Source organism: Myotis daubentonii, chromosome 6 (assembly GCF_963259705.1).
Source record: "Myotis daubentonii chromosome 6, mMyoDau2.1, whole genome shotgun sequence".
Taxonomy (NCBI): Eukaryota; Metazoa; Chordata; class Mammalia; order Chiroptera; family Vespertilionidae; genus Myotis; species Myotis daubentonii.
The window spans coordinates 92,766,750-92,870,596 of record NC_081845.1 but is presented as its reverse complement, the minus strand read 5'-3'; the positions used below and the strand labels follow the sequence as shown (position 1 = coordinate 92,870,596).

At 42.4% G+C, this 103,847-nt stretch overlaps 2 protein-coding genes and 3 pseudogenes across 2 annotated transcripts in view; 3 read left to right on the top strand and 2 right to left on the bottom strand.

Moving 5' to 3' along the window:
- Positions 1 to 8,028, top strand: part of LHFPL5 (LHFPL tetraspan subfamily member 5) — an 11,385-nt gene extending 3,357 nt beyond the window's left edge. The window contains exons 2-4 of the mRNA XM_059701878.1: positions 1,436 to 1,672; positions 6,371 to 6,396; positions 7,907 to 8,028. Of these exons, the coding sequence (XP_059557861.1) occupies positions 1,436 to 1,672; positions 6,371 to 6,381 (248 nt within the window). The 3' untranslated portion in view covers positions 6,382 to 6,396; positions 7,907 to 8,028. The remainder of the gene's footprint in view (positions 1 to 1,435; positions 1,673 to 6,370; positions 6,397 to 7,906) is intronic.
- Positions 8,029 to 13,249: 5,221 nt separating this feature from the next.
- On the bottom strand, positions 13,250 to 90,825 carry SRPK1 (SRSF protein kinase 1). Its single transcript, XM_059701848.1, is given in 16 exon segments — positions 13,250 to 15,936; positions 17,460 to 17,552; positions 20,966 to 21,035; positions 25,867 to 25,974; positions 35,049 to 35,149; positions 35,480 to 35,902; positions 36,276 to 36,489; positions 36,904 to 36,929; positions 41,530 to 41,695; positions 43,817 to 43,923; positions 58,348 to 58,435; positions 59,411 to 59,498; positions 61,733 to 61,841; positions 63,463 to 63,581; positions 90,210 to 90,747; positions 90,750 to 90,825. Coding segments are annotated over 16 exon segments (2,496 nt in total). The 5' UTR covers positions 90,811 to 90,825; the 3' UTR covers positions 13,250 to 15,751.
- On the top strand, positions 31,332 to 32,696 carry LOC132237400 (bcl-2 homologous antagonist/killer-like; annotated as a pseudogene).
- A 2,543-nt stretch (positions 90,826 to 93,368) lies between the features above and the next one.
- Positions 93,369 to 99,802, bottom strand: LOC132236628 (large ribosomal subunit protein eL42-like; annotated as a pseudogene).
- Positions 95,847 to 102,174, top strand: LOC132237399 (suppressor of cytokine signaling 5-like; annotated as a pseudogene).
- The last annotated feature ends 1,673 nt before the right edge of the window (positions 102,175 to 103,847 follow it).

Sequence of the window (103,847 nt, the reverse complement as noted above, 5' to 3'; positions counted from 1 at the left end):
AGACGAGCCACCTTAGGTGACGCTGGGTCCTGCGAGGCGCTTTGTGAGGGGCGCCCGGGTAGGCGCAGCCTGGAGACCAGAGAGCCTCAGGCCTGTGGAGCGGGGCCCAGGTCGGAAAGGGCCCCCTGGCCGGCCTGGCGGCTGTGCTCGGGGTCACCCCAGTCACATCCCAGGATTGTGTCACCTGTTTGTGCAGCGTGGGGAGGCACGGCAGAAGCGGGGGCAGGCGGGGAGTGGGCTCTGGGGCTGTGGACACTGTCACAGATGGGCAACAGTAGAACGCTCGGTGCCAAGTATGTGCAGCCCTGTGCTGAGCACCTTCCAGTCCTGACTCACTGGACTCTCCCTGCAAGGCAAACAGCTGGGTACTGTTATCACCCCCACTTTACAAACAAGGAAACTGAGGCAAAAAGCGTAAGTAGCTCGCTGGAGTCACACGGCTGGTTAGCCCAGAGCTGGGCTGGCAGTGAGCTGTTCCTACTGAGACAGCCACCCACCCGGAGGAGAGCTTTCAAAGCAGGCGTCCTGAGCCCACCCTGACCTGGAACCAGCGCTTTAAACGAATATGCCAGGGGATTCTCAAATTCAGGAAGTGTGGGCAGCTGCACGGTGCTGCCCTGGAGGGTGAGGACACCTGATGCTTGAACAGAAGGTTCATGAGGAAGCAGGCAGAGCCGGCTGGGCTTCTGTATTCAGTGAATCTAAGATCCCTGGGCTGAAGGACACACCACTACCCTTCCTGCTGTAAAAGGAAAACACTTCTCGTAAGGCAGTGGTTCTCAACCTTCCTGATGCCGCGACCCGTTAATACAGTTCCACATGTTGTGGTGACCCCCAACCATAAAATTATTTTCATTGCTGCTTCATAACTGTAATTTTGCTACTGTTATGAGTCGTAATGTAAATATCTGATATGCAGGATGTATTTTCATTGTTACAAATTGAAGCATAATTAAAGCATAGTGATTAATCACAAAAACAATATGTAATTATATAGGTGTTTTCCCATGGTCTTAGTAGCGACCCCTGTGAAAAGGTCGTTTGACCCCCAAAGGGGTCGCGACCCACAGGTTGAGAACCGCTGTCATAAGTGATGGCCTGACCTTTCTCACCACGGGTTTCAGAGATGTTGAAATGTGAACAAAGGTACGTCTTAGGAGTGATGACTTCTCTGGGCCCGGACCAGATTTTGGAGGCCGGGTGAGCCAGCTGAGCCTGGTGGGACCCCATGTCCTGTGCAGAACCCGCCCTGGACTTGGAGCCGCTCCCTGCTGCTCCCGGTAGCTGCCCGGTGTCCTACAAAGATGGCAGGAGCTGCCCGTGTGCCTCTCATGGCTGTTAGCACAAGGAGAAGGGAGGTGGCAAGATGACAGCAGTGCGAGGCTGGTGCGGGCTGAGCACACCCAGCCCACACACCCGCCCTCTGCCCCTTCAGCCACAGGCCTGATGATTGGCTGCCTGGTCTACCCAGACGGCTGGGACTCCAGTGAGGTGCGGCGCATGTGCGGGGAGCAGACGGGCAAGTACACGCTGGGCCACTGCACCATCCGCTGGGCCTTCATGCTGGCCATCCTCAGCATCGGAGATGCCCTCATCCTGTCCTTCCTGGCCTTCGTGCTGGGCTACCGGCAGGACAAGCTGCTCCCCGACGACTACAAGGCCGATGGACAAGGTAACGTTCCCCAGGGAGGGGCGGCTTCCTCCCAGCCAGTCACCTGGGCTGGGCCCTGGCCCAGAGATGGGGACACAGCCCTTGTCTCAGGCAAATAAAATGCGGAGGGCTGCAATCCGGGCAGTGCTGTGGGGCGGAGGCTGTCCATGTAAAAGGGTGCCCCCTGCTTTCTCAGGGAGTCCTGATCCAGTTGGGAGCCAGGCCTGCCTCCCCTAGAGAGCAGCCCTGGACTGCAGATGGGGGAGCCCGAGCTCCCCAGGTAGCCTGGGGGTTCTCCATATGTCCATCCTGTTTGTGTCCCCTCACCCACATCCTACCCCTCAGTCACAGAAGGCAGTTGAAGCGGCCCTGGAGGCCGGGCAGACATCCGGGAAGCCTCCGGACTGCCTCCCAGTGGCCTCCCTTTCTCCTGGGCGCCTCTCATTAAGCCCTTCCACTGTCTGGAGGGGCTAACTCTTCCAGCACATGCACTTCACCTCCTTGTCACAGGGCAAGGCTGTCTCACACCCCGCAGTCCTGAAGCGCCTACTCCTAGCTGGTGGCCACTATCCGGGGCCTGTCCTACCTCAGAGACCGCTCTAGCCTCATTCCCCATAGCCGTCCTCATATCACCCATTGACCTGAACTAGAAGACGCAAACTCCCTTCCCCGGTGACCAAAGACCCTTCCCAGGTGAAGGACTGAAGCCCTCCAGGGAGACCACCTGGGAGTTCAGAGAGGAGGAAGCAAAGAGGGGCACAGAACTCGGGTCTTCGCTGGCTCAGCCCAGGGCCCACTTCTCCAGAGGGAAATGATTGGAAACCAAATGACTAGAAAGAGCTGGACCAAGGGGGAGAGAATGGGTCCTGGGGATGCTGAGGGCCTGGGTCCCTTGCAGGCCCTGTAAAGGGAGGGAAATGGAAGCAGTATTTACTGAGCCTCCTCTGTGTGCAGGAGTGATGCAAGGTTCTTAGGGGCCATTTTATTTAATCTTCACAGCAACCCCGCAAGGAAAGGTTGGAGGTGGGGACCCCAGCAATCTACACAGCTTTCTGCATCGAGGGTTCTTCCAGGGAGGCCTCAGCGGGAGCTGCTGGAGGCAGGCTGCCTAGGTCTCAGCTTCAAGGGCCATCTGTCTGGACACAGGCACAGAGCATTTTTATATCACTCATTTGTGTTCTTTCTTGAAAATGTTTTTTACTGGTTTTGAGAGAGAAAGGAAGGGAGAAGGAGAGAAACACTGATCTGTTTCCATCCATACCCACCCTACTGGGGACGAATCCGAAACCTGGGCATGTGCCCTGACCAGGGATCAAACTGGCGACCCTTCGGTGCATGGGACGATGCTCAAGCAATGGAGCCACATCAGCCAGGGCTCATGTGTATTCTTTTCTCAGAAGAAATTCTTTGAACTAGAAAGAAATTTTATTCACAGAATTCCTCTTTAAAGTGCTTTCTTAACTACTCAACAAAGTCGTTATTGCTGCTGACAAAGCACAGCACTGGGCCAGGAGAGCAGTCTGAATCCAGTTCTTCTGAGCCAGATCACCAGTGTCCTTTCTAGGACAAAGGGGGTCATGAACCCCTGCTCTGCTACCTCCATTGTTGTGCGGCAGAAATGAAACAATGACAGCAGGAAGGAAGACCTGCACCATATATAGTTGCTAATCTACTCTTTAGAGGTTATGGAAGCAAAGTAAATGAGTAGGGGCTGTAGAGTCAGACCTGGGTTTAAAGCTTTGGCCCCATTGTTAACGAGCTGTGTGACTTTGTAGAGGTTACTTAACTTCTCTGAGTCTCAATTTCCTCAGCTGAGCCTCATTTCCATGGGGTTAAGTCACCTACTTCAAAAGATTGTGCTCAGGAGCAAGATAAAAATATCTGCTCTTGTGACTTCATTGAAGATTGTACTGGAGTTTACAACCAGTGCAATTAGTCAAGAAAAAGAAATAAGAGAACTTAAATTTGGAGAGGAAGAAGTAAAAATAACTTTTTGACAGATGACATGATTTTGTATATAGAAAATCCTAAATAATCCACTAAAAAACTATTAAAGCCAATACGCAACTTCAGCAAGGTTGCAGGATATAAGAGCAATGTACAAAAATCTATTGGATTTGTATACACTCAAAATGATCAATATGAAAATGATATTAAGAAAAATTTCACTTACAATAGCATAAAAAATAATAAAACAGGAAAATTTAACAAAAGAAGTGCAAAGTATATACATGAAAAATTTTAAACATTGTTGAAAAAAAGGCCTAAATAAATGAAAACATCCATGTTCATGGATCAGAAGACTTAATATTGTTAAGCTGGCAATATTACCCAAACTAATCTACAGATTAGATGTGATCGCTATACAAATCCCAACTGGCTTTTTGCAGAAATTGACAAGCTGATCTTAAATTCATATGGAAATGCGAGACCAAGAATAGCCAAAACCACTTTCCAGAACGAAGTCAGAGGATGACATATCTTGATCTCACCACTTACTAAAGAAGCTACAGTAATCAAGATGGGGTGGCACCTGCCTAAGAATAGACATACAGATCAATGGAATAATACAACTGAGAGACCAGAAATAAGCCCAAACATCTAGGGCTGACCGATTTTCAACAAGGATGCCAACACCATTAAATGGGGGAAATAACAGTCTTTCAATAAATGGTGCTGGAACAACCAGATATCTACATGCAAAACAAAACAAAACAAAACAAAACAAAAAATTAAGTTGGACCACCCACCTTACATCATATATAAAAATTAATTCAAAATGGATCAAAGATCTACTTGCAAGATATAAAACTCTTAGAAGAAAATATAGGTGTCAATCTTCATGACCTTGGATTAGGCAATGGTTTTTTAGATATGACACCTAATACACAAGCCACCAAACCACCCCCCACCCCCAACAGACAAATTGGATTTTATCAAAATTGAAAACTTTTGTGCTTTAAAGGACACCATCAAGATAATGAAGACAACTCATATATTGGGAGAAAATATTTGCAAATCATAATTATAATTCCAGTATCCAGAATATGTTAAGAACTCTTACAACTCAACCATAAGAATACAAATAACCCAATTTTTATTTTTTTTAAATAGATTTTTATTGATTTCAGAGAAGAAGGAAGAGGGAGAGTTAGAAACATCAATGAGAAAGAATCATTGATTTGACTGCCTCCTGCACGCCACCTACTGGGGATCAAGGCCGAAACTTGACTGGACTCAAACCCAGGACCTTCAGCCCGCAGGATGATGCTCTATCCACTGAGCCAAACCAGCTACGGTCAAATAACCCAATTTTTAAAATGGCAAAGGATTTGAATAGACATTTCTCCAAAGAAAATATACAAATGGCCATAAGCACATGGAGATACTCAACATCATTAGTCAGTAGGAAAATGCAATTCAAAACCACAATGAGATATCATTTCACGCCTACCAGATGGCTATAATCCAAAAGATGAACAAGTATTGGTGAGCATGTGAGACCTTGGAGCCCTCATACACTGCTGGTGAGAATGTAAAATTGTGCAGTTGCTGTGGAAACAGAATGGGAGTTCCTCAAACAGTTAAACAGAGTTACCATGTGACACAGCAATTCCACTCCTAGGTGTATATGCAAGAAAACTGAAAACATATGTTCACATAAAAACTTGTGCATGAATGTCCATAATAGTGAAAAAGTGGAAACAATCCAAATGTGCATTAACTGATGAATGGTGAACAATATGTATATGTCCATACAATGAAATATTATTCAGTCACAAAAAGGAATGAAATACTGAAAATTGCTACCATGTGAATCTTGAAAAAGTAACATTAACCTCACTGATGTGGTTCAGTGGTTGAGCGTCAACCTAGGAACCAAGAGATCACGGTTCAATTCTTGGTCAGGGCCTGTGCCAGGGTTGTGGGCTTGATCCCCAGTGTGGGTGTGCAGGAGGCAGCTGATCAATGATTCTCTCTCATCACTGATGTTTCTATCTCTCCCTTTCTGAAATCTATCTATCTATCTATCTATCTATCTATCTATCTATCTATCTATCTAATTATATTAAGAGAAAGAAGCTAGACACAGAAGACCATATATTGCATGACCCCATTTATAAAAAAATGTTCAGAACAGGTAAACTCATAGAGGCAGAAAGTAGATTTTAGTAGTTGCCTAGGGTTAGGAAGAGGGAGAAGTTGGGAGTGATAGCTAATGGGCACAGAGTTTCTTGGATGAGAACATTCTAGAATTAGATAGCAGTGATGGTTGCACAACCTAGTGAATATCCTTAAAACCACCAAGTTGTACACTTTAAATGAGTAAAATTTATGTTTAAAGGATTGTGCTGAGGTTTAGATAGTGCATATAAAACACTAACACTGCCTGCATGTTATAGCTGATTAATCAACATTAGTTCTCTTCCCCCTTCTTTCTGGTAACCCCACGTTTCACATCATCCATTTGCCCAACCAATTAAGGGCTCCTGTGCTCAGTTGCGCAGACACCTGGGGGTGCAGTGGTGAGGGGAGAAGTCTAACTTGGACCTAAGGCCTGATGCTGGAGACCATCTAGCAATATGGAATTATAAACTGATAAATGTTATGAACAGAAATGCAAAGCTTTCTTGAGAATGAATGAGGAATTTGATGGGGAATTATCCCGGAAACAAGGCTTGGTTGTAAGCAAGCGCTGTGTTCTCTTTCTCCTTGCAGAGGAAGTCTGAAGCAGCTGAAGGGCGGTGAGTACTCCACAGGAAGGTGGTCTGCCTGCCTCTTCATTGAATCCTCAGCCGGAATGACTCATGGGGCTGGGCTGTGGGGGCTGCCAGGTGGCCTGGGGACCACCCAGGTAGGACTTGGCTGGTATCTGAGCCCTTCACTGAGGGTTAACCGGCAGCCTTTTAGTTTTGCTTTTGTCTTGAGAAACGGAAAAAGAGCAGGGAGAGGACTCACAATAGACAGTTCCATAACTCGTTTTGTGGAGCGTGGTGGAAAGAATGCCTTTCAGAAGTCATGACTGTAAAGTGGGCTCTGACGTTAAGAAATTGGAAGTGATTTTTAAGACATTTCCTAGAAAAACCTAATAAAATAGAAAACATAAGAGGAAAACAAATATCCCAGGAAGCTAGGCAAATAGAATTGCTGTACTGGTATTACATTTACTCCCATGCTTCCTGATAGCTGAGGCAAAAAGAAAACTAGTTTTGTTTTTTTTTAAAATATTTTTTATTGATTTTTTACAGAGAGGAAGGGAGAGAGATAGAGAGTTAGAAACATTGATGAGAAACATCGATCAGCTGCCTCCTGCACACCTCCCACTGGGGATGTGCCCGCAACCCAGGTACATGCCCTTGACCGGAATCGAACCTGGGACCTTTCAGTCCTCAGGCTGACGCTCTATCCACTGAGCCAAACCGGTTTCGGCAGAAAACTAGTTTTAATGAATGCCTGAAAAACAGCACGGTACATCAATATCCTCCTTGTCCTTTAGGTTTCCAAACTGTGACTGAGCAAGAACATCAAGGAGCACGTTCTAAAGAGCGATAAAGCAACGCCCAGGACAGCGTCAGCTCCCTCACAGCTGCCCTTGACCTCCCTACAGCGGGGCAGGCACTGTGTGGGTGGGAGGGAATATCTCCCTTCAAACTACGTTAATTTCTCCAAATCACCTCCCAGTCAGCGACCACGTACATATACTTTTTTGAATACTTTAAAGTCAGCATTGCACCTCTTTAGCTGTTTCTCACACTTTAATCTGCACCCAATGGCCTGGGGATCTTGTTCAAGTGCAAGTTCTGACTCCGTGGGATCAGGCCGCGGACACTGCCTTCTAACCAGCTCTCCAGTGATGGCTGCGGGAATTGGGATCACACTTCGAGTAGCAAACTGTTAGAGATAATTCTTCCTTTTCCCAATGTTCATTATTAAAGACTTTAAAAGCTGCCAATTGCTAAACTGGACCGTGGTTATCAGCCATTTTGGGTTGCCATCATAGCTTTCCGATAGATTCTGGAGTGGGATGAGAGTCAAAGGCAGCTGCCTCTCTATGTCTGCTCCCCCTTTTTTGCACTACCTTTTATTTACATTTTAACGGACATGAATTTTTTTGAGGGGCATTAAATACTCTCATACACTAATGAGGAAGATGCATGCCTGGGTAGAAATGAATCAAAATGTGAGCATTCATGGAGCTTTTTCTTGGCTTTAAAAGTATCAAATCTCACAATCTCAAACTCTGTTGTTTTAAAGATCACAGGTCATCCATTTCCGTGACACTGGAAACTTCTGGAGTAGGATTCTTTAGAGATGAACTTGTTCCTGCCCACATCCTGTCCGAAGCCCTTTGCTGCAGGATTAGAACCTGGTGGGCTCCTGAGATAGGCCGCCCACTGTCTACAGAACTTTCCAGAGAAGCAGAACTGCAGTGAGCATACCAACGATATTCAGACTCAGTCCCTCTCTCCTGATGGGGGCCCCCAAGTTCTCTTTCGATCCCTTCATATGTGCAAATTATTTTCCCTCTTGAGACCTCTCTGTGAAAGGAGAGGGCAAATGAGTCCATGCCCAGGCGCCTCCAGGTCTGACTCCCACAGCCAATTCCCTGAAGGCCTCCAGGGAAGGCACGTGGGTCACTGCCCCGGCTCTCAAGGGCGTCTGAACACGAGGCGGCTAAGTGAGCTGGATCACCTCAGGTTGAAGTTTTGAGGGGCCTTTGCGTCTTATTTCTCACATTTTGTTCCTTATTGATGCTCAAGAGGTGGGTGAGGAAGAGGCCTCCGGAACCGAGGCTGTTAGGAAGCCTAATAAAGACTGGGTGAACATAGGACCTAAAAACTTGAGACTGAATTGATTTTTTTCCTGTGGGACCCCCAAATCACACTTTTCACAGAGCCCACACTGACCCAATCAGAACTGGATCCGACTCATAAATCTACTTGTGTTCAAGTAATTGGTTATAATAACCGCTGATACATCTTGTAAGACACTTTGGGTTTGGCACACTAAATGGTGAAAGCTTTGCAGGCCCCAGAGGGGCACTCAGTCTGGATGGCACGTCACTGGAGCAGTGCCAACATGACAGGCTCTTCAGGCTGTTTCCTGCCTGCGGGATGATGCGGAGAAACAGGGTCTTGTTGCTTATCCGCGGTGAATGATGCCCAGGAAGAGGTGTGTCCTGCGCGGGCGGGTTCCCCCACAGGCGGTAAATGCTGAACAGGCTGCTGGGGGCCTCGTCCTAGCTGGTCCAGCAGCAGTCAGGCGTCGTTCTCCTGGGCTGTAGCGCATGACATTTGCACCAATGCACTCTGACATCTGCCCAGTCAGGGCAGCGACCTTCCTCCAGTGCGGACTGAAGAGGGGTGAGAGCCTCCCAGTACTGTCCCTATTGTTGCTGATGAAAAATTTTATTGCCGAAACCGGTTTGGCTCGGTGGATAGAGCGTCGGCCTGCGGACTGAAGGGTCCCAGGTTTGATTCTGGTCAAGGGCATGTACCTGGGTTGTGGGCACATCCTCAGTAGGAGATGTGCAGGAGGCAGCTGATGGATGTTTCTCTCTCATCAATGTTTCTGACTCTCTTTCTCTCTCCCTTCCTCTCTGTAAAAAAATCAAAAAAATATATATTTTAAAAAAATTTTATTAAAAAATATTTTTATTGATTTCAGAGAGGAAGGGAGAGGGAGAGGAACACCAATGATGAGAATCACTGATCGGTTGTCTCCTGCCAAGTCCCACACTGGGGATCGAGCCTGGGCATGTGCCCTGACTGGGAATTGAAAACTGTGGTTCATAGGTCGATGCTCAACTACTGAGCCACGCCGACTGGGCTGATGGGAACTTTTAGAATGGGATTTAAGGAAGATCACATTCATATTTTCTAGTGCTGAAAAAATTATTTCAGAGCCAGGCACCTACTTTATGCAAGCTTGATGAATGACAGAATTTCCGTTAAGTTCTGTAGCTGAGTTTTCTATTTGCTCATTTATTCCTTTAAAAGTTTTTGATTTTACAGAGGGAAACATCGATTGACTGCCTCCCACACCCCTACCGGGAATCGAACCCATGACCTTTTGGTGCACGGGACAATGCTCCAACCAAGCCACACTGGCCAGCGCTGTTCATTTATTTTATACAAAACAAAACACAAACATTTCTAAAAGCCTCTCCACCTTCAAAATATTTCTCATTGAAATGGCAACTATTGACAGAAGCTTCTGGGGGCTGAAGGTGCACCTTCAACAGCTGGCACCCGCATTGCCGGGCACAGCGAGCTTCAGTGCTGGGGAGAAACTGCAAGTAAGTCACCACCCGGCATTCCCCTTCAGCTCCATCTTCAGGGAAACTCAGAACTCAGCCTCTCCAATGTTAGTAATAATTTTTGTTGATACTCAGTAACTGCTTATCAGCTCTCTAAAGTGGTTTTACCTTTAATACATTTTTAAAAGGCACCTCCAATCTCATCTTTGAAAGTATATAGAACGTCAATAAAACTAGACTCCTCTGACCAAGTTGCTTTATTCCTTGCTCACTCACTCCTGTCTTGCCTGTCTTTGGCTGGGGCTAGGACAGTTGTGATGCCCAAACCTCACCAACAACGACTAACAGATATGGCCAAGAGAGAAAGCACTGGTCATTTATACCTGAAGTGTGGACTGGAAAGATACCCCAAATGTTTTCATTATTTTACATCCCTGTATATTACCTTTGCTGCATAAAAAAACTACCCAGAACTCAGTGGCTTTAAAATATGTTTCACCCTGGCTGGTGTGGCTCAGTTGGCTGGGTATTGTCCTGTGCACTAAGAGGTTGCCAGTTCGATTCTTGGTCAGGGCGCATGCCCAGGTTGTAGGCTTGGTCCCAGGTGGGGTGTGTGCAGGAGGCAGCTCATAGACGTTTCTCTAAAAAACCAACCAACCAACCAACCATTTCAGTTCCTGTGGGTTGGGCTCGGAAAGTCTCAGCCAAGTCTCCTTAGTGCGGCAATGAAGGTGCTGGAAGGGATTCTGAGCTCTGGTTGTCTGCAGGGCTGTTTCTCAGAGGCTGTTGCACTGAGGGGCTCACAGCTGTATTCACATGGCACCTCAGAGCAAGGGTTCTGAGATGAGCAAGTTGCAGAGAGAAGTCACAGCCCTTTTGTAATCCAATCTCAGAAATGACATTGTCATGTTTGCCTTAATCTGTTAGTCACAAAGTCCAGCCCACATTCAAGGCAAGGGGATTATAAGTGTGTGAATAACAGGAAGGAGGAGTCATTGGGGTCCTTTAAAATTGGTTTTCAGTTACCCAATTTATTTTTCGGTGTCATAATTAAGTACTTTAATTTCCTGCTGGGATAGGCGTTTACCAGAATGCTTTACTGGAACAAAGATTAGATTCTAGTAACCTCATATGCTGCTGACGGATACACGTTTGTTTTGTAATGAAGTTGCTCAAGATGCAAGGGCCCTGATCCTGAAAGCCCCCCTCCCCCACTTTTGTTATCTAACCTCAAGAGGACTTAGAAGAGAGTCCACTAATCCCCAGCATTCCTCTATATTTGGTAAAACCATAGCTACCAATGCAGTATTTTAGGTGCACAACTTCTAAGAACATAGCTCCAACCGTCGACAGCTGATGCACCTCCTGAAATACAGCCTCATTCTGCCAATCGGAGGACAAGGATTGTTATGTTAAAATGAACAAAAGCCAGGTCTGCATTGACAAGAGAGATTATGATAAAAAGTGAACTTGGGAGAATATAAAATCAAATTTATTACATATTAAAAACCCTCCTCCCTTTATAAGGAATGGTGCAATGGGTAACAAAACTAGGTGCTAATGTAAACTTGCTTAATTACTTAGTTAAAACAACATGATCTCAAATTTTCTGGCTTTCCAACTGGGATATCTGATTTCACAAGGACTTGGTGTGGATTAATATCTGTGCAAAGGCTTAAAGACAAATGCATATCACACACTTAGTTTTTAACCCAACTTTAAAAAACAAGACCTTAGTGACAGAACAAATTCTGGCAGTTTTCTTAACGCTTAGAGCATCAGCCCACCCACTGCAGGGTTGCAGGTTCAATCTCTAGTCCGGGAATGCGTGCAGGAGGCAACCAATCAATGTTTCTCTCCCCCTCCTTTCCTTCCCACTTTCTCTAAAAATCAATGGAAAAAATATCCTCAGGTGAGGATTAACACATCAATTCCTCAAGGTCCATATATTCCTTTATATGAATGTTTATATTTTTATCTTCATATAGTTCTGAAGACAGAAAGAGCTGTTACCAATGCCTTGCTAACTCCAAAGGCACGAAATTGGTGGGCAAAGTTCAGATTCTATTGCCAATAAATCACAATTTTCTGTGACACAGAAGACTAAGAGCAACTCACATTCCTTAGAAGGCCAAACTGGAAGACTCCACAGGCTTCAAAAATAAAAGAATAGGCAGTAAGGAAGTCGATTTATAACCTGGCCCTTTCTGCAGCAACTATAAATGACTTTCCTCTAGACACTTGGGGCAGATGGAAAGTTAAAGTGGGGTTGTACTCCACCCGTTTGCTGGTTCCTTTGAGAGAGTTGGCTATAAGCTCTCCTAGGGCAGTACTTATGTTTTCCACACTCCTGAGTTCTAGGTCTATATATTTAACACAAGGTTTAGAGTGAATGCCCAGAGTGGTCTGCTGAACATAATGGTTTGATGAATCCTGATTTAATATTTTTAGGTTGTTTTTAAAACAAGTTCCATCATCATTAACACTATATAATATGAATACACTATGTATGTCTTAAATATGGCACAAAACAAATTAACTAGAGCAGTTTATGTAATTCAGGGATAGGAAAGGACTTACTATGAATAACACTAAAAATATCCCAAATAAAAATGAAAAGCAAATTAAAACCTAGAAAAGAATGTGATGGAAAAAGTAAAACAATGCATTTCTAAGTCCTTACTAAGTCACCAGAAAGGAAGCATGCCAAAAGAAGGCTGGGTAATGTGGGCAAATAACCTAAAATTACAAATGGCCAATAAGACCCATGAAAGAAGTTTCTGACTTCAGACATGCCCTTTTTTGGGCAAACTGGCTACTAGGAACCAAACAAGTGCGAGTCTAACAGGCTCATTCAAACACACTTGGTCAGAGCAGAACAGCCCAACTGTTCTCCACAGGAGTTAGGTGATATTTATTAAAACCTTAAAAATGTGCTTACTCTCTGGCCCAGCCATTCCATTTCTAAGAATTTATCACAGGAGTGAATCAGACAAGTACACAAAACCTGTGTATGCGTGTTCACTATGCCAGTGCTTTAGCCAGTCCGCACACGGTGATTGCAACCTGAGGAAAAAACACACCACGAATATTCTGGGACAAATGCTGTCAGATGCAGGAATAACAATTTTCTTAGACTTTCCAAAATGTACTGCTAGTCCACCCCAATCCCAACTTAAAGACAGAAGCAAAGCTACAAACCTCACTGAATAGCATGTGTTCAGGCTGTAGTTTCGTTGTATATTTAAGTTCAAAAAGCACAGAGCTGATCCCTTCCTCCACTCTGAAGCGTGGGTCAGACCAACCTGGGCAGTAAACGAACACGTTTTCTGGAAACATGTGGGTTATTAAACCGTTTATTGTATTGCATTTACAAAGAAAACAGAATGCATCCAGTAGAAAGAGTAAAAATGGACTCAGGGTTTTATTTTTAACTGACAGCAAATAGAAATCCTTTTGTGAGACCGTGGCAATTTGACGTATTGTGATTAAATTCAATAAGGTACACAGGGTACTTGGAAGATCAAATTCTACAGCTGCCTCTTTCTACGGCTTCTAATTCATCTGGCTCCTTAAATAATGGGGGAAGCCCTTATGTCACGAGAAAGAGTTCCAAAATGAAGTTACAGGTTCTACTAAAAGTTCTTTTCATGTCAACTGTTAACATGGGGCTATTTGTGTTTTTGTTATTTCATCTTAATATCATAACCAGAATTCCTGTAATCCCACAGCTGTGATTTGACAGTGTAGAATTCAGTTCTAGTCTGCTATTGCTTTAGATGTATATATATCGCAGAAAATCCAAAGTGGATTAGAATTGCTGAAGGATTTTCCCTGCCGTTGTTTGATACAATCTATTCTCTTTATTCTTGATAGATGCATAGGCAGCCTCACTTAAAATTCTTTCTATAGGGCCGGGCCAGTGTGGCTCAGTGGTTGAGTGTCGACCTATGAACTAGGAGACCAAGACTTGATTCCCGGCCAGGGCACATGCCCAGGTTGCAGGCTCGGTCCCTAGTAGGAGGCATGCAAAAGGTGGCCAAATAGTGATTCTCTCTCATCATTGATATTTCTCTCTCTCCCTCTCCCTTCCTCTCCGAAATCAATAAAAATATATTTTAAAAAATTAAAAAAAGATGGTTTCTACAGGAACATGTATGATTTCAGGACTACCCAATCAAGGATCCAATGAACGGCTGGCCATAGTTATTCAGGGTAATGTGTTAACTGGATTGCATAATTGCACCTCTTTTTCCTTTGCCACTGTTGGTGAATAAATGACAGAATCTATATTCCAATTCCCGTACAGAAAGCTGGCTACCCGTCTCCTTGGGAGCTTTGCTAGCAGAGCCTCACGCTGCACCTCCTTGGCTTCTGTGAATCAGTCCTGGAGCGCTTCCGGAGAGTGCGATCCCGAGGCCCTCTTGGTCCATGTCAACAAGCGGCTGTGGCCTCTACCATGCCCCTTTTACTTTTCAATATGAACTGAGAAATATGCAGTCTAGGGCAAGTCTGAGAGAGACCCACCCTAAAATAAAATTCATAAAGCCTTTTCTCATTTGAAAAAGAAAACACCTCAAATACATCCAATCATCTCAAAATTGCAGTTAAAAACTTACATTATACAAGGAAATAGCAGCAGAGAATGGTTAATCCTAAACCAACCACACACACACACACAAAAGACCCAAACCCTCAAAATAATGAAACAAGTGCCAACTCTCCCTCCCTCCCCCTGCCCCGGTTCTTTTTTCCTGGGATTTCATTTAAGAAATTCATTTAAGACCTGCAGCCTCTGAGAAAATGAGAAAGGCAAAGCCACAGAGGGAAACTGCTCCAAAGCTGAATTTTGGACAAGGCAAAGAAAATGCTGTAAATAACATTTGGGGACCATTTGGAAAAGGATTAAGAACTCTAGGACATTTTCTTGTTAGATGGAAAATCTCTGAAGCCCAGATTTCCTTTCTAGAGTCAGCCTGAATTCTTTAGCCATGGGAAATAAACTCAAGTGAAGTGAGTCAAGTGCCAGCCAGGGATTCAAAAAACCCCCCAAGACCCCTCAAACAGCCTATCAAAATAACTGCTTTTAGGACAACAGAAGACATGTAGGAAAGGACAGTTTGCCAGGACACCTGTGGTTCTGAAGAAATAACTAGTTAATGGTTCTGTTTTTGTTTCCATCAAAAATCAGACTGAAGTTGCAAGACTCTTAGAATTATTAAGAGAACATGACATTATTTTTAACAGTGATATAATGGTACCCAAATTTGGTGTTTATACAGCGCATTTAAAAATAGACAGTAGCTTAAAAGTCGCAGGAAAAAATGTGAACATAGAGAACAACAGAAACAATCCAGGAAGATGGTGCAGCCTGGATACAGCAAGTTTAATGTCTCTGCTGTACAGAGAGTCACCCTTCCCCCCTTCTCATCCTTATGCTGGCAAGAGAATATGCATTAGAAAATTTGACTCTTAGAGTCAGTGAATAAAAGGATGAGCTCCTACATATTCATAGCTCTTTTTAAAAAGGCTGCTTATTATTTAAAGGATGTCCTAATGGAAAGACAAGGGCACAGGGCGAGAGGCTGTTCCACATTTTAGTCCGTTAGTCTTTGGCAAAGCCCAATCAAGGCCAAATTCACCTAGGATGCCAATGGCTGTGGGGGAATCTCCACAAGGTCAAGTAAGCAGACCCAAATGAACATGTTGGAATAATATAAAAAGCCGCCCAAAACCTAGAAACCCTTGAAGAAAGAGCTTCACCTGAAAAGGGAGAGGGAAATGCTTGGAGGGAAGCGGAGGGGCGGCGTGTGGTCTCTGCTGCGGAGCTGGGCTGGGGCTTAGGAGTTGAGCCAAGGGTGCCGGAGACAGTCAGCGGCAGTGGCTCTCTTCTCGGGGATCAGCTCCAACATGGGCAGTAAGAAATCCGTGAAGCCAGCTGCCTCTTCCTGAGACCACTCATATTTCTCCACTAGAACCTCAAAAAGGCCCCAGGGTTTCAGCTTCGTGATGTGTTTCAGGTCACCTATGGTAAAAGCAGTACAAAAGAAACTGACCAACACCGACAGATGACGAGATTCCATTGTGGAAACCCAGTAGCAAATCCAGGTAATCTATAGAGAATCAAATTTTACCATCAGAATCTAACTCTCCATCTACAAAGCACCTCCCCTTCTATACTCCAGTCCCTGGAAAGAAGTATCTCCATTTTTTCATGACGGCCTAAAAATGTAAGGGAACTTGTTTGTTCCACCGTTCCAGAATTTTAGCCCTGGTCAAATTGGGTAGGGATATCAGGACCTATTTACTGAAATGAGGATTAAATGCCTGTATAATCCAGATGTATTCAATATGGTGTTCAAAGGCAGTTTACAACCATATACCAAAAATACTTTGCATGTACTCTCTTTTCTTGGCTTGATAGTCGAGTAAATGTTACTTAGAAAATGGGCAGTCTTTAAAAATAAGGAGTTAAGAAAACAACAAAATAAATAAAAAATAAGGAGCTGAATGAACCCCATACAGCTTTCAGAGATGCTGTGCCACCCTCGGTACTATTCTGGAACCTCAATTTAAGATAAGTCAATTTGCCAGGGCTTAAGGTAAATGCTGCTTTAACGTGTTTTCTCGTGCGACACTCATCGGAAGCCTCTCATGTGGGCAGCGAGCGCCGATTTACTCACTTGCTTGGCAGAGGCACGTATTACCCTGAATTTGCACACAAGGAGGAACTCTTAGGAAGCACTTCACCATTTTCCTGCCCCAAAGAGGAACACTAAGGAGCGTTTCTGAGTGTGCTTGCTGTCAGTGTTGGGAAAGTGATTGTTCTCAGCACTAGTGTAGAGGCTGTGAGGAAAAAGGAACCATGGCAAAAAGGGAGAAAAAGGCAAGTCCCTTCTAAGTCAGGTTTTTACATTTTAGCTTTTAAACTTTATTTGAAATGCAGAAATACATATTTAAATATGCCAATATACATTGTCAAGTCAAAAATTTAAAGTGAGAGTTTTATCTGTTCCTTCACTAAGAAGTGATAACGAACTTATGAAACTACAAAGTATAAAGTTAATTCACATGATTGATGGGTTGAAGTGACTGTGATAGGTGTCATAGGGCTACAAGATGGGTGAGATGTAGTTCTGCCCTTAAGCTTAAGCTAAAATACTTGCTTGCCTTTTGATAGAGGCAGTTGTTAGGCCAAAGGCTAGCAAAAATTTGCTCATTTCTAGAAGTGCTGTATAGGAGTAACCAACCATGTACCAGGTATTATACACAGAATAACTTAAACTAATGTAAACACTTAGATATCAGAAAACTGAGGCTGTGTCAATGGCCACATAACTAGTGGAACAGCTGGGATTTGAACCCACGTGGTCTGGCTCCAGTTTCTGCTCCTGAGTGACTAATTTCATTTCTGCCAAGTAACAGCTCACATTCAAAGTAGGACCATCCTTTTGTAGGTGCTGGGAACATGCACCCAGCTGTACTTACCTCTTAATTTTAAAGCACTTTTGGCCCCTGAATGTCTGGGAATAAACACACTTATTTTACCTTTTTTGGTGAAAAACTCCTTGGAATATTTTCCTGCCACAATGAGCTTGCGAGGCACCTTCCCCAGAAGTTCTATGATCAATGCAATGTGATCTGTATGTTTCAAACATTTCAAGAAGGGGAAAAAAAAGACATACATAACAGGAGTAACAAATACAGTTCTAGACATTGGCAGAAAGAGTAGCATGCACACCTCTTCGTAAAGCATTTCAGGCTTGCTTCCTGTCCTAAATGGGAAGAGGAGGACTCCATCCATCTAATGGAGAATCCAGAAAACCATAAAAATCAGGTGCCCACTCCAGGGGGACTTGAGTGGTAAGTTAAAATAATCTTGGTGTGAATGCTCTGCTTCCTGAAGGTGTATCCTGGGGCCTAGATGAAAACTCATGTTAACAATACTACCTCTGCGATTGAAGAAGTCCTGTGAATATTTCCCACTGAGGGCAAAGCGTCTTGGAATTCTGCCTATCAGCTCTATAATGTGCGCAATGTGGTCTAAAATAGAAGGGTAAGAAGAACAGGATCAAGGACAGGCTGTAAAAGAGGTTTTTCCAAGAATAGCTTTTCAAGGACTAGCTGTTTAAAAGTCACTACAAATAAAACCAAGGCTACTCAAGAGGAGACTGGGAAAGTCAAGAATTATTTCAGGTGGTTGGTTACCTGATAGTAGTTGGCATGCCCTTTCTGGAGTTTAGCGGCTTATCTACACCTTTATTTCTATTCTGTCTATATATTTAAGTTCAGACAGGGTTTTTAGGAAAGGTAAAATAATGTACCAATATGCTTTTAGACATCATAGAAATTTATAAGAATGTTCGTGGAAAAAAAAAAAAAAAAAAAGAATGTTCGTGATGCCGAAACCGGTTTGGCTCAGTGGATAGAGCGTCAGCCTGTGGACTGAGAGGTCCCGGGTTCGATTCCGGTCAAGGGCATGTACCTGGGTTGCGGGCACATCCCCAGTGGGGGATGTGCAAGAGGCAGCTGATCGATGTTTCTCTCTCATCGATGTTTCTAACTCTCTCTATCTCTCTCCCTTCCTCTATGTGAAAAATCAATAAAATATATTAAAAAAAAAAAAAGAATGTTTGTGATGATTAAAGCACTAATATGATTAAGTTTTCACAATACCCTGCACAACAGGCCAAAGACTTACATACCATTTTAAAGACAAGAAATGAAACCTCACAGAGAATAAATGGACCACTTGAAGCTGTAGGGCTAATAAGAGCTAGTATGTGAATGAAAACTCACATTGTAGTCTAGTACAGGGTTGTGTGTGTGTGTGTGTGTGTGTGTTAAGTAAAACTGAGCACCAACATTTTAAAGCACAGCTCCCTATTTGTAGGCCATCAAATGTCCAAGTCATGTGGTGCCTGGTGAGTGTCACAGCATGAATGTGGACTATGGACACTGACAGGGACGCGTGCAGTCTGTCATCAGGAAGTGAGCTTGGGACCACCCCCCATCCACACTTACAGGCAGGGGACAGAAACTATCAAGAAGCTTTAAAGTGAAGGCTCCTGGATACAACAGCTTTATAAATGAACTTAATCCTGTAGTTACAGAATCATCGATGTCAAAAAGAATCACTTAAAAAACTTCCAATAATGTATCTTCTAGGGGAACAATATGCTAGGTAGTCACATAGCTGGGAACCTGTGAAGGTTTCAGGTCATCTCTGTTTCTCATGTAAAGGACTCACTGGTGCCTTTTTAAAGGGGCTTTACATTCATGAATTCACTATAACCTGTGGGCAATTTTAACTGAATTTATGGCTTGGTAACAAGTACTTGGCTGCCAAGAAATTTCTACCAATCTTAGGCAGGACCTGCGAATAAATGTCTTTGTATATATTAATTGTGAGGCTAGTTTGTGAGACTATATATAGTTTATCTTATTATAAACTTATTGTAGTAGTTTGAGGTTTCATCTAAGGACTGTTAATACTAACTGGCATAGGAAGGAAAAGTCAGGATCTAAATATCTAGGGTAGACTGTTCTCCCTTGACCCTTACTTGAGACTTTTCTTATACATTTCAATTTTCAGGTTTGGTAGCATAAGGTCCTACTCTATATAATTCTAGCCACAATATGTGCACTGTACCACACACTATTTATAGAGAGTCTACAGAAGTAAAGAGAAAAAATTAATTCCCCTTCCAAATAGATAATAGTAGGGCATTTGAAAAACAATGTAAATCTATAGCATATAGATTTATATGCATAACTCAGAAAAAAAGCAAGCAGAGAACAGGGAAAAAATCAAGTGTATATAACGGTGGTAATTACAGCATTTTCTCACAGAGCTTATGTATAGAAAACATATCCAAACTGTACCCACTAAAATAAGCAGTTGGCTATAACATTTTCCAAATAGCACTTGTTAGGATTATCAGCAAGCCCTACTAACATTGCCCATAATATCCCAGAGAGCCAGTTTGAGAAAGAGAGCATTCTTGTTTCTACAGAGAGAGCGTGAAACCCGACTTCCTAAAGACTCGAGGGAAGCACAGAAAGTAAAGAACTTATTTTCCACACTGAGAGGGCATATTGCTACTGCTCTCTCAAAGCAATCCCATTAATCCTTAAAACCAAAGCTGCACAAACTGTATAATAAAGAAGATAAAATATTTAAGACTTTTTCATTCACATTATCATCTCTTCTAGTTATTGGGATGCCAACATAATAGGAAAAAAAAAATCATACACTCAGTTGTATGCTTTTACAGTCTCCCAGATGAAGCAACTGACAGTTTGGGTTCTTCCCGCTGGCTATCACAAAATGTAAATCAATTTTGTTTTTCTTTTGAAAAATGGAATTATAAATATTAGTATCATTAGAAAACAATGGCTTTTAATTTTCATAAAGGGGAAAAAATGCTAAGTGGTACAGAATTTATATAGACAAATAAAATAAAGTCTCTGGCCCTGGTCGGGTGGCTCAGTTGGTTGGACTGTTGTCCAATGCACCAGAAGGTTGCAGGTTCAATTCCCGGTCAGGACACACACCTAGGTCGTGGGGGGTGCATATGGGAGGCAATCGATCAGTGTTTTTCTTTCACATAGATGCTTCTCTCTTTCTCGCTCTCCCCTTTCTTCTCTGCATTCATTCATAGCATGTTTGCATATTAAAATTATTAACTTTCAGATAAAGTTGCAGGTACAACTGAGCAACAAGTTGATCAACAGGTAGATTCAAACTGAGTAAAGAATGAATCACCACTGGTTTATATAGAAAGAAAGATAACTAGATGTTTTAGAAGAACACAAATTTTAGTTTAACCAATTGTGGCCTCCTTTAATCCTCATCTAGAGTTATTTAATATTTATTATAAAATATCTAGTATATCTAATGCTTAACATAAAACATATTTCTATATTTTCTGAAATTTATATATTTTTAGCACACTAAAAAGACTAAGGCTCTTCAGTACCAATAAATGATGTGAGCCACATGTGGAAAGTGTAACTACCACCCACAAACAATCACAGTTAAGGGGACTCACCTTCATCTCGAGTATACTCTTCCCCTGAATGAGGTTCAAACAAATAATCACCAGTGGCCAGTTCAAAGGCCTAAGAAAAAGAGGACAGCGTAAAAAAACACTAAGAAAAAAAAGACCTTTGGGAAGCTTATTTTTATTTGGCTCAATATTAAGTAACCTGCAGATAATCATTTTAAAAATATCTAAGAGATTATTCCTCAAGAGCTTTCCTCCTACACCCATATCTTAATAAAATGGAGCAGGAAAATAGTGAAAACTCAGTTAATATCAACATGTAGATTACTCCATGCCCTCCCCACCTCCTGCCAAATCAGTAATTAAGCTCTCAAATTTCTCTTTTTGCTCAGAGGGGGCACACCTGGACAGTAAGGTGATTTCTTATTATTAAATTTTCGTGAGAAGAGCAAGTCTTACATTATAATTTTACATGGCTAGAAATTGAGATTCTGTATCCAAAACTGAAACCAAAAAATTCAGACATTTTTCTACCTATAACTCTTTAGTGTTTGGCAAAAAGTACATTTTAAAGTTCTGCGTTGGAAAGCACTCCCTAACCTATCCCAGACAGTGTTCCCAATTCTCAGTCCTATGGAAAATCAGAAAAAGATTATGTGTAAATGGAATCAGGAGCAACTCAGAATCTGTGTCACTAACCAGGAAAAGAAAGGCAGTCTCCTACCACAGACAGCCTCTTATAAATGGTTTTAAAGAGTATCTGAAAGAAAGTGATTTCCTAGGGAATAAATGCCAAGCAGTATGAAAAGACAGCATCTGAGTGATGGGGCTATGTTAAATTTTCATTGATTGAAATGGATTAAAAAACAATAGAACAGTTTTAAAAGAACATTATTGATATAAAAGTGAAGTCAGCCCAGCTGGCCTGGCTCAGTGGTTGAGTGTTGACCTATGAAGCAGGAGGTCATGCAATTCCGGTCAGGGCACATTCCCAGGTTGTGGGCTTGATCCCCAGTGTGGAGTGTGCAGGAGGCAGCCGATGAATGATACTCTTATCATTGATGTTTTTCTCTCTCTCTCCCTTCCTCTCTGAAATCACTAAAAATATATATTAAAAATAATAATAAAAGTGAAGTAAAAAAAGTTAAGTGCTAATCGTGGGACAACTTTGATTGAATCAATGGCATTAAGTAGTTCAGACAATCTCCAAGACTGTGGGGTGGATTTAGTTGGGGCACATTCTCAATTGAGACTCATGTTTAGGTCTCAGTGGTTTGCTCGTGTCAGATTTTGCAGTTTCAGGATAAGACAGACTTTCTTAAAACAGTATCTGTGTATTACCACCCAGAGAAAGGCCACAAAACCAGAAGGTTTAGGACAGTGATGGTGAACCTTTTGAGCTCGGCGTGTCAGCATTTTGAAAAACCCTAACTTAACTCTGGTGCCGTGTCACATATAGAAATTTTTGATATTTGCAACCATAGTAAAACAAAGATGTATATTTTTGATACTTACTTTATATATTTAAATGCCATTTAACAAAGAAAAATCAACCAAAAAAATGAGTTCGCGTGTCACCTCTGACACGTGTGTCATAGGTTCGCCATCACTGGTTTAGGATTACCTCTAAAATGTCAGGGATGCTATGGCTTCTTGCCAGGTATAGCTTGTTTTACATTCCAGCAGCTCACTATGAAACTGAACCACACTGATAGAGCAGCTACTGGTGCTACCCTCTAATTGCCCTGAGGTTTATAGTCCCAATGCAGAACAGAAACCAACTGTGATTCTTATTCACCAAAATTTGTCTATCTTCTGAAACCAGTACTTTAATTTTTCAATGTCTCATAGTGGGAGGACAGTAAAGATACTGAAATTAAAGCTTACAAAAATATATTAAAAATTCTAAAACTTAAATTTTCTAATTTTTTTCATCTAGATATTTACATCTAGTTAAAGTTCTCTAAGAGTTTTATTTTCTAAACATAAGCTAGTTGTTAGTAGTTATAATTTTATTAAAACAGCAAAAAACCTAACCAAACGATTACATTAGAACTGAAAGCTAGCAGGAGCTCTAGATAATAAAACACCTAGTTAAACACACTTCCTTTGCAGATGAAAAAACTGTGCCCCAACGGAAAGGCAAAGCTCCTCCCCCAATCCGGGGCTCCCAACTCCCACTCATGCCTGTCCCACACTAACCAGAGCCTGTTCAGCATCACTCAGGGTCAAAGACACAGGCAAAATCAGTTATAAAAGGAATATTACTAAGTGAAAGAAACCAACCTAAAAGGCTACATACTGTAGGATTTCAAGCTGACACTCTGGAAAAGGCAAAACTATAGAGACAATAGAAAGCTCAGTGGCCAAGGGTTGAGGGAAGGGAGGGAGGGAGGGAGGGGAAGAAGGATGAATAGGCAGAGCACAGAGGATTTTTAGGGCAGTGAAACTATTCTATCTGATGCTGTAATGGTTGATACATGTCATTATAAGGTTGTTAAGATCCACAGACTGGAGAATTAAAAACATCTATTCTTTATTGATTCTTAATGTTCGTCACAGAACATTAACATAACATTTATGTTACTGCCCATCTAAACTTGGTCATCTCAATCACTAGTGGTATAGGCGTTCTCATAACTTGTCTCTTTATCTCTCAGAAAGGGCCCCGATCTTTCTATCAATTAATTACACTGGATGCAAGATCCATCTCTCGGGGCATCTCTGATAATCTAGGATTTATTCTTATTCTCTGATTATGGCCAAACTTTAGGCAACACTTCTAAACCTATCAGCAAAATGAGAGAAGCTTGGGGCATAAGTTCTCATAATACTATCTCATGTCAAATAAGTGCTTCCCCCTTAATCAAGAAAATTCCTGCACATGAGCTGGTCCAAATAGGAGGCAAGGTTAATTCCCTCACTTCTTAAGCCTGACATAGTAAATACTATGTTAAATGGCAAGCAGGATCCACTACCCTCAAATAATCAGCCCACTACTAAGAACCACTTCATAAATAATATAATATTATGTATTATCATAATAAACAGATACCATCTAGCTATATTTTGTAGTTGGTGATGTTGCTCACTTATTTTCTCTAACAATAAATTTAAAGCTTCAAGGCAGGGGTGGGGAACCTTTCTTATGCCAAGGGTCATCTGGATATTTATGACATCATTTGTGGGCCATACTAAATTATCAGCTTAAAAATTAGCCTGCTGCTCATTGAGCATTGACCCATGAACCAAGAGGTCACCGGTTCGATTCCCAGTCAGGGCACATGCATGGGTTGTGGGCTCGATCCCCAGTGGGGGCGTGCAGGAGGCAGCTGCTCAATGATGTTTCTCTCTCATCGATGTTCCTCTCCCTCTATCCTTCTCCTTTCTTTTCTCTCTAAAAATCAATAAATACATGTTTAAAAAAGTTAGCCTGTTATATTTGGTCAAACATTTAATTAACTCACCCCCAATGCCTTGCTTGGCAGGACCAGACCAAATGATTTCACAGGCTTTATACGGCCTGCACGCCAGACATTCCCCACCCCTGCTTTAAGGTATGGCAAGAAAGAAGTCAGATATTATGTGTAAAATCTTGTGTGTAAATACCAAACCTTACTTTATATCAGAGTCCTCCACTTCAAAAGTCAATGATATGTCCTAACAAATGATTTATAAAGTTATGCCATATTAACAACATGGTTTTTAACTCTGTTACCTTTGAAAGACAGCTTTTCAGGAATGTAGATGTCAAAAATCTATGACTAAAACAGGTGGAGATTTATGCCTTGTCCTTTCTCTTTCAAGTTTTCCAGAGTTGATTGTGAATACTAAATGTTAATTAAAATGAATTTAATGTATTTTTTGCTTAGTTAAACACATCTGATGGTCCACAAATATTTCTTAAGTACTGTTGCATAATAAATAATTTGTTTGGTCTTTGTTCCTGTTTCCTGGGAGATAGCATCTAAATTTCCAAGCAATCAGGGTGTTTTTTTTGTTATTCACAATGGAATACTGGGCCATACTTAAATTTATACTAATGAGGTGACTCATGATGAGCCTGAGTTCTGTGAGTCATTCTAGTGAACTATCAAATCTGAAATGATAGTGGAATCTCCCAATGTGTGGCCAGTTGGCCAGAAGTACAGGTGGCCTGTGGGCCTCAGAGGCAGCTTTGAGGCGAACTATGCCCTTAACTTGTGAAATCTGTGACAACTCTAGGTATTTAGCATCAGAACTCCATTGTAAACACACACACAAAATGTTCCAGGGTCTTAACCAGACACTTGCTATACATAACACACATGACTCCTGCTGGCTCTTATAACCTAGTGGAAGAGAAACAAGCAAATAAACACACAATTACAAGTAAAGAGTATACTCCATTTCAGGAAACAATATAACACATTCCAACATGAGGCTATTTGTGGGAAATCATTTAGTAGCAACTAAATCTAACCATTTGAATAGTTGCTTGCCTGGGACAAAGCAGCAACTTATGAATGATTGAGCTTCACATTTTATGAAGTGCAAAGATGTCTGAGTAACTTGAACTTTACAGACTCAAACAGTTTCCAGGGGTTTCCTTATTCTGAAAATAAGATCAGAGCCAAAGGGGAAGGATACTTGTAACACCTTAAACAAAAGCGACACTACCTCAGAGTAGTTGTTTACAATCCACCTGGACCCACCCCCAACTTTCGTAAGAAACATTTGGTTCCTTCACCTAACAGGAATTTGGTAGGAACCAAATGGAAAGCTAGATGTTTACATCCAGCTTTTGAATTCAGACCTCTCCAGACACAGGATTTAGAGTACTAGTGATAAGTCACACAAAAAATACTTTTTCACTTTCTTAATTTGCTGGTCTACTGAAATGAGCAAACAGGGCAAGGCATGTTATTACCAAATAACAAGTGAAGGAAAAAGGGAAAAAACATTACCATGCATGCCGTGCTCCAAATGTCGGCAGGGGTACTATAGCCAGATCCTATCAGAACTTCCAAGGAGCGATACTGTCTTGTTTGAATATCTTCAGTGAAATGTTTATGCTGAGTAAATACAGAAGGAAACAGTATTTTAAAATTAATTTATTCTAAAAAGTAACAAGTCATGATTGCTTAATAATGGAGATTAAAATAAATTCTCTAAATTTTTCCTAAACCAGTTTTTATTTAGCTAATCTGTTAAGTATCATTTTGATGCTATTACCTCCAAACAGCACTTTGCTTTATAGTCTACTCTGAATTATTTTGCAAACATATGAATTTAAACTTTATATACACAGGTTAGAGAAAAACAATTTATTTTTAAGATGTAGGTTTCAAGTTTCAAGAACCTTAAAAAACAGCACCTATGAAGAATTCCTGAGAGTGACATCAGCATCATGGCAGAGTGAGACATAACATTGGTCTGCCCCCTTCAATCTACAATGACTGGAATACTGATCAGCACACTGATAGGATGCGTGAGAGATCCACACATCTGTTCATCTGAGGTAGGTGAATTGGAATGCAAGGAAAGGTAGAATTAGAGGACCAGCAGTGAGGATGCCTGATACCCTGTCCCTCAGTGGCAGCTGAGTCCACACTCCAGTGAGCATGGCAGCATCAGTGGAGAAGGGGCTCATGACTACACCCACAAACCCCAGAAAAGGAAAAGGGCAGCAGCAAACTCTGGCTCCCTCCCCTGGCTGCAGCAGTGCCTGTGACCCTGGCTCCCCTGCCATGGTGGTGGCACCCGAGACTCAGACAACTCTGGACACAGTGGGGCACACATCATCCTGGTGACTCCAGCAAAAACTGTGGCTGCAGCAACACTGGAAGGCACCAGTGACCCTGGAGGCACAAGCTGCTATAAAGACAGCCTGTGATATCTCTGACAGCAGCTGTGGAGGGTAGAAAATACTAACTCTTGGGCTGGCTAGAAGGGGTCAATAGGAGGGAAAAGGGGGCATATATAATACTTTCAACAATAAAGATTTAAAAAGAAAGAAAGAAAATGCTAGCTGTCATATACCCAGAGTCCACTCAGGTAAGAGAAACCAAAAACTTGTGCTATAGTGCCACCTATTGGAAAACAAAAGAGGCCTCTAAGTACCAACTTGTTGAATTGTTAAAATTAAACAAAGCTGTACCTAAGCAAGAAAAGTGTTCATTACTTCAAATGCGCCAGCAGGGGAATCAAACACCATGGATAATCACAGTAACACAGTAGTACAAAAATAAAATGACATCTGCCAGCAACCAAACTCAGTGTCATGGAAGTCTGATCTAAATGACACAGAATCCAAAATAGCTGTCATACAACAAAATTCAACGAGATACAAGAAAACTCAGAAAGGCAGTCCAATGAGTTCAAGAATAAAATTACTGAACAAAAGGAGTGCTGAACAAAAGATATTGAAACTCTAAAAAAGAACCGAACAAAAAATCTGGAGCTGAAAAACTCAACAAATAAGATAAAGAATACATTAGAAAGCACTGGAATTAGGGTAAACTGGCTGGAAATAAGAATTAGCAGGCTCAAATATAGGAATCTACAGATGATTCAGGGGGAAGAGCAGAGAGAACTAAGATTTTAAAAAGACATGCAACTCTAGGAGAACTATCCCACTCCATCAGGAAGGGCAAAATAAGAATAATGGGTATCCCAAAAAGGAGAAGTGATGGAGAAGGGGACAGAGAGCCTATTAAAGAAATAATAGATGAGAAGTTTCCAAACCTGGATGAGTTGGACATACAGGAAGGTCAAAGAACACCTAATTATCTCAATACAAAGAGACATTCTCTAAAACACATTATATTAAACTGTCAAAAGTCAATGCTAAAGAATTGTAAAGGCAGCCAGGGAAAAAGAAGAAAATAACCCAGACAGGAACCCTCATCAGGCTAGGAGTGGAAGGACATATCGAAAATACTGAAAGATTAAAACTGCCAGCCAAGCCCTGGCCAGGAGGCTCAAGTTGGTTGTAGTGTTGTCCCCGTACACCAAAAAGGTGGCAGGTTCCATTCCTGCCTGGAGCAACTGATTGATGTTTCTCTCTCTCATTGGGGTTTCTGTCTCTTTCTCTCAAATCAATTAAAAACAAAACATACTTTAGGGTGAGGATGAAAACAACAACAAACTGCCAGCCAAGAATAACTTATGGAGTAAAGTTATCCTTAGATTTGAAGGAGAAATGCTTTCCAAGACAAAACAAAAGCTGATAAGAAATGCTAATATAATGTTAAAAACCAATGTTACCTCAATTAAAGAAAAGAATTCTCACCCTCATCCTCCTGTCCCCATCACCCCACCAAAAAAATCAAACAGGAATCTTGGGGAAACAGAGCATGCTAAGCACATGAGGATACAACCAGCAAAACCAGTGGCGTTTCTTTAACACATAAAATGTACGGGGGGGGGGGGGGGGGGGGAGGAGGAAACACCTCTATAGTAAAGGTAACTTAAGAGATAGTACCCAATTTTGCATTCATGGGTTTATTTGGATCTTATTCCAAATAAACGAATTTAAAAGAATGTTTATGAAGAGACTGAGAGAGGAAAATGGCTTTATGAGAAAACAAGGGATTCCAATATTGAGTTTGAAGTGGAAATGAACTGCAGGTGACACATTTGGAAAAATGAACATGTAGATCAAAGGAGTTGTCTTTATTCATGTGCCTCACTAATGCCTTACACAGACTCTGTAAATGATAAATGAGGTCAAATATTAGCAAAAATAAAGAAGGTGGATTGGATACATACACACACTTCCACTCACTCCTGAAACTCCACTTTAATAGAGAACGCAGTGTTAATTTTTGCCGGGAGCCGGTCCATCCTTGCTGTTTCAAGGGACCTGGCATATATGGCATACGGTTCTTAATATGTTTGCTCACCTTCTTGGTGCTGTGTTTTAACCAAGGTCACCTCTCCGAGAAAGGTTGAATCCCCAGGTAGGGATTTTCCCCTGAAGTTAGGGAGGGAATAAAACCCCTCAATTAAGTGCCAGGCGGGTAATTAATCACTTTAACTACGAACAATCATGCTTAAGCTACATAATCTTTACTCCCTGGAATGGAGATAAGAAACGCCCTAACCTTTGGAATAGAGATTGATAGGATTGAATCAACTGGTATAAATACAGATGTAACCAGACAGAGAGAGACAGAACTCAGGAGACAGAACTGAGAAGAGAGAACCTACAGACAGAACCTACACAGAACCTACAGACAGAGGAGCTTCGCTGGAGAGAACACGGCAAGGGATCCTGGACTGAACCTGAGTGCAGAGGTTGGCAAGAGAGCCTGACTAGAACCTGGTGACTGAACCTGACTGGAGTACCTGGACAGAACCTGGCTGGAGAGCCTGGACGGAGCCTGGCTGGAGAGCCTAGCGAGGGAACATGGCTACAGAACCTGGCTGGAGAACCTGTACAGAACCTGGCTGGAGATCCTAAGCAGAACCTCTCTGGAGATCGAGACCAGAACTTGGCTGGAGATCCTGGCTAGGCTGCTGATCAACTGAACGCTGTCTCCGTGTCCTTCCTTCTTCGCCGACTCCGTCTACACCTTTGGGAACCCCTGGACCCGCTGGGGTTGGACCCCGGCAAATTTTTAAAGTATAAACTGACAAGGATAGTGGCAAAGAAATCAAAGCAATGAAAATTAAAAGTTGGAAAACAGAGAGAACTTTGGTGAATGTCTTAATGGATCCAAAAAAGCTGAATAATAAGCCACTGGTGAAAGCTGAGAAGCAATGTGATGCATACTACAGTACACCTCCCCTAAGGCTCAGGGATTGGTGGTATCAAGTACAGTGGGGCCTTGACTTACGAGTTTAATTCGTTCCGTGACGGAGCTCGTAACTCAAATTACTCGTATGTCAAATCAAAAAGTGAACGAGTGAGACACGTGATGCTGGGCTGATGTGGCATTCACTGTGACGTTCGCTGCGCCAACTAGCGGTGGGGTATCTGAAGCTGGCTCGTAACCCGAATTTTAGCTCGCAACTCAGCAAAAAATCGGCTGAGAGACGGCTCGTATCTCGAAAAACTTGTTAGTCGGGGCACTTGTAAGTCAAGGCCCCACTGTATCTCTGGAAATATGGATGAAGGGGCGATTCAATACAGGAATGATCCTTTAAAACACCTTTTAAAGAAACAGAGCTCCAGAACACAGGGCTTGATATAGTCTAACAGCCCTTACGGCCCACAGACCATTTGGAGGTTTTCTCTGGAATGGGTACAACAGGGTCTCCGGAGATGCTCTGTACAGTTGAGGAGAGAGTACCATTCTGAAGACAGGGAAATTAAGTGACTCTAATTCAGCCGTGGGCAAACTACGGCCCGTTCGGCTGTTCTATCCGGCCCGTGGAGCCGAAAGAGCAGAGGGTTCTCTTGCTCTCCCCTCCGCTCCTTCACCAGCAGCAGTGTTAACATGGCAACGTCGGGAAACACGGCCGCAGCTCCTTCTTCTGAGTCCAGTTTAAGAACCCATTGTGGCCCTCGAGTCAAAAAGTTTGCCCACCCCTGACTAATTGCATGGTGAGCCCCAGTTTTCTTGCTTAACTCAGCTCCTTGAGTGCTAGTAGCCAGGCGTTTACTTTCTGGGTAGGAAATCTAAGGAAGACTATAAGTTTCTGTGGGAAATATGGCCAATTTAAGAGGAAAGATCCAGATCATGACATCTGAGGATGAAATGAAATGGCCTGACAGATGTACAAACTGTCAGTTATAAAAACACTCACAGGATGTAAAGTTCAGCATAGGGAATACAGTCAATAATATTGTAATAACTACGTATGGTGCCAGATGGGTACTAGACTTACCAGAGTGATCATTTCGTAAGTTATATAAATGCTCAATCGCTATGTTGTACACCTGAAACTAATATAATCTTATATATCAACTGTAATTGGAAAAAAAAAAAAAAGCCCAGACAGATCATTCTATAGTGAATAACAGTCAACAAGATCTACCCAGGCAGAGCTTCCAAATGCTTTCTAGTAACTCCATTCATATGGTCATACGGTCCTTTGTTTAGTGACCCTAAACAGAAAGGAGGTAACACCTTATAGGAAGAAAATATCAAAATTGGGAAAATGATCAATATCCTCTGAAAGTTAGAGAACCAAAAAACCTGGAGAGTAAAAATAAGGCTTCTTGAGAACAAGTTAAAAAATCTTCCAGAAGAGCTGCCGGCTCCTCCACGCTCTCCGAAGCCTCTTGGGTGCTGAGAGCCGCACTGGGACCCGCAGAGACTGCATCTGGACACCAGGAATTCACTGACAGTCACTCCTGGAGCCGGGCCTGGGCAGCTAACCCTGAAGCACCCCCTTGGGATCTCCAGCCTCAGCCCCACTGAGCCATCCCTGGCCTAGGCCGGGATCTGGGCTAACAATGCTCTCCCCTGGGACCTGAAAAATGGCGTCTGGGCAAGGACCCGGCCCTCCCAGGCATGCGTGTGAAGGGCCTGCCCTGTCCTCCACTTTGGAGGAGCAGGTAGCCCGGGACACAGAGGAGGTTTTCCGCAACTACGTTTTTTATCGCCATCAGCAGCAGGAAGCTGAGGGGTCAGCTGCCCCCACTGACCCAGAGATGGTCACCTTGTCCCCAGAGCCTGCCAGCACCTTAGTGCAGGTGGGTCGGCAGCTTGCCATCATCAGGGACAACATCAACCAGTGCTACACCATGTTGCAGCACCTGCAGCTGACACCAGAGAACGCCTACGAGTACGTCACCAAGATTGCCTGCAGCCTGTTTGAGAGCGGCATCAACTGGGGCCGGGTGGTGGCTCTCCTGGGCTTCGGCTACCGCCTGGCCCTCTACACCTACCAGTGAGGCCTGACCGGCTTCCTGGGCCAGGTGATCCGCTTCGTGGCCGACTTCATTCTGCATCACTACGGTGCCCGGGTGGATGGCGCAGAGGGGGGGCCCTGGACCTGGGCAATGGCCCCATCTGGAATGTGCTGATTAGTTCTGGCTGTGGTTCTGTTGGGCCAGTTTGTGGTACGAAGATTTTTTAAGCCATGACCCCAGGAAGGGAACTTTGGGGTCCCAGCTGAGACCCCCGCCTGGACTTTGGCCAAGCCTTCTTCCCTTACCCGTCCCCTGCAGGGATCCCCCCTCAAGGGTACAGAAGCTTTAGCAAGTGGCACTCCAGCTTTGAAGGGCCCCTGCTTGGGGTCGGTCAGGCTGCAGGGGCACCCCAACATTGCATGGTGCTAATGGACCCCCTCTCTGGGCTCAGCTCTCTCTGATGGGCTTTAGGGAGGTTGATAACTTGGGGAAGCAAGAAGCTGGGAGGCACATTTCCCCAAGAAGTTTTTAATGGTTTTAGCTTTTTATAACGGCCTTAGGAAACCCCTCCACCCTCCCCCTCCCCCTCACTCTGCCACAGGCCAGGACATGGGATATGGGGGTTAGTAGGCCTATCCTGTACCCCGGATTCAGCTGTTCTGGAAGGTCAGAGCTTGAGAGCTGACCTGGAGCCCAGTCCTAGCCCTTCCAAAGCTTCATGTCCCCAACAGGGCTGGCCGGGGTTGGGGGACAAGGACCTACTTAACCCCCCCCACCCCACCTATATGGCCTTGGCCGGCAGACTCTCAGGGATTAGGGCCCGGAGCGTGGGGTGAGGAGGCAGACCAAGCTGTCTGGCTTTATCCACCAGGCCCCTCCCAACCTGCCTCCTGAGGTCCTCAGCCCTTTCCCTTCCCCTCACCACTTGCTCCGAGGCATCACTACTTGAGAAGGCTGCCTGCCCCCATCATTCCATGCCAGGGGTCCAGGGGCCTCAGAAGAGTGGAGTTCTGAGGACCCCTCCTTGCATAGACTCTAGGGTTTAGGACAGTGATGGCAAACCTGACACGCATGTCAGAGGTGACACACGAACTCATTTTTTTGGTTGATTTTTCTTTGTTAAATGGCATTTAAATATATAAAATAAATATCAAAAATATAAGTCTTTGTTTTACTATGGTTGCAAATATCAAAACATTTCTATATGTGACATGGCACCAGAGTTAAGCTAGGGTTTTTCAAAATGCTGACACGCCGAGCTCAAAAGGTTCGCCATCATTGGTTTAGGACTATGGTTTGTGATGGTCAGGGCAAGGGGTAGGGAGCTCATCTTGAGGTTTCTGAGAGAAGGGCTATTAACATCACCAGAAACCCCAAGGTTGGGATCTACTCTCATGGCCTGGGGGCAGTGTAATCTGGGAGGGAGAACCGAATACTTGAACTTTACCCCCAAGCCCATCCATCTGCCTAAACCAGCCGTGGGCAAACTACGGCCCCCGGGGGATCCAGCCCATTTGAAATGAATAAAACTAAAAAAAGACCGTACCCTTTTATGTAATGATGTTTACTTTGAATTTATATTAGTTCACACAAACATTCCATCCATGCTTTTGTTCCCTCCGGTCCAGTTTAAGAACCCACTGTGGCCCTGAGTCAAAAAGTTTGCCCACCCCTGGCCTAAACTCCTCCTGGGGGTAGGGGTAGGGGGCCTTGTCTATTTTATACAGCATAGGGATTTGAGAAGAAAAGTTGTTGATTTAACCAAATGCAGGGAGGAGATGCAGACGGAGCCCCCTGGCTAACCCCCTTCTGAGAGTGTTGGACAATAAACTGCCATCCCCCTCCCATTGGGGAAAAAAAAATCTTCCAGAAAATAAAACAATAGAAAATAGGAGAGAAACGTCAGAAATGATAGCACCTGCATAGGATGTCTAACATTTGAATAATGCAACTTCAGAGCTAGAAAACAGAGAACAAGGAGAAGAGAATTAAAAAAAAAAAAAATTAAGAAAATAAAACCAAGGAATTCGAATTTCACTATTGAGTCCATAGCATAATGGATGAAAACAGAGCCAGAGAGGCACACACTGCTGCAAAGTGGTGTCCCTCAGACTTCCCTGGGGAAAGGCCTCACACAAAGGTCAGGAATCAGAATGGCATTGAGCTTTAGCAGCACCAAGACAGGAAACTAAAAGACAAGAATGGAGCAATTACAACCATACTGAGGGGAAATGATTTTCAACCTAGAACTTGATGCCCAGCCAACTGATTGTAAAAGCAGAATAAAAACATTATCAGACACACAAGGCTCCCCTCTGGCTGCTCAATCTCACTGTAGATTAGCAGATGTAGGTCATCTGTAAGCCTCTTCCTTTCTTAGGAAGCTACTGAAGTTACATGTACTCCAAAAAATGGAACAAAAACAAAACCAAGAAAGATCAGAGACAGAAACAAGGGATATAAAAAGAGAGTAAACAATAACCCCCAGGACGACAGTAAAGGATCCCAAATGGCAGAAATGCAGCAGGCCGATAGGGCAATCCAAAGGATGAACACAGACAGAAGACTCCAGGTTCCAGGATAGAGATTTTTAGGGAAAAAGAAAGAATACCAAGGTATCTTTTTGTGTTAAAGTGTAAGTATTCACACCACTAGGAGAAAATGTGGGGTTGAATTAAGTGATAAGTGTACAAAGTTGTCTAAGCATGAAAGAGTGTTAGGCAGAAAAGGAAAAGGAATCCTAACACAATGCATGTTCAGTTCAGCTGAAGGTAACAGTAGAGTCCTAATAAGGAAACACAGAATAAATACCTAGCCAAAAATCATATTAAATTGGGAAGACTGGGGATGGGTGCAGTGGTGGTAAATTAGTCCTACTTTTCAGGAGGAAGAAATAATACCTAAAATTGAAAAAAAGAATTGGGAGCAATATAGTCAAGTTATTTATGAGTGAAATAAAGATAAGTACTGATGTGTGGAGACTGAAAAATTGGCAACGGGAGTAGAGAGACTCCTCCCTTAAAAACCAAGCTATCTGAAAACCCCATAATGTGGATAAAAAGGGACTCCATACTAAACCTGACAAGTCCAGTGTCTGAAAATAACCTCAGGGTGATCTGTTAATAAATGCCTAACTGGGCAGGATGGTTTCATTATATCATTCTCTCTACTTTAATAAATATATTTGAACTTTCCTATAAGAAGTAAAAAACAGTCACTAAAATGTTAACTGGCAATCTGGGTACAGAACTGAAGATGTTTTCTTCTGTTAGTAGAACTACATTCAAACCTCATTCATCACTAGTTGCTTCAAAACAAAGCACTGAGACTAGTTTAACTTACCACCCAACAGGCATTTCCAAGATCAGCAATCTTCACTTGGAGCTTCTCCGCATTCTTTGGTTCGAGGGGATTAACAAGAAAATTTCCAGCAGTAGATTTCCCTATAGACAACAGGCATTATCAATAAGACTGTTCAATGAACAGAACTACCCAAAGTTAATAAAACTCTGAGGTAATACAGCAGGCCCCCAATTGGCAACTTATAATAACCTTTCTAAGACAAAAGGAAGATAGCAACACCTTGAGTTTCCAGACTTAAAACCTTTACCTTCTTGGCTGTGCACCCATTACAGGACAATAAAATTCAGTTACCTACAGACTTACACATTTAACGTCACTTGGACACATGCTGTAAAGCTTTATTAACAAAACCCATGAAATTGATGACTATGTATGCGGGAAGTATTGGGGAAATATATCTGCATAGGTACCTTTGCTGTCCAGTGGTCCATTATGTTCTTGGTCTTGTTCATCTTCACAAGGTATCTCTGCCCGAATACTTTCTTGAAGCTGACTGATGTCCTGTTCACTGAGTGACTGGTCTACATTTGATAAAGACTGACACACCACAGTATCTGACACCTCAGAGGTTACAGGTGTACTAGAGTCTGTTTCTTGAGATGTGCTGCTGTCTCCATTTGGGGAGCTTAGGAAACTAGTTTCCTGCTTCAAATTTTGATCAGAGTCATTAGCATTATGTAGGTCATCTGTAAGCCTCAGTGTTTCTTTATTACTGTCCTCATTGTCCTCAGTATAATTAACGATTTCAATTACTCCATTGCAATTAATTTCTGCCGTACCACCCTCTACACGTTCCACAAGTGTTAGATCCTGGTCAACGGTACTTGACTCTTCTGAGGAACAAAGAGACAAAAAGGATGCATGTGTATGTGTAGGAGTGAAAGAACAGAAAAATTTCTCCACAAGATCAAAATATTTTCTAGAACTTACACAGTTATGTAAAAACACAATTGAACTAAAACCTATGTATAGAAGGACAAAGATCTTCTTATCCTTACCCAACTGCTAAATGATGCCTACGTTGCATTTCCTGAGAAAAGTTAGAAATTACATTTGAACATCACCTGCCTAACATTTATGACAAATTCTGTATTCTTACTATATAAGGACACCCCCAAAGATGTGCTGTATGCATGAAACCATTACATATAACAATGATAATGTTAAACTTTGCAATAAAGTTATTTTGTGATGCTCTATTTATACCAAGTTTTTCTTGGGTCATTTTATTAGGTGGGTTCTCTTTCAAGGGTCTTTCAACAGGACTCTCTGATTCTTCTTGCTTGTTTGGTCTTTTTTGCCCAGGGCCCGACTCTTTCTCCATTTCCTCAATTTCCTGCATTCGCTTCTCTAGTAATTCTGCCTGGCGCTTCTGCTTCTTCTTCAATTTCTTCTTCTTATTCTTTGACATTTTGTCAGCCTGGGCGGAGATTACAAACAGATAAAGCCTTCAGGTGGCTAATCCATTACCCCTAGTTGGAGATAACTGTTAACTTTAATTACTTCCTAATCAAATGTCACTCTTTCCCTGACATTTTTCATTAACTTCAAAAAAGTGTATACTCTTATCAAACCAAATAAAAATAAAATTAACAACAAATCTTGGTCCTCTGAGCAGCCTATGGGGCTGATGTACTCTCAGCCACACTCCAATTTATAGATCCCTCACCAGTACCAACTTGCCAAAGATGCATGGAATTTCTTGGAGAAAATTATAGAAGCGCAGGAATATTTTTTCCTTTGTTTTCAAATTCTAAACAAACTGTCATTGTCCATAACAGGAGAATCCCTGCCCCATAGATTAGAATTAAATACAGAAACACCTTATACTTACTGGTTTAGGCTGGGGTGCAGTACTGACTGAAAAGAAAAGAAAACCAAGTAAGAATCCTGGCATTCAGCAAAAATAAACTAATGCTCACATAAGACACCATACCAGAATGAAAAATCTCTCTTGTACAGTTTATACTGTAGAGAAAATTACTTAAGCAACTTTGATAGGAACATTTTTTAAAAGAAATAATGCATACAAAAGTTGACTAACTTAAAATAAGTTTAAATAAATTAAATTCTTCAGACAGCATAAATGCAGAGCCAATACACCATTTCTGGTTTCCACAATTAATGCTGCTAAAATCCCATTCACACATACTGCTTAAAATAGAGTATGATAGAAAACAACCCCCTCAACCCTACCCAGGATTTGCATCTAATTCTTCCCCTTATCACTTGTCAGTTTTAAATGAAGAGTGTCATCAAGAGCCATAGTAATTTGCTACATAGCATATCATGAATATTAGTTTAGCTTAGGTGAGAGGAAGAATCTTCGGGCTCCCTTTAAAACTTTTTTTTAATATATTTCATTGATTTTTTTACAGAGAGGAAGGGAGGGGGATAGAGAGTTAGAAACATAGATGAGAGAGAAACATCGATCAGCTGCCTCCTGCACGCCCCCTACTGGGGATGTGCCCACAACCAAGGTACATTCCCTTGACTGGAATCGAACCTGGAACCCTTCAGTCCACAGGCCGACACTCTATCCACTGAGCCAAACTGGTTAGGGCATCCCTTTAAAATTTTTAAAAACTGTGGCAAAAACACAGAAAATTTCCCTCTTAATCAGTAGTATTAACTGTATTCATATTGTTGGGTAAAATTTCTATAACCATTTCATTTTGGAAAAAAAAGAAAAAAAGAAATGCTATGCTCATCAAAAACTGTCCATTTCCCTCTTCTTGAGTTTTCCTTTTTAAAGGAAGCCTATGATACTTCCTATCAAAGGAAGCCTAATAACTGATACTTTCAATCTGAAGATCAAGGAAGTTCCTCAGCCCTGGCCAGTGTGACTCAGTTGGCAGGGCATCACCCTGTGCAAGGAAAGGTTGCTGGTTCAGTTCACATGCCCAGGTTGAGGGCTTGATCCACAGTAGGGGGCGCGCAGAAGAAAGCTGATCAATGTTTCACTCTTGCATTGATGTTTCTCCCTCTCTCTATCCCTTCTTCTTTCTCTAAAAACTCAATGAAAAATCTTTTTTTAAAAAAGGTCCTCAAATATAATTAAACTATTAAAATTAAAATCTGAACTTCAAATGGAAATAATTATTGTAATCACAGTAGCCAATATTTATTTAGTACATGATGTTATATGGCACAATGCCAACTGCTTTAACATGAAATTTAATCCCAGTAACTCCTGCATGAGAAAATAACGAAGTCAAATGACTCACTCAAGGAAACCCAGCTGATGATGAAGCCAGGATTCAAAATCTGTTCGCACCAGTGCTTAAACTTAAGGTGTTTTGTTTTTTTTAAATATATATTTTATTGATTTTTTACAGAGAGGAAGGGAGAGGGATAGAGAGTTAGAAATATCAACGAGAGAGAAACATGGATCAGCTGCCTCCTGCACACCCCCTACTGGGGATGTGCCCGCAACCAAGGTACATGCCCTTGACCGGAATCGAACCTGGGGACCCTTCAGTCCGCAGGCCAACGCTCAATCCACTGAGCCAAACCAGTTAGGGCAAACTTAAGGTTTTAATAGGTATTCTCGTGATCCTGCACAGATCACTGATCCATAAATGAGCATGGTAAGAGGTAAACACATCAAAAATAGCCATCAAATCACAAGAGAAAAAATTTTACATGAACCAGCTTTTACATATACAGTTGCCACAGGTTTTAACTGTGTGACTCCACTTAATTGAGGATTTTTTTCTCTTCCTAATGATTTTCTCAATAACATTTTCTTTTCTCTAGCTTACTTTTCCGTAAGAATATAGTATATAAAATATAACATACAAAATATGTATTAATCAACTATATGTTATTGGTAAGGCTTCTGGTCAACAGTAGGCTATTAGTAGTTACTTTTTGGGGGAGTCAAAAGTGTTAAGCTGACAAGAAAAAAAATATTTTAAATATATTTTTATTGATTTCAGAGAGGAAAGAAGAGGGAGAGAGAGGTAGAAACATCCATGATGAGAGAGAATCATGGATTGGCTGCCTCCTACTGGGGATCGAGCCTGCAACCCAGGCTTGAGCCCTGACTGGGAATCGAACCAGTGACCTCCTGGTTCATAGGTCGATGCTCAACCATTGAGCCACACCAGCTGGGCAAGAAAAAATTTTTTTGAGGTGTCCTAAATTAAATTATAGCAGGCTGGAGGGTGAAAGGAAGAGATGAGAGGCTAATCTCTTAACGCATGCAGGCCAAAACCAACAAATATTCCTGAAGGTATGCTGAAACTTTCAATTAATCTCCAGGTGACTATCTCAGAGAAAATAGCCTAATAGCTGACCACCAAGTGTCACTGCATCCGGTTTATGCACGATATTTCCAGAGTGTTGTACACAACCTATCTTAAAGAATAAACATTTCTTCCTTTGAACCTATCTCATAACTAGCCCTTTACCTATAACTAAATTCTTTCGAAACAACTTACATTTTCTTCCCCCTAAACTGTTTGTCTAAAAGATCCACCAATCCCAGAAGGGTAGACATTGTTGTCTTCTCCATGTAGTTCTGCTGCTGATGCTCCAGGACCCAGGCCTATTTCTGGCTAGCATGTGGCTCAATAAAACTTTTCTTTTAGAAAAGATTTGGCTATGATTTCACAAAGCAAATATTTTTAATGTATAGGGGTCTATGTGCTTAAGTCCCCAGTTGTTCAAGGGTCAACTGTACAACATATATATACCTAAAAGACACAAGCTCTAGTATTTTCCTTCCAATTATGGAAGCAATACAGAGAGTGAAAAAAATCTTTGGAAAACTGGGACTATTTTGTACACATAAGCACTTATTGTACCTTCTTGTTAAACTAGAGGCTTGATACATGAAATTCGTGCACTGGATATGTGTATGTGTGTCTTCCTCAGCCCAGCCTGCGCCCTCTCGCACTCCTGGAGCCCCTCAATAGATCGATAGATCGTCCCACTGAGGGAGGCCCCGCCCACCTGCCTCAGCGCCACACGTGGGGTAGTCTGGGCCTTCCTCTGCAGGGTGATGGCCACACACCCCCTCCCCAGACCAATCGCATCCGCCTTGGCTGACCTGGCATCAGTGCCTGTCATAGTGTGGTCGTCCAGACGTTCTGTTGTTCAGCCAATTGGTTGATTTGCATATTACACTTTTATTATTATAGATCAGCGATTCTCAACCTGTGGGTTGAGACCCCTCTGGGGGTTGAACGACCCTTTCACGGGTCGCCTAAGACCATCGGAAAACACATATATAATTACATACTGTTTTTGTGATTAATCACTATGCTTTATGTTCAATTTGTAACAATGAAATTGGGGGTCACCACATAAGGAACTGTATTAAAGGGTTGCGGCATTAGGAAGATTGAGAACCACTGTTATAGTTTAACTAGAGGCCTGGTGCACAAAAATTTGTGCACTCGGGGGGAGGGGAGGTCCCTCAGCCCGGCCTGTGCCCTCTCGCAGTCTGGGACCCCTTGGGAGATAACGACCTGCTGGCTTAGGCCTGCTCCCGGGTGGCAGAGGGCAGGCCCAATCCCTAGGTGCAGCCCCTGGTCGGGCTCAGAGCAGGGCTGATTGGGGAGTTGGGGCACCGCCCCCTCATGCACAGAGCAGGGCAGATTGGGAGGTTGTGATGCCACCCTCAGTCATGCTCAGGGTAGGGTCAATTGGGGGGTTAGGGCACCGTCCCATCACACTCAAGGCAGGGTCGATGGGGAGGTTGTGGCGCCACCCCCTGTCACGCACAGAGCAGGGCCAATCCAGGGGTTGGGGTGCTGCCCCCTGTCACACACAGAGCAGGGCCAATCAGGGGGTTTGGGCGCTGCCCCGTCACGCTGATCCCGGTGCCGGGAGGCATATTACCCTTTTACTATATAGGGTAGAGGCCTGGTGCACGGGTGGGGCCGGCTGGTTTGCCCTGAAGGGTGTCCTGAATCAGGGTGGGGGTCCCCACTGGGGTGCCTGGCCAGTCTGGGTGAGGGGCTGCGGGCTGTTTTCAGGCTGGGAGTGACTGAAGTTCCCAACTGCTCCTTTTTTTCTTTTTTTTCTTTTTTATTCTGGGCCAGCTTTACCTTGAGGCTTGGCTCCAGCTCTTAGGCCTTGGCTGAAAGTAGGTTTCTGGCCTTTGCATACAATGTTGCGAATCTGCTGGCTGAAGTCCTGCGGTATTTGTTACAATGTTTCTTAAACTGCGGGCTCAGAGGCCTGCAGCACAGGCGGGGAACGTTGGTTTCCTCCATCACTGAGGCAACCAAGCCTCATGTTAGTTTCAAGCTGCCTGGCCATCTTGGCTGACAGTTAATTTGCATATCTCGCTGATTAGCCAATGAAAAGGGTAGCGGTCGTACGCTAATTACCATGTCTCTCTTTTATTAGTGTAGAAGATGGGATTTACTTAACTGCCTAGTAATAGAATAAAAATAGAAACTTGACTTAATTGCTAATGAGAGCAAAGTCCCCAAAACAAATATACCTGCAGATCCAGAAGGTGGAGGAGCTCCAGACCGCTGCCATTCTGTGGCTTCTGCAGCCAGCCTCCGGATGTACTGTTCATTCACCGACAACAAGATGTTTTCTGGTTTAATGTCAGTGTGGATGATCCGGCACTTGCTGTGTAAGTAATCCAGACCCTGTAACACCTGTGTGGGAACAGAGCAGGAGACTTGCAAACACAAAAGACAAGTCTTTCTGGAAAAGGAAGAAATCACAATAACTTAAAAAAAAAAAAAAAAAAACTATACCAATGGCCCTGACCAGTTTTGCTCAGTAGCTAGAGCACTGGCCTGTGGACTGCAGAGTCCCAGGTTCGATTCTGGTCAAGGGCATGTACCTTGGTTGTGGGCACATCCCCAGTAGGGAGTGTGCAGGAGGCAGCTGATCCATGTTTCTCTCTCATGGATGTTTCTAACTCTCTATCCCCCTCCCTTCCTCTCTGTAAAAAAACAATAAAAATATATTTTAAAAAAAAGCTATACAAATGATGTGGTAGCTTTCCACAGAGAATAAGGTATTTTTTTAAAGCACAAAGATTAACTGTGAATTATGAATGAAGGCAAGAGCTTAACTTATTTAAAATAAAAAGTTCTTCCAAGTTTTACAAAGTGAATTCTACTTGGAGATATTTTTAAGTACATTATAAAGATTGAGGGAAAAAATGGTACATATGCCCTTTAAATACTGGAATGTACTAGTAGGTGGTGAAAGAGATTTAGGTATCTTGTAATTCAAATTTCCTTTTGATGAAGAACTTTTGCTTCCCAGTGTGGAGCTCTTTCCACCAAAACACAATGTCGAAACAAATTATTTGCCCTTTTATGTATTAATACTTTCCTGACAGTATTCTTTACTGAACACTGAAAGGTATTAATAATACTAGAAAATGCCCACAGACCTGGTCAGTGTGGCTCAGTTGGGTGTCATCCCATGCACCAAAAGGTTGCCAGTTTGATTCCCTGTCAGAGCACATGCCCAGGTTGCTGGGTCAATTCCCAGTAGGGGGCGTGCAGGAGGCAGCTGATACATGTTTCTCACATGGATGTTTCTCTCTCTCTCTCTCTCTCTTTCTTTCTCTCTCTCTCTCTCTCTCTCTCTCTCAAAAAAAAAACAACACAAAAAACCACAAACCCTCCAAAAAATCAATAAAAACATTTTTAAAAAAAGAAAAAGAAAGTGCCCATGAACAATGTTATAAAAAGAGATTGTAATGATTTGACCTGGCAATTCCTTTTCTGTTAATACTCACCTAAGGATATTTTTCCATTGATTTTTAGAAAGAGTGGAAGGGAGGGAGAGACAGAGAGAGAGAGAAACATCGATGTGGAGAGAAACATCAATCAGTTGCCTCCTGCACATGTCTGGACCAGGCAGGGCCGGAGATCAAACTGAGGTATGTGCCCTTGACTGGAATTGAACCTGAGACCCTTCAGTCTGTGGGCCAACACTGTCCACTGAGCCAAACTGACTAGGGCGACATAGCAATTCTTTAGTACCATAGAATTAGTATTTGTAACCAGAACTTCTAAATAAGGGTTCCAAATTTTCAAAAATCAGGAAGTGCACACAGCTTCCCCTCTAGTAATTATTATAGAAATTGTTTTTTGTTGTTGTTAATCCTCACCCAAAGATATGTTTCTTTTTAAAAAAAATATATTTTATTGATTTTTTTTACAGAGAGGATGGGAGAGGGATGGAGAGTTAGAAACATTGATGAGAGAGAAACATAGATCAGGGAAAACATCCCCTACTGGGGATGTGCCCGCAACCAAGGTACATACCCTTGACCGGAATCGAACCTGGGACCTTTCAGTCCGCAGGCCGACGCTCTACCCACTGAGCCAAACCGGTTACGGACCCAAAGATATTTTTCTGTTGATTTTAGAGAATAGAATTTGATGGGAGAGACAGGGAGAGAAAAACATGGATTAGTTGTCTCCTGCAGGCACCCCAACAGGTCTGGGGATTGAGCCTGCAACCAAGGTACATGCCCTTGATTGGACTGGAACCCAGGACCCTTCAGTCTGTGGGCTGACACTCTATCCACTGAGCCAAACTGGCCAGGGCTATAGAAAATGAACTGGGGGGAAATGGTTTAGATAAAATGTTTAACAACAGAATAAATACAGTGAATCCTATGGACTGAATAAAACAATTAAAACAGCCTACTTTTTAAAATAAAACTTCTATTGGAAACAGTAAACTCCTGACACTTCAAGAATATAAAAAAATAAAAATCACCACATAGAAGATACTAAGATACATACTTGCTGAATGATTTTTTTGACACAAGGCAGTGGAAGCCCTTGATAATTGGACTTGATGATCCACTTCAGCAGATGATGCCCCAAAACTTCAAACACCATGCAGATATCTAGAAGTTTATTAAGGAGGAAAAAGGGAGGCAAAATGCATTCCAACCCAATGAAAATGTTACTGTATTATTCTTTCAGTATAAAAGGTAATAGAGCTTGACTAAAAAAAAATCTAACTGTCAATATTCTGAAATTCCAAAGGTATTTAATGCTTTAGTTACTGAAAACACCCAAGAAATGGAAAATTCTGGTAGGTTCATTTATCAATAAGACTATACAAAAAAAGAAAAAAGGAAGAAAGAAATATTGCTTTAACTAGAAGATAAAGTACCAAGACTTAACCCCCAAAATGCAAATGTCAACATTTTAAATAATGTAGGAAACTGACGTGCTTTATGCTCTGTACTTTACAAAACTAGTCTCAGTTCCAGTGCCACCATGTTTTCTCTGTGTGTGAGCATCCCCATCATTGACACGCAGCAGAAATACTGCCAGCCTGGTTGTATGCAGAGCTGCAGGGATTTTAGTAGCAAGATGTTGTGACAGAACTTAGAAGACAGAACCTGAGTCACTGACGTCGTTCCTTTGTGGAGGAGAAACCAAGATGGCGGCATAGGTTAACGCTGGAGATTGCTGCCTCGAACAACCACTTCAGAAAAACAACTAAAGACAGAACAGACATCATCCAGAACCACAGGAAGGCTGGCTGAGTGGAAATTCTACAACTAGGAGGAAAGAGAATATCATACCCAGACTCAGAGGAGGCACAGTGCTGAAGTGAAATACTCAGGTGTAGAGTGCGTGCGCGGAGCGGGCTGGCGGCAGAGGGCGCGGTTGTTGTTTTCAATTGGGAGGGAGTTTCAGACTCTGAGCTCTAGATCCGGGCGAGTCTGTAGGGACCCAGACTCAAACGGGAGAAGCGGGATTGTCTGGCTTCGGTCGGAACTCGAAGGCAGCTTTCTCTCCAAGGTTTGCAGCAGTTGCTGGGACTCTGTGAGGCAGAGCCCCTAGGGACGGAACTGAGAGCAGCCATAACTGCTCGCTCCGGCCCTCCCTGTAGATCCCCGGGGACCTGCCCCGCCCAAGCCCTGCGCAGAGCCATTTGCCGGATAGCCTCAGGCAAAGGCTAGATTAGCACCGCCCTAGAGATCCAGCACAGAAGCTCTCCCACTGCAGACACAGCAGATTCTCATAGCCAGTTAGCCTGGAGGTCAAATCACCCCTGGTATTGCCGACATCAATCAAGGCTTAACTACAACAAGACTGTGCACAAAGACCACTAGGGGGTGTACCAAGAAAGCATAAAAAATGCGGAGACAAAGAAACAAGACAAAACTGTCAATGGAGGATATTGAGTTCAGAACCACACTTTTAAGGTCTCTTAAGAACTGTCTAGAAGCCACCAATAAATGTAGTGAGATCCTCAAGAAAACTAATGAGACCCTCGATGTTATGATAAAGAACCAACTAGAAATTAAGCATACACGGACTGAAATAACGAATACTATACAGACTCCCAACAGCAGACCAGAGGAGCGCAAGGATCAAGGCAAAGATTTGAAATGCGAAGAACCAAAAAACACCCAACCAGAAAAGCAAAATGAAAAAAGAATCCGAAAATACGAAGATAGTGTAAGGAGCCTCTGGGACAACTTCAAGCGTACCAACATCAGAATTATAGGGGTGCCAGAAGATGAGAGAGAGCAAGATATTGAAAACCTATTTGAAGAAATAATGACAGAAAACTTCCCCCACCTGGTGAAAGAAATAGACTTACAGGTCCAGGAAGCGCAGAGAACCCCAAACAAAAGGAATCCAAAAAGGACCACACCAAGACACATCATAATTAAAATGCCAAGAGCAAAAGACAAAGAGAGAATCTTAAAAGCAGCAAGAGAAAGAAACTCAGTTACCTACAAGGGAATACCCATACGACTGTCAGCTGATTTCTCAACAGAAACTTTGCAGGCCAGAAGGGAGTGGCAAGAAATATTCAAAGTGATGAATACCAAGAACCTACAACCAAGATTACTTTATCCAGCAAAGCTATCATTCAGAACTGAAGGTCAGATAAAGAGCTTCACAGATAAGGAAAAGCTAAAGGAGTTCATCACCACCAAACTAGTATTATATGAAATGCTGAAAGGTATCCTTTAAGAAGAGGAAGAAGAAAAAGGTAAAGATACAAATTATGAACAACAAATATGCATCTATCAACAAGTGAATCTAAGAATCAAGTGAATAAATAATCTGGTGATCATAATAGAATCAGGGACATAGAAAGGGAATGGACTGACTATTCTTGGGGGGGAAAGGGGTGTGGGAGATGTGGGAAGAGACTGGACAAAAATCGTGCACCTATGGATGAGGACAGTGGGTGGGGAGTGAGGGCGGAGGGTGGGGCGGGAACTGGGAGGAGGGGAGTTATGGGGGGGGAAAAGAGGAACAAATGTAACAATCTGAACAATAAAGATTTAATTAAAAAAGAAGAAGAAGAAGAAGAAGAAGAAGAAGAAGAAGAAGAAGAAGAAGACGACGACGACGACGACAGAACCTACACAGAACCTAGAGACAGAAGAACTTCGCTGGAGAGAACATGGCAAAAGATCCTGGACAGAAACTGGCAAAAGATCCTAGAGACAGAACCTAGCGAGAGAACCTGGATAGAACATGGCAAGAGAACCTGACTAGAACCTGGTGACTGAACCTGGCTGGAGAACCTGGACAGAACCTGGCTGGAGAACCTAGCGAGGGAACATGGCTACAGAACCTGGCTGGAGAACCTGGAGAACCTAGCAAGAGAACATGGACACAGAACCTGGCTGGAGATCCTAACCAGAACTTCACTGGAGAGCCTGACCAGAACTTGGCTAGAGATCCTGGCTAGGCTGCTGATCAACTGAAAAAAAAAAAAAAATGTTGTTATCTTCTATCTCTAGAAATTTCTACATAAATTGGAAAATCAAAAACACACATGTAATAATGACCTAGTGCCCAAACTTCGTTTTAAATTTTCCACTAAAGAAAACCCTGGTTCCTTGAAGAAATGGCCAAATCCAGGGTGAACCTGGACCATTTTGCTGTGCCAGCAGGAAAAATGTCAAGAATAAACAAATCAGTTTGAAGATGTCATTAATCAAAATTGAGAACATTTTAATGAGTGAAGTTATGAATTAACTTATAAATTAAAAATAGAATGAGTCCAAATGGATACTACAACAATGTATCAGGAGACAGGAAATACCTCTTTTTAGAGAAAAAGTCGAGTAATAAATATACAAAGTATGACAGAAATAGAAAGCCACAATTTTACAATGACTATAATAACCGGTTCAGGTAAAAATCACTGAATACTAAAACTAAACTACCGAATGAAAAACTATTGGGAAAACTGAAACAATATCACCCCAAAGATTGCTTATTAATTATAAAAAGAAAAAGGTACTTTTAACCAGAGAAATCTGGAAAACACTGCCATAACCTACTGAGCAAACTATCACTGCCAATGATGAAGCACAAATTCACATCATGTGCCCCCTGAGAAGAACAAAACATCATCCATCTAGTGCGCCTGACAAAAATGATTTAACCTCAATTTAACTATGAGGAAACAATTAGACCAATCCAAATTAAGAGACAAAACATTCTTTGGAAAAATTAGTAAAAAAGTTAATGCTGTGGGAAGTATTCTAAATTAAAGATTAAAGGGAAATGACTATCTCAGAGAAATAGAAATAAAAATTACAGTAAGATAACATTCAAACTCACTAGAATGACTAAAATAAAAAGACTAACATAACCAAATGTAAGTGAGAATGTGGAGCAATTAAAACTCTCATATTAAGTTAGTAGAAATGTAAAATAGTACTACCACTTTGGAAAACTGGTTGGAGTTAAACATACAACTAGGAAATCTTTTTCAGGCAAGGTGAAGTAACAGAACTGGATTTACCCTCTTGCTTGAAATGACAACAAAAGCAGACAAAATACATAAAATAACAGATTTTAAGACCCTGGACATCAGGCATGAAGTCAGTGATCTCTGAGAGAAGGTAAGTAAATGAGCTGAAGCCTACGGTTCTTCCATCTTACTGCCTCGAGATTTTCCAGGCAGACCCCTTAAGGCAGCGGTTCTCAACCTGTGGGTCGCGACCCCTTTGGGGGTCGAACGACCCTTTCACAGGGGTCGCCTAAGACCATTGGAAAACACATATATAATTACATATTGTTTTTGTGTTAATCACTACGCTTTAATTATGCTTCAATTTGTAACAATGAAAATACATCCTGCATATCAGATATTTACATTATGATTCATAACAGTAGCAAAATTACAGTTATGAAGTAGCAACGAAAATAATTTTATGGTTGGGGGTCACCACAACATGAGGATCTGTATTAAAGGGTCGCAGCATTAGGAAGGTTGAGAACCACTGCCTTAAGGTAAACATATGGAACTGAGTCTTGAGAGACTAAGGCAGCTCAAGATACCAGAGAGTAGAGAGCTGCAGAAAAAGAGAAGCCTGGAGATTGTAGAGGGAGCCCCTCAAGTATTTAGCAGTGTATTAATCAGAATAGGTATATGAGGAAACTACCAGAGGCAGACAGAAAAGAAATCACCTGGAAGGATTAGAGGAAACAGTGCCCAGCATTCCCTGGGGTACCAACAGTGTGTGCTCTCATTAAAAAGACTAGAAAAATTCAGTCGTACTTGTGGTCCAGAAATGAAACCTCACGTATATGGTCAATTAATTTACGACAGAATAGTCAAGATTATACAATGGGGAAAAAAACAATCTCTTCAATACATGGTGTTGAGAAAACTGGACAGCCACATGCAAAAGACCACTAAACTCAAAATCAACTCAAAATGAATTAAAGCCTTAACCGTAAGACCTGAAACCATAAAACTCCTAGAAGAAAATATAGGGGATAGCTCTGTGACATTGGTCTCAGTGAAGATTTTTTTTAAATTTGACAAGAAAAGCAAAGGCAACAAAAGTAAAAATAAACACGTGGGACTACACCTAACAAAAATCTGCACAGCAAAGGAAACCATCAATTAAATGCAAAAGCAACCTATAGCATGAGAGAAAATATTTGCAAACCAATATCAGATTAAGAGGACAGTATCTAAAATATATAAATAAGTTGTTCTGGCTGGGTAGCTCAGTTGGTTGAAACATCGTCCCGGTATGCCAAGGTTGCAGGTTCAATCCCTGGTCAGGGCACATATAAGAATCAAACAATGAATGCATTAATAAGTGGAAACACAAATGGATGTTTCTCTCTCAACAAAATATATAAACAAGTTATATAACTCAATAGAAAACAACCCCAATCCGATTAAAAAATGAGCAGAGGGTTTGAATAGAAAAATTTTTCAAAGATGACAAAATGATGGGTAACAGGTACAATAATAAGGGAAATGCAAATCCAAACCACAATGAGACATTACCACACACCCCTTAGAATGGCTATTATGAAATAGACAAGAGATAAGTGTTGGTGAGGATGTGAAGCAGAGAACTCTTGTGCACTGTTGATGCAGCCACTATGGAAAACAACATGGAATTTCTTCAAAAAATTAAAAATACAATTACCATATGATCTAGAAATTCCATTTCTGAGTATTTATCTGAAGGAAACAAAAACACCATGACAAAGAGATATCTGGAAGCCCATGTCATTGCAGCATTATTTACAACAGCCAAGACATAGAAACAACCTAAGTGTTCATTGAGGGGTGAACTGGATGAGTGGATAAAGAAGAGGTAGTACATACACACAATGGAATATTCAGCCATAAAACAGAAGAAAATCCTGCCATTTGTGACAACATGAATAGGCCTTGAGGGCATTATGCTAAGTGAAAAGTGTCAGACAGAGAAAGACAAATACTAGATATCAATTATATGTGGTATCTAAAAAACAAAAACTCCCCAAATTTATAGATAAGAACAGATTGATTGTTGCCACAGGTGAGGAAATAAGTGAAGGTGGCCAAAAGGCACAAACTTCTAGTTATGATACTATTCTGCATATTAACATTATGTTGTATATCCAAAACTAATACAGTATTATATCTCATAGCCCAAGACTGAACACTGCTCTGGATCTATCTAACAAGTCATAAAAGTAAAATCTGAAAAGGATCAAACTATTTCCAAGTAAAACAACTGCTTCCCAGAGCAAGCTCAAGATATATAGGAATAAAAAATATTCAGCAGACCTAGCCAGTTTGGCTCAATGGATAGTGTGTTGGCTTGCAGACTGAAGGGTCATGGGTTCAATTCCAGTCAAGGGAACATGCCCAGGTTGTGGGCTCGATCCCCAGTATGGGGCATGCAGGAGGCAGCCAATCAATGGTTCTCTATCATCACTGATGTTTCTATCTTTCCCTCTCCCTTACTCTCTGAAATAAAAACATATTCAAAAAAAAAAAAAAAAGAAAAAGAAAGAGGCTCTTAAAAAAAAAAAAAATCAGCAGCCAAGATGGTAAAAAAAATCACAATGTCTCAAAGATTACCAGGCAGCTAACTGACCCAGAACTGTAACCAAAATCAGGATTAACAGACAAGAACATTAAACATTATAACTGTATTCTATATATTGAAAAGCGTGGACATAGAAGATATAAAAAAATAGACCCAAATAGAACCTCTGAGATGAAAACATGCTGGATAGGATAAATAGCAGATAAAGCACTGCAGAATAAGATTAGTGAACTTGAACGCATAGCAAAAGAAACTATGCAAAGTGAAAAACAGAAAAAAAGTACAAACAAACCAACTGACACCCACAAGAGTAAGCGGTAGGGGCAACTTAAAGTGACCCCCCAAAAAGGGAAGAACAACAAATAAAGGTTTTGTTCTTTACAATAGATCAAAAAATTACAAAAATAACAGCAGTGATCAACCCAGTATCAAAGTACACTCCTAGTGCTTAGATTCTATTTGCCATTTTCCACTATAAAAGGAGTTATGACTTCTCAGAGAAATGGATGATTCCAGATTTGGACCAGAAATGTATAAGTGAATCTGAAACATCTTCATGTGACAAATTATAAAAAACTGTCAAGACATTATGTGGATCCTGACTCAAATAAGAAACAAAACAAAACAAAAACAAAAAACAAAACTAAAAGAAAAAAACATGAGACATTTAGAGAGACTGAAACATTGACTAGATACTGAATTTCAAAGAAATTGGTCTCAATTTTTAAAATAATATTTTTTATTGGTTTCAGAGATCAAGGGAGAGGGAGAGATAGAAACATCAATGAGAGAATGATTGATTGGCTGTCTCCTGTATGCCCCCTACTGGGGATTAAGCCCACAACCTGTGCACATGCCCTGATTGGGTACAGAACTGTGACCTGGTTCATAGGTCAACAACCAATTATTTTTAGATATAATAATTATGTTAAAGTTGTATTTTAAGAGTCCTTGTCTTTTGGACATATACTCTAAAAACAATTACGGATGAAAGAATATATCTAATATTGGTCACAAAATTATCAGGAGGTAGAGATAAAACAATATTGGCTCTCAGTTGATAATGGCTGAAATGGGTAATGGATCTGTGGGGATTCATTAAACTATTCTATTTTTGTATATGTAAAATACATCAAAACAGAATTTTTAAAAGTGTAGACGGCTTGCCCAGCCATGTGGGGTTCAGTGGTTGAGTGTCGACCTCAAGATATTTGACTCCTGGTCAGGGCATATGCCTGGGTTGTGGGCTTGATCCCAGTAAGGGGGTGGGGGGGCATGAAGACGGCAGCTAATGATGATTCTCTCTCATCATTGATGTTTCTCTCTCTCCCTCTCCCTTCCTTTCTGAAATCAATAAAAAGAAATAAGTTTAGAAGTGCAGATTGCTTAAAAACAAACACATATGCAAAGACAGCGATCAAATATGCAGACCTTTCTTAGATCTCCTACCAGTGCCAGACTGGAAATACATTCACCTGGAATTACCAATTGAGGTCCAGCTGAGGAGGAGACATACCAAGGAAGGACACAAAACCCCTGGAAACTGAAAGGAAGGGCAAGGCTGCAAGAGGGACTGAACCAGCCCCCATAGGCAGTAGGTCAAAAGTGAAGAGGGAGCCCTCCACTACGGGATGGTATTTTCAGGAGGTCCAAGATACTGCACCACTGGGTCCTAAAAAACACTTACTACATAAGACCATCCCATGAAGACTGGAGGCATAGCAGTTTGACCTAATACCTAGAAACAAATACAAAGGGACAGAAAAAATGGGGAGACAAACAACCAACCAACAAATGAAACTGAAGACGGAATCACCAGAAAATGAACTAAATGAAATGGAGGCAAGCAATTTGTCAGATAAGAATTCAAAGTAATGGTTATAAGAGTGCTCAAAGAGCTTAGTAAGAACTTAAGGAGAACGATATGGAACTTATTGAGAACTACACCAGCATTAAAAAAAAAGGTAGAAACCATAAATAAAAATCTATCGGAAATGATGACATAACTAAAAGAAAGAATAGCCTGTAAGGAATCAACAGCAGGCTAGAAGAAGTGGAGGACTGAATCAGTGAATTAAAAGACAAGATAGGAAAAAACATCCATTCACAGCAACTGAAAAAAAAAAAAAAAAAAAGCAGGAGAATTCAAGGGAGCTTTGGGACAATGAAATCTAACAACATTCACCTCAAAGGAGTGCCACAAGGAGAAGAATCTGAGTAAGGATAGATAGAGAATCTGTTTGAAGAAGTAATGACAGAAGACTTCCCTGACCTGGTGAAGAAAAAGTCACACAGGGCCAAGGAACACAGAAAGTATCAATAAAGATGAATCCAAAAAGACCCACAACAAGACACATCATAAATGGCAAATGCTAAAGACAAAGAATCTTAAAAGCTGCAAGATGAGAGACAGAAAATTACCTATAAGGAAATTACCATTAGACTGTCAGCTGATTTCTCAATAGAAACACTTTAGGCTAGAAGGGAATCATGGCAGGAAGTATACAAAATAATGAAAAGCAAGTGACTATATCCAAGACGAATTCATGCACCAGTGGGGTCCCTTGGCCTGGCATGCGGGATCCGGCAGAAATCGGCTCTCCCAAGGTGTCCCGGATTGTGAGAGGGCGCAGGCCAGGCTGAGGGACCCCACTGGTGCACGAAAGGGGCCAGGGAGGGACACAGGAGGGCTCCAGGGTGTGTCCAGCTCACCTCGCTCAGTCCCCAATCGGCCAGACCCCAGCAGCAAGGTAACCTACCAGTTAAAGTGTCTTCCCCCTTGTGGTCAGTGCACGTCATAGCAAGCGGTTGAGCAGCCTTTGCATATCATTAGCATATTATGCTTTGATTGAACAGACAACCGGATGACCGGACACTTAGCATATCAGGCTTTTATTATATAGGGTAGCTAAGATCTGGAAACAGCCCATTAGTAGCTGAGTGGATAAAGAAGTTGTGATACGTTTACACAATGAAATACTATGCAGTTGTAAAAAAAGAACCTCTTACCCTTTGAGACAACATGGAGGGACCTGGAGAGTATTATGCTAAGTGAAATAGGCCAGTCAGAGAAAGACAAATATCACATGATCTCACTTACATGTAGAATCTAATGAACAACATAAAGTAACCAATAAAATAGATCCAGAAACATGGAAGCATGCAATAGACTGAATTAAATGCATATATACATAACCCATGGACACAGACAGTAGTACAGTAAAGGCCTGGTGAGGGTGCTCAAGTAGAAAGGTAAGGGGTTAATGAGGGAAAGAGGGGAACACTAGTAATACTTTCAATAATAAAGATATACACACAGATACAGAAAAACCCAGGAAACAGAATTTTTAATTTATTTGCTTATATTCTTAGTTTTCAACCTTAAATTTTATTTATTGAGAGAAGCATTGCAATATGGCAACAATGTTATTTTAATTTGTAAGGAGTGATATAAAATTGACCAAATATTTGGTAGCTTAGAAAACAAAAATAATTGGATAAAATATCAAAAAGATATATGAAAAAACATTTTTTAGGGAGATGGTGTAAAGAAAAACAAACAAAAGCCTTTTAAATGAAGTAAGAGCCATATTTAGTGTGCATTCTGAACAAGAGGAGCTAGCAAAAGAGTCAAAATACATACTAAGGAAAAAAGTATCCTAAAGACATAGATCACATACATGGCCAAAAATGACACTCACTGGCTAGTGTCCATATTATGTACAGACCAGCTCTTCCTTCTTAGTCATTCCTCTCACTATCCATAGAAGTAGAATGAACAAATTGTTATAGAAGTCTACATACCTAACTTTCTAGCTCAGGGCTCTTTATATTTCTAGATGCCTGGTGCACAAATTTGTGCATGGGTGAGGTCCCTCGGCCTGGCTGGTGATCAGGGCTGATGGGGGGGCGGGGGGGGAGAGGGGCAGCTGGCTGGGGGTAGAGACCGCAGGAGGTTGGCTGGCCACCCCCCCCCCAATTGGGGCCAATGGGGGGGGCCGGGGGGACTGGAGGCTGGGGAGAGGGATTGTGGAAGGTTAGCCAGCTGGGGGGAGGTACTGAGGGATGTTGGCAAGCTGTGGGAGGTTGGCTATGGGAGCGCACTGATCACTGGGGGGTAGCTCCTGCATTAAGCATCTTCCACTTGGTGGTCAGAGTGCATCATAGCAACTGGTCGACCAGTCGTTCGGTCGCTTAGGCTTTTATGTATATAGAATATGTAGATACTAGAGGCCCGGTGCACAAAAATTTGTGCACTTGAGGGGGGGGGGTCCCTCAGCCCGGCCTGTGCCCTCTCGCAGTCTGGGACCCCTCAGGGGATGACCACCTGCTGGCTTAGGCCCGCTCCCCGGGGGGATTGGGCCTAAGATGGCAATCAGACATCCCTCTGGCAGCCCGGCAACCCTTGGAGGATGTCCACTTGCCAGCGGGGAGCAGGCCTAAACTGTAGTCGGACATCCTTTAACACTGCTGAGGAGGCAAGAGAGGCTCCCACCACCACTGCTGTACTGGCAGCCATCAGCCTGGCTTGTGGCTGAGCAGAGCTCCTCCCATGTGAGAGCGACCTGACCACCAGAGGGCAGCTCCTGCATTGAGAGTCTGCCCCCTGGTGGTCAGTGTGTCATAGTGACCAGTCGTTCCCAGTCTTTCTGCTGTTAGGGTCAGTTTTCATATTACCCTATTACTATATAGGATAGAGGCATGGTGCACGGGTGGAGGCCGGCTGGTTTGCCCTGAAGGGTGTCCTAGATCAGGGTAGGGGTTCCGCTTGGGTGCCTGGCCAGCCTGGATGAGGGGATGACGGCTGTTTGCAGCTGGTCACACCCCCTGCAGGGTGGGGGTCCCGCTTGGGTGCCTGGCCAGCCTGGATGAGGGGATGATGGCTGTTTGCAGCTGGTCACACCCCCTTCAGGGTGGGGGTCCTCACTGGGGTGCCTGGCCAGCCTGGATGAGGGGATGATGCCTGTCTGCAGCTGGTCACACCCCCTTCAGGGTGGGGGTTCCCACTGGGGTACCTGGCCAGTCTGGGTGAGGGGCTGAGGGCCGTTTTCAGGCTGGCAGGTGACTGAAGCTCCCAACCTCTCCTTTTTTTCTTTTTTATTCTGGGATTTATTTACCTTCTATGGCTGTCACTGGAACTGAGAGCCAGCTTTAGCTCTGAGGCTTGGCTCCAGCTCTGAGACCTCGGCTGCTGAAAGCAGGTATCTGGGTTTGGGTTCTATAATTGTAACACTGTTGTGGTCCTGCTGCTCCAGCTCTGCCGGCTGAAAGCAGGTTTCTGGGGATTGTTTAACTTCTATAATTGCAACATAATTGCTTAGAGTGCAAGCTCAGAGGCTGGCAGCGGCAGGCGGGGAACCTTGGCTTCCTGTATCACTGGAGCAAGCAAGCCTTCTGTTCGCTTCAGCTGCCTGGCTGCCAGCTGCCATCTTGGTTGGCAGTTAATTTGCATATCTCGCTGATTAGCCAATGGGAAGGGTAGCGAAGTTAATTACCATGTTTCTCTATTATTAGATAGGATGAGAAAGGCTACTGCTCCAGGGAAAAAGCAGTATATAGAAAAAAAAGTCAGACGTATAGTTTCATGATGTATGTCTGCACAGTGAAAAGAGATGAGGGGCAGGAAACTAACTCATTAACCCTTAACTCAGTGCTCTGAGTTTTATCCTTTTCAATCTATAGCAGCAGATATCAGTAGCCAAGAGAGCCAAGAAGGAGGAAGGGCAGAGAGAAATGGCTAAGGACAAAGAAATAAATTTAAAAAATAGGGATTAAATTAATAGAAACTACAGAGAAACCACCTGGTAAGTTTTGAAAATATCTTGGAGCTTGAAATTCAAATCTATTAAGATATTTCAATAATTTTCAAAAAGTTTTCTAGTTTTGGGTCAAATAAAGGCAATGAACATTACTGAGGAGAGGACATTATTAGAATACTAGGGGCCCGGTGCACGAAATTCGTGCACTGTGTGTGTGGGGGGGGGGGGAGGGAAGTGTCCCTCAGCCCAGCCTGCCCCCTCTCACATACTGGGAGCCCTCAGGCGCTGATCCCCATCACCCTCCAATCACAGGATCGGCCCCTTGCCCAGGCCTGACGCCTCGGCCAGAGGAGTTGACCTCATCACCCTCCGATCACCAATCACCGGATCGGCCCCTTGACCAGGCCTGAGGCCTCCGGCAGAGGTGTCAGGCCTGGGCAGGGGACCCCCAGCTCCCCGCTGTTGCAGGCTCCGCCCCTGCCCAGGCCTAATGCCTCTGGCCTAGGCGTCCGGCCCGGGCAGCGGGGACCTGCAGTGGCAGCGGGGAGCGCCGCGATTGCGTGGGCTCTGCCCCTGCAGGACGCCTCTGGCTGAGGCATCCGGCCCGGGCAGCGGGGACCCGCAGCTGCAGCGGCCTCGCGATCGTGGGCTTTGCTTTAGGCCCAGGCAAGGGACCCCTAGCTCCTGGGACTGCCAGCTTCGACCGTGCCCAGGTCCCATCGCTGGCTCCACCCCTACTTCCTGCTATCACTGGCCAGGGCGGAAAAGGCGCCTGATTCTCTGATCATGGCTGGGGGGCAGGGCAGAGGCGGCCCTGGGGCCGCCTCTGCCCTGCCCCCCAGTTCTTAGCTCCCCCTTGGGTTTCCGATCACTGTCATTGGCAGGGTGCTTCTTCCTGCTTTCCCTTTCGCCTCCCTGCATTGTGCCTACATATGCAAATTAACCGCCATCTTGTTGGCAGTTAACTGCCCATCTTAGTTGGCAGTTAATTTGCATATAGCCCTGATTAGCCAATGAAAAGGGTAGCGTCGTACGCCAATTACCATTTTTCTCTTTTATTAGTGTAGATGTCTTATTAGAATAGTTTTATTTGTAACTTTTCCAAATTAGTAAAGAAATCTAGTACGAGACAAGATCAAAAAATCGGGAAACAGAATTAATGGCCATCATGAGATCCTGTGTATGTTTTTATTTCTTGGTTAGCCTTCCTACTAATTTGAACACACACATACACAGTAAGCCAACAAAAAGTGACCACAATGGACCCAAGATACTGTTTTAAAATGGGATGATTCTTACAAGTTTTCCTTAGGGAATAGGGATGTAAGTTTCACTTCAAGGAAATAACTCACAACTAACTACAGAATGACAGATAAAATATTTTCACATCACCTGTTCTCTCTGCTTTCCTATCTTTTCTTTTTGCTTCTCTGTTCATATCTCTTACCATAGTCCACATGATATTACAGAACCATATGCAGTCTGTCTCCTTAAAAAAAGATCATCGCTTGCAATTAAGAATGTTAAGAGAAGCTAAACATATAGGGAAATAGAATGATATATGAAAAGTCTTTTCTTTACATTTTTAAATAGTTTATGAATAAGCAGTTTTAGACTCTCCAATCCGAGTGAGATGCTATCATTCATTCTGAAAAGTCTGATAGGCCTTTATTAACACAGCTGTTACAACAACCTTTCAATTAGTTCACTGCATGTCACTCTGAAATTACCTCAAAGAAAATCAGCTGAGCTTCCCTCCAACTATAAAATTCTAAGGATCTGGATAAAATCATAAAACAAGTCAGTTTTTCATTGATAGTATGTGAACAATCACACCTGCTTAGGTTATAAACATTTAACTACACACACAACCTCTTCAATGTTTACCCAGAATTTATTATGAAAAATTACTTTATTAAAATTTCTGTGCTGATAAAAATCATAGAACCTCCTCTTACTAATACAAAGCTATTTTCTAAAAAAGTTGTTTTCCCTTTGGCTTAATTGGGCTGAAAAGGGGGAAAAGCCTAAAATAATACCCTGAAATATCACAATATATAAAGACAGATATGATTCACATCTGTGGTCAGAAATTTATAAGAAAAGAAAGTAGTTTGATTTTAGTTTGCCTTCAGAAAAGAGACCAATGCTGTTTTACAAGTCTGGTTCCTTTTTTGGGATAAAGTTAATTCATGATTTATTTTTCAATAGGTTTTAAAAAGGATACGTGTTCCATTAACTCCTGATATTTTAAAGTCATCTAGAAGTTGAACAACCATTTCTTTATTTGGATCATTAGGGTCTGAATTTCGCACCTATAATGGGGAAGACAGTATTCAGTAAAAAGGAAAGCACTGAAATAAGCCAAATGGCTACCTGCAGCAAATATAATAAAAGATTAATTACTCCAAGAAACAGCAAATTTATGAGAAAAACATTAAAATTTTATTAGCTAAAATAGATAAAGAATTTAATTCACAAAAGGAAATGCATCAAAAAAGACTATTATACTAAATCGACCATTTTTCTACTCAAAGCACAATTCCCAAATTAACTGCTGGTAACCAGGCTACGAGGAATTAAGCTTTGGCAGGATGCACATCAACCACAGCACTAACCACATGGTTTATTCAAGCTGATATTTTTGTTCAAAGATAAACTTTCTCAATGAAGGAAACAATACAGTAATTTACTTTTGGGCACAAACTCCTTATTCTGTCACAGACTGATACTTTGAAAAATACTTCCTGGTCTTACAAATGAAACATTTAAAGTTCAGAAGAAAGAAAATGAAGAGTTGGAGGATATATTGGGATAGAACTGATCCTAAAACCTAGGTTTTCTAACTCTGACTTTAAGCTCCTTCTACTACATTGGAATTTTCTAATAAAACTGAATGTAAGTTTTTGTTAAATATACTTAAGTTTTCAAATATAAAGGAATTAATACAATGTTTATTTTTATAACATCTAAAAACATAAAATAGGTATTTATTTATTAGCACAACTTTCCTTTTAACCATAGTAGGAAAGAAAAACATTCTTTGTGCTATCTGGCACATAAAACATGTTCAATAAACATTTTTATTTGTAAGTTTTTTTTGATGTGTATGAGAGCATGCATATTCCATCAGTTCCCTACCACATGCACAGAATGTTGTGTCTCCTCTACTTGTTTAAAGATATTGAAACTTTATAGTAAATATTATCCATGCTAAAGAATTTACACTTTGTATATTTTAATTCAATAAAACTTTATTTAATGCTTTTCAGTTCACATAAAATACTCACTGATTTCAGCAACCGGATTTCATCTAGTGCTGTTTCAGTATAATGTTCAGCACTTTTAACTACTTTCATGGCTACAAACTTCTTTCCCCTAAGAAACAAACATAGACAGTTAGGACTAAATGTCCTCCCTTACTGTAGGAAGCTAAGATTTCGATATAATGGGAGGCAGTGACAAAAATACAAATATTGATTTCATGTTTCCTTGTACTCAAATACAGAGATCACTTGTACCCAACAATTAACTGGCCAGATTTAATTTATAGAAAGAAAATATGTTCTTGGGTAATGCCAGTAATTAAACATTTTTTCTAAGTTAAAATGCACTTTCTTAATGTCTCCCTGAAACCAAGGAAAACCATAAAAAGGGATAGATAAGGGGAGAAACCCCACCAAATTTGAAGTATCTTGTCTACCTGGCAAAAACTAAAAGGCTAAAAACTACAATACTTTCCTATAGGAAGCCAGAAGAAAAAATAGGGTGAAAACAAACTAAAGTACATAGATAGCAATTACTGTTTTCATCAAAGATAGGTAGTACACTTTTAGGTAAACACCCCATGGTAATTGATTTTTATGTAGAGAATAGTTTTAGACTGTGTGAGACTGAGCAAGTCTGTTACCAAAAGAAAATATATGAAAATCTCACATAGGTTCATCTAGAGCAGGGGTAAAGAATATCCAACCTGTGGGCCATCATTTGGTGCGGCCCAGCCAAAGCATTAGGGGTGAGTTAATGAAATGTCTAACAAAAATAGCAGGCTAACTTTTAAGCTGGTAATTTTGTATGGCCCGAGAATGATGTTATAAATATCTAAATGGCCCTTGGCAGAAAAAAAGGGCATCGATTTTCAATCGGTATGCTACAAGAATTTTTAAAACATGCAATACTTAACTATTTAGTCAGGGGCACTGACCTTTTTCCTTTTAGACTATAACATTAAAAAATGGACAATTGCTGTCCAATGTAAATGATCTGTCTTGAAGCATAAGTATATAGGTCATATAACAGAGTTGCATCTTATTTGTCATGTCACATAATAAATAAGGTTGCACCTGACTGGTTACTTCTTGGTACCAGAAATTCTTATAAACAAGTATAGGTACCTGATTTTTATTTTTTTAATTTTTATTAACACATTTTATTTTATTATTTTGTTAATCCTCATCTGAAGATATTTTTCCATTAATATTTTAGAGAGAGTGGAAAGGAGTGGGAGAGGAGAGAAAACATCCATGTGAGAGAGATCCATCAACCAGCTGCCTCCCATAAGTGACCCAACCAGGGCTGGGGATCAAGCTTGCAACCAAGGTATGTGCCCTTAACTCAGTGGTTCTCAACCTTTCTAATGCCGCGACCCTTTAATACAGTTTCTCATGTTGTGGTGACCCCCAACCATAAAATTCTTTTCATTGCTACTTCATAACTGTAATTTTGCTACTGTTATGAATCGTAATGTAAATATCTGATATGCAGGATGTATTTTCATTGTTACAAACTGAACATAATAAAGCATAGATATTAATCACAAAAACAATATGTAATTATATATGTGTTTTCCGATGGTCTTAGGCGAACCCTGTGAAAGGGTCGTTCGACCCCCAAAGGGGTCGCGACCCACAGGTTAAGAACCACTGCCTTAACTGGACTTGAACCTGGGACCCTTCAGTCCATGAGCCGACACTATTCACTGAGCCAAACTGGCCAGGGCTAGGCACCTGATTTTTAAAAAGTCATTTTGGAACGAAAGGGTAGGTAATTACTACTATATTTTTTTGTAAATCAATTTAACTTTACTCTGGTGAGAAAACTACAAATTTACATACCTTACTTTTAGTAATAGTTGCAATGCTTTGAATTTGGGAGTTCTAAGTGCCTTTTGACACTAATTTAATTAATCTTTTGTCTTTAAAACTTTCTTCACCAGAGGAAAGTCATTTGCCCAAGAACACAAAGATTATCAACAATAAAATTCTGATCAAGAAATCAGTCAGAGAGCCCTAAGCAGTTTGGCTCACTGGATAGAGTGTCGGCCTGGGGACTGAAGGGTCCCAGGTTCGATTCCAGTTAAGGGCATGTACCTTAGTTGCAGGCACATCCCCAGTAGTAGGTATGCAGGAGGCAGCTGATTGATGCTTCTCTCTCATCAATGTTCCTAATTCTCTATCCCTCTCCCTTTCTCTCTGTAAAAAATCAATAAAATATAGTAAAAAAAAAAAAAAAAGAAATCAGTCAGAGTTAAACTGAAGGTGGATCAGCTCTGGAAAATCAGAAACATTTAGCTATCACCTAACTAATTCTTTTGCAGTACCACAAAAACTTACTGAATATCCCATGATAACCACACTGTTGAAAAGTGTCCCCAGCCCAACTTTCGGATCACATGATATCTCCCATTGAATAGATCTCCGATTTTCACAAGATGGTAACCTCCTGGAAGAAATAACAGGAGGGAAACATTCACGTAAGTAGTAGGAAAAGGTATCTTATATCCCATTTTCAACGTCTCTATACCTTTTATTAAATAAAAATGGTTTCTTCTATGCTATGAATTCAACATTTGTAGTAGGAAAAGTTATTTAAGTAAAAAAAAATTTAAGTCAAGTCAGGCGTACAGTATCATTGAGCTCATGTTACAAAAAAAGATCTTAGAGAATAAAATTAATGATTTAGAAGGAGCAAGTGATGCTTTGTAGACCATTTGCTATTTAAAATAAGTCATCCTCAAACAAAAATAAGGTTATGTATCACAACAGATTTATCTAAACATATAAATCTATTTATAGTTGCAGTCTCAGGATTTTTCTTTTCTTTTTTAAAGAGAGAGATCAATGGATTCCATTTATTTAACTTAAAAACACACAGGATTTGATTTTCTAAAACACAAGACAACAAAACTCAGGAAGGCCTGAAAAGGCTTCCAACAATGGCAAGAATCAAGTTATTTTAACATCTATCTTTGCCTGATGAAAATAAAAAGACCCAGGTTCTACTAGATGGTAAGATATATTTTGTTATAAGTTCCTACCAAAGAATACTGGAAAGTCTCTTTCTTAAAGAAATAGAAAAACTATCAGGCAATTTTAGGACATAGTTTAAGTACATAGAATTCCAGTTTAACTCATTATGAGAAAAAAGTAATAAAAAGGTGTTTTGCAAAAGTCTACATATAAAATCTCATCACTAGCCCTGACCGGTTTGGCGCAGTGGATAGAGCGTTGGCCTGTGGACTCAAGGGTCCCAGGTTCGATTCTGCTCAAGGGCATGTACCTTGGATGCCGGCACATCCCAAATAGGGAGTGTTCAGGAGGCAGCTGTACCTGGGTTGCCAGCACACCCCAGTAGGAGGTGTGCAGGAGGCAGCTGATCGATGTTTCTCTCTCATCGATGTTTCTAACTCTCTATCCCTCTCCCTTTCTCTCTGTAAAAAAAAAAAAAATCAATAAAATATATTTAAAAAAACACATTACGCCCCTAACCGGTTTGGCTCAGTGGATAGAGCGTCGGCCTGAGGACTCAAGGGTCCCAGGTTCGATTCCGGTCAAGGGCATGTACCTTGGTTGCAGGCACATCCCCAGTAGGGGATGTGCAGGAGGCAGCTGATCGATGTTTCTCTTTCATCAATGTTCCTAATTCTCTATCCCTCTCCCTTCCTCTCTGTAAAAAACCAATAAAATATATTAAAAAAAATAATAAAAAATAAAATTTCATCATTGGTTACTTCTGGGTGATAGCATTAAAGATGGCTTTTATTTTCTTTTTGTTTAATATATGTCTGAAGTTTTCTAAGGTAAGTATGCACTATTATTTTTAAGGAGAATAAAAGGTAAAAACAGGTTTGATATAAAACTAATAAACTATGTCAAACTAAGAGGAAATACTATTTCCTATATTTAAAGAAAGAAAAATGCAGACACCTGTAATACTTTCAATAAAGAGAAATTTTAAAAGATACGGTAAGCAAAAAAGCATCAAAACTCTATAATGATTGAGCAAACATTCAAATGAGAAACTGAATACACCTGGATCATGTCTTACTTATAGAAAGTCTTACCTTTACAATAATCATTGGGATCTTCCTGCTCATCATCATCAGACCCTAGAATCTCCTCTTCCTGTTCTGGTGGATCACTCTCAGAGTGGGGAGCAGAGCCTCGGTGCTGAGTTTCAGATCTAAGAAATAATGCAAACATGTTCAATCTAAATGGACAGAATAGTCCTTTTAGGAAATATTAGCAAAATGTCCTCCTCCCACTTAACAGATAATATAAACATAATATTATCTAATGGCAGCCTAGGAAAACATTAACTATCACTTTACCTCAGGTTAGGAACGTACCACTTTTTAAAAAGTCAGTACCTGATTAAATAAACCTAGAAAATATACAGAGTGGGGCAAGAGTAAGTTTACAGTGGTGAGAACGTGAAACACAAGAGTTTATTCTTGTATTATTATTTATAAACTAGTGGCCTGGTGCACGAAATTTGTGCATGGGGGAGGGGGTGTCCCTCAGCCCGGTCTGCACCCTCTCCAATCTGGGACTCCTTGGGAAATATCCGGCAGTCGGACATCCCTCTCGCAATCTGGGACTGCTGGCTCCTAACCACTCACTTGCCTGCCTGCCTGCTTGCCCCTAATCACTCTGCCTGCTGGCCTGTTCACCCCCACTGCCTCCCCCTGCCGGCTTGCTCATCCCCAACTGCCCCCCACTGCTGGCCTGCTTGCCCCCAACTGGTCCCCTCTGCCGGCCTGCTCACCCCCAACTGACATCCCATCCTGGCCTGATCACCCACAACTGCCTCTACCTTGGCCCCGCCACCATGGCTTTGTCCAGAAGAAGGTCCGGAAGGTCTCCTAGTCTAATTAGCATATTACCCTTTTATTAGTATAGGGGGCCAGCTGGTTTGCCCTGAAAGGTGTCCTGGATCAGGGTGGGGGTTCCCTTGGGGCGTGGGACAGCCTGGGCGAGGGGCCTGTGGTGGTTTGCTGGCTGGCCATGCCCCATTAGGGTGGGGGTCTCCACTGGGGATGGTGCCGGCCGGGGCGAGGGGCTGGGGCAGTTTGCAGGCCAGCCACGCCCCCATGGGGTGAGGGTCCCCACTGTGGGCGTGTGGCCAGCCTGGGTGAGGGGCTGATGGCTGTTTGCAGGCTGGCCATGCCCCCAAACGGGGACCCTCACCCCATGGGGATGTGGCCAGTCTGGGTAAGGGGCTGAGGGCCATTTTCAGGCTGGCCGGGCACCCCAGCAGTGACACCCATCCTGAAGGGGGTATGGCCAGCCTGGGTGAGGGGCTGATGGCTATTTGCAGGCTGAGGGCCATTTTCAGGCTGGCCACGCCCACCAGCAGGGACCCTCACCCCAATGGTGGCCTAGCCAGCCTGGGTCAGGGGCTGAGTGCCGTTTGCAGGCCCCTCCCTCGGTGGCCAGCCCAGGTAACCCAAACCTCCTGAGCGCTCATGCCTGCTCCGTGGCCACCGCCCACAGACCCCTCCTTCGGTGGCCGGCCAGGCAGGCGGGAAGTTTGGCTTCCTCTGAGCCAGGGGTGACTCTGGCTTGCTACAGCTGGCTCCATGGCCGCCGCCATCTTTGTCCTGCTCATTTGCATATTCACGCTTGATTGGCTGTGGGGCATCATGGAGGTATGGTCTATTTACATATTTGTCTATTATTAGTGTAGACTAGAGGCCCGGTGCAGAAAAATTTGTGCACTGGCGGGGGGGCGTGTCCCTCAGCCCCACTTGTGCCCTCTCACAGTCTGGGACCCCTTGGGAGATAATGACCTGCTGGCTTAGGCCCACTCCTGGGTGGCAGAGGGCAGGCCCAATCCCCAGGTGCAGCCCCTGGTCGGGCTCAGAGCAGGGCCGATTGGGGAGTTGGGACGCAGCCCCCTGTCACACTCAAGGCAGGGTCGATGGGGAGGTTGTGGCGCCACCCCCCGTCACGCACAGAGCAGGGCCGATCAGGGGGTTGGGGCGCCTTCCCCTGTCACGAACACAGCAGGGCGGATAGGGAGGTTGTGGCTCCGCCCCTGTCACACACAGAGCCCCAGGGTGATCAGGGGGTTTGGGCACTGCCCTGTCACACTGCTCCAGGGGCCAGGAGGCCTCGCGGCTCCGCTGATCCCAGTGCTGGGAGGCCTCACTGCTCCACTGATCCTGGTGCTGGGAGGCCTCGCGGCTCCGCTTGACACAGGGGCAGTGAGGCCTCGCTGCTCTGCTGATCCCGGTGCTGGGAGGCCTCGCTGGTCCACTGATTCCGGTGCTGGGAGGCTACACTGATCCCAGTGCCAGGAGGCCTCGCGGCTCCGCTGATCCCGGTGCCAGGAGGTCTCGCAACTCCGCTGATCCCGGTGATGGGAGGCATATTACCCTTTTACTATATAGGGTAGAGGCCTGGTGCATGGGTGGGAGCTGGCTGGTTTGCCCTGAAGGGTGTTTTGGATCAGGGTGGGGGTTCCACTTGGGTGCCTGGCCAGCCTGGATAAGGGGATGATGGCTGTTTGCAGCTGGTCACACCCCCTTCAGGGTGGGGGTCCCCACTGGGGTGCCTGGCCAGTCTGGGTGAGGGGCTGAGGGCCGTTTTCAGGCTGGCAGGTGACTGAAGCTCCCAACCTCTCCTTTTTTTCTTTTCTTTTTTTTTAATTCTGGGACTTATTTACCTTCTATGGCTGTCACTGGAACTGAGAGCCGGCTTTAGCTCTGAGACCTCGGCTGCTGAAAGCAGGTATCTGGTTTGTTTGGCTTCTATAATTGAAACACTGTTGCAACTCCAGCTCGGCTGGCTGGCTGAAAGCATTGGGTTTGTTTAGCTTCTATAATTGCAACACTGTTTCTTAGAGTGCAAGCTCAGAGCCCAGCAGCGGCAGGCGGGGAACTCTGGCTTTCTCCTTCACTGGAGCAAGCAAGCTTTCTGTTCGCTTCAGCTGCCTGGCTGCCGGCCACCATCTTCGTTGGCAGTTAATTTGCATATCACCCTGATTAGCCAATGGGAAGTGTAGCAGAGGTATGGTTAATTACCATGTTTGTCTATTATTAGATAGGATTATTGTATTTTCCATACAAATTGTAAACCTACTTTTGCCACACTCAGTATATAGAAATGAAAAAAGAATCCAAAAATACGAAGATAGTGTAAGGAGCCTCTGGGATAGCTTCAAGTGTACCAACATCCGAATTATAGGGGTGCCAGAAGATGAGAGAGAGCAAGATATTGAAAACCTATTTGAAGAAATAATGACAGAAAACTTCCCCCACCTGGTGAAAGAAATAGACTTACAAGTCCAAGAAGCGCAGAGAACCCCAAACAAAAGAAACCCAAAGAGGACCACACCAAGACACATCATAATTAAAATGCCAAGAGCAAAAGACAAAGAGAGAATCCCAAAAGCCACAAGAGAAAGAAAGTCAGGGAGTACCCATACGACTGTCAGCTGATTTCTCAACAGAAACTTTGCAGGCCAGAAGGGAGTGGCAAGAAATATTCAAAGTGATGAATGCCAAGAACCTACAACCAAGATTACTTCATCCAGCAAAGCTATCATTCAGAACTGAAGGTCAGATAAAGAGCTTCACAGATAAGGAAAAGCTAAAGGAGTTCATCACCACCAAACCAGTATTATATGAAATGCTGAAAGGTATTCTTTAAGAGGAAGAAGAAGAAAAAGGTAAAGATACAAATTATGAACAACAAATACACATCAACAAGTGAATCTAAAAATCAAGTGAATAAATAATCTGATAAACAGAATGAACTGGTGATTATAATAGAATCAGGGACATAGAAAGGGAATGGACTGACTATTCTTGGGGGGGAAAGGAGTGTGGGGGGTGCGGGAAGAGATCGGACAATAATCGTGCACCTATGGATGAGGACAGTGGGTGGGGAGTGAGGGTGGAGGGTGGGGTGGGAACTGGGTGGAGGGGAAAAAAGAGGAACCAATGAAATAATGTGAATAAAGATTTAATAAATAAATAAATAAGTAAGTAAATAACTAAATAAATAAAAGATCATACAAAAATCATAAAGATATTTGACAAAATTGAAGATGTATTTGAGATTGAAACCCTTGATAAATAGGAATAAACTTAATAATTAAGTTGAGAGACTTACTACTCAACTCAATTAAAGGTATATATTAGTAACCCATTGAAACATTACACAAGCATTCCCACAAAAGACAGAAGATGTAACACAGTTTTATGGCTACTTTTCAAAGTTATACTGGCAGTCTTAGTAATTTAAGGGAAGAAAAAGAACCAGAACTGCTACCATTATAAAATGGTTATTCACCTAGAAAATCTGAGAAAAATAACCAAAAAAATCAGTAGCAACCAATACAAGGTTTTAGGTAATAAGGAGGTAACAAATTACCATAGAAATTTAAAAAGCAACAGTTTTAACATACCATCAATAACCAATAAAAAATGTAATGGATAAAAAGCAGTAAATTTATAAAAGCAATCAAAGTAAAAATCTAAGACTATAAGAAACACACGTCTGAAGGGTATAACAAACAAACAAGAAAGCTACCGAATATTCCTAGATGGGAAGAATCAAAACTAAACATGTCATTTTTCCAGAAAGTAACCTATAAATTCATATAAATTCAAAGCAATCTCAACTGAAATCAACAAGATATTTTTGTAGAACTTTCCTTAGAAAAGAAAATTATCAAAAATAGCCAAGAATTTTTCAAAATAGAGAAATGATTGGGAACTTGGGCTCCAGATAGCAAGATGGAATAAACAGCTATAATAATTAAAATGCTATAGTACTGGTACTGGATTAAAATGAAATCTAGCCATACACTTAATAAGGTAATTCAGTATTGGGTAAATATGGCATTTCACAACAAAACTAAAAACAACATGAACTGTTTACCATAATCACTGGGAAAACCAGCTATTTGTGAAAAGGGAAGATCAGAGTGAGATATGCTAAACAATGTGAGGAAGGGACCATGAGCCAAGGAATGCAGAAAGCTGGTAAAGACCAGGAACCAATTCTCCCCTAGAGCTAGAACAGTGGTTCTCAACCTTCCTAATGCCGCGACCCTTTGATACAGTTCCTCATGTTGTGGTGACCCCCAACCATAAAATTCTTTTCGTTGCTACTTCATAACTGTAATTTTGCTACTGTTATGAATCGTAATGTAAGTATCTGATATGCAGGGTGTATTTCATTGTTACAAACTGAACCTAATAAAGCATAGTGATTAATCCCCAAAACAATATGTAATTATATATGTGTTTTCCGATAGTCTTAGGTGACCCCTGTGAAAAGGTCGTTTGACCCCCAAAGGGGTCGCGACCCACATGTTGAGAACCGCTGCTCTAGAAGGCAGATAACTTTGTCTCCTTTTAAGCTACTAAATTTGTAGCAATTTGTTATAGTAGCAATAGAAACTAATAAAGCAGTTTAGCTTACTCAAACTAACATGTCAATTAATTCAAGAAAAGATTCATGCAGTCTGTAAACACATGAAAAGATATTAAATCAATAGAAACAGGGAAAAAGATATTAAAACAAGGATTTTTTAAAAAAATGTCCAGTGACTTGGCAGAAATAAAAAAGGATTAATTTTGCATGTTGACAAGGATTTGGAGGGGTTGAGTGGGCATTCTTTTATGCCAGTGGTTCTCAACCTTCTGGCCCTTTAAATACAGTTCCTCATGTTGTGACCCAACCATAAAATTATTTTCGTTGCTACTTCATAACTGTAATGTTGCTACTGTTATGAATCATAATGTAAATATCTGATATGCAGGATGGTCTTAGGTGACCCCTATGAAAGGGTCATTCGACCACCAAAGGGGTCGCGACCCACAGGTTGAGAACCACTGTTTTATTTGGAAAGACTCAACTCATTCATGCATTTATTTAAAGGTACTTAAAATATCCCTTCTTAAAACTTTATAGAAAAGGCAGTGACAACTCCCACCTAGGACAGTTACTGCATTCCCAAGGAAAATAATTTAGAAATTCCTCTTCATAAACATGTTACATCTACATCTACCCTCTCCAAAGACATCAGAATTAAAAGAACCAATGTTTTAAACGACAAAACATCAATTATAAAAACTGCATACAACATCTAAATACTTTTCAAATTAGTGATACTAAAAGACCAAACTTCCTTGTTTCAGTCCAATTCAAAACCACAAAAATATTAAAGTTCACCACTGCTTTATGCAATGAGTATATAACTAAGGAAGATTTACTTTGAATATTTACCCAAGTACATGGGAATATAGAACAAGGTTCATTGCTGATTAACACATTGTATGCGGGACACGTATTAATACGTTTTTTATAGACTAGCGGTAGAATGCAGGTAACGTATAAATATGTAAGCTAAAGTTATCGTAATTTTACTGAACGTTGCCATTTGCGCAAAAAATTAGCAAAAATGGCCCGCGCCACCTGTTAGTGCGCGATAAAAACTACCCGCAAACAATGTGTTAAGAAATAAAGCCATTACTTCCTGTCTAGTTCTCTATGTGCTCCAGAGAATAGCAGTCCAAGAGGAGACAGTATGCAACAAACACAAAACTCATTCTCCCATCTGGGGGACAGAAAAGCCTTCAGGTTCAATATATCCACAAGTGCTAATGTTTTCTAATTTAATCAAAGGAGGTATGCACTGTAGTGGAATAACTAAGGTTTTACCTTAAAAACTTCAAAAACTAGATTCTAGCCCAGCTGGCATGGCTTAGTGTCAACCCATGAACCAGGAGGTCATGGTTCGATTCCCGGTCAGGTCACATGCCCGGGTTGTGGGCTCAATCTCCAGTGTGGGGTGTGCAGGAGGCAGCCAATCAATGATTCTCTCTCATTATTGATGTTTCTCTCTCTTTTCTTCTCCATTCCACCCTGAAATCAATAAAAATGTATTTTAAAAAAGCAAACTAGATTCCAATAACCATATGATCAAACTTCCCATTACAAACATGATACAATATGATGAAGTACACAGCATCACCTTGAATACTCATCAAAATGTTTAACTGAAATCCAATCAATCCTTTAGTCCTAGTGATAGGCCAGTGAGCCAGAACAAGTGGAATAGGGAAACTGAGACAAACAGCTGAACAAATTGGCAGAGCAATTTACAGCAGATACAGAAGTCACCTCCCTAGAGATAACATGTAGGCCTCAGATGTATTTCAGCTCCAGGCCCAGAAAAGCAGCAAAACTAGGTGGGAGACACCAGGAGCAGCTGCAATGACTAACAACCCCAGGCCTTGACACTGACCAATCAGTGGAGACACCTCTGAAGGAGCACATCTAGAAAACTGATGAATATTCGGCTGAAACCCTCCCTGAGACCTCCCTTAAGATTCCCTCCAGCAAGAAAGAGATAAAGCCTCAAGAGAAAGGACCCAGCCTGGGCTCTCCCTCTGGAGAGCAGGTCCCTGCCATGCCCTGTCCCCTTTCATTCCCCCACAGGCATGCATCTCCTAAACTCCTAAAAGACCCCCAGGAGACTTACAACAGCATCAGCCCATTCCAGGCTAACCCCTGACCCTGTTCCCAAGACCCCCTTTTCTCTGACTTTCCAGAGAGCTAAGGCAACCCAACCTAGGCTCTCCAATTGCTTCTTCTATGCTAAGCCCTTCTTTCTTGTGTTATTGTCCTCAGTTTTAATAAATGTTCCCTCATAGTCACCTGAACTCGTGTTGTGAAATTTCTCCTGCATGAAATCAAGAACCCATACACTACCGGCTGTCCCTAGGCCAGTGATGGCGAACCTATGACACGCGAACTCATTTTTTTGGTTGATTTTTCTTTTCTTTTTTTTCTTTTTTAAATATATTTTATTGATTTTTTACAGAGAGGAAGGGAGAGAGATAGAGAGTTAGAAACATCGATGAGAGAGAAACATCGATCAGCTGCCTCCTGCATATCCCCCACTGGGGAAGTGCCTGCAACCCAGGTACATGCCCTTGACCGGAATCAAACCCGGGACCCCTTAAGTCCGCAGGCCGACGCTCTATCCGCTGAGCCAAACCGGCTTTGGCGATTTTTCTTTGTTAAATGGCATTTAAATATATAAAATAAATATCAAAAATATAAGTCTTTGTTTTACTATGGTTGCAAATATAAAAAAATTTCTACATGTGACACGGCACCAGAATTAAGTTAGGGTTTTTCAAAATGCTGACACGCCGAGCTCAAAAGGTTTGCCATCACTGCAGGCAGACCTGCCAAGGGCCAGGTTTCATTTCCAGTAACATTTGAGTGACCCAGATGGGACCCTTCATTGAAGACAAACGAATAGCCAGTAAGCATTTCCAGCATTTAGTCAAAGAAAAATAATTTAAATGAAAAAAGTCAAAAGTAGTAAGACACTGGGTGATAGGGGAAGCTAGGGGACTGTCTAGGGCGGGGGGATAAAATGGATACATATGTAATACCCTTTGTAATACTTTAAGCAATAAAAAAAATAAAAAAAAATAAAAAATAAAGAAAGAAGTCAAAAGTAGAATAACTACTATGAACAACTTATGCCAACAAATTGGACAATCTGGAGGAAATGGATAAATTCCTAGTAAAATACAATCTTCCAAAACTGAATCAGGAAGAATTAGAGAATCTGAATAGCCATCAACAACTAGTGAAATTGAAGCAGTCATAAAAATACCTCACAAACAAAAGTTCTGTACTGATGGTTTCACAGGTGAATTTTACCAAACATTCAAAGAAGTAACACCTATCCCAAACTATCCCAAAAAATTCAAGAGAAGGGAAGACTCCCAAGCTCATTTTACAAGGCCAGCATTATCCTAAGTTCAAAACCAGATAAAGACACTACAAGGAAAGAAAATTAGCAGCCAATATCCCTGATGTACATAGATGCTAAAATCCTCAACACAATATTAGCAAACTGAACCCAGCAATACATTAAAAAGATCATATGCTATGATCAAGTGGGACTCATTCCAGGGATACAAGGTTGGTACAATATCCACAAATCAATAAACATGATATATCACAGTAACAAAATGAACATCAACAGATGCAGAAAAAGCATTTGATAAAACCCCACACATGATAAATATTCTCAGCAAAGTGAGAATAAAGGAAACATAACTCAACATAATAAAGGCCTTATGTGACAAACTCACAGCCAACACCATTCTCAAAGGGCAAAAATTATAAGCATTTTCTTTAAGACTGGGGCCAAGACAGGGATATCGCTCTTACTCAACACAGTACTGGAAGTCCTAGCCACATCAATTAGACAAGAAGAAGAAATAAAAGGTATCCAAATTGGAAAGGAAGAACTGAAACTGTCATTATTTGCAGATGACATGATATTATATATAGAGAACCCTAAAGATTTCACACAAAAACTGATAAGCAATCTATAGAGTCAACACAACTCCAAAAATTTATGTGGAACCACAAAAGACCCTGAATAGCAACAGCTATCTTGAGAAAGAAGAACAAAGTTGAAGGAATCACACTACCCGATATCAAATTATACTAAACGGCCTAGTAATCGAAACAGCATGTTACTGGCATAAAAATAAGACATATAGACCAATGGAACAACATCAAGAGGCCAGAAATAAACCCACACCTTTATAGTCCATTAATATTTGTTAAAGGAGGCAAAAACACATAATGAGCTAGACAGTCTATTCAATAAATGGGGCTGGGAAAAAAGAACAGGTACATGCAAAAAAAAAAGGGGGTGGGTAGGAAACTGAACCTTCTTACACCTTCTTACACCACACAAGAATAAACTCAAAATGAATTAAAAACTTAAATATTAGACTCAAAACCATAAGCTATATATTTTCTGATATATCTCCTCAGGCAAGGGAAACAAGAAAAAGTAAACAAATGGGACTATTTCAAGCTAAAAAGTTTTTGCAAAGCAAAGGAAACTATCAATAAAATGAAGAAAGAAACTCACTGAATGGGAAAACATGTCAATACATTTGATAAGGGATTAATATCCAAAATTTATAAAGAACTTTCAACACCAAAAAAACCCCCAAACAATCCAATTTAAAAATGGACAAAGGACCTAAACAGATACTTCTCCAAAGAGGACATACAGATGGCCAATGGGCATATGTAAACATGCTCAACGTTACTAACCCATCACAGAAATGCAAATTAAAACCACAATGAGATATCACCTCACAACTGTCAGAGTGGCTATCATCAATAAATCAACAAACAACAAGTGCTGGTGAGGATGTGGAGAAAAGGGAACCTTTGTGCAGTGCTGGTGGGAATGCAAAATGGTGCAGCTACTATGGAAAGCAGTATGGTTACCTCAAAAAATTAAAAATGAAACTGCCTTATGACTCAGTGATCCTACTTTTTGGAATTTATCCAAAGAAACCCGAAACACTAATTCAAAAGAATATATGCACCCCCATGTTCATTGCAGCATTATTCACAACTAAAGGCCTGGTGCACAAAATTTGTGCGGGGGGGGGGGGTGAGGGTCGGGGGTCCCTCAGCCTGGCCTGCACCTTCTCCAATCAGGGACCCCCCGGGGGGCCTCTCGCAATCCAGGACTGCTGGCTCCTAACTGCTCACCTGCCTGCCTGCCTGCCTGATCACCTCTAACTGCTCCCCTGCTGGCCTGATCACCCCTAACTGCCTCTACCTCGCACCTGGGAACCAGGATTCCCTCCCTCTGGCCAGCCGCAGACACCCAGGACCCGGGGCAGCTTTGCCCGGGCTGGCCGCATCTGCAGGGGACCATGGGCGGGCAGCTTTGCTTGGGCCGCAGGCATCTGGGACCGCAGGGTGGGTGGCTTATCCCAATCCCGGGCCGCAGCCTGGCTGGTCCCCATTCCTCTCTCCCCAGGGTTGAGTGTCTGAGCCATTATGGCGTGACGACCATTTGCGTATTAGATAGATAGATAGATAGATAGATAGATAGATAGATAGATAGATAGATAGCCAGCCAAGATTTGGAAGGAGCCCAAGTGCCCATCAGTAGTTGAGTGGATAAAAAAGCCATGGTACATTTACACAATGGAATACTACTTGGCTATAAAAAAGAAGAAAATCTTATCTTTTGGGATAGCATGGATGGACCTGGAGAACATTATGCTAAGTGAAATAAGCCACTCAGAGAAAAACATGTACCATATGATTTTACTCATATGTGAAAACTAATAAACAAAATGAACTAATTAGCAAAATAGTGACAGACTCATAGATAGTAGGCTGACAGCTGTCGGAGGAAAGGGGGCTAGGTGGAGGGTAATAGAGGGATTGAGCAAAAAAAAAAAAAAAAAAAGGAGCAAAAACTCACAGACACAGACAACAGTGTGGTAACTGCCAGGGGTAAGGGTATAGAGGAAAGTGGAGGAGAGTATAGGAGGGATAAATGGTGATGGACGGAGACATGACTTGGGATGGTAAAAACACAATCAGTGTATAAATGATGTGTTGTAGAATTGTGCACCTGAAACCTATATAATTTTGTTAACCAGTGTCACTCCAACAAATTCAATTAAAAAATGTGAAATAATCAAAATTTCCATACACTGTTGGTGATAATGTTAAATGGTACAGTCATTTTGGGGAAATTTGGCATTTTATATAAAACTAGAGGCCCAGTGCACAAAATTGTGTGTGGGTAGGGTCCCTAGGCCTAGCCTGCGATCAGGGCCATCTTCCGCCTGCTCGCCAGTCCCCAGTCCCGCCGCCGCCACCCACCCGGTTCCCCTCGGCAGTCCCCATTCCACCCTGCCGCCACCACCCACCCCGGTTTCCCTAGCCAATCCCTATCCCGCCCCACCGCCACCCACCCCGGTTCCCCATTTCTCATCTGGTGATCGGAGCCTGTGGGCCGGGGGAGGCACCAAGAGGTTGGCCGTTCCACCTGCTCACCAGTCCCCAGTCCTGCCCCGCTGCCACCCACCCTGGTTCCCCATTTGCCATCCGGCAATTGGAGCCTGTGGGCTGGGGGGTGGGGGGACACGCGGGGGCAGAAGAGGGACCAAAAGGTGGTCAATGCACCTCATAGCAACTGGTCGAGCGGTCGTTCTCGTCATTATGGTCACTGGGCTTTTATTATATAGGATTAAAAAGACCTCAACCACATTCTAGCAATTCTAATCCTAGAGAAATAAAAGATATGTCCACTCATAGATTTGTATAAGAATTCATAGAACTTTACTCATAATGGCCCCAAAGAGAAAAAACACAGACGTCCACCAATGGAGAAGACATTAACAAACTTAGGTATATTTTTGCAATAGATTCATATTCAACATTAAAAAGGAATAAAATACTAATACATGTGACCAACACAAACAAATCTTAAAACCATTATGCTGACCTGAGGAAGCTGGACACTGAAGAGTACATACAGTACAATCCCATTTATATGAAATTATTGACCAGCCACACTAATCACGGTCAGAAAGACTGGTGGTTGCCTAGGGCCAGGATGGGGAGGGTGAGACCCTGGAAGTTCCTGCAGTGATGAGAATTCCAGCCCTTGACTGGAGTGCTGGTTCCATGGATGCATCCATTTGCCAAAATATACTAAACTGCACTTTTTAAAAAATATATATATTTTATTGATTTTTTTACAGAGAGGAAGGGAGAGAGATAGTTAGAAACATCGATGGGAGAGAAACATCGATCAGCAGCCTCCTGCACATCTCTTACTGGGGATGTGCCCACAACCCAGGTACATGCCCTTGATCGGAATCGAACCCGGGACCTTTCAGTCCGCAGGCTGACGCTCTATCCACTGAGCCAAACCGGTTTTGGCTAAACTGCACTCTTAAAAATGAATTCATTATATTGTTTGTAAATTATAACTCAATAGAGTCTATTTAAAAATAAGGTAGCCCCAGCCAGTTCAGCTCAGTGGATAACGCAGGGGTGGGCAAACTTTTTGACTCCAGGGCCACAATGGGTTCTTAAACTGGACCAGAGGGCCGGAACAAAAGCATGGATGGAGTGTTTGTGTGAACTAATATAAATTCAAAGTAAACATCATTACATAAAAGGGTACGGTCTTTTATTTCAATAGTTTTATTGATTTCAAACGGGCCAGATCCGGCCCGCGGGCCGTAGTTTGCCCACGGCTGGGATAGAGTGTCAGCCTGCAGACTGAAGGGTCCTGGGTTCAATTCCAGTCAAGGGCATGCCTGGGTTGTGGACTCAATCCCCAGTAGGGAGCATGCAGGAGGCAGCCAATCAATGATTCTCTCTTATCACTGATGTTTCTATCTCTCTCCCTCTCCCTTTCCCTTCCTCTCTGAAATCAATAAAAATATATTTAAAAAGTAATAATAATAATAAATAAAAACAAGGTATAGCAGTCTCCCTTTTATCCACGGGGACATGTTCCAAGAACCCCAGTGGATGCCTGAAACTGTGGACAGTACTGAACCCCATATGCTATGTTTTCCCTCTACACATAAATACCTATAATAAAGTTTAATTTGTCAATTTGGCATTGTGAGATTAGCAATTATAACTAATAATGAAATAGAACAAGTATAACAATATACTATAATAAAAGTTATAAGTAAAACAAGGATGCCGAAACCGGTTTGGCTCAGTGGATAGAGCATCGGCCTTCGGACTGAAAGGTCCCAGGTTCGATTCCGGTCGGGGGCATGTACCTGGGTTGCGGGCATATCCCCAGTAGATGTGCAGGAGGCAGCTCATCGATGTTTCTCTCTCATCGATGTTTCTAACTCTCTATCTCTCTCCCTTCCTCTCTGTAAAAAATCAATAAAATATATTTAAAAAGCAAACAAACAAACAAAAAAACAAGGATAACTTGAACACAAGCACTGTGATACCACAATAGTCAATCTCAAAATCAAGATGGCTACTAAGTGGACAGGTAGCATAAATGGTGTGGGTACACTGGACAATGGGATGATTCATGTCCTGGGTTGGATGGAGAGGGATGGTGTGAGATTTCTCTCAAAATAGCACCCAATTTAAAACTTATGAATTATTTATTTTTGGAAGTTCATTTAATATTTTCAGACCCTGGTTTATTGCAGGTGATTGAAATCGCAGAAAACAAAACTGCAAATAAGGGGGGACTACTAAATTCCCTTCCTTCTGTTTTTTAATAATTAAAACTCCCTGGATTAACCCAAAAGCAAGGTATTAAGATTTTCCTTGCTTACTGAGAGTTCTTGAAATCTGGCCCACAGCAAACTAACAGCTCTTCATAATGAAAGGTCTTGGAATGGAGTCATACAGCAGAGCAGATGTAGAGAAAATCCATTTCCTATTTTGATAATTATATTTGATCTATATATATAAAAGCCTAAGGGACCAGACGACCGGCCGGTAGCTACAACATGCAATGACCACCAGGGGGCAGACGCTCACTTTGCAGAGTGCCCTCTTGCACTCTGGGACCCCTCGGGGGATGTCAGACTGCTGGTTTCGACCCGATCTCTGGGCCTCTAGTAGTTATATAAATGAATGCCCTTGTTCTAAGGGAATATGCAAAGTATTTAGAGGTAAAGAGGCACAATGTCTATAATTTACTTTCAAATAGTTCATAAATGAAGGTTTTTTCTAGGCATCCACATTTTCCATTCATATGACTAAGCTGGCAACACAAACTTCTGTAGAGCCTGCTTATTTTCTGGAAGGCTCACCCACATGATAAACGGGCACTAGATGGCAGTTTGTGACTCCCTAATCTCAGCAGCCTAGGTTTCCACAGAAAGCATTTCAGACTCAATTATACTTAAAAAGAAACAAACAAAAACTGATGATCTTTAATAAAGCACCCATTTTAGGCAACCACTACATTCAAAATAAATGATTTCACAATGGCCTACAAGGCCTTATGATCTCACTTTTCATTGCCACCCAAACCTACCTCTGACCTTCTCTCTTTAGGTCTGTGGTAGTTTAACTTTCCAGAGAACTTCCCTGATCCTGCTATATAAAAGAGCCATTGGCTGCATGCCATACCTAACCCCCTTCACCTTGCTTTATATGTCTTCAGCACTTGACATTTTGTCTTTCTCCCCACATTCCCAGACTTTATTTTGCTCAAGAAGGATACATACAAGGCATGTATCTTCTCTTTCGTCTTTCACTATTACATGTCATTCTTCAATTGAAGTCCATTATGTTCCCACCCCCCACCAGTAACCCTATGGAACTAGACTGAAGAGCTTTAAATGTCAGGCATTTTAGTATTTTATGTGGAAGGAAGTCTTCAAGAGATTTAAGCAGCAGAGTGACCCTACAAAAGCAGTGCTTTAGAAAAATTCCTTTGGCAAGGAGGTGGTAAAATGTAGCAGGACTAGAAAGCAAAGATCCAGGAGACACTTTAGCCAAGTCTCTGGTGTCAGGAGACTTAGGTTTGATTGACAGTTTACCAGGGTCCATGATTTTAAGTAAACTGCTAATTCAAGAAGCTCTTGCCGAAACCGGTTTGGCTCAGTGGATAGAGCGTCGGCCTGTGGACTGAGAGGTCCCGGGTTCGATTCCGGTCAAGGGCATGTACCTGGGTTGTGGGCACATCCCCGGTGGGGGATGTGCGAGAGGCAGCTGATCGATGTTTCTCTCTCATCGATGTTTCTAACTCTCTCTATCTCTCTCCCTTCCTCTCTGTGAAAAATCAATAAAATATATTTAAAAAAAAAAGCTCTTTGTGCCTCAGTTGCCCAGTGTGTAAAATGAGGGCAGGAAAGGTATCTACCTCATAGGGACTATATACAGGTTATGTTTATACTATGCTTAGTACAGTGCCTGATATATAAATTTTAGCACTGCGTGTAGGAAATAAGGGAAAAGGAACAAGCAAATATTTGTTCATTTAACTTATTTTTAGAAATCAGTTTATTTACATGTAAACTTAGTCTTCCATTTCTTTCTGCCTTGAGGAATGAAGAACTGTAGGATCTCCCAATGCAGAGAACTATCTTCTAGGGGACTGTGTAATGCATTAAATTGTGCACCCCCCCACCCCCCGCAAAGATATATTGAAGTCCTAATCTCCAGTAACTCAGAAGGTGATTTGAAGATAGGATCTTTATAGAAGTAATTAAGTTGAGTTCATTAGGATGAGCCCTAATCCATATGACTAGTGTCCCAATGAAAAGGGGAAAGTTGGACACAGATTAAGACACGCACAAGAGCATGCAGGAGTTAGTGGATTGATGTTTCTCTCTACATCCATGTTTCTCTCTCCTTCTTCCTTCCTCTCTCTAAAAAAATCAATAAAGCCCTAGCTGGTTTAGCTCAGTTGATAGAGCATTGGCCTACAGACTCTTGAAGGGTCCCGTGTTTGATTCCAGTTAAGGGCACATGCCCGGGTTGTGGGCTTGATCCCCAGTAGGGGGTGTGCAGGAGGCAGCCAATCAATGATTCTCTCTCATCATTGATGTTTCTAACTCTCCCTTCCTTCTCTTTGAAATCAATAAAAAAAATCAAAAAAATCAATGAAAACATTAAAACGAGTACTAGAATATCAAGGGAGCAAGCTCATGTGTACACAGAATCTGACATCTTTGATCAAACTGCTTTGTTGAAAGGACATTCAAGAACATGCACAGGCTGAAGAGCAGCAAGGGGATTAAGAGCAAAGTGAATGAGAGGATATGAGTGCCCATAAATTACATTTTTAAATCAATTACAAAACAAGCCTACCCTAGTATTTCAGGAAACAAAAGTTCACAAGGACTGGGAGCCTTTTTAAAAATGCCTAGTGTCACTCAAAACAAAGAATTTAGAATTTGAGTAAAGTAAATAATATATACAGATAACCTACATGACTCATTGTACTAACTCCAAGCTTTATGTCATTGATGTTTGTTTACCGCTATTGGTGACAGTTCTTATATAGTAGTTAAAATATATATTAAATGTTCTCAAATTCCTTAAATAAGCTATCCTAGAATACCTATCAATATTGTCCAAGGCACTATGCCACCCAAAATGTTAGTACTCAATAGCAGCTTTGGTCAGGTAGCTCAATTTGGTTAGAGCATTGGTCCCAAAATGCCAAGGTTGCAGGTTTACTCTCCAGTCAGGGCACATAAAAGCAACAAACGAATGCATACGTAAGTGCATTCAACAAAACGATGTCTGTCTGCCCTAAATAAATAAATAACCCAATATCTTCATCTGTACAACTAAAGGCATGCATTGGTACAATCAACATGATTTATCATAAGCTCCTCCCAACTGACTTTGGTGTCCAGTGCTACTACTATGCTTCTCTGAAAATGAACAAAGTATATTTAAATTATTTTGTGGTTTCTGATAACTTTCTGAAATTTCTTCATGTTAAAGTAGTTGAAAAACTTGATACCCTGTCTTCATGACTGATCTTGTGGTCCTTTTCAAATTCCCAAAGCTAATCGTTTCATAAGAGGCACACAGAATCACAGGGCTCTTCTACATCTGTGCTTATTATCATTTTAAGAGAGGATGCTTGAGACAGTATTAAGCCCGTTAATGCCTATGAAGACTCTATGGCAGAAATTACAGAGTGCAGACGCAGACTGTAAGCCAAATCTTGCTCCTAAACTCTTGTTTATAATGTATAGAAAGAAAAAAAAAGTTAAAATAGTTGTGAACACTGAACAATTTGGAGAATCTCTCAAAATATACGATAACTTGGTAACTCCGGGCTCATCTTTCCACTGGACAACCAGTAAGAGCTAAGAAGTCTTTTCTTTAGATATAACGGAGGAGTCCCACTGAACACATTCTAATAATCACCATTCCCTTTTGGCTTACTCATAGTATGCTTCATAAGCCACATTCTAAAAATAAACCAACACTATCACAAATTACATACATTATTAATTTTAAATACAGATAACCCAAATTCTGCAAGATTAGGAATCTTTTGGAAGGCCAAAAATATAAAATGAAATAAAAGATCTGTGTAACGCCCTGGCCGGTTTGGCTCAGTGGATAAAGCATCAGCCTGCGAACTGAAGGGTCCCAGGTTCGATTCCGGTCAAGGGCATGTGCCCGGGTTGGGGGCTCGATCCCTAGTGTGGGACTTGCGGAAGGCAGCTGGTCCATGATTCTCTCTCATCATGGATGCTTCTCTCTCTCTCCCTCTTCCTTCCTCTCTAAAATCAATACAAATATATTAAAAAAAAAAAAAAAGATCTGTGTAACTAGATGGTAACAAACACTCAGCAAGAAACTAGCCTAGCCGAAACCGGTTTGGCTCGGTGGATAGAGCGTCTGCCTGCGGACTGAAAGGTCCCAGGTTCGATTCCGGTCAAGGGCATGTACCTGGGTTGCGCGCACTTCCCCAGTGGGGGATGTGCAGGAGGCAGCTGATCGATGTTTCTCTCTCATCGATGTTTCTAATTCTCTATCTCTCTCCCTTCCTCTCTGTAAAAAATCAATAAAATATATTAAAAAAAAAAAAAAAAAAAAAAAAAAAAAGAAACTAGCCTATGTAATTTTAAAACTCCGTAATTTTACTCTACAGCCATAGTGAAATATACCCTAACAACAACAACAACAAAGATCATTAACTTTCTTCAGTAACCTATTGCTGGCGGTAGTGTTGGCATTATCATTCTGAGACTACCTGGTATCTATACTGTGGGAAAAGAAAGCGAGTAATGATGCTGATGCTGTTGAGAACTAGGGTTTCTAGTCGAGGCAAAAGGAGACAGAGAAGTAAAATCAAAGGTAAGAAAAGTCCCAGGTCACTTGATTTTCAAGCATAACATGAATTCATGATTTAAAAAAAAAAAAGGAAAAACACAACTTCCGTTCTACCTCTAATAACAGGAAAAGGCCTAGAAACACTAACTCAATAGGCATAAGCATCTTAAGTGCCCAGATTGTGATTTCCAAATGCTATTTCCCATTAAAAGGGTTCTAAGAGAAAAGGCTATTTCCTAGTACAAAGTAAGTCTGGATAAACTGTCATACCAGATACAAAAAGCTATCAGAGATGCCTTAAATTAAGTCAAATGAACTCAGGAGAGCATCATGTAGGGATTCCATTGGTCAAAGATGGAACAATCAATAAAAATAACTACACGTTACAAAATGCATGAATATTGAAAATATTATGCAAAGTAAAAGCAGACAGTCACAAAAGAGTACATATTATATGATTCCAGTTATATGAAATGCCCAGACTAGGAAAATCCATTGAGACAAATCATAGATTAACGGTTGGCTATGGTTAAAGGTGGGATAGCACTGGAGGTAATGATGAGTGACTAACTAAAGGATGCAGGGTTTCTGTTGGGGGTGATGAAAACGGTTGAAACTTATTAAATATTGGTGATGGTTGCACAACTCTGTGAACACACAAAAAAATAACTGAATTGTACATTTTAAACAGGTGAATTTTATGTGTGTTAAGTTATAGCTCCATAAAGCTATACACAAAATCCAAGTATAATTTTTTTTTAATCCTCACCCGAGGATATTTTTCCATTGATTTTTAGAAAGTGGAAGAGAGAGGGAAAGACAGAGAGAAATATCGATGTGAGAGGAGCCTACAACTGAGGTACATGCCCCTTGACTGGAATCGAACCAAGAACCCTTTGGTCCCAGGCCGATGCTCTATCCACTGAGCCAAACTGGCTAGGGGTAGTAACTATAATTGATTGAACCACAAATACGAGTTTATACTCAAATAAAGCTTTATTGGTCATTTTGGAGGATACTAGGAATCCAATTTATTTTGAAAACTGGAAAGTACCAAGTATTTCTCCTGTCTCTCAAACATATGAAGCACCTTTCTAGGTAACCAAAGAGATGAGGTGAAGTTTCCCTTTAGAGAAATATTAGTTAATAAAGTCAAGAATAATAGATGATCATTTTGCAACCCTAAATAAAATAATGGATCCAGGAAATGATCAATGGCCACTAACATCACAAAGAGTCAATCAGACAGTGGGTGTTGCCTGGTAAAAAAGCATACACCAGCCCTAGCCGATTTGGCTCAGTGGATAGAGCATCAGCCTGCAGACTCAAGGGTCCCAGGTTTGATTCTGGTCAAGGGCATGTACCTTGGTTGCGGGCACATCCCCAGTAGGGAGTGTGCAGGAGGCAGTTGATCGATGTTTCTCTCTCATTGATGTTTCTAACTCTCTATCCCTCTCCCTTCCTCTCTGTAAAAAAATCAATAAAATATATTTTTTAAAAAAAGCATACACCATCACCTGTGAAGCAGTCTAGCAAAAATGAAAACCATAGAGAGTCTATATATTAAAAGACTAGAGAGACTTTTCTAACAATAGCAATATAAAGACCTTAGGAATCCTCATTCAAACAAACTTAAAATTAGCAGGAAAATCTGAACAGTTTGAATATTTGCTATTAAGGACTTGTCTTAAAAAATACGTTTTTACTGATTTTTAGAGAGAGAGGAAGAAGAGAGATAAAGAGATAGAAACATCATCGATTGGCTGCCTCCTGCATGTGTCCTTCTGGAGATTGATCCTGCAACTGGGACATATGCCCTGACCAGGAATCAAAGCAATGACCTCTGCTCAACCAATGAACCAGACCAGCAGGGCTTAAATTATTTTAGGTGTGATAATAATGCTGTAGTTATACTTTAAAAAATTAAGAGTCCATATCTTACAAAATATGATGTCTAAGGTTTGCTTTAAAATAAGATGGAGGGGAGCAGAGATTTACTGTAGATAAAATTACATTAGCCACAGTTGATAACTGCTGAAGTTGAGATGAATACACAAATTTATTTTGCCATTTTCTCTCATTTTGTATATATTTGAAATTTTCCACATTAAGTTTTAAAAAAGACAATAATTTGCCCTAGCTGGTTTGGCTCAGTGGATAGAGTGTCTGTCTGCAGACTGAAAGTTCCCAGGTTTGATTCTGGTCAATGGCACATGCCCCGGTTGCGGGCCTGATCCCCAGCAGAGGGCGTGCAGGAGGCAGCCAATCAATGATTCTCTCATCATTGATGTTTCTATCTCTCTCTCCCTCTCCCTTCCTCTCTGAAATCAATAAAAATATATTTAGAAATAAAAATAAAGGCAATAATTCTATCAATTCTACATATCATTGGAATTATTGCATTTCACAAAATCAGACAGGGATATGCCTCCCACCATTACATATCTGAAATCAAGACATTTAAAAAAATATTTTTATTGATTTCAGAGAGGAAGGGAAAGGGAGAGAGAAGATAGAAACATCAATGATGAGGAACAATCATTGATCAGCTGCCTCTTGCACACCCCCTACTAGGGGTCAAAACAACCTGGGCATGTGCCCTGACTGGGAATCGAACTGTGACCTCCTGGTTCATAGATTGATGCCCAACCACTGAGCCATGCCAGCTGGGCTTGAGACACATTTTATAGCAAATGGTGTATCAGTTTAATTGATAGTTTTTTTTCTTAGTGGTACATAAAATGGTGTATTTTAAAACTGCACCTTAATTCAGTAAAAAACTGTAAGGCTATAAATATATAGGGTGGGGCAAAAGTAGGTTTACAGTTGTGAGTACATGAAAGTTTCTTCTATTATTTACTAGAGGCCCGGTGCACAAAATTCATGCATGGGTAGAGTCCCTAGGACTGGCCAGCAATCAGTGCTGATCAGGGTCTTCCAGCTGCCGGCCAGGGCCTTTATTCATTCCACACCACCCCCTGGTGGTCAGCACACATCATAGCAAGCGACAGAACTCCCAAGGGGACACTTTGCATATTTGGCTTTTATATATATGTAAGATTATTATATTTTTCATATGGACAACTGTAAATCTACTTTTGCCCCATCCTGTATTTAGATACTGCTTTCTCCTTAGTTAAATAATTATTTGCATTGTACTTGGGGGGCGGGAAGAATTGCTGCAGTTATTCCACCCAGTCTAAAAAAAAATAATAAAAACTGATTTTACTTGACCAATCTGTCTTTTTTTCATCTTAAAAAATATATATTTTTATTGATTTCAGAGACAGGGAGGGAGAGAAAGAGAGAAACATTAATGATGGGTAAGAATCATTGATCAGCTGCCTTCTACTAGGGATCAAGCCTGCAACCTGGGCATGTGCCCTGACAGGGTCGAACCCTGATCTCCTGGTTCATGGATTGACGCTCAACCATTGAGCCACACTGGCTGGGCTTTTCTTCATTTTTAATAAAGGAGTTCCTAAGCATGAAACAAGTTGCTCATTTCAAGAAATCTAAAGGAACACGATAATACAGCAGCCTTCGGGCCTCACTGTAGTAGAAACAGTAATGTAAACAAAATTTACCAACATATAAAATTACTGAGGAACAAGTATTTCTGACAAGGGCAAATCTAGAAATACAATTTTGCCAAGTACCATTCTAATGTAATCACACAATTAAATATGCAAGTTTTAAAGGATATGATAGTTGCTGTTGAAAACTTCAAAGGTAAAGGAAAAGACAGATTAGCTACATTTAAAAAAAATCAATTTATGTCAAAAACACACTATAAATGAAATCTGAAAAGCTAACAAGCTGAAATACAAATCTGCCACATGACAAAAGATGTATTCTAGATAAACAGATCTTAATACCAAGAAAATAACCAACACTCTAATATAAAAAATGGGCAAAAGATAGGAGCAGGTCAATAAATATATCTCCAAATGGTCACTTTGCTGGTAACAAATATAAACAAAATTCATTTATAGATTACCAGATTTGAGAGGCTTTTTCAATGAATAGTGCCCAGTTTTGGTGGCTAAGCAGGAGATAGAAGAATAGTCCCACCCCCGATACTCTGCTTAGCACAGTCCTTAATTACCTACTTCAAGTGCTTCCTTTTCAATGTGGCCTCACCCTATTTAAAACTGCATCCCTATCCCCATTTCTCAATCCCCCCTTTTTCCATCTTATCATCTAACAAACTATGTAATTAACTTATGTCCATTGCTTATTGTCTCCCCCATTTAAGTACAGCTCCCCAGGATGCGATGTTTTTCTTTTATTAATGTATCACATTATAGGTGTTTAAAACTGTTTAATAAATAGGAGTTAAACTACTTAACTCTTCTGAAGAAAACTCTTGACAATATGAACTATTGTCATTATGACTAAGAATTTATCCTAAGAAAATAATCACTGATGTGAGTGACTAATGTTTATCTAAAAGATTATTCATCTTGGCTGTGTAAAACTGGAAACAGCCTATAGTATAGTATTTCAAATGTAGAATATACTAAATGCTATGAAAAATGTTCATGGTAATGTTAACTTGGAAAAGTATACCCAATGATTCAATTTTTGTCTTCAATAGTACACGCTCACTAATAGGAACTAAATAAATTATCCATTTAATGGAATACCAGATAAAGCTACTCTGTCTTAGTATAGAGCCAATTCTAAGACTTATTGAGAATAACAACAAAAAACAGACCTTAAAAAAAATAGTAAGACTGAACTATATGGAACTGATACAGAACCAATTTACCAATTTCCAAGGTACACTGTTCAGTGTAAAAAGTACCCAATACTGTTTAATTAAAAACAACTTTTTAAAATTGATTTTAGAAAGGAAGGAGAGGGAGAAACATTGATTGGTTGCTTCCAGCATGTACCCCAATCCAGGAACCGAACCTGCAACTGGGTATGTGCCCTGACCGGGAAGCCAACCAGCGACCTTTTGATGCACAGGATAATGTAAATCCCAACTGAGCCACACCAGCCAGGGCAATACCATTGCATTTTTAAAAATCGGTTTAAGTTTATGTACTCTACTCACTACTGGATGAAAATGTTGGAAATTTTAAAGTATTTTTCTCTTTTAAAGTTTTAATGTAACGATTACATTTTTGGAAAATTAAATAAAACCATCTCCCCTCTGCCTCCATAGAGCAGTTAAGTACTAGAATAAGCAAAAGCACTTCTGTAGCTACCAAATTTATACTAAACTCACAAAGTTCTTTACTGCAAACAAAGTAAAAATTACTGTCCAGACTAAATTTCTAAGTAATAAAATTATTACATATAAAATCCATTCAGGAATTATGTTTCATGAAATAATTTCACAAGCAGTGTAACTGTTAAATTATAAAACCTCATGACAAACAGATAAAGGCCCAGCTATTGGTATACACATTGAAAACAGAATGAATGCTCAAAGGGAGATAGAGCATTCTGCCCTTTCAGAGCCATCACCAATGGGCCATGAAAGGGTACCTAAGGCATCCAGAGGCCCCTTATTCAGAAGCCTCTGTTCACTCAGCCTCTACCTTATTTGTTCTCCGGCACACTGAAACAACTGTCACTTGGTGACAGCAGTGTACGTTGGGGTATGTCAACTCCGGTTGGAATCCTAACTTTATAATTTTATAGGGGAGTAATTTACAAATCTCAATTTCCTTATATGCAAAGTAAAATACAGATTATCATCAACAAGTTAATGTTAATAAGAGTAGAGTCTGAAAAAGTGAAATGAAGGAGGATTTCTTCAAATAAGACAACTAAAAATCCTCAAAGTAAAATCTTTCAACACAGCATATGCACCCAAAGGAAACACCCTAAGAAGCTCAAGCAGGAGCCCTGGATTCCAGTTTTGACCCTGCTACAACCAACTCCAGCTCCCTGGGCGTATTATTTCATGTACTAAGTTCTAGTTTCAAGATCTACAAAGTCAGGGGACCAAAAAGCACTTCCACCTGTATCATACCATGACTAAATTACCAGGATGCTATTACTGTTGTACTTTCAAAAGTTTCTAATTTTTTTTCATTTAAATGCTTGGTCCTTATCAATTTTCATTATGACTGAGCTACCAGACATAAGACCATGTAGGACTATTTCTTAACTTAGTTACAAAGGTCAAATTGCTAAAAAGTGGCAAAATCAAAATTCAAACCAGATCTGACTCTGACCTAACTCTATGGCATGCTTCTTCCTCAGACCTTCTCCCTCATTATCTCCTGGTAACTAACAGCTTGCCTTGGCGAAATGACTGGAATCAGGAGTCATGGAACAGAGTCAAGTTACCTGAGTCAGGTGGGGCTTGTACTCTAACCAAGATAATTAATTAGACATTTCAGCTACTTAAGAGGAGGTTAGAAAACAAAAGGTAAAATTATCAAGAAAGAGTATTAATTGAAGACAAAAAAATAAAGCAACTTTGACACTACAAGTAAACAGTATCAGTTTCAGGAGTCAAAGTTGCAGAGGATTAAATATCAGCAAAATAACTGCAGATTATCTGTACTATTCACTTGCTTTTACGAAAGTATGGAAATAATTAAGAACAGAAGTAAGTAGGTTATAGTAGTAAATGGAGGAGTAACCGATAATCAAAGTACATATAATTCAGCTTTAGAATAAGGCTAAGTAGATAACCCAAAGTAATAAATAATGTGTTAAAATAAAGTACACGATCATCTATATCTATATACCTCCCAAATTATAGATTGATTCAGGCTAATATAAAGATTAATTTCCGTGTTCGAAGACCAGGACAGAGGACTTCTAATACGGAAAATCACAAAATCACCACCTCCTTTCATCAGCAAAAAATGTTTTATAACATATTCATACCGGTCCACAGAGGATAACAAAACTAAGATACAAAAAGAAAATGAGTAACATTTAAAATCCCACCGCATATTAGAACCAGGTTAGCTCCTTGCTGTTTCCATTAAACCAATCTGGGATTAAAAACTGGTTTTCCAATAATCCATACCTGGATAACTCACATTTAAATGCGTTGGTTACCAAGCACTTTACAAAATAAAAAATTTCATAAGACAGCCGATAGAAACGGAGCAAGAGGCGAGGTCACCTACCACGTTAGCTCTATTGACAGAAGTCATTACGTGCTGCTCTTAAACATTAGGCGGCCACCAACAACATACACCCCTGCCTGGTACTGTCACTCAGCAGGGCAACCTGGGAAAAGCCTTGAAATGCGTTTTATCAGCCCAGAGAGAATTAGATGGTACACAACTCCACATAACATCAAGAAAATGGAAAAGTGCCAAGAAAATAGGGCACTTTTTTTTTTTCCTGAACACAAACCGCCTAACCGTTTCCAAGACCCTTTGCAATTATTCAATGTTCGTACAGGAGGAAACTTCTTCAGACCGAGCCTCGCCTGCAGAGGCCCTCTACCGGGCGTTTCTCCTAAAGCGGTGCCCAACTTTTGTGCTTCCCACAATAGCGCTAAGGTGATGCATCCTGCTGATAACGCCAGACAGGCATGTGGCTCTGAACCCAGCGGCCCAGAATCGCCGACAGCGCTGGCTCCGGGCCTTTCCTGTCGCTATGGTGGCGCCCACGCCAGAAGGCACCCGCACTGGGGCGAGGACCCGGGGTCCAGGGGGAAGCGGAGCAGTAAGAGAAACCGGCTGCGTCCACGGCGGTCTGCCTGCACCGCCAGCGAAGGCTCAGGAAGCCGACGAACCGGGGGAGCTCCTGGCCCTCCTCGAGCAAAGGGCCCGGCTCGCGGCACATGCATTCAGGAGCGCCCCGGCGGCCTACGGCGCAAGGGAAGGCGCTCGGAGGCAGGTAGGGAGGAGCGACAGCGACCCACCAGCCGCCGGGAGGCCCAGACGAGGGCGCCGGTGGTGCCTCCTCCGGAGTCGGGGAGCTGGGGACGCTCGGCTCTGGTCCTCCTCCTGCACCCTCTCCAGCAGGCAGGGGGGCTGCTGAGACCCGGGCCGGGCCCCGGGCCCCGACGGAGGCGCCCTTCCCTCCACAGGTTCGCGGAGAGCGCCTCGACCAGGCCGCCCGGAGGCCATGCGGCCGGGCCGCGGGGTGCCCGAACCCGGTGCCCGGTCAGGACGTGCCACCGAGAAGAGGCGCGGGAGGAAGCCCCGAGAGTGGGGTGTGGGGGTTCAAGACTCACTTCCTTTGGGCTTTGTCCTTCTTGGCCTTGGTCCTTTTCTTTCGGGCCTGGAGCGCAAGCACTGCAGGAGAGAGGGATGGATGAAGGGCGGAGGTGGGAGAAGGGAGGTGACCCAGGTGAGGGTGGGCACCTAGCAGCGGCGCGAGGCCCGACTGCGGGGCCCGCCGGAGGGGCGGCTCCGGGGCGAGCGCCGCGGCATCGGCGAAGCGGCTGGCCAGGAGGCGGGCGGCCCACGGGGCGCAGAGCGGCGCCGAGGCGGGGTGCGCCGGAGGGGGCCCGGGCCGGGGCGGGGGGCCGGCGGGCGAGGATCGGCCTCGCCCGCGGAGAGCGAGGTTCTGCAGTGGCCCCAAGACGGGGGTCGGCCCGGCGGGGAACAAGGGGCGATGACTGCCGGCGTGGAAGGACGCCCGGGCGGAGGGGCGCGGACCCGCAGCCCTGAGGCGGGGGTTGAGGGGCGGCGCCACCTCAGTGGAGGGGCGCCGCACTGCCGGGGACCCGACTGCGGCGGTTCGGCGAAGCTCCCGGCGCTGACCGGGCCTCGCCCCGGCGGCCGTTGCCCCTCGTGGCGAAGGCCGCTTCGCCGCTCACCTTTCCGCTCCATGGCGAGACCGGTAACCGCCAGGCGCCTGCGCACAGGAGAGGCGGCGACTCCGGCTCCCGCCGCGGCCCAAAAGCAAGCCCGCGCCCGCCCCGCCCCCAGCGCCCGCCCCGCCCCCAGCGCCCCGCCCCACGGCGGCGCGCGCCTGCGCGGTGAGGGCGAAGCCTACCACCTGCTCCCGAGAAGGGGGCGCCGTAAAGAATGGGGGCGGGGCGGGGAGAGGGAAGAATGTGGAGCGTCCGCGATGGAGAGGTGCTTGGGAACGAGGCTCGGAAGCCTGACGGGGGTTTGTTCTGTTGGCCCCGCGGCCGCCCCCGGGAAGGGCGGGGAGCGCGGCTGTGAGGGCTCCCGGCGCGCTGAGTCCGGTTCCGCAGCCACTGGGGCTGGCCTCAGTTTCCTGGCCTGTAAAATGGGTTCAGCGTGCCCCAGGGCCTTCGCTGAGCTTTGAGGGCCAATTGAGATACTGTATAAAGAGAATGAGGGGAGAAGGGGGAAAGGAAAGGAAGGGCGAGCAACACAAAAGACTGGAAGAAACCTGTAAACCTATTGTCACAAATAGGGAACAGAGTCAACAGTGTTGTAATGATGGTATGATGCCAGGTGGGTACTGGAAATGTCGGGGAACACTTTGTAAACTATATGATTGTCTAACCACTATTCTGTAACTAATATAAAGCCCTAAACTAATACAAAAGAGTGTTGAATGTAAAGAAATGAAAACAGGAGTGAAATTTTTATAAACTTCAAAGTTTAAAGAAAAGCTGTAAAGGGAGGAAGGGGGAGAGCAAAAATAGTGTTTTTCATTTTACCGCTTTACTGTCTTTTCAGTACATGAAAAACACAGTTGTCTTTAAATGGTGCTTTTATGCTTTTCTAAGTCATTATCTCATTTGACGTTGATGGCAACTTAAAGACAAGATAGTTATTCCCTCCACGATTCAAAGAAAGGAAATCTTGGTGTCTGGCCCCAGTGATTCAGTCGTCAAGCAGGGTTAGTAAAATTTTCTGTGAAGGGTCATATAGTAAATATTAAGACATGTGGGCCGTGAGGTTTCTTTTTCAACTACTCAACTCTGCCCCTGGAACTCAAAAGCAGTCATAGAAAGCAGAGGCTACGTGTTACAAGAAAGCTTTATTTACAGTCCCTGACATTTGCGTTTCATGTCATTTTAACAAAACATTATTCTTCTGTTGATCTTTTTTCAATTATTTCAACCATTTTTGGCTCAGGCCTTAGTTACCAACTCCGGTTGTGAAGTGCTGTAGCTGGACAGGATGGGAGTTCAGACTCTAGTGGGGAAGACAGAGTAATTAATTGACCAGTAATTAATTGACAGTAATTAATTGACCCAGAAAGGAAGATGACCGTACAATCGTGCTGCGTAAGTCAAGCGTGGGAGCTTGGGCAGGATTTTATCGAGCAGTCGGGGAGGAGGCAGCTTTGGAGCTGGGTCTTGAGAAATGTGTAGGATTCGCACAGGTGGAGAAGGATATGCCAGACATTCCAGAATGAGAAATCAATTGAGCAAAAAAGGCACAGACTTGGAAATTTATGGCCAAGGGCTGGGGCTGGTAGTGACTAAAGGGATGACTTGGAATGTGAGGCTGGAAATGTAGGTTAGCCAAATAGGAAAATTAGCCAATTAATATCTGTTGCGTGGAACCTGAATGGTAGCGTATTGCAAAAGAGGACACCACCTGTTGGCCACGGAAAACTGCAACCCAGTTTCCCCCCCCCCCCCCCCCCCCCACTCTATACTTGAGATCAGAGGAGAGAAGGAACAGACAGCGGAGCCCTGGAGCCTGAGGCTCCTGCTAGCTCAGGAAAACCACATGTGGTTTAGGAAGACAGGAGAGAGCTCGGATACCGCTGAGAAAAGTCCCAGAATCGGGAATTTATCCCCCTCCGGGAAGCAAACTCTGAGGCTAAGGGGCCCTGTTTGGGTTTTTCTTTATGTAACCTCGGTGGCTAGCACAGTCTCCAACAATGACAATAAATGATATGCAGTTTATGACACACGTATAGACAAGAGAGACAGCACTCAGAGGGACAAATGAGAGCTGTGCTAAAACCCAAGTGTGTTAGTGCAGATCCATCAAAAAGGAAGTAATTTTAACTTGCCGTGAATTGGACATACCTATTCAGGCTCTGACTATTGTTTCTCTCCCTAAGAACTTACTAGCCCTCTGTTTAAGGACTCCATTTGAGATTTTTTCCAGAGTCAATGTCAAGTTCCCAGACTAAGTTCCCAGAATTGACCAGTTCTCCTGTTTCCCCCCACCCATTTTTTCTTCATTCTCCCAGCATGCTTCAGTTCTCCACACCTGTTCTCTAATTGTTTATATGAGTTACTTTGTATTTCCCCCCTATTCTAAAGCCTCTATCTTGTTTTGTGCTTCTTGCTTTAAAGTAACTTAAAAATCACTCCCTCTTCCCCCCAATTTCACAGGGTTTGTCCTAGTCTGGAATTTACCCTTCCAGAAGTTATTCCTTCTTTTTTTTGAAGTGAACATATCAATATTTTATTGTCATATACTAGTAATAAAACAAAATATGAAACTTAGACCTGGATCACTTAACCTTTTTGCTTCTTGTCTCCTCCCAGTTCAAAATGCTTGCATCTCTTAATAGCCAGCATTCTCTCAGATCTGCAGTTGGCTCAACGCATTCAAGCCTCAGCACAATCTTCTTTGTAGTTTTAGCTTTTTTTTTTTTTTTTTGAAAATCGGCTTAGTCTGCCCACCATAACTCATCTGCTTCCTGTCGCAGCGCCGCTTTCCCTGCGCATACAGAGAATCCTCGCCCTTCTTGTACCGTGCTACTTTGTGGGGCTGATGCTTGCCACACTTTTTACAGAAAGTTCGGCGGGTTTGTTCACCATGTTTGTGAGCTATCGGCAGGGAAAGCCAGAAGTTATTCTTAAAAGTAGTGGCCGTTTTTTGGTATTCATTCGCAGTTACACACCTGTTTTTCTGCAGGTTCGTCTAAAAGTAGAATTATTCAGAGAACATGAGCCACCGTACTGTTTGCTGCTCATGGGCAATGTCAGGATTTAATTCCTGAGAAGATCCATTCCTCTTGAGCTAACTTACTTTTTAAGACTGCCCTGGGGCCTTCCCTAATGCTTGTTTGAAATTTTTGAAATCTGAGCTCCTAAAGTGTAGGACATATATTTCATTACATCCAACATTCCCTGCCTTGCTCACCACAAACTCTTACACTTAGGCCAACGTTTTTGTCCAATTAAACCCAAACTATCACTTCCCCTAATGCAGTGGTTCTCAGCCTCGGCCGCACATTAGAATCACCTGGGAGTCTTTTTAAAATCCTGATTTCTGGGCCCCATCCTCCGGAAATTGTTTCTTTGTTACTAATGTGGCCCCACCCCATAACAAAGAAACAGAATTCCCGGAGGATGAGGCCCAGAAATCAGGATTTAAAAAAAATTCCCAGGTGATTCTAATGTGCAGCCAAGGTTGAGAACCACTGCCCTAATGGCTTCCCCAGTGTCCTGTGAGATGAAATGGACCACGGAAAGTGAAAATATATCAGATACTCTATTTTGAATGATGTGAGACTCCCAGTAGATGTCTACATAATTGGAGAACCCGAGTAGGACTTTATCTTGCCCTTGTGGTAGTTTTGTGAAGTATATTGGGAAATAATTGTAATCTAAACTTGAGTATCTGGAAACACATGGCACATTCAACAGAATAATTGAAGATAATTGAGTGAACAGGTTGGGGTGTGGGCATGTTTAAGGGAAACCCACAGGGGTGGTGAGGCATCCAGGGACTAACAGCAGGAGTCTGTACCACCTGTAGGCTTGACGGTGCAGGGCTGGAGGTATTACCAGAACCCAGCCACAGCTTGCGTGAGTCTGCTAGGGTTGTCATCTCAAAGTACCCCAAACAGAAATGCACTGTCTCGCAGTTCTGGAGGCTTGAAAGCGCCTGAAATCAAAATGTCAGCAGAGTTGGTTCCTTGTGAGGAGTGTGAGGGAAGGATCTGTTCTCTTTCCCTTGGTTTGTAGATATCTGTCTTCTCCGTGTCTCTTTATATATGTCTTACCTCTGTGTGTGTCTGAATCTGTGTCCTAATTTCTCCTTTTCATAATGACATCAGTCACATTGGATTAGGACTCATCCCAGTGACCTCATTTTAACGTGGTCACCGCTGTAAACCACATCTCCAAATAAGGTCCCTTTCTAAGGTGCTGTTTGTTGGACTGCAATACATCTTTTGCGGGGGGGTGTGGTAGGGGGGTGAGGGGAGGGGTAGGGGACACACAATTCAATCCATAAGAGCTGTCGTGGTAAGAAAGGGCTGTCTGACAGCAGCTGTGTCCTTTGATAAAGGGAAGTAATCATGGTCCAGCAGGGAAAGAAACACCCAACTTCTTTCTCCTCTCATCCTCTCAGGCTGACATCTCCCATTGACAAACCCCAGCTGGAAGTCAGAAGGGTGCCTGGGTGATGCAGTCTCCCGCAGGACTCGGTCACCCTAGCCAGCCTCTTAGGGCACCGAGCAGGGTGGAGAAGGGTGGAGGGTGGTTATGGGAGGGCAAACAGATTATCCAGCATAACCTGTCTGGGCAGTCTATAGGAAACACCCAAGGCAGCTGGCACTTTCCAAGCAAGTAAGCCACCTTCTTGGGCTCCCTGATCCTTGGAGAGGCTAGAGACCAGAAACTACTTAGAGATAACCCCCCCTTTCTGGCTTTGTTCTAGGAAAGCTTAAACTTCACAAGGAAACTGTGCTGGAGTGAAGGGGGCGAGGGGAGTAGATGAAGGAGATGAAAGAGTAAAAGCTTTGGCTTGGGGCAGGAAAGCATGTAAGTTCTTTGAGGTCTCAGCATTGGCCGTTGGGATGCCCTGGCTGGGCATGAAGGTTGGAGGGGGAGGGCATTCTCCAGCCGTGAGGATGTTAGAGATCCCTGGTTCCTGAGGCTGGTAGGGCCCTCGCTCTGCCCCCTGGGAGTGCTCTGGGGAGGCAGCAAGGATTGCAAGCTGATCATGCCCAGTGCTCAGTTCTGCCAGAGAAGTTTGAAGTGATGAGGATTTGCCCTGCCTACAAGATCACTCTTGGTATATCAAGAAAACAAGTTAGCTCTGATCGGTGGGCTCAGTGGTTAGAGCATTGGCCTGCACACCGAAGGGTCACAGGTTTGATTCCCAGTCAAAGGGCACATACCTGGGTTGCAAGTTTGATCCCCAGCCAACGGGGCCCATACAAGAGGCAACCAATCGGTGTTTCTCTCTCTTTTTCTCTCTCTTCCTTCCCTCCCTCCCCCCCCTCCTTCCCTTCCACTCTCTCTAAAGATCAATGGAAAAAATGTCCTTGGGTGAGGATTAACAACAAAAAGAAAACAAGCTAATATGTGTTAAACATTCATTAGTAGGAAGACACCAAAGAGTTCCTATGATCTCTGTTCTGGGTTTCTCTGTCTTTTTGGATGCTTTGGCCACAGCATGAGTGAAAAGTTTACTCAAGGCAGGGACGACAGTGTCCCAGCAAGACTCTGTTCCCGCATAGATATCATCAGGCAACCAGAGAGGTAGGCTCCCTTATAGGCCTTATGCTGTTCCAATTCTGATCAATGCCAGAGGTGTTATTGAAACAGGTTTCCACTGCTGACATGGGTTGCTTGTTAATTTGTGTAATGGCTGCTATAAAAGAGCTGTGCTTGGCAAAGTTTGTGGCGTTCAGTTACTCTGAGCCATTTTGTCAAAGCCACCTTCTGATTAGAATGGTCGTTAACCTCTCCTGGCAAAGGAATTGTTGATTAGAACTCAAGCTGCACCTGGGTGTAACTTCAAGTAACTGGCAGCTAGCTACAAATGTCCTGCCTTTGCCAAACGTTTTAATTTGCCCAAGTATTTTGTTTTGAAAAAGTAGATTTTTTTTTTAAAGACAATTAAAAAGAAGCAGCAATCTGGGAGTCGGACACTAGGGGAATGGTTAAGGAAGTTTTACGGCATGTCTATGTGAGTTGCCAAAACAGGGACATGTTGGAGCCCATTTATGGTCTGGAAGTAGCAGAAGACCTTTCTTAAACATCTTCAGCAGAATATGCTTCTCTTGCCTTGATTCCAAGGATAAATGCCGATGTAATTTAAGGTAAACTACAAACAGCATGAGATGTGGTGCCCTAGGAGGCTGCCAGGCCAGGAGAGATGCTGTGCTATATTTAACATGTTCAAAGGACCATGCAGACTTGGACAATAAAAGTAACAAACTGGCCCTAGCTGTTTTGGTTCAGTGGATAGAGCATCGGCCTGCAGACTGAAAGGTTCCAGGTTTGATTCCGGTCAAGGGCACATGCCCTGGTTGCGGGCTTGATCCCCAGTAGGGGGCATGCAGGAGGCAGCCAATCAATGATTCTCTCATCATTGATGTTTCTCTCTCTCTCTTTCTCTCTCTCTCCCCCCCCTTTCTCTCTGAAATCAATAAAAATATATTTTTTAAAAAGTAACAGACTGAAAACCAGAAGTCCTTTCCCCATTTTGAGCAGTGGCTAAGCCTCCAGACTCAATGTGACCTAGGAGAGGAGCACCATAAGGACTCGGCAATCTTAGGGTCAAAGTGAAGACAATTTAAGAAATACATTGAAATGGGGAGCATCTATTTTTTTTTTTTCAGATACTTTGCACCATGGTCACCCTCATGACAAACATTTACTGAGTACTCACTGCAGGCCAGGCATTAGACTAAGGGCTTTGAAAAGCAGAGAAGAGAAAAACAAACATGGGCCATGACCTGTAGGACTTAATAGCCAGCTCTTACATAATAATTACTGTTTACTAGACATTGTTGTCGCTCAACCCTCAAACAACCCTATGACATAGGTACTATTGTCATCTGTTTGACAGATTAGGAAACTGAGGCACAAACAAAGTCACACAAACTATTAAGAGGCAGGGTTTTGCATGTGGGCAGCTAGGGTCTTACCCACACACTATGTCACCATACTCTTACTCACACATCATGTCACCCTTTTCTTACCCACATACCATATCACCTGTCTAGATTAGTGGGGGGGGGGGGGATGGACGCATAGGTAAATAAATGCAGTGCACAATGGCAGATGCACAAAGTACCACAGGAGCTCAAATACAGAGGCCCACTAAGCTCAGGATTTGAGGAGACGTGAGGAGAGAGGCATTGCCTGAATGAGATGACACCTGGGCAGCAGTTGAGCACGGTGTGTGCGGACCCAGAAGCAGCTCAGTATCACTGGGCTATAAAAATCAAGGGGAGGGGGGAGATAGTTTGCTCCACTAGCACTTAGTGGATCCCTTCTATGTGCAGGCACGGTGCTTAGTCCTGGGCTATTGCAGGGCATCTAAGGAACTTGAACTTGAGCTATCAAACATTTTGCTCCTTTGGTGGGTGAGTTACTCACCAAAGTAGCTTTTTGAAACTCCTCTCATGCAAAATACTCAACGAACTAGAAGGGAACTTCCTCAGCCTCATAAAGGGTGTTTGTGAAAAACCCACAGCTCACATCGTGCTCAGTGGTGATAGGCTGCATGTCCTCTCTCCTAAGATCAGGACCACGACAAGGATGTCTGGTCTCACCACTTCCATTCGGTATTGTACTGAAGGTTCTAGCCACGGTCATTAGCCAAGGAAATGATATACAATGCATACAAATTGGAAAGAAAATTGACATTTTAAAATAAAAGTGTTACCTCACAGTTTTGAATGCCATCCAATGGAATTTAAATATCACAGCAATTCTATACCATCATCCACTTATATATGTAAAACAAGTAATATCACTTTGTTAAGTATAAGAAATTTTATATTACTCCACGTTCTCCTTAAACTTGTATTTCTATTCCATTTTCCTCCCACAGAAGTTTATCCTCAGGTAATATAACTTTATGCTTGCAAGTCTATCATACTTCTACATTGAAATTTAATTTGTAAGAACATTTTCTGAGATCATGATCCTCTAAAAACTTTTTTTTACCTAACATCGCCAGTATTACTATTGCATGATTAATCAAAATAACATATAGTATCACTTTTTGATAAAGGGAAATTTATTGCAGATATATCTCAGTGCAAGAGTAGGTGATTTTTTTCTCAACAAGTTCTGCATCATTCTATTCCTATTTTTTTTTTGGCAATAGCTAAGAAAACTTGTTCACATAAAATAAATGGGAATGGAAAGGGTTTTGCTGTAGCAATATCATTCCATTTTTTGGGAACTCCTCACAAATAATGTGCCAAAAATCTCATAGTAATCATCATCATCACTTATTTTAAGCTGACAACTCCAGGAGGTCCTTATTCAATTTTGTTGAAAGCAAATGATCAGAAACCTTCGACTTTCAAAAAGATGTGTTACCCAGCCATTAAAGTTGTTTACTTCCTCTATTCAGACACCCGAGTTTCAATATGCCCCTTTGTTTGGACCCCTAAGGGGTCTCTCTGCTCCTGGCAGTGCATCTGGGAATGATTCTTTGGGGAGGGAGAGAGGCTTTGGTGTTTGTTTGTCTTGTGTGCCCCACTGCTCCCTGGAATGATAGTGACTTCTGTTCATACTTTGTCTTCAGGGCCTAGAAAAGTGTCAGCTACATAGCAGGTGCTCAATGAATATCGAATATCTGTAGGATGTTCTGAAAGAACGTCAGGGTGTGTTCACAGGGGGCGAGGAGAGGATTTGGGTTTCTCAGTTCAGAGGCACCGAAAGGCCACCTTTCCCCAAGTCAAAGCAGCACTCAGTAGAGGAAAGGCCTCATCTTTGGCATCCTTCCTGGGTTTGAATTCTGACATGGACATTAAATGGCTGTCACTTTGAGCAAACTCTGGGGCTTAGACTCAGCCTGGATAAAAAGGATAATTTGAGGATAAAAAGAAGCATTGGAGGAAATGACAAGGAAATGGGATGCTGCCGGTACGGTAGCTGCACCGGCGCACACGCAGAACTGTGAGTTGTCCTTCATTCCAGCCCTGCTGCTTTGCTTTTGGGGGCACCACCATTCCCTCTTACTAGGCCGGAAATTGGGCTTGCCCTGAAACCACTGCTGCAAGAGGTAGGCAAGATGGTGGCTAGGGCCTCAGGTGGAATCTAGGAGAGAGGGAACTCTTATACCACAGTTTCCTCATCTAGAAAACAGGAGGAGTATCAGCTCTCCCTCATAGGGTTGTCGTGCAGAAAAATGTGTTAACTTTTGTGAAATGTGTAGGAGAGAGGCCGGCACACAGTAAAGGGTTAATGAATGAGTGTTACTATCTTGGCCTGCCTGTAGGCCACTGATAACATACACATGTTGTCTGAAAGAGAAGGGGCACCCAAGGTGAAAGTGGAGTGGGAAGGTGGATCTCCTCAGTTGCTCTGTCTCCCACGCACCATTTATAAGATGCATTGAGATGTCACAGAGAGTCAGGTCTACCGGAGGAATGAAAACCGGTGGGCAGGTTTCAGTGGGTGTAGCAGGTTAAAGACACCATGGGTATCTGGGGTCAGAGGAACCACACATTTCCTTCAAGTCTCCGTCCCTCCAAAGCCCAGCCTCCTATTGGTCCCAATCTTATCATCAATGGATAAAGCAGGAAAAATATGGACTAACTGCAGATACAGGTGTCAGAATGTCTTCAGCCATGAGGGAGGAAGCCGTGGTGAAAAGTTCGTGTTGGACATGAACTCCAACAGATGTTTGTCCAAGATAACATCAGTATAAGAGACTCAGCTCAGAAAATGTTGCTTTCCTACTGGGGTTATGCCATTGAAATCCTTAGATGGGTGAAATAAGCATTGAAACGGATAACAATTCGTGTGTCAACCGGGAGCAAGACTTACAAGAAGAGATTGCTACCCTTGGCGTGCTCCATGCGGTGGGAGGAAAAACATTCCTGTTCTACAAAGACTCACAGTTCTCTGGATGCTGATAAAAAGGTTGGTAGAACTCAAAGTGACGTCACAGGAGAGAGGCCACTTGGCGTGAGCTCCACCCAGGTGTGGACGGTGTTTCCAGCACCCCCGTAGGAGGTCGCGCTCTGAGACAGAGGTGGCAGGACAGTGTGGGCTTGTGTTTCCCCACGAAAATTTACAAGCAATTAAAGCCCCTCTCTTCTAATACAAGAAAAACACACCTTTCTGAATGAATGCGTGAGAAATGTCTTTTCCTGCGGGCTCAGATTTAGCCCCCAAATGGCATTTGATTAAACAGCACTCAGCTGCTGTGAGCCCACATTCAACATTTCTGGATACATTGATCCATCCTTGGATGAAGATAAGCTGAGGGAGAGAAGGCGACATAGTATAGAATAAGGGGTTGACCCCCTCTCAATGCAGAAACACATACCTTTGAAGCCACTGCACAGGGTCATCTGCTACATAAACTGGAACCAAAGTTGGCTCCTGGAGTGACTGTAATGCGCGGGGACAGTCCGCAATTCCACAGCTAATTGTGACCCAGAGGAGGACACCGCCACGCCGTGCTGGCGGTCACGCGGGCAGCAGCACCTCCGGGTCTCGGAGAGCCACGCCTGCGCCCGCACACAGGACGCTCGGAAAGCCGCACACAGACTAATCACACACACTTCTTGTGCCCGATTTGCTCCAGACCACAGGCCGTTTCTGTTGCTGGACAGTGACGGGCCGGTACAGAGCAAACCCTCCGTGGGGAGGAACTTGAGGTACACCTTTGCTCGGGGACGCTGCCAAAGTCCTCTTCTCTGCAGCAGATCCCCGCCAGCCCGCATGGGACAGTAGAATCACAACGTTAGCTTTGATGTTCATCGCCCTTGTGCATTTCACTCCGCTGTAACTTTTGGAACAGCATAAAGATCCCAGTTCTTGCATGTTTTTGAACCATTATTTGCTTTGTCACTAAATAGGACTTTCTCTTTCAGCCCGCAGTATGTCTGCGGTGTAGGAATCTGCAGATGCGCTACATGTGATGGACGGAGGACTTCCTTTGCCATCCATGTTATAGGACTTTTAAAAAGAGCATCATGATAAACAGTAAGTTAGCGTTCACAGGTTAGAATGAGAACCAGTGGAGGCAAGGTAAACTCTCCCGTCCCCCAAGGGCATGTCGTAGGTCTGCTCTCATGTGCGTCAGCCAGCACACCTGCAGCCAGCACGCACACCCCTGCTAGGTTTGCAGCGCAGAATGTAGGCTTAGAGTTAGTATCTGCCAGATGCCATGTGCTGTTACATAAACGTGGTGCTTGTGGGGACAGCAGAGACGACATTTGGCTGATTTAGCTGTTTGGTTTTAATGGCTGTAGTAATTGAGTGAGGCAAGTCTGGGGCATTTGCTATGAAGAATTCTATTTCTTACTCAGGAACAAATGATCCAATGATGTTGAATGAGTATTTCAACAGTGTGACTTGTGTTTGAAATTAATATCCTAGGGCACTTGAAACCAAAGAAAAAATGAACAAATGGGACTACATCAAAATAAAAAGCTTCTGCACAGCAAAAGAAAACATCAACAAAACAACGAGAAAACCCACTGTGTGGGAAAACATATTTGCCAATGTCATATCTGATAAGGGCCTAATCTCCAAAATTTATAGGGAACTCATACAACTTAACAAAAGGAAGATAAACAATCCAATCAAAAAAATGGGCAAAGGACCTAAATAGACACCTTTCAAAAGAGGACATTCAGAAAGCCAAGAGACATATGAAAACATGCTCAAAGTCACTAATCATCCGAGAGATGCAAATCAAAACAACAATGAGGTACCATCTCACACCTGTCAGACTGGCTATCATCAACAAATCAACAAACGACAAGTGCTGGAGAGGATGTGGAGAAAAAGGAACACTTGTGCACTGCTGGTGGGAATGCAGGCTGGTGCAGCCACTATGGAAGACGGTATGGAGTTTCCTTAAAAAACTGAAAATGGAACTCCCATTTGACCCTGTGATCCCACTTCTAGGAATATATCCCAAGAAACCAGAAACACCAATCAGAAAGGATATATGCACCCCTATGTTCATAGCAGCACAATTCACCATAGCTAAGATCTGGAAACAGCCTAAGTGCCCATCAGTAGATGAATGGATTAGAAAACTGTGGTACATCTACACGATGGAATACTATGCTGCTGTAAAAAGGAAGGAACTCTTACCATTTGCAACGGCATGGATGGAACTGGAGAGCATTATGCTAAGTGAAATAAGCCAGTCAATGAAGGAAAAATACCACATGATCTCACTCATTCATGGATAATAGAGACCATTATAAACTTTTGAACAATAATAGATACAGAGGCAGAGCTGCCTCAAACAGATTGTCAAACTGCAGCGGGAAGGCCGGGGAGGGTTGGGGGGCAGGAGGTAGGGGGGTAAGAGATCAACTAAAGGACTTGTATGTATGCATATAAGCATAACCAATGGACATAAGACACTGGGGGATAGGGGAGGCTAGGGGACTGTCTAGGGCAGGGGGGAAAAAATGGACACATATGTAATACACTTTGTAATACTTTAAGCAATAAAAAAATAATAATAAAAATAAATTAAAAAATTTAAAAAAAAAGAAATTTTCTATCAACTTCCAAAAGTAGCAATGTTTGTAGTTACTATAAATCAAGCTTTATGCTTTGGAAGTCCAAAAAATAAAGACTGCCTTCCTTTTAGAAAAAAAAATTCCATTTTCTGGCCACTTAGTGCAGTGCACTTAAGTATTGATATAGTTTATACTCAGTCTTCTTGTCTCTTCCACAGAAAGTACTGTTAAATAAACCAGGTTTTCCAAATAGAATTAGTTCTTAAAAATGCATATTTTATATAATTGGTAGTAGAATTTTATTTAAAGGCCTTAGGTATGATTTTTTTTTAAAATGAGTGCTTTAACTTAAAACAAACATTGGGAATAGCTCCTGCGATCTAGGCCTGTGATTTTAACGTCAACAGGTACAGTCTCATTGTTGATTCATTAAAGTTGGACCTTTTCCTCTGTCCGTGATGAATTTGGGAACCAGGAAGAAACTGAAACTAGAAGATGTCCAAACAAGTCAGATAATAGTAACTACATGGGCTGCTGATGTAGACATTATTGTTAG